Genomic DNA, 144179 nt, shown 5'->3' with positions numbered 1-144179 from the left:
TCTGATCCAACCTCCCTGGTTAGCAGGGTCATCCTAGAGCACATTGCACAGGATATTTCTTGAATATCCATTGAGGGAAATTCCACAACCACCCTCACAGTAAAGGTTTTCCTCATATTCAGGTGGAAAAAACAACATTTTTGGGACACGTACTCTGCTGTACTAGCACTAGAGAAAAGCCATTAATGTAGTTTCAAATATTTTTGTCGATCCCCTTTCCACTCCTCTGAGTTTGTATCTAAATTTTGTGTAGGTGCCACAGTGATAAGAACTGTTACCAATCTGTTGTTGCACTGAATATGCAAAATTTCTTTAAAGTGCTGATACAACCTCCGCACTGTTTAACAGATAGAAAGGCTGCAGTGTAGGAGCTGCTGTCTATAGACTATAAATCTGTAGTCAAAATGGCTGTTTGCACAACTCTTGCGCCACTTTGCTTCTTGGCATTACCTAAATGACACTTCTATAATGTTCATCCTGTAGCCTCCACATTAATCTGGTGGCACAACTATGAGCAGTGTCTGTTAGAGAAGAAAATAATGAAAAAATACCATATCTAATTATAAACTCTCTGATGTTAACAGAAAACAAGACATAAGGAAAAATACTCATGATGCCTTCTTGTATGTAAAGATGTCTCCTTTTTAGATATTTTGAAGAAAATAGGAATGAAGAAAAGATCCCAGAAATGGCTGAAGTAAACACAAGAAAACTGCCTAATCTATTCCTGGTAAAATAATATAACTGCTTTAGTTACATTTAGTTAGTTATATTTAGTGACTAACTTCAGTTACTCAGCAACATCATTGTGGTTTTTAATGAGTAAATTCCTGAGTGGTCTGGAAATGGGTCCTGAAAAAATGTCTCTCCTTCTTCCATAAAATTTTCTTATAGATGGGAACAAGCTTCTCCTAGAAGCTGCTTTCTGGAAAGGAAATGTTTTTTTTTTTTTGCCCAGAGGTTAGTTTGCTGGCAAGTCTACTGGCGTTCAGCAAGGTTCCAAGGCATTGGATTAGTGGCTGAAAATATCTTCCATAATTAACAGAAAATGTGCTACAGCATAAAAATGTGCAGTAGGAAAAGAAGATCATTGTACCTGCAATTTTACTGTGATAAACTGCTTAATTGATGAAGACACTTATCATGGACAATATTTTCGACTTGTTGTCACAGGAGAGTTCATGTGCCCAGTAATATCATTTGTATGCAGCATCTGGAGCTCAAGGTTACACAATTCATGCACATGAATGATGTGAAAGATACCCTTTGGCATCACAGGAGTGGATGCTGCCACTACATTTGATTGCTGGTCAAGGAATGCCCCTTCCAATTGGGTACTTTTTAATGTGTGATTCTGCTTTGTGCTTCTGGCAGTGGAACAGTGCAGCAGATTCTCTCTGGCCCCAGATTCGACACATCAGATACAGCCCAAAACAAGAGACAAGTTATATTGGTGCAGTGTGAAGGCATGAGTTTTCTCACACCCCAGCTGTGGTGCTGACAGGGAGGACAAATGCAGCAATCCCACTCTGACAGCTCTTATATGGTGATTATAAGCTGATAAATGTAATTGTGGGGGGTTGGAATTAGTAAGATTCTGATCTTGCAGACACTGCTGGTTAAAGGACTCATTCCTATCACCGCATCTTCTGAATTGCTAAGATTCTTCTTGGTTACTGCTGTACTGGCTTAAGGGTTGGCCTCAAGTTAGGACATGTCTCTGTAGATGTGCACTGTTGGACATATCATTAAAGAAAAGAAGCCTGGTTTTATCTCTGGAAGAAAAGGCACACCTTAAGGGCCTTTGCACCTTTTATAGCAATAGAAGTTGTGGAGTTTGGAGTGTTAAAGAAAAATAACAAAAAATGTAGAAGATAAGCAGTATGTGATGTAAGATAAACACAATGAATTTAAACTTTTCATTCAGCTAGAGAGAAGGGGTGGGGGGGCTGGGGGAAGAGGGGGATGGGAGGAGAGAATCACATGGGAAATATACCATGTTGGTTGTGAAATTAATACCCATAAGTTGTACTTTCCTTTTGTCTTTAGATTGCCCATTTGTTTGATTCTGTAGTATTGTTAAGTGTCAAAATCAAAGCCACAACATAAATTCCCCTGAACAGCAAAAAACGACTAGTAGTTCAAAGTGACTACTGATGTGAAAAGCCTGTGCTCCCTTGATGTTGCTGCTTGGCATCACTACCGACTGGGTAGTGAAGCGGATAACAAATATTGGCATGGGTAAGTGGCAAGTGTTGCTGAAGACCTAGATTTTGTTTGTAGAGCAAACATCCACAACAGATGGAAAGATCCAACCTGGCAGGCCAACTAGGGCTCAAAATCAGTTACGCCTAAAGAAATGTAGTTGAACCATGATTGTGTGGTAAAAAAGTAGAGGATGAAAGCCATTAAGAAAGAAAATAAGTTACTTATTTCATAGCTGCACCACACCAACCAACGGAGACTCCAGAGGCATCTTAACTGAAGCAAAGGATGTGTATCTTTTTTAACTTACTAAAAACATGATTTTTCCATATCTGAGATTTCAGTTGCAAAGCTGATAATTCTCAATTCCTATACAATCTCTGTTAATATGTCTAAAATGTTTCTGGTTCTAATATACTTAGCAGTGATGAAAGATTCTGGACTCCAGTTGGAGAGAGCTTGTGTCTTCACCAAGCTGTGTGAGAGAGGGCTCTCACTTAGCTTAAAAAAGCTATGGATAATTATCACATTTGAAAAGCATTTTAATGGGGCTGATAAATAGAATTGGGAAAATGTAGGCTGGGAGGGATGTTTTTTATTTATATTGGAGCCTCATGACAGCTGTGCCAAATAGGCTAAGGTCCCACCCTGGTCCCATTATCCTCAATGGTAAAATTAATATTTACATCACCATTGTAGTGTTTACTGTACATATTCCTAGAATGACACAGCTAAAGAGCCTGAGATCCAGCTGTGGGAAACCTTGCCACTTAGCAAAGATCGAAGAAACTGGGGCTGATTGTAACTCAGTATAAATCACTAAACACCTTGTAGAAACAGACTCACCAGGATTATTTGAGTAAGTTCTTGTATCACAGTGTCCTGTGGTAGGAAGCTGAACCATTCACTAAGAATGCTTTGGACATTGCCTACTGCAGTGTGACAGACCACACAACAAGAGAAGAGGACATTGGTTAATTAGATGAGTTCCATGTTAACCCCACCACTGAGTGGGAGCCTTGGCACCACTGCTTCAATAGAGACCAGAATACTTGTAAAGGAATGAAGTCAATTTTCTGCAAGAGTTTTGAACAGAAGATTGCTTTACTTACCAAAAATTCTAAGTTTCTAACACTCACTGACTATTTTCCTGCTAGGTTTTGAAACTTTACAATGGCAAAAAAGATAGGAATTCACAACATAGGCACAAAATCAAATCAGCAACCCCCCCACCGCCTAAAAAACAACCACCAGAAATCCCCAAGTAGCAATGGTACTTACACATTTCTTCTCACAATTCTAGCAAAGGGGCAAACCCACAAATTTGATACCATATCCACCCACTTGCCTGTTTTCCTGAAAGCTATAACTTTTTCAAAATAAAAAACATATCCAGCATCCACTCTGCTTCTCTTCTTTGGGATATGTGCTGAAGATCTTTTAAAGCAAGCTTTCCCAGGCCAGAGTACTGGTGGCATGGATCACCTCCGGTTTCATTTGTGGAACAAACAGGGCCAACCACAGAAACTGCTCCAATGGAAAAGTAATGTTAAGAAAATATTTAGTCTTTCCTAACTGTGGTTCTGGCCTTCGCTTTCTCTGTGAGGACAGTGCATACATGAGGCAGTTAAGATACTTATATCTGTCCCATTCCAAGTGCTTAAATAAGATTCCTGACTTTTCTTTTCCTGGCTACTCCTCCAAGTCTCTGGAAGCAAGAAAGCAGCATTATTTATCCTATAAATTATCCTCAGACCATTGGAAAATTGCCTGCTGACCCCATCTTTGAGATTGCTACTATGGAAAACACAGAAGTTGTGTGTCTGTAAATGTAATAGTAAATCCAGTTCACTTGATTGTGACATAAAACTTCTCCAAGAGTTCATGCTTATCAATAGCACACTCCACTGGTACGAAGATCCGGATATTTACAGAAATATCTTTTCCTCATACATGTCTTTAATAGGGAATGCATTTGTAGCAGCTGGAATATTAAGGTTGGTGTTAAGATGTAAAAATTCTTAAAAGTTTCCTGATTAGCAGGGAGGGGGGGGGGGGGAGGCATTTTTCTTCATAAAAATGTGTCACTGGAAGGGTAGCACATAATGCGTGTTTTGTGACACTTCATCACAACTAAGAGATAATTTTTTTCTTCCAAATAACTGTGGGGTTTTTTCTTTCCACAGTCTCAGTGTTCCCCTCTTAGTTTATCCACATATTTTTCTACAATTATGTGTGTTTTTGTAAGTACACATTTCCACTATCTCTGAACTTGCTTCCCAGAGTATGACCCAATCATTAAGACTGAACTAGTCAAGTGATTTAACATACAAGGATTTCAGGTAGGGTGTAACCGGAGGAGAGAATGCAGCCCACCCAAATCTAAGACTGTGAATGCCAAGTTCAAGTAAATTTACTAGCAGGCTTTTTCCTTTTAACCCCCCCACCAAAATATATAATCAAAAGGTGAAGAGTTCAGTTATGGAACAAACAGGACCTCTTTAAAAATATGTAGCTGGCTGTAGCCAAAGACAAACTATGATGTCATTGGGTGGGAACTTCCCTTCACTGTATGCAAGCAACATTGGAGTGATGCGATGCAAGATGTGAATAAAATCACAGGAGTGATCTTTGTATATGTTGGGGTACAGTTGTTACAAGTAATCTGCAATATCACTGATTTTCTGTTTCATACCTTTGAATGTTTTTCATTTTCCACAAATTGGTGCCCACACAATTTTCCATTCCTCGCCACGCTATACTCATAGGCAGACTGAAAGCTAATCTGATTTGCAAAGTTGTCAATCACAGCATTGATTAGATAGTAGATAATGGTGTTAATGCAATCATTAAATGGCAAGCAGCTTTTGCAATGTTTTCTTTGAATAGCTTGTGGGGCCCCATCTATATTACAACCGCAGTTGATTCAGAGAACCTGTCTATGGACAAGTTATCCTGTACTGGGTTTTAACATTTATATTGATTGGTCCTTCAGACAGTTTGGTACCTAGTCCATATTTATGTCTGTTTGCAGAACTGGAAACTAGTTTTGCCCTCAAGAGATTTCCCATGCAGCCAGTTAGGCTTAGCTACCTTTACAGCAAACTGCTTAAGAAATGGCTTCATGTGCTGCTGTCAGAAAATATGTCAGAAAAACATGTTTTAAAGAAAAACTGGTACTTATGTTGAAGTTTCTAATTCTTAGTATTCCATGTAAGACTCTTAATGGTGACAAAAAAACCCAAGGTCAAAATCTGGCTTCACCCTATCACTATTAATCAACCTCTCTTGAGAGCAAAGAGGCCTCTATTTTATCCTGTATGTTTTACACTGAAATATGGCCAGCAGTGTGAATCAACTACTTTACTTTTGTGAGCTTACACCAAAATAAGTTGGAGAAGCAAATTAGCTTGATTTTTTTCCCTGCTACCATATGGGCATAGAATTCCATACAATCTTTTCTCAGGGTTGACTATTAGAAACTTTCTTGGTCTGTGGTGAACCTACATTATGATATATGTAGTTCAGATATGTAGATCCAGATAAAATATCCATCTCTTTTTCATTTTGCTTTTCCAAAGGAGAATGGAATGAATGTTTCCTTTTTAATCAATTTAACTTCTCAATTTCACTGATGTAATTCTCTTTTTTAATAATCACGCTCAAGAAAAACCATTGGATAGATAACAAACAGCTTTGCAACTGGCATTGATTATCAAAGAAACCTGTTAGCAGTTTTCAAGTACTGTATTCACAAAGGTCAATAAACTTAAAATGCACTAACCCACTGCCAGAGCCTATAGACTGCTGAGGGGAGAATGTGCTTCACAAAGAGCGGATCTCTTTAAAATCATCTATCTCAAGTCTTTGCCTCAGGTAACTTTTTAGCATTACAAAAGCAACATCTGTGATGTCTTACATAAAAAATAATGAATATCCTGATTTTCAGATAATGTAAAATTTGCCTGACACAAAGCCAAACGCTTCACACTCTTCTTTTTTCAATATGGATTATTCATTTTGTTTCTTGGAAGGAAGAAATTACAATGAATATCAATATTGGGCCCAAATATCCAATTTCAAATTTTTTAGTACTGCATATATTAATAAAATGTTTAATCAGCATGACTGCTGTATTGATATTTTATCATTCACTAACTTTGATTATTATCCATATGAAATTTAGAAGTATTCTATACAAGTAAAAGCATCTTTCACAGTTGAAAATGTATGTGACTGGTTGCACTGGTAGTAAGAAAAATTATTTTACTGTATGCAATTTTAGATTATTGGGAATTAGGGAGTGATATGGTCTTTTGTGTGAGTAAATCAACCATTATATCTATAAAATCAGGAACGACGTATTTGTTGACATCACTACTACTTAGCCTAGAAATTTCAGAAATTAACTTTTGCATTCAGGGTCTGACTTGTACATACAGAGTAAAACCTGTCCATGCAAGATGTGCTCAGAGCAGGTTAGAATTCTTTGCAAAATCCATACGCACCAAATAATTTCACTTTCATTTGATTTGAAGTGTCTGCACAGCAGGTGTGTGCTAAGTGTTTAAACTGATCCAAGGGGGACCAGCAGTGCAATTCCCTGTTTGGAGCAGGCCTACTACAGCTTTTGAAAAGAAGCAATAGCAGCATCAGCCTTTGGAGCCAAGCAGAGCGGAGGTGCCCCTGGCAGCTCCTTCCAGTGACAAGCATTCCACTGCGCTACAGAGTGCAGTGAGGAGTTTGCCCTGAGACACAGCTGACTTCCCCTCAAATGCCCTCCCAGTCTGTAATCCACAAACCCCACTAATCTGCACTGGGGCTTCCCTGCATTACCGTGGATTAGTGACGTTCTGCTGTATCACAGAGCATATTTACGCACTGTTTACAAACCCTATGCAGTTTAACCCATGACAAGCACGGGTCTGTAATCTCATGAACTGTCAAGCTTGTTTAGTACAGGTATAAAAATATAGGTATAAATAGTGTTATGCTTTCTTCACAGGAAAGTTTTATACAGCATAGTGCATGTATACTTTATAGCCAGCTTTTCACATGCTTGGAAAGGAAGGTTAAGTATCACTCGGCGCATTCAGCTGTTCCTTTGCACAACGGCAGCCTCTCACAAATCTGTCAGGAGGCGGTGGTGTTCAGGGACTTTGCCTGGATTCCCCTTTACTCCACAACTCTTTTCTAGTGGCTTGGCTTCCAGCCTAGCAGTGTTACTTATTCTTCCTCTCTCAAATAAAATCTGTAAGCCTCTATCCTACAGGAAGCCTGACAGCCTTAGACTCCCTGCTCCCAAAGGCTTCAATCACCCTGTTTTTTAAGGTCTACTAGGAGTCTTCTGCCAAGCATGGCTCAGTTCAAAAGTAGTTGTGACTAATTCAAAAGAGAAGCAATTTAAAGGATGCACTGAGTTCCTTTAATCTTACCATTTGTTTGCTCTTTTTGCTACTCATCACCACTGTATTGTCTCTTTTCCTTCCCTTTTCTGTGGTGAGCCAGTTGGTGAGTTACTGTAGCAAGATCAGGAAAATTGGAAGAGTCCTTTTCTAGGCTTTTCAAACTTCTGGTCTTCCTGTGCCTAAGGCTGTGGCAGCCCCTCTCCTCACCCTTCCACCCCATCAGTCGGCAGCCTCTCTGTGCATAGCTCCCACAGGCAGTTGCCATCACCAAAGCAAAAACGTACCCACAGGCCCTACAGAAGGATGGCAGCACTGGATTGTTTTGTCTTGTTTGGTAAGAAAGGCCAGAGCCAAGCAGTGGGGTGCAAAGTGCAAGATCTAGTAAGGAGTAATAGGGTGCTGTGGAAAGGACAGCGGGGCAACCATGCAGGGAGAAAGGGTAACCAAATGCCTTCCTAAATGTCTGCTTACCGCATGTGGATATGCACACAAACAGCTCTGCATACCTCACAAACACTTACATTACAAATTGCCTAAGTTCTTCTTTAAGAAGAGAAAATACTATACGTGGAGTTGCTGGGAAAGTCATGTCTGCCCATTCTTTCAGGGCCCAGTCAGGGCACCCCTTTTCCTTTTAAAACTTGCACCTCACTCGACATCACCTCTCTCATCTGTAACCTCCTCCTTCTCTTCCTTTTCCTATCTGACTGCTGCAACACCCTGTATTCAGTCTCTACTCTGCTAAAGCTTCAGCATAGTGATAAAATGTGGCAAGGACAAGCATAGGGAATATTCTGACACTGGTAAAATGGCATAAGCCTGAGTGAGTCACATGGACGACTAATTTTTGTGGCAGCAAACTACTGACTATTGCTGTAGTCTTTAGCTCTAACACTAATTTCGCTATGAACAAATTACTGCTTTTTCTATAGAATAGATTCTCTCCTTCTCTAGGTACTCCGGTGGCTTGCTGAGCCATATGTACCACTTTTCATTAACAGACTTTAAATAGAACCGAAAGAGATGTATCTTTCTTCTCTTCTAATGTGGATCTAATTCTAAGTTTCTTCTTTGGTACAGCTTACTTTTTTACCAGGATTGTAACCACAGTGAAGGCAGGAAAAGTTAAGTCAAAATGAGATTTGTGGTTTATGAATCCCTGGACTACTTCATCAGAGTGTTTGGTGACATTACCTCTTTCTTCTTCCCTTCCCACTCCAACAGTTGGGATATTTTTATGGTGCACAAGTGTCATGGGAAGCTGGCCTCAGAAACAAAAAGTATATCCAGGACCACCTGTGTGCAGTAATGACAGAACTGAACTGTATTCTCTACTCTTTGAAAAATGTAAAGGTTTAGTATGGGGATGCTGTATCTGTGGAATCAAACCCATTAATTCCTGTTGAAGTCATTACCCTCATTGAAGCATTTTTTTTGGTTGACTTTGTGCAGCAGTCTCGGAGAGGCTTCTGTAACTTGCATCTCTATTGAATTTTATATTGGATGCAGCATTTACCAACATTTCTGAGGAAATTCCTAGGCACACTGAACTGCAAATTTGCTTTATGTGTGACTCTGGCATACATTAAGAAACCACCTACTTTAGAGAAGTAGTGGGAACACTCTTCACACAACATGCACAAACCCTCTTATGATTTAAATGTGAACAGACTATGTATCTTTGCCATGTTAGCTCAATAATCCAAACTTCCCTCGGGCAAGTTGCCTGTGTTTCTAAACAGCACACATCTGTTCTTTTCCACCACTTGTTTACATGTTCTTCCTCTCTGTGTGCCTGCTCCATCCTCATTTTAAAGACATTCCTTAATGCTTTGTTTATTTCCCATGTACATTTCACAACTGCATGCTGTAACAGTAGTATGTGTTGAGTGCTGGTTTTATACAATTTACGATCCAGTGTTTGTTTTTTTATGTATTAGTGTGTATGAAGAATAACCCCATGAAGTCATTCAAGGTTAAAATCAAGCTTTCTGGCTTCAGGCTGACTGGGCAGCATCGTGAAATACTACATTGCATGGTAATGTAACTAATGAATCTACAGTGATACATATACTGTAATACAGAGTAGGGGATTTAGGATAGGAGAGAAAAATCTAATTAAAATTAGCAATTTAATAGCATCATCCAAAACATTGATATATTCTTTCACTAAGCATAGTAAGAGGAAAAATACACACTGAATTAAGAAGAAACACAAATATTTTTTAAATAATGACAGTTTCTGTTCTCAGGTATTAAACAGTCTGATTTTCAGAAATGCTGAGTAAATATTTGTTCAGTAGCACTGAAAAAATAATGCTGGATAGGTGGGAGGGAACTTCTATGAAGCCCGCCATCTTAGCAATGCTAGTACAACGTTGTACAAGATGCTTCTTTTACCCTAGAGCTGGAGTAAAACATTGCTGCTGTTTGAAAATTGTTACTAGAGCAGCCCAGTTCTGAGACATATCTTACAAACCTTTTAGCGTAACATTATTTATTGTTTACTTTTTACTGTTTAAAGTGTTCTACAATTAATAAACCAGATAGCCTGAAGTGGGTTGTTTGTTCCTCTACTGAAATGACAATTGGTGCTACCAAAACAAAGCACTCAGCACAGGACTTTGTTTACATGTTTAGTCTGCTTGCTTATCATATTTGAGTGCTGATCAGTGCTGCCTCAGTCTCTTTTTCCAGAGCCTCTGGTTGACAGCCTGGAGTAGAGCCTGCAGTATGGGTTTTTATGAAAGGCTTAACAATAAAAGTAAAATTCACAGAGAAATACTTTCCCTTTTTTTTTATGTAGAAATCTCAGTAAGCATATGAAAAAGTCTACTGCATTAGGAATGGGCACATCTGACATTTCATTCCTGTAAAATGCACCCACAGACTAACAATGCATCATTCAGAAAAGAAACCAAGTATTTCCAAGGTAGAAACATAAGCAAAAAAGTATTCCTGTAAATAAATGAATATTACTGTAGGAAAAAAGATTTGTGCTGATTGATCTGCTGGAATTACGAAACCCTACAACTGGCAGAAGATCAGTGCAGAATTAAAAATCAAACACTGAGGAACTCATTGAGATAATGATTCTGCTCCTAGGCTTTTTTCTTTTTTTGGGGGGAAAGTGACTTAGCAGCAATGCAAGTGTCTTCTATTTGTGATGGCTATAAAAAAAGCAAAAATATTTTTTTAGATGTGTATAAGTACTATTGCATAATACCATGTTGATCTCTGATCCCCGTGAGCACAATTATTTTCTTTGGACAAAACCATCTCTTCATTAGCACTGAATGGTATTTGTCAGTCTTTTTCCTGTTTAGATTATTTGTTCAGTGTTGATATATTTAAAAACATTCAATTGGTTGGACTAGTATCTGCGGCTTTCCATCAAAGGAGTGATGGCAGTGGCTGAGGGTCTAAATCTCAAAGCACCACTCTGTAGACTTCCTAAGTGATTAGTACAGAGTATTATCGCTCTCCACCATCTGGCTATCTAATATGGAAACGATATTAAAGGAATCATAAGACCTATACAGGCTTCGTCACTTTGGACATACAGAGTGTCACAGCAAAAATGTCGAACCTACGTTTAAACAACAAGAGATGTGCTTAAACATAAAAGAATTATTTCTATTTGCAGGGAAGACATACGTCTGTCCTCCCTCATTTTAACTACTTGCAAGTATATAAAGCCATACATATGTATACTGAGATAATGCAGCTTAGCACATATACGCAGGCTGCGTGTTTAGCATGCTAGGAATGAAACCTGTTTAAATTAAGAGTCTCATTTTGGTTTTGATGTCACTACAATTAGTTGATGTGTTGGATGGTTTCTGAGGCTTTGATTCATCTATGCTTTAAAGGTTTTGAAGTTACATGCTTAGGGTAAGGCGGAATTAAAGAATCATCAGAAATTTCTGTGCTAAAGCCCCACAATCCAATACATAAAAACTCTTGTAATTCAGTGTACTGTATATCTTTGTGTATAAAAATATCCCTTTATAAGGAAGAACAAAAGATACGCTTCTCCACTCCAGGAACATTACATGGAATAAAGAGCCTCTGAAAACCTCCGAAGCACAGAATGCAAGCTTGTGCTGCCAGACAAAAGTGAAAGCCTATCCTGTTTTCTCTCTCCCTGATGTAGTTGCTGTGTCAGATGAGGGCATCAGGGCAGATTCAAAAGTCAGAATGAAGAAAAGAGAAACAGTGCAGAGAAAAGTGTGGTGAATTCAGTTCTATGAACACCTAGGTTTTCCCTGTGCAAGCCCAGCTTTAGGCTTTTTAATTTGTTTGTTTTACAGAAGTGCAGATAAAGGCAGTAATTAAAAATGGGTTATCAGATTCCACTCATTTGTAGGTGTTATGCTCCAGGGTATTATAAGCCCTGTATCCGGCAAAGAGGAAAGCAGAAAAAAAGGGAGGTCTTTTCTCCTGTTTCCTTCAAGCTGTTTAGGAAGTTACTTCTTTTCTTCTTTTTAAATGGTTTTATTTTTATCTCACAATGAAAATCAGTTTCTTTGCCTTGCCAGAGAATCCCAAGCTAGTGGGCTTTCTGCTACACTCATGCACAAAAGTGATGTAGCTGTTAATGTGGAAAACAACGTTTGGCTGAGCAGCACCACTAATAGAGTCTGGTTTGGTAAAGATGTATGTCTTTCGGTCCTGAAATCTCCTTCCCCACTGCAGTGATCTCAGGTCCTCCTCTGTGGCACCTGCCTCAGACAAAAGACAGTGTGAACTGGAGCTGAGCTAGAGGAAGGACAGTAGTGGAGCTGAGAACCTTTCCCTCTACTAAAGAATTATTTTCCTTTCTCTTCTAGCTAACTGCAGGGCTTTTTTACAAACCTTGTAAGACAGTGTCTTTAAGATAACTATCCTCTTGCACATACGGCTGAAAGTGGTCATTGACTTCAAATGATAGAGGGCAATGGCTGACAGCAGTCACATGTGCCTAAGGAAACTAGGCTATCAAATCACATCTGTGTTTTTATGTTCTATATTCTCAGTACTTTTGACCACAGTTCTCTAACCTTTGGTTATATTCTTCATGATCTTCAAAGGAGTGTAGTAAGTAAGAAAAACCCAGCTAACACCATCTTCTTACCCAAAATTTCAACTTGTCTTTCTTCTTCATATATCACGAAAAGAACACAACATCTTTTCCCTCTGTGTATAAGCTGCTTATTACGCACGTGAAGGCTGTGGAACTGTGTAGCACTGCCTTTGGCAGCAAAGCCAGCTCAAGTCAAGTTGATGAGCTCTGTTTACTGCTCCCAATCTGATGCAAAGTACATTGTATGTACTTTGCATCCACAAAGAAGTTGTGTGGACAGAGCTGTCTCTGGAATCTAGGATAAGGTGGCTTGCTAAAATGACACACATTAAAAAACCCAGAGAATTAATTTTTTAAGGTATTGCTAATACAAATTTTTTCCACGTTCTCATTCTCATTTCTTCTGCTTCAGTGGTGCAAGGGCAAGCGTGCACTGCTGCAGTGGGGAAAGGAGGTGGGACGTAAGTCTTAAAGGAGATCTGCTACCAAAGTGGAAATTTGGAGTTACTCCTGAAGTGTGAAATTCTGTTCTGACTGAAGATACCAGCAAGTTTGTCTTTTACTGCAGAGTGGATTGAATTCCATCTTGGGCAGCCACAGCACAAGGGCAAGAATCCAGGCCCTACTGACATCAGGAGTAAAATATCCCATGAATTCAACATTGTGGCACTGAATAAACTCCAATAGTTGCAACTCTGTTCTAGGAGAGCTGTAAAACCTGTGAAACGTTATCTGTCAGTTGAATCACCCCTGCCATTACAAATTCCAATCGTAACTATGGAAAAAGAATTATTAAAGGACCAAAAGATAAAATTAAAATTGCTCCATCCTTAACTGTCCCAGTCTTTCCAGAAATCATTTAGGATACAAATAACTTTTAATTCTACTGTAACTACATTTGCATGCATAGTTTAGGCAAATATTTTATGAGACTATTTAAAGTTTTCTGGTGCGATTTTTTTTTTTAAGCCAGCGTCAATTAGTAGCAACTGTGACCCATTTTTCATAAAATTGGCACTGATAGGGCAGACAGGAGCATGAACACCAGAAATGTACGTAGTTTGGCAGTACTAAAGACACAAGTTTCACGTACATTAAAAAAACCCAGGTGCTGGCAGAATATACTAGGAGAGAGAAAAAGAATTGTCAGCCTCTGTGCAGGGTTCAGACAGTTCCTAATGACCTTCCACGTGCTGGTTTGTAATGTACAGGACCTGCTCATGAAGTCCTAATTCTGGCAAAGATTCCTTTCCCCCGAGTAAGGAGCATAGAATAATCCACACAGTGAACACTTGATAACAAGGCCTATGAAAACTAGCACAAGATAGTTTTTGGTAAGGAAATATAAATTTTCCGAACAACTTGGATATGTTATTTTTGGTTTACACCCAGAAGTATCAACGTAGTCAAGACATTGTAATAAGCTAACTCAGTTAAATGTATTTGTTCTCAACTTTAACTCATTGTTAGGCATGTACAGTCTATGGCTGAAAGAAGGAACACAACAGCAACAGTGGTTTTCTGATCCTAAGAAGACAGTATTTTTGGCAGAAATTGGCTTGGTATTTCAAAAGCTACTGTCTCCGTCAAGTGTGCTAATAGTCTTGCAGAAACTGTAAAATCTGTATACAGCATAATCACAGTAGGCATATACCCCTTTAGCCTGCAAAGGACTTATTAAATATTCTACTGTCTTCATTGTAGACATGCAATATACACATTCCCTTTTTTATGGTGTAAATTAGGGAAAGAATATGAAAATGCCACTTTCAAAAATTCAGATTTAAATAAAATATAAAACACTTAATAATTCATTAGACGATTCCTTCTAGTACAGCTTTTATTACAACTTTACATCCTGGATTTCTACCAACATAGATGTCATCTCATTCAATTAAACTGGACCATTTTCAACAACGTTGGATGCAATGAATCACTCAGAAATCAACTTTTTGAAATATACTTAGGGACAGTAAACTTTTCAAGTAATAATACTTTAAAAGATTCAGGAATAGGTATTTGCAAGACGACATGTCTTTTATGACATGATTTACTGGAATTCTTATGGGTTCTTTCTGAAATGTTCTACTAGTAATTTAAAATGAGACTTTAAAATGATGGTTTATGAAGGGTACCAGCTCTTTTGTCAAGGCTCGAACTGGTGGTACTTACCACACAAACAAGAAACTATCTTGTCCAGTTTTCATTACACACATTTTTGTGGTGGTGATTTTTTCAGTAGTAAAGCAGAGAAGGTCCATCTGAGATAGATAGACTGGAGTATACACCGGGGAGCCATATGACAAGCATTAAACGGCTTAGAAGATTGTCTTAGTGCATTATTAGTTCAGCAGTTGTAAGGATTATTGCTGTTGTTGTTTGGGATTTTTTTTTCTGGCCATATCATAGTAAACAACTGTTTAAAGGAGAACAACAAAGTAGTTTTGCTGGTGCTAACAGCAGTATTTTTCCAAACAGAAGAAGGAGTGCAGGAAAAAAACATAGATTCAATGTCTGCACGGTACTAATAGAACATTGTCCACAGATATCTGAGCTGCTTCTGAATGACTTAAATTCACACTGGAAGCAGAACAAATTAATTAGTGCAGTATTCTCTTTGGGCTGTTTGCTTGGCTAAGAAGCCCAATATATTCATCCAGATGTGCAGCCACAGTAAACACAGCCATCCAGGTCCCAGTACCCAAGGCCGGTTGTTAAGATCTGGACTCTGATTCTCTTGAGCTATGCAGGCACAAGTAATAGCTCCTGTTTAAGTTACAAACCTTTCAGAGAAAGAAATCAACCTTTTCAGTATTAAACACAAGACAATTAAGGCAGGCATTAACCATAAAGAATGAAAGTCAAGACATCTAAGTTGTTTGCTAAAATACAGAAGCTGAGGAAGAATTTAAGATGGGTCATATTGTTATGACCCATATTGTCATAAAGTTAAAACTGTAGAAAAATTACTTTCCAAAGACTTTCTAAATTACTGTACAGGGGAATTAAATTGTATTTTTCAAGGCCACCAGAACAAAAAAAAAAAGTTTCAGTGCTTGAGGCATAAGGTGAAGATCTGGACAAGAATTTCAATAGTAAGCATTACAGTTTACATTGACAAGACTCTATCTAAGATAAAAAGTTAACTTCTGCCTAACACATGACAGATTGAGAGAAGAGCTTTGAGAGGTTTGAGACAAACATAAAGCTTATGTGTAAGTACTAACTGATAGGCAGGAGCTGTGCCTCCCAGTGACTGAAGGAATATGGAGAGCAAGGACGACAAACCATGTTTAATGATGTTGCACGTAGGCTGAAAGCCAGACATCTACAAGCAGATTGTCAAAGTCGGGCTGTGATCTTAATTTGATAAATATGAAGGAGAGAAAAACCTGAGAGTGAATTTGATAAAGATGGTAACTTGTGCTTTAGATGAAAGAGGGTAAGAAATGAAGGGTACAAACAAAGGGGTCAAGGAAAAAACAAATCCTCCAAAGGCAGTGCTGAAACATGGGAGAATCATGAGTCAACATTATCACAAAAATCAAGTCAGACAAGATTTTAGAGGCAGAAATTTGACCCTGATTTGAAAGATGTCAACTAACCACAAAGAATAATTACGGGCCTTGGATCAATTGAGACTTGAGTGAAAAGAGATTCAGCTGTAAGGCAGACAATGGACTGTAGAACATGCAATTTTAGAAGAACTTAGCAAATGTAAACAGAATATTGACTGAGACTGAATGGGTACGACGTTAACACCTACAAAAGCAAGTACATACAGCTGTTTTCAAAGGGACCAAGGCCCCTTAGGTTGCCAAATCCCATGAGAAGTCAGTGAGCTCTACTTGATCACTGTCCCTTGCTCTGAAGTCTCCCTAATTATCACTCTAATTACATGGATATGACAAGTCAGCTGTCATTAGTGGCACTTACTATGAGTCTCTGGAGTCCTGCAAATAGAGTATGTAGTTGATAATACCTGCTGTAGACCACACATAGATCTGACACAAGTGCAGCTCAGCAATTCCTTTGGCAATTCAGCTTGCTTTTTTCCCCCCTTGTTATTCTGCTGGTCCTTCTCCTCATCAATTAAGGGAACAGGTCCTTACTATTCTACATTGCTTCAGGAAAGCATTACTTCTTTCACTGAATGTCCCTCAAATGAGGGATCCTATTATTGCCCTCCTAACTGTCCCAAAAGCATAAAGCAAGCTTTTCCTGGGTATGATTTCACCCTTCTTGAAAGTCTCCATGCACCTTACCTGTGTAACAGAGCTATGTTGGAAGGAAGGTCATTCTTAGGATTCCAGATACCGTTTTGCCAAGACACAGCAGAAAGACACCTACACGTCCCATAATATTATTTGTCTACTATTTTCAAATTGCCGATTATTTGCAATTTTGATGCTCATATGTTTGCTCAAAATCATGATGATATTTTTAGGAATCAGTGCAAATTAGAAAGCAAGCGAGAAGTCATGTCACCACATCAGGCTATGTTACATGGGGAGTTAGCATTTGGTCAAAACTCAGTATGAGTAGATCTCATACTGAATATTTTGAACTGAGTATGAATTACGCATCAAAAAAATTCATTGATTCCCTGGATGCCCACAATAAGGAGAACTTTTGACAGAGTGCATTTTAATGTATGTCTGAGCTCCTTCGTTTCCGTGTTTCAAAGCATGTGCAAGCCACCTTTCATGACTTTTAAGCTGCAGATTTATTCTCTTACATATAAGCAAGTCCAACCCTCCTAAAATGAAAATCATCCAGGAAGTGAATAAAAATAAGACTTTTTTTTCCTCCCATACATGGGTACAAGTTCTCGTGGTAAGACCAAATAGCTGTTTTGATCAGACCAAATGATCTACAGCTCTTCTGGAGCCCTGGGGAGACCCCCTCCATCTCCTCACTTTATACTAGCTGTATTGAACAGCTGTTAGTCCACTTTCACAGATACATGGTAATGGTCACATGTTGGCTTATGGAGACAGACTGGATGCCTGACAAAACGACCCAAACATGGTTCTTTCAGTAGGGGTGCTTAAAACATTGTTCTAACCTGGACTGAAAGTTAGATGTACTACTGGACATGCAAATGTTTCTTGCCTTTCAGTTATTGCAGCTCATCTAGTGCCAGAATATGAGTGAAGGTGAATTGAAAGTGGCTCAGAAAACATCTGCAGTATTGAATAAAAACTGTATGATATAATCTATTAAAGACATAGCAATGTGCTAAGCTGGAGAATTAAAACCCATCTCTTTCCCCATTAGTCAGAATGTGCTATTCTTTAATGGTATTTGTTTTCTTTTTCATGCTTTGTCATAATACTAGAATGAGGACACAAGTCAATGTCTTTCCTCTGATCTAGGTTAAAAACATGATTGCAAATAATGCTTTGAACAGGTTCATCCTTGCGATTTTATAAATTCAAACCTTGAGCCTCAAGAAGACGATCAGGAAACTCCACCATCAGCAAAGAGGTGGTGAATACCCTCAGAGCCGTATATGCAGATGAATCCAATAACTCTAAGAGATTTCAGTGACAGAAACTGGATGCCACATCACATTGCTCCAGGTGTGAGTGGTAGCTAAAGCAATGTTAGAATTGAGATCTCTCATTTCTGTTGAGGTCAGGGGCACTTTTCTTCTTCAAACAATAAGTTACTGTTTCCCTGAATATCTCGTAGGAAAGGTATTTTGAGCATCACTGGTTTTTTGTTTTAGACTTTAGGTTAAACATAAACAGACATCTTAAGAGACTGCTGATGTGAGAGGTAGGTGGGATTTTTTGCACAGTTAAGCCCAGCAGCACCAGGGGCAAACCAATTTCAAAATTCATGTGGAACATAAAACAACACCGCTTAATTATTTCTTCCTAGGTAGGCTCTAACTTGGCAGGATCACAAAACCTACACTGCGTGAAGTTTTCTGGGCACTCGAGCTTTGCAGCAATAGCCATAGCCATCAGCAAGTTCTTCCATTGTGATGAGCATTAGTGCAACAATCAAGAAAGGCTGTTTTGACTCAAATGTTTCCAGTTAGAGAGTAGATGTTGAATTCAATTGTCTTGGCTTCAAAAGGCTTTGCCAGAGCATGAAGTATTGGGCTAAAAGACAAAGATTTTTTCCTAATTCTAAACCACGTGATCACATAATTCAGGCCTTGATCCAACTTGAGCCTTCTAACCAACATGCAGGCTAGAGGTTGTGTCTAAGCAAGACAAAATCCTGGTTGCTCATGGAGGGAGCAGAGCGTCTCTAGAACAACTGTTTACTTCTTATGTGAATTACAGTTTCCCTCTGGAGAAGCCTCTATTGACTGGTGAAGAATCCCAAAGCATGTACACTCACACCTCAGGCTAAATGAGCAACTGTCAGAAGCTCTGGTAGGGCTTGAGAATTAATGTCTTGGTTCCTCTTAGGAAAAACAGCAGGTACACACCAGAAACGCATAGAGAAGAATGATGAACTGAACTACAGGAAGAATTCTAGTACATTCTGGCAATAAGGAGCATAGACTTGTTTCATCTTAATTGGACACTGGGCTCTGCAAACATGCGGGAAAGATACTGCCTCTATTCCACAGGCATCCCAACTTCACAGAAAATCCATAGATAGAAGAAGGAAATAGATACAAGGCCACACACAAAGCCTGCATAGTGGTGACAAATGCACAGTGTGTTCGTGCAATACCTGAAGCTTGAGAAGATAGGAAGGTAGGAAGCCAGAGCTAAAAAAGAAGCTTGTGGCTGAAGGGAGAGACAGACAGAAGAACAAGAGGAGAGAGGAGAGCAAGAAACAGAACAGACTGGCAGCATAGAATCAAGATTTTTCAGTTTTGTAAGTAAATATGTATTTCCCCCACCCACATCTGGAATAATATGAATTTTGGATTCAAAGCTGCATTCTTTACTTGCTTAAGATTCCCAGTAAAGTGTATTTTGCTCAAGGAATGCAGGATCCAGTTAGTGTCTCAGCTGCATGACTTCCGCATGTAGTTGGCAATATTCACTCACGCTTTTTAATTGCAGGCAGTGTCTTCTTTTATTTAAACACTTTCCGTCCACTTTCCCCCTGCACACGATTTTTTAAAACCTCTATTTCAGTCAGGAAAAAAAGAACAGCTCCAGGAAGCTGGAGATTCAGACCAAACCAAACTTGACCTCTAGAGCTAAAAAGTCCAGTGGGTTTAGTAAAGCTCCAAAAAGTGAAATGTGCTTTTAGGTCAGTGTACAGTCTCTCATACTGCAGGTATGTGAAGGTTTCCTATCAAACTGAATGTTGTCTTCACCTTGCAGACTGGCATACTTAATGGTCTCCAGGACAGGCAATTTTTTGCTTAAATCTACATTACACTTGTCAAGAATCAGAAAAACAAGATTGTGCTCATCAAAATCACTTAAGAGTTACTTTCTATTTTATAGTTTTGTTTGCGTGTATATAAATATTTAGGAAAAAGAAAGCTATCTACTCACATTACAAAATATGAACTAGCAAAGGTATTCCATTATATTATTTGTATTCTAATTACCTTACATTTTGGAAATGTAGTTACATATATTACAGTTACCGTGATGGAATCTGTGCTTCTGAGATAAAAGTAAAGAAATCAATAGCTTCTTTTAACCTGATGGTGGAGAAACATAGGGAAGACTGTTTTTGTTGACTAGAAAAGGATGATGTAACTCTGCTGCAGAATGAGGATTTATCTAGATGATTTCTGGTGGATTTTCTGTGCTGAAAAGTGAAAGGAAGATTAGATCAGGAAAAGCATAGATTAGGAAAGCATATTCTATGTTTGCTGCCTTATTTAAGAGGAAATATTAAAACTAGCCAATGAGATACAATTTGCAGGGTGAATGGGTAAAGCAATAAATTGGCTTTAATAAAGCTACGTTCAGGGAGGAAAGGCTGTAGGAGTTCAAGCTAGAGATCACACCTAACAATAATACCCAGTGCAGAGTTCAAGTTGGTAAAAACACATTATGGACTGTTAAGTTAGTGCAGATGTGCATCCAGCCATTTTTGCCAAAACCCTTCAGGTCCTAGATGCAAGGTTTTACAATTGTCTTTGTTGAATTTCATGTAGCAAGCACCCGCTGTTCCACTTTTCCAGTCTGTTGAGGTCCCCCTAAATGCCAGGTTTTGCAGGAACGTGGGATGGGTCCCCAAGCATGCTGCTTGTTCAGGCAATCTCTGCCATCACACTATCCTGCACCTGCTTTCCCATTATCTACCACTACCTCTCTGTCAGCACACCAGCTTTTAGCTCTTCCAGTTCTCTTCCACCTTAGGTCTGATGGGACTGCTTCTCCATTCTTCAATGATCTAGTTTAAAGCCATCCTTAGGAGGCTGGCGAGCCAGTTGGCAAAGATATTCCTGCCCCACTTTGTTATGTGAATCCTCTCTCCACCCAACAGATGTCACTCCCCAGAAATCCTGGAGGAACCTGGAAGTGTCTGAAATACTACATTGACATTAATAGCATTTGTTTGTCTATGCTGATCTTTGGCCCATGTCCCTCACAACAGGTTGCTATCCAGAGGGTAGCAAGGGAAGAACTGCTGCTCTTTGTAACCAGTTAAGTTTTCAGCTGCTTCCCAGTGTTCTGTTCCCTCCTCCTGAAATGTAAATGAACTGCCTGTGATCAACAGATCATGAAAATATCCATTTATCTTATTTTTTCATGTCAGATGTCAATCAAATGCAGTTTCTATTCATTAACTACATCTGATAGCATTTTCAGGCACTTCTTCCTTTTATACCAGTTACTGTAGAAACTCCAGACTATTTGCTTTTCAATCTTTGCACTAAATTACCTTATCCCAGGCATTCCCCTACCTCTCATTTTCCATTATCTGTAGTACTGCAGCTCAAACTTTTCTTTGTTTCTCTGGCAAATTTCTTATTACTATCAGGTCACGGTCTATTATTCTTCTTTGCTTGTCAGAAAACAAGATGCTGTATCAGCAGTGACAGTAATGAAGACTTCTTTTATATCAGTTATGTCCCCCCTTCTTATCACAACAACCCAAGCTTCCCCTACCGCTTCCATGCCCTCCCATTACAATACCTTCAACTACCTCCCATGTCCTACACAATATCCCAATGTCTCCTCTGGGCTCCCTGTAACACATCCCGTTCCTGCCCTTTTACTACCTAACTTCCCTCAGTGAGTCATGTCCCAAATACTCATAGCTCATAGCTCCCCCATATCTCTTGCTTGACTAAGATAAGACATAATATGTATTGATAATATGTGCCGTGACCTATCGTGTAATGAGCTGACCAATACTCATGGACAGCCACTCTTGGAAAAACAGATACACAGCATTGTTTTTTCTTTCCCTCATTTGGGAGCTAAATGGGTCTCCCTTTTCTCCCACATCACCCACTTACAGGAAAGGTATGGGAATATCATACCTCTGAATCCTCTAACACTCTCCAGAATTTGCCTGAAATTAGTGGGTGGATTAAGAGAAGGAAAGGTGGGTGAGAGGCTAAAAGGCATTGGCAGTGCAGTTGTGTAAGCAAATACAACCACAGAGCTGACTCTGCTTCCTCTTTTTGTTAGCGTCACTCAGCTGTCATAATGTAATTTTTTTTCCCTTTGAAGGAACAATTGTACTGCTGAGAGGTTAATAAGAAACTTTTTTTAATAAAGGCAAGGCCACAGAAAATTGATAAAAGCGCTGGCTTTAGCCCAAACCTAAGCAGTAACGAAAAGCAGTTTCTGCCAGGCACCAGGTCAGTGACCTCTGTGAAACTTGTGCAGTATTTGGGAAGGCAGAAAAATCACAACTTGTTACTTCATATTTCCAGTCCTCAGTCAAACATTTCCCTCCAACACCACTTCTATGACTTGTAGGGACAATTCATGGGAACTGCTACCAGCTCTAGCTAAGGCACTTTTAATTTCTCACTTCCTCTCAGCCTGGAGATAGTATATTCAGGCAGGTCGTGTGACCAAAGCATACATCTACAGGCATAATCTTAATGCCTGGCTAGTGGGTGCTGGTTACAGACAATTTTAGCTCTATAAAAATGTACTTCGTTTTCATTTGTTAAGAGCACTATTAAATGCTATCTTAACTTAAACATTGCATTGGGCTCCCCTGTCAGTTTTACAAACAGAAGTGGTTTTGCCTGAAGTTTCCTTGCTGGAGATTTCTGCGAAAAACTTAATGAATTTATTTGGAGCAGTTTCAGATCCAAATTGCTTTTTAAATTAATATAAAAAGATAATTCCGAAAGATTTTCTTCCGGTATTTGCTCTATAACCCTCTAGAATCAAATTTTTACGGAAGTATGGTACTTGACAATGGAAACAGGCTACGAAGAGGTGACCACTTATGCATGTAGTCTCCTAATGATAGCTGATATTCAAATGAAATGTGAATAAAAACTGCCATCAGCCTCATCCTAAAACTGCTCTTGGATCCCACAGAACTTGGACTTCTGCATCACATCCAACCTTTGGCCTCTACAGAACAATGCAAATCAAATAAAAATTCTACGTGAATGGCAAACACAGCTCAAAATGGATCAAAATAGTGGTAAAAGGAGGAGCCAAATACAGGAACTGGCCTCATTTTTCACTTTTCTTTCAACCACCTTCTAACCTCCAGCAGCCATGCTGTTTCCTCCAACCATCCTATTTTATTTATTTGCTTTTGCCATCTACGGAGAACCAGACATAAGCATTTTATATCTCAAACGTTCTGACTGTTACAATGGGAAAGGTGTGATCTAAAGATGTGGAGGTGGGGCAGCACTGTTCTGACCCAACTTCCTTGGGTCAGAAGCTCCACCTTGATACTTGTGCTCAGTGCTCCCATCCCCACTCACTTCCTGTAGGAGGGCTGGCTGTGCATGCATGAACAAAACAGGGCAAAAGATGTGGTTTACCCAAGAGGCTTGCATCAGATTATCTATAAAAGAAAGTGGGTCAGGCCCTCTCACACTCTTTTCCCTTTCTTTCTCACAACCTCAGCTCCAGACCCTCCAACACACCAGGACTAACGCAGGATCTGAGGATCAGTGTTACTCTTTGTACTCCCTCTCCCTTTTCTTTCTTTCTTTCTCTCCCCCCTTGCTTTGCCTGGGCAAAACACGGCTGTCATATTCTACCTCCCATATTGAACTTTGTTGTGGGTGTAGGGAGCTTATGGAAGTCTGTTGTGGCTTCTGGGCCAGCACCTTTGAGTAGTGTGTTTGGCAAGTTGAGAACGTAATGAAATGTATGGGATAAAATTAAGGACTTGTTAGCCACCACATTTGTGGAAATACATTGTAAGAATTTAAGGGCTTGTTAGCCAACAACTTGAGACTAAACAGTGGGCTGGCTGCTGGAGTTAAAAATGCAAGAGTTCCCTGTCTTTGTTCAGCCTGATAAGAATTTACAATGAACATCATCCCTCTACCGATAGGTCGTGACACCATCCCTACTGTATTTAAAAATGAAAGTAGGAATCTTTATATGCATATATACCACCTGCTCCCTCAGATCTGGTTTACGTGGATAGGCCAATCTGCAAAAGCACCAGGTGGCATTCAGCATGGCTTCTCCCACCAAACGCCGTGACAGAATTTGGCTTCCAAGAGGCACCAAGTCTTTATTTAGACAGGAAACGTGCGTCTCACCTTCCTTCCCTCAGAGCAGCAGCCTCTCCCACACACAGTTCTTTTTATCTGCTTCCCACTGGTTCCAGCCACGCTTATAATCCTGTGTACATACCTTTACATCCTTTTATCTTTCTCTGCCAGTTAGCTTTTAAGCTCTATTCGGCAACTTCAGGGGAAGTCAAAATTTCTATTCTCTATGTAATTTATCACCCTTGAAGCCATTCCCAAGACGAGACTGTACAGCCGGAGCAGAGTCCTTAGTGCCAGCGGTCAGAGTGCCCGGGCTGCGTAAAGCAGAGCACATTTAGAGCAAGACTGTCTATTCTCCTCCAGACCGCTGCTAAATTAATGTTAATTACCGCTCTGCAGCCCTAAGCTACAGCCGGTTATTTTGGGGGACGCCACTCCCGCTGGCTGCAGCTCCCCACTAGGGCGAGCGCTGGGGCAGCCACTTCTCATTAAGATACCGAGTGAAAGCTGCGCACGAATCGCGGATCTCACGTTCCAGGCCGCACCGTTCGCTCTGAGGGCCGGCCCGGCCCCGCCGCCGCTACGGAGCGCACGCTGCGGGCAGCTGAGGGGCAGGGCCGTGCCGCTGCCCCCACCCGCCGTACCCGCCGCGGAGCGCGCCGGGAGCTGTAGTTCCACGGCCGCACGGCCCCGTTCCCCCGCTGCTTCCCCGAGGGGCGCGGCGGCTCCGCCAGACCCGCTCCGGCTTCTCGGCGGGCAGCGCTGCTCGCTCCGGCCGGGCATGCGGCCGCTGCTGCGGCGACTCCTGCCCGCGCTGTGCTTGGCGGCGGCCCGAGCCCTGCTCGCCCGGCGGGCCGTGCCCATGGCGCTGCGGCCGGCGGCGGGAACGGAACGGGCCGGGGGCGATGCCCGGAGCGCGGCCTGCGCGGCCCCGGAGCACGGTGAGAGGCGGCGGGGCAGCGGTGCGGGCCGGGGGAGAGGGCAGGCGCTTGCGAGACCCCGCGCCCGCTGGGCGGACGCTGCGGCGTGCGGGGCGCGCTGGGGCGTAGGGGAAAACTTTCCAACCTAATCGTGGGTTGTTGCTGATAGGTCTCCCGCGCTTGCCTGCCTGCCCCGCTCAGTCCCTAGCCCTGCCGACCATGTATGCATCCAACCTGACTGAATACTAAATCTACCATTTTCCCCTTATGTTTTACTACTGCTCCTTTTGTTTTTAGTTCCTTAACTGTGTATCTGACTTGGTTGAATACTAACCCCACCATTTTTTGCATGAGAAACTTTATTATTATTCTTTTTTTTTTTTAGTTCCTTAGCTATGAAAGTAGGAATCTGTAGTGCCAGCACTGGACAAAAATGCCTCGACACTAAGACCATCTACTTCTACAGCTCTCAGTTAAACTGTCTCTAAAGGATTCATTTGTTATTAAAAATATGAATAGAAAGCAGCAGATGAAAGCTCAGCAAGAGTCAAGGAGCTCTGACCCTCTTGCCATCAGGCAGAAGGGGTGGAATGGAAAAAGATCCCTGCTCAGAGAGGTAGAAGAATCCCTTCCTGGCATCCCTTGCCTTCCCAGCTGCCCTTACAGAATAGTTACAAGGCTCTGGATCTCAAGGGTCAGGCAGAAAACAGTGGAGAAGAAGGTCTATCTGGAGGGTCTTCCAGACCAATGCAGTCAACCAGGCAGATCACAAATACAGGTATTAAGAAAAAAGTGTAGTTGTAGTGGGTGAATTGCTTCTGAGAGGAACTGAGGGCCCTATATGCCGATTGGACCCATTCCACAGGAAAGTCTGACGACTTCCTGTGGCCCAGTAAGGGATATTACCAAGAGACTCCCTGAACTAATTTGGCCCACTGGTAACTACTCACTGTTGGCTGTCCAGGTTGACAGTGACAAGGCTGATGAGAGAAGTACCAGGGTAATCAAACAGTACTTCAAGGCACTGGGTTCTCTGGTTGAAGGGACAGGAATACAGGTGATGTTTTCCTCGATTCCTTTGGTAGCAGGGATGAATGCCAGAAGGAACAGGAAAACCCATGTGATCAACAAGTGGTTTAAAGATGGTGCCATCAGTGGAATTTGCATTTTTTTGATCATGGGGAGGTTTATATGGCACCAGGCCTGCTGGAGACAGATGGTGTTCACCTAACAGGCGCAAAAGTATTCTAGACAATGAGTTGGCAGGGCTGATTGAGAGGATTTGAAGGGCGAAGGGGATGAGACCAGGCTCACTAGGGACAAGCCTAAGGGCTGCATGCCACAGTTAGGGGCAAAATTGGTAGCCCAGCTGAAGTGCATCTACACCAGTGCACGCAGTATGGGAGGAACTGGAGGCCGTTGTGCAGCAGGAAAGCCATGATGTAGTCTCCATCAGGGAAATGTGGTGGAGTGACCATCATGACTGGAGTGCTGCAGTGGGTGGCTACAAGCTCTTCACAGGGGACAGGAGAGGAAGGAGAGGCACTGGGGTGTCTCTGTACCTCAGGGAGTGTTCTGACTGCACAGAGCTTGAGGATAGTGATGATACAGTTGAGTGCCCAGGGCTGAGAATCAGGGCAAAGGCTGGTACGCCAGATATCCTGGTGGGAGTCTGTTACAGACCACCCAGCCAGGATGAAGAGGCAGATGGAGTATCCTGTAAGCAGCTGGATGATGTTTCACAATCGCCAGACTTTGTTCTAGTGGGAGACTTTAACCTGTCAGTGTCTGCTTGAAACCAAACACAGTGGAAAGGAGGCAGTTTAGGAGGTTCCTGGGGCATTTGGAAGATGACTTCCTGACACAGCTGGTGAGGGAGCCTACAGGGGCAGTGTCCCACTAGACCTGCTCTTTATGAACAGAGAAGGGCTGGTGGGAGATGTCAGAGGCTGCTTTGGGCAGAGTGAGCACAAAGCTATAAGAGTTTTCAATACTTGGTGAAGTAAGGAGGGGCACCAACAAAACCTCTACCTTGGACTTTCAGAGGGCAGACTTTGGCCTGTTCAGGACACTGATTTGTAGAGTCCCTTGGGAAACAGTTCTTGAAAACAAAGGGGCCCAGGAAGGCTGGACATACTTTAAGAAAGAAATCCTGAAGGCGCAGGAGCAGGCCATCCCTGTGTGCTGAAAGATGAGCCGGTAGGGAAGAAGACTAGCCTGTCTGAGCAGAGAGCTTTCACAGGAACTCAAGGGGAAAAAAAGAGAGTATATCACCTTTGGAAAAAGGGACAGGTGACTCAGAAGTGTTTAAGGATGTTGTTAGGTCATGTAGAGAGAAAATTACAGAGGTGAAAACTCAGAACTTAATTTGGCCACTTTTGTTAGGGAAAACAAAAAGTTTTTATAAATACATTCATAACAGAAGGGGGCCAAGGAAAACCTCTGTTCTTTGTTGGACATGGAAGGGAGTATAATCATCAAAGATGAGGAAAAGGCTGAGGTAATTAACACCTTCTTTGCCTCAGTTTTCAACAGTAAGACTTGTTATCCTCAGGACAGCTGGCCCCAGCTGAGCTGGTAGACAGGGAGGAGAAGCAGAATGGACCCCCTGTAATCCAGGAGGAAGTAGTTAGTGACATGCTTAACCACTTAGATGCTCACAAGTGTATGGAGCTGGATGGGATCCATCCTAGGGTGATGAGGGAGCTGGCAAAAGAGCTTGTTAAGCTGCTGTCCATAATCCATCTATCATCAGTCATGGCTAACCAGGGAGGTCCCAGGTGACTGGAGGTTGGCCAGTGTGACACCCACCTACAAGAAATACTGTAAGGAGGATCTAGGGAACTACAGGTCTGGCAGTCTGACTACAGTGTCCAGCAAGGTGATAGAATAGATCATCTTGAGCATGATTATACAGCACATACAGGACAACCAAGGGATCAGACCCAGTCAGTACAGGTTTAGGAAAGGCAGATACTTCCTGACCAACCTGATCTCATTTTATGACCAGGTGACCCACCTGGTGGATGAGGAGAAGGCTGTGAATGTTGTCTACCTGGACTTCAGCAAAGCCTTTGACACCATCTCCCACAGCACACTCCTGGAAAAGTTGTCCGCACACAGCTTGGACAGGCACACTCTGCTGGGTTATGAACTGGCTGGATAGCCAGGCCCAGAGAGGGGTGGTGAATGGTGCTGCATCCAGTTAGCAGCCGGTCATTAGTGGTGTCCCCACGGATCAATTTGGGTCAAGTCCTGTTCAGTATTTTTACTGATAATCTGGATGAGGGGATCAAGTCTACCACTATCAAATTCACAGACAAGATCAAGCTGGGTTGGAGTGCTGATCTGCTGGAGGGTAGGAAGTATCTGCAGAAGGACCTGGACAGGCTGGATTGATGGGCTGAATCCAATGATATGAGGTTCAGCAAGACCAAGTGCTGGGCCCTGCACTTTGGCCACAACAATCCCCTGCAGCACTCCAGGCTGGGGGCAGAGTGGCTGGAAAGTGGCCCAGCAGAAAAGGCCTGGATCAGCAATAGTGTGGCCAGCAGGACCAGGGCAGTGGTTGTCCCAATGTACTTGAACTGGTGAGGCCATGCCTTAGGTCCTGTGTCCAGTTCTGGGCCCCTCAATTCAGGAAGGACATTGAGGTGCTGGAGCATGTCCAGAGAAGGGCAATGGAGCTGGTGAAGAGTCTGGAGCACAAGTCCTATGAGGAGCAGCTGAAGGAGCTGGGGGTGTTTAGTCTGGAGAAGAGGAGGCTCTAGTGGATCTTACCTCTCTGTACAACTACCTGGGAAGAGGCAGTAGCCAGCTGGGGGTTGGCCTCTTCTCCCAGGCAGCCAGCGACTGGACAAGAGGACACAGGCTTAAGCTGCACCAGGGGAGGTTTATGTGGGACATTAGGAAAAAATTATTCATGGAAATAGTGGCTGGATACTGGAATGGGCTGCCCAGAGAGGTGTTGGAGTCATGTCTCTGGTTCTGTTTAAGGAAAGACTGGACATGGCACTTAGTGCCATGGTCTTGTTGACAATGTGGTGTTCAGTCATAAACTGGACTTCATGATCTCAGAGGTCTTTTCCAACCTAATTGATTCTGTGATAAACATATTAAACATATTGACATAAATGTAGTAAACAGGGAACAGTGCCTGAAGACCAAATCTCACTGTGATCTGTGATATTTATGTGTCAAATAATAGAAGATTATTCTATGTGAAACTATAATCTGAGTATGTAGAGAAGGCAGCTGGGATCAAAGTGCAATCAAATATGTTTTATCGCTCCTTGTTTTTGTGGTCTCTCCTTTATGAGCTAGGTGTATCATGATTTTTTTTCCTGCTGGAACAGATGACAAATGCTGATGAAAATCAGCAGTCAGTTAACAAATACAAATAAGGGAATAATGTATACACCTACTCATATATGACATTCAGGCAAATATAATTAAGCATTCAATTAAGAAAAAAGAGTTTATCCTGTAGCAGCTTGATGGTCAAGGAGTTCCTATGGAAGCTCGTTTTGTTGATCTAGGTTTCAGATTATCAACATTATGTCAAGAATTTTGAAAAATCTTGTTTCCAGGTGGTTTTAGTGACTAGAATGCAATTCTTGAATTTTGTTGCTGATTTCTTTAATTAGTATTTCAAAAAAAGTGATCTAGGTTTTTTTGCTAGAGGCACAACCTGTAGAATTTAGACACAGTGCCTGCTCGGTTCAGTTTACTGAAGGTGCATTGTTAATTACTGTAGCTGTGCCTTTACTATTGTGAACAGGCAGCATTTTTCAGTGGCACAAGTATGTTGCTTTTTGAGCAGCCAGAGAAAAGGAAACCTGTAATCTGCAATATACACCCCTCAGATTTATGTGAGTCCTTGTTCTGTAGCTGATGCTACCTTAACAAACCCCTTTTTCTCCCAGCTGATTATGATTCTGTAGTGCTGAATTTTGAGGTTTTCTGCCCCAACCTGACCTATTTGTTCGTTTCATGGGTCTCTGTCTTGTCCTTCACTTTGAGATCTCTTTGGATCTGGGGTTGTTATTTTCTGTATGCTCATGGATCACCAGAAACAATCTGATTTGTGTAAGCTTTAATCTAAATGTGAAGAAATAATTTTATTATTGCTTTAGCATCTGTTTGTTATGCATAGTTCTTTAGTGTCTGCAGGGGGAACAAGTAACAAATCTAAATACTTTGCTTCCTTTGAATAGCCTTGGGGATAAAGTTAGGTGTCAGACTACAACCACAGAGTGATTTATGGCTCCCTACTTTAGCCTGGAGTGAATTAGCATTTAATCAGATTGTTCTTTTAATTATCTTCCCTAGCAAAAAGTGATATGTGTAAGAAACATTCCACAGGGTGATAATCACCCACACTGGGTTTGTAATATCGATTTTATACGTGTGTAGCCTTGCATGCCACAAGAACATAGTAGGCTTTTGCTGCTGAATTTTCCTCTTAGGCCAGATTTTGGCTATCTGCACTGGTCATGAGAGGAGCTTTGAAAGTGTCTTGTCTGTAGTAATGAGCTGCCCTGGAATAAACTGCAATTCTGACATACAGCTCCTTCCACTACAGTAATCCTTTTGTGGAGTTTTCCCAAAAGGGTATTGCGGGGTGCTTGATCATATGCACATTGTTTGCTGCTAGAGAAGATTTTACTTATTCTTTTTTTTTTAAAGGTATAACTTAATATGCCAGTATTAGAGTTTACTGATGCAGAAATGTGAAGTAGACATAAGGAAATGACTCGTGTTCAGTTGGTACTCTTGGGGAAAAAGACCTTTTAAAAAACTTGTTAATGGAGATTATTCTGTCCCTTCTAACTCAAAATATTCTGTGATTGTGGTATTACACTGAGTTAGAGCTTCATGTATATCGTTGTACATGCAAGATGTATTTTGTTTCATATTGATTTCCTTCTTTAGCTTAAATACTTTAAGTCAGTTCTTAGAATGAGAAATTCAGATCATTGCTGTCTAAAATATGCTATACTGTGTGGGAGATGCAGGAATAGAGTAATCATCTCATTCCTGAATGATAGAGTCAGCTGAGAACCCTTTGTTACATGTGAAATGGTAGGATTCCCTTCCTGCTTCTTCATGGCTCATTTTCAGTGTGTTTACAGTGGAATTCATTTGCCATTGTTTGTTTGCACTGAATTTCATATGCCATTACTGTTATCTAAAATGAACTTTGTGATGGCTGAAGGCTACTATTTTTTATGCTCATTTATCAGTATATTTTAAAAATTTTTTGCATTCAATTCCATTTACTTGGAAAGACCAAACAAAACCATAGTTTATTAGAAAGCTGAACTCTCTTTTTTTGCAATTTCATGTAAAACGTTAAGGTATTTTTATTGATCTCTTGACAAAGAAGAAGAACAAGATCCTTGCGGGGTATATGTAAATACTTATTTGCTGATAATTAATTAAATGTTTACTTGGTATGTTGCTTATGTATAATGTCTCTTAGCTGTTTATATCAAAAACTAAGACCCAATGTGTTATTTTAAATATATTACAGATGGGCTGGAAAATGTACAGCAAAAGAAAATCTTTAAAGAGAATAAGGAAAAAACACTACAGAGAGAAGAGCCATGTGCTGCCGATTCAGTAGACTCTCTAATGGCAGAAATGCCATTTGTGGACACAGATATTGAAGAGGAATGTGCTAGTAAGTACATTAAACAGAAGTAATGTGAAAGCATAAACACATCATGCACTCAGTTCTTGGTCTTACCTGTTGGCACGGACACATGGGCCATGCACATGGAACAGTCTCCCTGCAAACAGGTTACAGTCCAGAGCCTCTCTTATTAGTATTCAGTCCTGCAAATACTTGAGCATATTAAAAATTCACCTTTATGTTACCCTGTGGAGCAATGAGTCAGAATAAAGATGTTTCATGTATTAATTCACGTTAATGTATGTGAGCTTCTTGGGTCATGGGTTTTGTGAGCTGTCTTAAAATATTTGTATTCCCAGCATGGGGCTGGAAGTACACTTCTAATTGGACAGTGGATGTTTGCAGCCTGGTCAGCTTATGGGTATGTATCAGGTCATGTGGTGGGAGAGGGTCTGTAAAGGCTCAAGGAAATGAGCTAAGAGAAAAACAATTATGTGCAAAGGAAGAACTGAGGACATGCACATTTCTTACACTACATCAGAAGGTGTCTCTGGGAAAGGAGGAGGTAGAGAGCAGATCTGACTGGGATGACGTTTTCTTCTGGGCTGGCTTTGGTTCTTGTGCTATAGGTTGGTCAGTCTTAGTCTGCTACAACTTTTTCCTTTAATAATCCTATGTATTACTATGTTTTATATTTCAAAATGCAGAATGCATGAGATTTTTGAAGCTTAATATTGGTCCTTTTGCTCTACAGTCATGTCCATGTTCAGGTGTAGACAATTTGCAGGGCTGTTGCCCCGTTCCCGTAGTACGCTGGCTAAGGGAAGCTCAGTGGTTTGGAAGCCGTGTGTCTGTCTGTGTTAGCAGCTTATAAACCCTGCTTAGAGGTGTAGGCTGTTAGTTCAGGTGTGATACTTCACTTGTATGGCTGCATTAATTCAGGTCAGAGTTGGATCCCAGTCAGACAGTTCAGAGCATGGGCAGAGCAGGTGAGTGGGAAGACATGCTCCAGTCAGTTGACTGAAGTCCAGCTCCTGTTGGTGTGATATTAAGAGTGTCTTTGTTTTAATATGTCTGTGTGCCGAAAGTAACTTTTTTTTTTCTCTTCAGTGCATGCAACTTCTGAACTAAATAGTAAGAAGAAAAGAAAGCGGACTACTGGAAGGGATGTTGAAGAAGGCATTGAGAGAAAGAAGAAAAAGAATAAACAACATCAGCCAAATTATTTTGTTTCTCTTCCAATTACTAATCCAAAGGTGATATTCTTTATTATACTAATTTGGAATAACCAGAATTACTCCAACAGCTGCATGTGTTTATAAGAAGAACGGTGCTTGGTATTATGGAAAACAATTTTATTTTTCAGGTATTTTTAAGAAACATTAGCAGCCTATTCAATGAGTAACTCTGTGTTATGTAACATTTTTGTGAACAAAATTGCTTTTCTAGAAAAGACTGGAGGAAAGATATACTTACATTTTTATTCAGTTTGTCAGTCTTATAGATTTCACTGAAGGTGGCTGAAATTTCCCCTCTATAGTGTTATAGTATTGCTTATTTTGTTGTTCACATAGCATAAAGAAGAGAGACATTCCTATTTAATTTAATAAGAAATTCTCTAGCTGTATTTTTAGCTTTCTTTATAGATACAATTTATATTTGGATTTGTTACTGTTTTAACTTGGCAGTTTGTAGTTTAGCATTTTCCAGTAAAATGGATCATCTTATTTAAAATTGCAACAACTGTTGTTTTAGTGAGATGTTGTTGAAATGGGTTCAGGAAGTGCAAAGAGCTCTTTAAGAAAAGGCATTTTCTTGCATTTACAGGAGTTGTCTCATTGAAAATGATTTCTTACATGCTGCAGGTTATTTTTGGTACATCTTTGATATCTTTTTTGTCTGAAACAAGGAAAGTAGGTGCATTATGTTTAAAAAGTTGAACCCAGCAGTTTAACACCATTTGCAAATTTAGTTCAGGGGTTTTTTTTAATATCAGGAGCTATCTCAGATGAATTTTAACTCATCCTATGTCTGTGTTATCAATTCTCTGAAAAAGTGAAAGAGAATACCAAATGAAAATAAACCAAAATAGATTTGAAAATGACACTGCAGTCTTTGATTCTTCAAAACATAGTATGTCAAGAAGAGATTGTAAAGGTTGGTTTTATAAGATACAGGATAACCTGATACAAATATTGTAGGATCTCTTTTGTGACACCTTATTCTAAAATATCTTTTCTTCCAGTCTGTTCCATGATTTATCAAGTGCAAGAATAATGTAGGGGCTATATAATCTGGTAATTGAGAATTCCTGCTCATGATTGTTACTATGCCCAGGGGTTGGTTGGGAAGGTCTTAAGTATGCTTGGTTTTTTATATGTCATTTATTTAGTCATATCATTTACAGAGGTAAAGAAACAACTGTTTAAATTAAATCTCAGAGCATTTGAGAATTCCAGGACTTTGCTAGAAAGTTTTGTTTATACTTACCTTAGAGGTAGAGTTGTTTTGAAAGTAGAAAATACACATTAGAATCTGTATAGGCAATATTAGCCAACATTTAGACACCTGGTTTCTTGATATCCAGAGTGAATCTGGTAACTGCTGGTAGTATTTCAGTTGGTAGTGAGAGACGTTTATTTTTTTGAAGATCTGATTTTATTCCAGTGAAGTATTTTAAGCATTAATACTCTTTCTTTGTATTTTATGTAGTAACTTAAGCTTTACACAGAGGAAATTTTGTAATAAAGGATATTTCTGAAACATTTAATCAACTGTTCCTCTTGGAAAATGAACAGTTTCCTTGTTTTCATTTTAATTGTTTGGAATCTTCAGAAATGAAAAATGTTGTTCCATTAAGTTTGAATTTATATAGACTTTGCATTATTACTTGTGCAAAAAGAGTTAAATGGATTATGATCATTGTATCCTTTTCTGTTTGTTTGGGGTTTTGTTTTTTTTTTTAAGTTATGATTTACATGATGTGTTATCACTTGGTAGGTTAGCCATTCAGGGTTCTCCAGTCTTGACTATAAGTACTTTTGATCTGTTAAATCTTTAAAGCTTTGTATTTACTTCCTAGTAGTATCTTTGCAATAAGCAAAACTGTTTTTCTGTTACTCTTCAGAATAATGTATTTCAAGTAATGGGACAGGAGATCTTGAAATCAGTAGTTGAGGCCTTTTTTTTTTTGAGTGTTTTTTTAAAAATTCAGAGGGAGGAATTTTAAGTGTGATCTGCCTTGAAACAGTTTTTTTAATTAAGTTAGGACATTTCAAGTAAAAATCAATAGCATGATAGCACTTGAAATGTAAAATAATACTTTGTAAGATGATGTAAATAACAGGTTAAATAGCAATTTAAAGTTTTTATTTATGTGGTGGGTCATATCTTGTTATACAGTGTTGGAAGAGTCCTATTTTGCTTAATTGATAGTACACTCAAATGTTAATTGCACTGTAGATTTATTGGAGGAAACAGAACAAATCCGAAGTTGTGATACGCATTGTGATGGCACACCTGTTCAACAGCTGTTGTGTTACATTTTGATCACATAACTTCAGGAAAAACATCTTAAAAACAAATTTCTGAGATTTAGAAAAAAAAAAACTTACTTGAAAATGGTTTTTTTTCTTTCCAAATAATGTTGATTGTGTAGAGCATTGTCATTCAGCCAGAAAGAGAGAACGTTCTCAGCCTTCTTTTTATTTTACCTGTATCCAAAAGGCAGGCTTTTTCATACTTTCTTGGTGGATTCAGCAATAACTTTTCTCTGGAACTGCTAACTGGTTGTCTTTGGACTTAACCCTGTTCCGACGCCATGTTATTTGTTAGGTTTTTAGCTTGGCTTCCTCATGGAGTTTTTACAGCTGTGAGCCTGTCCATTGAGGTTTTTTGGGTCTTGAACCCGCTGTGGGTTTTCAACCTGTTGTCCAGTTTTGGACAGAAAAATCGACATCTCAGAGGTATAAATTTCCTACTCTTTTTGTGCCATTGGCGCTCGCATAAAAGAGCGAGCCATGAAAGAACATGAAAGAACTACATAGGGGTGCGGGGATGTGGGGTTTTGGCTGCTAAACTAAATGCTGAGTAATAATGATCTCTTTCAGAGCTAGGTTGGTTTTTACTGCTATGATAACACAGTCCAGCATCTGTCTTCTGTACTGTGAAGGGCTTGTACACTTACATTTATATTTTTTCCTTTGCTAGCTCAACAGGTGCAAATTAAATTTAGAAGCAATAGTTGAAAATGGAATAAAATTGTAATTAGTATGACAGTTATTTAATTTTTGAGTTTTGTTTCTTTTTTTTTGCTTTAGCTTATTAACTTAAATAATTATTCAGTCAATACATTGTAATTAGCGGGCATCACGTTTACCAGTTTTTTGCTTAAATATGGGTTAAATTGCTCCTGTATCGGAGACAATGAAACTGTTATTTATCCAGGATAAGGTCAATTCTGACATATGAAGGAAGATAGTCTTATTACAACATGATTTATGATAAAATGTTGGTGGAATTTTCTTCATATGTCCTACACTACTTAAGACACTTGTGGTTTTGTAAATACCATATCACCTTTTCTGGCAAGTAGCTCTTACCTTCCCTCCTCCTCCCTTCCTAGAATTGGTTCCTTTAAGTTATAATTTAGTTATGTTTATATGACACTACTAGATATCTATGGCTCATTAGGTAAAACTTCTGCATGGCAAAACTCATCTTAAGAAATTCAATCAGAAAAATACTGAACACTCCCATTAGATTGTGGGTTTTTTTCCAGGAAATTTATGTGTTCCTTATGATTAAAAGAGCTACCAAAATCTATCAATGCTTTTTTTATACCTAAGAGCTTCTTTGTGCTTATCTTACAAAAGTAAAATCTGTACAGTACATTTGTGAAGTATTCACCACTGAATTTCAAATAAGTAAACTACAAAAAAATGAGATTGACGTTTTCAACATGCTTCTTTCAGACTTTATACACCAAAGATGATTTGTCTGTAATGTCTTTGCTCACTGTGCTTTAGGAAGTAATTAATTTTGTCAGATGATCAAGTTTATTGGATTTGATTTAATTTTCACTAACATACTCAAAAACAGTTTTTGGTGTTTTGTTTTATAAATTGCTACAATACAACTAGCATAATGTCAAGCACAGTAAACATTTTGGATACAATTTATAGAGCATGTATAACCATATAAATAATTTTCAATGAAGAAAATGTAATTCCAGTATTTTTAAAGAGTAAAACTGATGAAGTTAGAGCTGTATATATGTTGTAAGGAAATTTGTCTAAATACGTTTGAAGGGAGTAGATAAATTATATCTGTCTACTGGACAATATAATCAGAATTGCAAATCAGATATCTCTACAAATTATTTACTGAATATTCTGGTTTTGTGTGTGCCCAGTCCTGCAAAGATCAGTGTTACAGTGTGGATACTGCAACACGCATCTCAATCAACAAGGCCCGTGGAAAAGAAATAGATATGGACCGATTCTTGGTAGATGTTTCAGAGATGTTTATTTCTCCAGCCACATGGCCGGGGCTCTGCCAAGGAACTGCTCAATCACAGGACCTGAGGGTCCTCACCCGTGCAGGGAAACACAAACCAACCCATGGGGAATGAGGCTGACCAGGGGCAGGGAAACCCCGTGCCTCCCCCTCAGGACCACATGGAAGGGGGGAAGGGACCCCGACATTTCACCCATTTAGTTTTAACAAAAAGAGATTTAAAACTTAACATTGAAAACAACTGGATAAACATAACCAGAATAGTTTCAAAACAAAACAAGCCACCCACCTGAGCCTTTAAATGTCCAAACACATTCTCTGGAACATCTTAAGGCTGACAGAAGGGAGACAGGATTCTCCGAGCTTGCTTTGTGGGGAAACTGAGGCAGGAGATGGTTTATTCTATTTGTACCTGTTGGAACTCTAAACAACAATAGTTAATTTCTTCCCTCCCCCTCTTCATCCCCCACTCAGCATTGGAAAGGGATTTTTTGGGGAAACAATTGGTAAAGGCATGGTTTTGTGAGGGAAACCATGGGTGAACAAACGGATTGGGAATACATTGGGGGTAATAGGACATAGGGTAGAAGGGAAAGGTGGGATTAGAAAAGGGAGACAGTAGGGGGGGCTTATAATGGAGATATTGTCTAACATGACTACAATTTTTAGCATATATACTGCCTTTTACAGGAACACCATCAGGCCCAGTGACCTCCGCTGCTTGTAACCCTTTTCTACCTTGCACAATTTTGAACCCTACTACTTCTCTCTCGTAAAGTTGGGATGTATTTTTCAGGGTTATTCTTTTTAATAGCAGTTCTATGAATGAATAGGTTTTCTTGGTTGTCACATCTTGTTATAAAACCATATTTTTGTTTAACGTTATACCATTCTACTATTCCTAAAACCTTAGCTATGATGATTTTTTCCTTTTTCCGAGTGGTTGCTGTTTTCTGTCTCACTGTGTTTTTGCTTTCTCTTTCGCTCACTTCCATGTTGGAATTGCCAGGGTTGTCAGTGCTGCCGGGGCCATCGGGGCTGCTCGTGCCTGCGCGCTCTTCCCGCATTCGGGGCCGCGCAGGGTGGGCCCGGCCGCGCCGCTCAGTTCTCTGTGCACCGCTGCCTCTGCTCCCAGCTGCGCTGCTGCTGCCTGGGTCCGCACCCACGTCTCGGCCGGGCCCCCGAGCGATGACCCCCCCGTGCCCTGCTCCAGCGCGTGTTTCGGCTGAGCGCGGTTCCGCTCCACCGCCGCCAGCCGCCGCCCCTCTCGGTTGGGTGTTCACAGGGCTCGCTCCACCACGCGCTGTGCTGGGCCGGGCGGGCACCGCTGGGTTGCACCGCTGCTGACGCTGCAGCTCGCGTCGCTCTGCCCACGTGCGGGAATTACCTCGCTGCTGCTCGGAGAGGGCTCGGTGCATGTGGCCTGGGTCACACGGTCCCTGAGGCAGTTTTAACTTTGCCAGGACACAGCTGACATTGCTCAACAGTCCTGTAATTAAATAATATTCACGAAAATATTCTTCCATCGGCATATATTTTGACTCAGAAATTAACTGTGTCCAAATGGTCTTCCAAAAGTCTTTGGTAAGAATCAAATCCCAAGAAACGTATAAAAAGTTCTTAAACAACCATGCCAGGAAGTGTTTCAGTTCCTTTTGAGCTTGAATTAAGCTAAAATTTACAAATCGTTGTTCAAGAATCTTTTCAAGTTTAAGATAAATGTCCATATGCAGCTCAGAGAGCCAAGAGTCTTTCCACGGTTCCTCCATAGTTTAGAGATGGAACAGCAAAACAAAAACAAGAGGAGAAAGCCAGAGTTTACTCACAAATCAGTCACTGTCCTTAGGGATCGGGCATCGTTCTGCTTGTATTACCACCATTTGTTACAGTGAGGATACTGCAACACGAGTATCAACGAGGCCCGTGGAAAAGAAATTTATATGGACCAATTCTTGCTAGATGTTTCAGAGATGTTTATTTCTCCAGCCACATGGCTGAGGATCTGCTGAGGAACTGAGGCAATCACAGGACCCGAGGGTCCTTCTGCCCATGCAGGGAAACACAAACCAACCCGTGGGAACGAGGCTGACCAGGGGCAGGGAAACCCCGTGCCTCCCCCCAGGGCCCCTCTCTCAGGACCACATGGCAGGGGGGAAGGGACCCCGACAGATCAGTTTTTCCAGTCACTTCTCTGCATAGCAAGATAAAAATTGAGCAGAGTGGGCAGAGAAATTCCTTGAAAAGGCCTTTTATTGGTATTACTGGCAGTGTAAAACTGGATGATCTTAATCTGCTTCAGGAGTTTATGATCCTTATGGAAAGAAACTCCCATTAAGATGGGGAGTGTCTAGTGATTTATTAATCACTCCATTTGTACCCAGTTTGGGTTCACTTGGGTTAATTAGCACAGCTTTGTCAGAGGATAAAACTTTTTTCTGCTAGAATGGTTTTTACATAAACGTTTGTTTTTAGTTTGTGTGCTTTCTTGTTCATTTGCGTGATGGGATACAGTAATTTTTGTAGCAGCTAACTGTTGTTTCTGTGTCTTTCTTCCCAGATTACTGGCAGTATTCAGGCTGTCCAAGATGCAATAATACAAAAGGATCAAAGGCTTTCCAAAGCAATGGTTCGCTCTGGCTCATTGCATGTCACCATGTTAGTGATGCATTTATCCAGTGAAGAGGAAATTAGCATGTAGGTATTTAGTGTAAATTAATTATATACTAGTATTTTTGTTTGATGTGTTCATAAAAAGACTAAAAGGGTTAACTGACACTTTTTTGTGCAATGCACAGCCCTAATTTACTAGGGTTACTGAACGTTTAATTCATGTTGTTTTTAAAATGCTAATCTTACTATTAGCCATTTTCATAACTTCTGGTATGTCATAAGCTCTGAACAAAGTATGTGTTTTTCCCTTGCATTTTTCCTACTGTGTGCTGAACTTGCATGCACAGATCTTGTGTTTGCTAAAGTAATTCTTTTAAAACAATGTTTTGATATAGAGGACAGGGGAATTAAAAATCTGTTAAAGTGCAGATTGCTTGTAAGAAGGTGAGAATCCAAGACAGAATGTAGAAACCATTTGGTAGTCAAGGGCATGCTTCTAACAAGTAGAAGCATTTGGGCTGAAAGCATTTGACACACCTAAAAATAATGAATGATCAGTATATCTAAATCAGTTACCTTGTTTTTACACACTTGTTTTCTTTGAATGCTATATCCTTGAGACCTCTATACTCCTCCCTGTCCTGTGACAATACAAATCTGTCAGCATCTTCATCTCCAACAGTCTGATCTCAGGGGAGAGAAACAGCCAGGAACAGAGAATAAAAAGGCAAGCAAAGGGGGTACTAGATCTGGTAGATTCCCTCCCCTCTCCCATGTGCCTTTAGTTTCCTGGAGTAAGCACAGAACTTTCTTCCTGCCTGGTTGATGAGCAAACTGTGATAGCACCTGTAAATTGGTGAGAACAACCGCCAGGTGTTTATGTAAGATTTTTTTGGAAAGGGTTTGAAGTACGAACTTTTAAAAAAGGGAACGTGGGGTGATACCTCAAAGCATATGTGCCTCCTCATGAGTATTTTTTAAAGAGTCCAAAACTGTGTACCAAAACAAATATTCTTAAATTCAGAATATTCTGCTACTCTATGAGCCCCTTCTCAGCTATCACTGTCTGAATGCCACCTAAGCACTGACTTACAGAGTTCTTCTCTGCCTCTCCCAGCAGAACTCTACAGTCCAGCCACTCAGGACTGTCCTCTAGGCAGCAGCAGCTTCCTCAGAGATTCACCCCTTCCCTGGCCAGATGCCTCCTGTAGGTTTCTAGCTCAGCTATCCTCAGGTATTCTAGATTGCATGTTCTTTTAAATGGCTTTAAAAAAAATTCATAATTGATTTTTTTTGTTTAATCTTTTGGGAGAACTCAAAGGGTAAAATGCTGAATTTTTCTTTTTCTTGCTTCACCAATTTTTAATGGAAAGAAACCAAGATCCAGGCTGGCAAAAGAACCTCTGTGTAATATAGGGGGAGTAGAGTAATCTCTCAAACAAAGTGCAGCTAGTCAACTGTGTATCTGAGGTTGCACAGATCCTTAGGTTTGGATCCATTAAGTTACTCAGATATCTACAGTTTTTCAACTGTGTTTGCACAATAGTGCCTCTGTCTATACAGAAATGAAATGTGTTGAATGCTATTTGAAGTCAAATGCGTGATAAGAATGTGCTAAACATAACATTCAATTCAGCACAAAGCCCTTTGTGTGGTATTTTAGTACATACAGCTTTCACCCTGAAAATGGAAGATCTGTATTCTAGGCCACTCTTTCTAAGGAAATCCAGACCTGAAATTCCCATGAAAGTTTCCTAACTGATTGACTGTCGTCTAGCCTTCATGAACACACTACACATGTCTTTTTGTAGGACTGTATGAAATCAAGAATGTGAGATTTTGAAACTAGAAAGAAAGCCAGCAATCAAAGAGTCATGGCAGCACTCCCTTCAAGCCAAGAAGTTCTACTTTATGCTAACTGTATGCATAGTCATGGGATCAGGTGCTAGAAATCAGGATGCCTGCCTTTGCAGTAAATGCCTTGTTATGAGATTATAGTGTCAAGTTTTTCTTTCTAGTTTTCTGTCAAAGACTCTGTGAATCTCACCTTTTCATTACAAATAACAGAACTGAAAGAATTGAGCTTGGCTTTTTTTGTGATACTGCTTTTTCTAACAAGTAATCAAAATTAAAACTCAGAAATTTCTAAAAAGAAACTTCATGAATTTTAAGTGCTACAATATTTACTTTACAGCAATATAGAAAGAAAAGTCACTGCTTCTATAATTCTAGCTTGTATTCACTTAGAATATGCTGTTTAATTATTTTTTTAAATTTCCTTTTTCCACTTTAGATCAAAGTGCTTGTAAACTTTTTGGGTATCTCTGTGGATTAGTGGCACTGAGTGTAATTTCTAGTTGGCATTTTAAATACTATTTGGTATGGAATAACAAAAAAATGCCACTGTTGTGGTTTTTGCTGTTGACTTCAGTGGAAATGTTTGTCCTTGTGCATTATTCTTACAAAGCAATTGTTAGACATTATAAAGTGATGGATAGAATACAAAAGACAAGATAGCTAGAGTGAGATGACAACTATTTTTCTACATATTTTAGTGTTTGCAAGATTATATATAAAAGAAAAAGTAGAACTAAATCTTCGATGCTACACTGCTAAAGTGAAAGCACACTGCACTGTGTGGATTGACCTTTCATAGAACTCATCGGGTAGACGTGGCCTGGTCAGTGAGTTCTGCAGCAGACCCTACAGTATGGAAATATAAATCTTTGTTCAGCTGAGGAACAGAGCTTTCCATGACTTTCTGTGGACTAACTCTCATATATAAAAAATACGGAGATGGATTTTAGAGACATGTATTAATCACTACTTTAAAGCCCTCTGCAAGCTTTAACTTAATTTGACGCAGTGTATTTGAAATATCTGTACTTGTTTTGGACCAATTTTTAGGTTCATGTTAATAAAAAATACATATAAATAAATAAATAAATCTATCCTGCTTTAATGTGAGGTAATCTGACAGGTAGAACCAGTATTAGATCGTGTTTTTGAAAGGTCTTGAAGTACACCACATAGGGAAGACACAGGAACAGGCTTGTCCAACAGTGATAAGAGGGTAGGTAAGTGACAGAGACTATGCTTAAAGTAAAATGTCTTTGCCGAGGAACAAGTAAGGGCATTGTTGTTTATGGTTTTAAAGGATCTAAAGTACTTCTAGCTTATAGATTAAACCCTTCTAAAAAGACCTCAGGAGAGCTCTAGCAATGAGAAGGATATTTTGTCATGTAATCAACCTTCACGTGTTTCTTAACTTTGCCGAGGTTCCAGTTAATGCATAGTTCACATCAAGAGTCCACTTTGTTAAACACAATGGAAATGTGTAGAGATTCTTGTAATTGTATAGGCTTCAGTGAAATCATTTAACCTGCTGTAGAAATCATGGTGATTGCTTTCATTCAGCTAGAACAGAAAAAGTAAAAATGCCTCTTTTCAGCGTTTTTAACCTATTACTGCCATCTAGCGTTTGTAAAGTCTGCATCGGTTTGGGGAAAATACTAAATTCAGGTTTGTTGAATAGAATTAAAACCGTGACATGTGAGACATCTTTTAGAAAACAATAGGAATGTTTATGTGGTTTTTGTTTAGCATTTGAATCAATTTAAGTGCAGGTGAAAACAATTATTTGATGTAATTGTACATACACTTGATGTGGCTAATTAAGATGATTATTAAAAGGTTACCAGGCTTGTACCCTGTTATTGCAGTTATTGTGTACATGCCTCTTAGCTCTTACAGAAAGTAGGCGTAAATTGAGATAGTACCTCTTTTAATAACAGTTCTCCATAAGCTTAGTTGAAATTTCCATATAATTTTATCATCATATATGTAATGTCACTTACATCTGTTTATAATTTAACTAACACTCAATGAAGCAGAATCTTAGTTCAATTGACCTATCAGGAGAAGAAAAAAGTTAATTAATTTAAGAATGAAAAACTAAATACTTCTGAGTAATCATCTTATTTAAATGGAATGCACAAAGTAATAGGGACACTGTCATCTTAGTATCTGGATACCTTGAGGACTGAGATAAACTCTTTGAGGAATTGCACCTGCTGATAAATCTGCCTTATTGTTTGTATGATTTTACAGTACAGCATATGAACCACTTTACCTTTATAAAAAGGTGGTGGTAATAATAACAACAACAACAACTGTATTGATAGGAATGAGTGCAAAAGTACCATAGTAGATAATAAATTGATACTAAAAAACCTTTGTTACATTTATTGATATAATGATTAATAGCAATATTAACAGCAGAAATATATTTGACATTGATATTTTCTTTCCTCTTGACAGAGCAGTTGGTGCTCTTTCAGACAGCAAGGTTTTTGTAGACAATCTCCTGAAAGGAAAAAGAGTGGATTTATCTTTTCAAGGAATTGATCACTTCAGAAATCAAGTTGGATTTGTGAATTTGGCAGAAAATGATCAAACAACACTACTTAAAGAAATAGCAGGTACAACTTGTCAATCTAGTTTAAGTGTTTTAAAGACTTCTTGACAAACTAAATGAGAATGGAACACAAAGATAAGTTGGTGCTAATTTAGTCAATATTAATTTACCTTTAACAACTGTAAATGCTACATAATTAATTTCCTAGCCTACTTTGCATATTTCAAAAGGATGTTAATGAATTACAGACAGTACTGTTCTCTGATAACTTTTTATTTAGTATATGTAAAAATCATAGTGCAAATTTGTAAATGGGATATAAAGACTCCATGCTACCTTGTTTTGGTCCTATTTTTTATCTGTCTATGACTCTATACTTAAAGTATGTTGTTTACAGATATTTAATACAAATTCTCAAAGAACAGTACTGTCTGTAATTCACTGGTGTCCTTTAAAACTATCCCGGCAATTCCAACTATTCCTTGGAAAGACTCTTTAAAAGAGTTTTTCAGTATTGATGAATTATCTTTTGTGCTCTGAGGAATGTGAGGTCACACCATTTTTTAATAGTGCAATAACCCATATAGGACATTCTGCAGAGTAGCAAAGACTGCTACTATCATGCTACGTCTTTGCAGTCCAGTACAGAGGGAAAAATTGAAAAGGTTTTTATTAATATAGTGTTTCCTTTAGCAGTTAAATAGTTTCATTTCTGAAGTGCAGCTGGTTTGACCTTTTACAAAAACCTCAGTTTAATTTATTAAGGAATCACTGTTTTGCTACTTCAAGATTATGTATGGCTTCTGCTATGTTCTAAGGTGAATTTTGATTTCATGTGTTATTTTGTGTTGGACATGAATGAAGGAGAAATACTGATAACACAGGCAATAGAAAACAGATGAAGTTAAATTAGCTTCTAAATGGTAGGACACCATTTAGTTCCATAAATAATACAGAAAATTTTTTGATAATAATAACATCTGCATGTGGTCATTGCATGTCTGCTAATACCAGTGTAAATGTAGGTTTGCCAGAGACAAAAGTCCAGGAAAAGCACAGCTAATGTGAATCTTCTGTTTGTTCTGATTTGCTAGTTACTTCCCAAAAAATCCACTAAAAGACATTAGCATCATGTAATTATCTACCAGGAGTAATGCTAAACTGTTCTGACAGAGGTTTGAGGAGTATTTTAATAACTCTTTGTCAAAACCTTTTTAGAAATCATGCGCTTACAGTGACATATACACTTACAGGACTTTTTAGAAAACTCTTTTTCTTATGCTTTGCTACACCACAGAATATTTGAAGGACAGTTGTGGTTTAGTCCCAGCTGGCAGCTCAGCCCCACACAGCCACTCGCTCACTCTTTGCTGGCCATTTTGGGGAGAGGATCAGAAGAGTAAAAGTGACAAACCTCGTGGGTTGACATAAAGACAGTTTAATAGGGAAAGCGAAAGCCATGCACTCAAGTAGAGCAAAACAAGGAGTTCATTCACCACTTCCCATGGGCAGGCACATATTCAGCTGTCTCCAGGAAAGCAGAGCTCCATCAAGCCTAAGAGTGACTTGGGAAGACAAATGCCATCCTCCTTCCTTCTTCTTTCCCCAGCTCTATATATGCTGAGGATGACACCATACGATATGGAATATCTCTGTGCTCACATGGGGTTAGCTGTCCTGGCTGTCCCCTCCCAGCTCCTTGTGCACCTCCTGCTTTCTTGCTGGAGGGGTGGGGCTGAGAAGCAGGAAAAGCCTTGGCTCTGTGCAAGCACTGCTCAGGAGTAACTAAAACATACCTGAACTATCAACCCTCTGTTCAGCACAAGTCCAAAAAATAACCCAATACTAGCTACGATGAAGAAAATTACCCCAGCCAAAACCAGCACAAGTACTAAGTGAATTTGGAAAAGGTAATGAATTGCTTTGTTTTGATCTTTATTTTGATAACTATATTGTAAATGCTGCTTGAAGCTGATAAAAGTGGATAAGTGAATCCTGGTTTTTACCTGCAGGATTTGCAGATTTTGATTTTATGGATTAATGATGCATGTTATGGTCTGACCATGAGAGGGAGCTTGTATTTCATGAACGGAAAAGTTACTTTTCTGTTTATACATACAGATATTTCATTTGCTTTTGGTCCTTTGTTTTTAAGAAATGTTGATTTGTTGGGTTAAATATTTTAATAGTTAAGACTGCAGTGTAGTACAACAGTAGGTTGACACACAGTACAACTAACTTACTAATTTTCTTTAACTTTAGTTGTGTATAAATGACATTTCGTCTAATCTCTCTGAATTGATTTCCTAACAGTCCACACTAGAGAGAGAGAGAGAAATGGAAAGTGAGTCATACTACCCATCTTCTTCTCTAGATACATTACAGCTTTACTCAAGCATAAACTTACATTGCCACCATACCAAAGCAATCTGACTCCTTTCTGCAGCCACATGGTGAATTCAGCTGTGGTAAAATTAATGTTTTTACCTTTGCCAGCTAATTTTTAGCCTATTCAGTTTGCCCATGCAGTTTACTGTATAGCTGCATAACTGTTGGCATGAAAGATGGGAGCAGTGGCAGGCACGGGGCTGGAGAGGAACAGTCTATTTTGACAAGGACGATAGTTTATGTGCTTTAAAGATTGTGAAACCACACATTTAGTATCCATTTGAGGGTGAATTACATTGCCCTCACTTCAGATAGCCTAGGGAAATAGTTTAATTCAGTTAATTTAGTTCACTTTAGTTACAGATGGCTGAAGCTACGATAAATGAATTTTGCCTCTTGTCAGCTGCTCTTAGGTCATTTCAGATGATGAAAAAATTGGAAACTCAAAGGTATTGTAATTTTCCATTAGAACAACTGATTTGTACAAAGCGAGCAAAAAGGTGATAGTCCAAATTGCTGCTGTTTAGTTAGGTGGGACTGGAAGTATGATTCTCTGAAATCATACTGAAAACAAGGGCAGCAAATGCTTTTAGATCTTAATCTACATTCTTTCTATTCTGATAAACAGCTCATTAAAATGAAGCAATATGCTTATTGTGGTTTAAAAGAAGGTACTCTCACACACTTCTTTTTGTGATTATAACAAATTTATGGGAAGTATTAGAATGGATTGAAGCCAGTAAAAGAAGCAAGTTTTATTAGGAAGTTCTGCTTATGCTTCTATTTCAGTTTTGGACTTTGCCTTCACATTGTCACTGTCTTGTAAGACTTACCATATGTACTGGCGTATGTGCACAAAGTAGGGATTGCTTGGCCCAGCTGCTCCATGGATCCTACTTTATGAACGAACTCATCTTTCTTCTGTATGTGTATGTGGTGATGGAGAGAAATAGAACAACCTGCGCATACTCCTGATGAGTGCTTGAAATAACAGTATGGCTTGCTGATACATGACAGTGGTTTGGGACAGTGACAGCTCACTTTAGAAAAGCCTAACTAATACATAACCAAGGAGCAGTGGAGGAACTATTGGGAAATTGGCTTGACTCTGGTTTACCTTTTGGCCCATCGCTTAAAAAACCCTAAGAACTCAAGAATTTTAATATGGCTTAACATGGCAGTTCTAATTTTAAGTTGTCTATGCTCAGCTATTCTTCATTTCCAAGCGTAAAGTAAAAAAAAAAAAAAAAAAATCAATAAAAAGCCAGAATACTTTTTCTAAATTATAAACCTTTTAATTGAAGGAACGTGGTTTTGAGACAAGCAGAAATTAATAGTCTGGAAGTAAACATACATACATAGCAGGTTTCTGTATCTAATGAAATCTTGGGGAAGAAGATGGCCATTTGTATTACAGAATATGGCTCCATATGCAATTTTACTATCAATTGTTCTATATTGATGTAGCTGTTGAATTTTTGATCTTTTCCCATGTAAAGTGGCTCTGAGTAAGCTTCATATATCACATTTCCATTCTAATTATGGGGAGAGAGTTGTCTAATGGATTCAGCTGCATCCAATGTAAGAGGCAGATGACATTCAGTAATTTTGACATTATAAAATGAGGTACAAAATGGTATTACAGAGTACTTCAAACTGCATGAAAGGCAGTCTGAAAGCTGTCCAAAAATTTGTTCCAGGAAGTCATTGAGCTTGTAAAAATAGCTTTAACATTTCTAGGGTATACTTTGAAGCTGCAAACATCAGTCAGCCTGAGGCTAATAAAGGAAAACATAGATTTCATTTGATTTTTCAGTCTAAGTAGTAATGATAATGTCTGGAGGAAAAATGGAGGATACTTATTTGTTAAGACCCTTGGGCATCATCTGTCTGTTTTTCTCATCACTGGCCTCTAAATTTCTTTCAGTTTAGGCAATCCCCATCATAAACTTTAACTTTTGTGTATCTGCCAGTTGACAAAGCCACTTTTATGCTATCTCATAAGCCAAGAACTTTCTCTTGCCCACAGCATCCATGCGTCCTTCCCAGTTTCTGTTAAATCCCTTCTTGTAGCCACTTCTTCAAAGAGCTTTATGGATATTAATAGCATTACATTATCTTGTAACTTTACTGTGCTCTCAGGAAAACATTTGTCTTTATTTCTTTTTTTTCCCTCCACTTACTCAGATTTCTTTCTATTTCCATTTGTTTTGAAGAAGGAAACAGTGTTAATTATGTCTGTAAGTTACCTTACCCAGTAAAATGTCACTCTTTCTGTGCATGTCAAATTCTGCAAAACTGGGGCTATCTGTAGTCCCAGCAAGCCCAATGTCTTGAGGCTGTGATGTTTAATATGTCTATGCCAGAACAAAGCTGTGTGAGAAGCCTGATGCCCGTGAGAATGTGTGTAGACACACATCTACACACACGTAAATCTGTTAAATTTAAAGCTGCAGTCTCTGCGTGCTTTTCTCCTCTGACCCAGTTTTCATTGGTATTTTTGATTAGAATTGCCAGGTATGAAAGAGCAGTTTGGAAAGATAAATAGGACACATATTGAACAAAGCTATTTAGCACAAAACGAAGACAGGGCTGTGGTTGCTGTTCAGCAGTGTAAAGTGTAGGTGCCCAGCTGTCCCACCCAATTCCCACACAGTCACAGCACTGTGTGATTGGTCTGCCCTGATGAGATCCCTGGGTTCATAGTCCTGTGATCAGGGGCACATTGGCAAACCTCTGCTCTGATACTCAGCTCTTACTGGACTTAGGAGGGGACACGTGGAGAGGTGCAAATCTTCATCAGCACAGATCCTAATTCCAGAGTGTGAGATAAGACTGCATGGCCTCAGATGTGATGGCAGAAAAAAATGGAGGTTTCAGAGGGGGAAAAAAAAGACTACCATGCACAAGACTGAGCCACAATATCACATGGTAGCGTAAACCTCGGTCTGATAAGATTTACCCCTTACTGGAACATCAACATCAATGGATCCCCAAATTGTGCTGTTCAGAGAACAGATACAGGAGCCAGAAAGCTCAGTGGGGATCCAGTGTAAATTTAGAAATGTCTGCCACAGACAAAATTTAAAATAATACAAGTAGGTCAGCAGTACTTGTGTTGTTTGCTTCCCAGTGTGATGCTGTTTCTTCCAGGTGGGAGAAAAAGGACTGTTGAACTATCAAGCAAAAAAAATATTTAAATGAACATACATTGTTAAGTTAAGGGCTGATTATATATATATGTGATAGGATTTATAATTTTTCCCCCTATTTTGATTTTATTTTGTTTGTATGAGTCAGCAAGACCTACACCTAGTGAAAAACTGGAAGTTGTACTTGCAAAGAACAAAATGGTTTTGCAGTTTTTCTGTTTTTCAGTAATAGAAATACTCTATTTTCCAGTATTATTTTTACCACAGGTTTTTCCAATTCTATCTAAACCATTTTTTGAACAGAAATTTTTCATGTTGGAAGTATTTAATCTAAAAAAAACCACAGAACATAGTTCAAAAGTTACACTGAAATTTATTTCCAAGAAATTAAACATTACATTGGGCAGATGAATTGGGAAATAGTAAACTAGGTCAGTGTTGTAGAGTTGCTTTGGCCTGGACTGTAAACAGATAAAAGTGTACATTAAAAGTAGGAAATTAGCTTAGAAGGCAAAAGTAAAGCTTTAAAACCCAAACAAAAATCATCAGCATACCTGATACATTCTCTAATGCTGGCATGTAAATCCAGTGCCAAAACTTAGAGCTTTCACTTCCAAATTTCCTCTGTTCTGAGTGGGAGATTACCCAAATACAGATAATAGAATTCCCCACAGAATAGTGTTTTTGAATAGAGAATTCTTTTACATACTCAGAGTTTTCCTGAAGTTTCCCACACTTCCAGTGAGAGTGACTCCTGAACAGTGCTAATGTTGAGTTCCTATTTTGATAGCAAAATCGGACAGCATGAACAGCTTTCTAATTCCCATTATTTAACTGATATTAACTGCAAATATAGGACCATTTTCACATGCAATAATATATACCTCTGAAGAAATAATATGTGCCTTTGAAATTAAGTAGAAATCTCCCTGCTTTTTGGTACTCATCATCTTGTTTCTTTCATGTGAAGGAGCCACGACTAAAATTACATTTGAAAACACATTTTAAGCATTATATTATGTAATATCTTTGTACTTACACACTTTTCTCCTCATCAGAGACTATGAAGATGATATTTCAAGAAAAGGGGATCATGACAGGAGAAGAAAGAGCTTTTAAACCACATCTGACCTTCATGAAGTTGTCAAAATCAACAGAGCTACGTAAGCAGGTGAGCTCACATTTCACACATCTCAGCAGCAATCTAGAAAGTTTAATTTAGAGATGGACAAAGTGTTGTTTATGCTATAGCATCATGCTTTCTACTTTGTAAGCAGCTGAAGAGGTAAGACTTTAAAATACTTGGTTTTTAAAGAAATAATTAATTTATCTACTGTATAACCAGTAGTCCTGTACTGTAATTTACCACTCTTCATATTCTCGGTGCAATAATATCATGGTCTGTTTTCTTTTGAGAAATTAGACAAGACCAAAGGATAAAAGTACTTGTTCAGAGTCACAGAATTCCCATTAGGGGGTAGATTGTATGCATGTGGATTGTTTGCAGAGTTTTGTTACTGTATAGGGGGAAATTAGCAAATAAACAGTGGAATTTCTGTTTGGATTATGCATAGTAGGCAGACTGTTAGTTTTCTCTACTAAATATACTTTGGTGAATTTCAGAGTAATGAGGAAAAACTATATTAATATATCTTCTATATTCTCTCTTGCAGGTAGTTATTTCTTGCCTATTTATTAGATTTTTTTGACAAAATACACAAATGCATGAAAATAGGATATAACTGTGATTAAAATACATAGAAGGAAAACTAGTGTACCTATTTTTTATTTCATAGTAATTTAACTAAGACTGTATTATTTAACACAAGGTATATGTGCATAGATTTTTTTTTTACTGACATTGTATAGAATGTTTTATGTGATCCTTTAACATTGACTGGGAAAATAACTTTCAGAAAAAATATTTTAAATAAGAATTAAAGTACATAATACTAATCTTTTACATTGATTTTTTCCTTAATAGTGGGCATTAAAAAATACTTTAAAATTTAATTAGAAATATCCCTAAAAATGCTGAAGGTGCATGTTTTAATTAAGTAGTATTTTGAAATCAGTAAAAAGAAGGTAGGGAGATTTGAGATACATCAAGAAAATTTGAGGATATGTGTACTTGCTCTAAAACTGAAATAAGGAACTATTCACAGTATGCAGGTCGTATATGATAGATATTAAATTTGTAAACTCACAGAACCTTTTGCTTATATTGACAGCTGGGTTTTTAAAATGCTAATTTAAAAATCCACAGATCTTCTAGAATATCAGTGGTTCAGTGATTTAACTGGTTAAAACATCTGAGACAATCAGGGTGGGGGTTTTGCTATTCTGGTTTTTTTTTATTGGTTTTGTTTGTTTCATTTACATTTATCTAGCTTCCATGAAATATTAGCCAGGATGCATCCTTTCTGTGTTCTGATATTCACTTCTGCTGACAGAACCAGGTCAATGTCATTCCAAATCATCTTCCTGAACCCTCCATAATGCTGGATAATGCATATGATCTACTGTATAGAAAGATACTATATATTAAAAATCTGTACATTTTTCTCTGTCAATTCAGTGTCAGGCATAAGCATCAGTCTTTACTATAATTTTTTCTTTCATTGTGTTCATACATTTAGTTAGATAGTTTTATGCATTTAGAGAAAACTAAATAAAAATATGAATCATAAAAGGAATAATTATTTTGCAGTACATTTGAATACAATGTGTAATTGCATTTTTAGATCATATAACAATATGAAAAGCAAGAAAAGGAAACTGGATGAAGGTTACATGAGCAAGCTTATAAAAGAAAAAATAGTACTAAAGTGGTTGAGTGTAGTTCTCAGCCATGGCTTTATAACGATATTAATTTAATTTTTAAATGTAAGCTTCCTTATTTGAAATAATACTCTGTTACCTCACCCTCCTCTCAGTGACATCTGAATTCCACCAAAGTTGTATTTTTGGAAAAAAAAATAGGTTTTTTAAACCTTAATATAACTGCAGGCATTTTGAAATGCATATATTCTGAAGAGATTTTAACTTTCCCAAAGTTAAAAATTATATTTACAAAGCAAAGAGTTTGAGAATTTAGAACTAGTGAAGATCTCAAGAAATCAGTTTTTCACTTTGAAGGCACATCATTAAGCTAAAAATGGTAAATCTAAAAAACTTGGAAACATATTAATAAAGGATAAAAGTGTGAAATAAAGTGGATTAGAAAAGAGCTATCTGGTTTACTGTACCCCCTTCAGCTTCTCAGAATAAAGGACTTATTCACCTACTCAGAAGTGGGACCAACTCACTTTTCATGCTTAGTTGGACATTTCTCAGATTAGATGTGCCACTGAAAACTTCCCCAAAATCAGGAGGTATAGTGTGCTTCTAGATGTCCTTGTGGAAGGAGACAAAGGGATATGATTTACTTGCACATGTTTAGCTATTTCCAGAATTATTTGAATAAGAATCTTGGGTTAGTATAGTTATCTTCTATGCAGAGAACCTAATGAAGCATAATAAAAGAAGAAACTGACGTTTTGCATTTGAAGATAATGTTTCTATTCCTGCTTCCCTCACTTGCCTGCTAAGTTGCCACCAGTCAGTGACAAGCCCTGTGTTTTTCATTTGTACAGATTCCTGTTTATTGCAGGGTGTGTTGAGAGGCATACTTCATAACTGCTGTGTGACGTTTGGAGGTCCTTTGATACCTAGTACTGCCAGAACTGCAAATACTGTGGAATGAATTTCATAAGAAGATGACTGACAGCTAAATTGCTCTGATGGCATCTGTTTAATTAGTGCAGAGTATATCCCTATCCTAGACAGTGGTTGTCAACAAAAAAAAGCCAAAAATATAAATTATGAATCTTTTGTATATTATATTCTTTTGTACAGTGTATCTTCAGGATGCTGTATATATAGTTGGTAAAAGAGAATATGTTAGTGAAAAACACGTTTGTATATTCAACACTTGCAAGCATTGTACAAGGCCTGATTCACTGTTGCCATTCACTTCAGTGCTAACATCAAGATACCAGATATTATGCAGACAGTATTATTTTGATTGCCCTGGAAATAGCATTAAATGCATGATTCAGTAATTTATTATTGTATTTTTTAATGTAAATTATGTTAAACTTCTGTCTCTTTCCAGTTTCATACAGAAATAACATAAGGTACTTATTTTGTAATAATAATAATAATAGTTCATCATCAAGGAGGAAATTCCACACTGAAACAAAGCCAAAGCAGTGTCTCCAATTTCAGATCTTTTTGATGTGCACTGACATTCATCTTTTTGCTATCTTCAGCCAGATATAGCAGATAACATGTTTAATATTTATAATTATGAAGGGATTTAATTTCTTTTCACGTAAATTTTCTCTAAGTTTATGTGACATTAATATGTTCGGCTTCTTGAAATGACATATAAATGAGAGATGTATGTCTTTTATTAGCCATTATGTAGTGGTTAGAGCAAGTTTTAGCAGACAATAAGCTATGTAATGTCTCCTCTGTCTTATTTACATGAGGAATCTCAGGCACTCAGGCTGCAGGAAAGGTTATTACTTTGATATTATTTAGATATGGCTCTTGTGTCATTAATTTGTTAATGACTTTTTCCTGCATATGCGTACATAAAATACTATGTTCAATAAAGATCTTCAGCACGACAAGAGCAGTGAAACGGAATCCTCCCTTTGTGGTATTAATCCTCAAATGTTAATAATTGAAAATAGAATAGAAAATGTGAATTTCTCTCTTACATTCCTAGATTTGTAATTTTGCGTTTATTTATACCCATGTGGCATAGACACATAGTTTTATCATACAGGACCTTAAAGAAGAGAGCATTTCTCAGTAAAACCAAGGCACTCCTTTTTATCAGTCCCCACTGATTCTGACCACCAGCATTCTTTTTATAATGAATCCTGGTATCTCTGGCATTTTGGACAGAAAAGCTGGTATAAGAAAAGCTGCAGAGCCATTAAATCCCTTTGTATTTCCATTTATCAGCCTCTATGTCAGTGGTTTGTATTGTGACAACTATTACTTGCTGATACAAGAGTCTGAAGCACATATTTATTTGGAATCTTTGATGCTGAGCCTAAAATGGCTGCAACCATCACTTTGGCACAATACGAAACAATAAACACTTTCCTTTCATAGTCTTCTAAGACCAGTAGAAATGTGTTGTGATTTTTCTACAGTATATTTTTTAATTGGAGGTTCCAACAACAGGGACAGAAAATTCACAAACTGGGTGACCCAACAGCTGGGAGACATTCTTAAAATTCTTCTTCTCTTCGTACACTCGTATGGTACACCATATTGCAGGGATATATAAGTACTTGGTTTAAACAACAAGAAGGAAGGACATAGCTACAAACAGTTTGTTACAAGCTAAATGTCCTGTGAGGTGTTTCATCATAGTGATCATTCTTTAAAGTACCAAACTCTCCATGGTGGATATTATGCACTCTATGCATTTAAACATATCCTTGCTACAGGACTGAGGCTGCAGAAGGCAGCACTTCTTTAGACATGAACTCTTCCAAGTCCACTTGGGGATCGTCAAGGTCTATGCAAAGAAACTTTTCCACAACAGACTTGCATTTTTCCATCCTATCACCTTTGGAAGGATGATCAAGACGTTTGATGGGTTTTCCATTGCGAATCAGTTCTGATACTTCCACTCCTCTTTCAATAATTTTGGCTGGCATTCCTGCTAATGCAGCAATGGTGGCAGCATGACTAATGGTGGACATACCCTGTTTGATCTGATAGAAAAATATCAACTCCTCTCCATCCTGGTGGGTCTCCATGGTCAGGTACTCCAGAAGAGGTGTGTCAGGCAGGAGTTCTAGCTGCATTAAACTGTGAAAGTTAGTGGAGACAAAGACCTGTGGACACTGTGTTCCTTGTCTGATCCAGTACCTCAGGACAGCAGCCAGAAGGGACAGGCCATCCAGTGTGTTGGTCCCTTTACCAAACTCATCAATAAGTACCAGGGACCTCTCTGTGGCATTGTTTACAGCCTTGGCAACCTGGTTAAGATCAATCATGAATGTGGAGAGCCCTACAGAAACCGACTCCCTACTGTGGATTCTTGTGTAAATCCCATCAATTACTCCAATCTCTGCCTCTGCTGCAGGGACATAACTGCCGATCAGAGCCATGAACACTATAAGACCTACTTGCTTTAAGTAAACACTCTTTCCAGAGGAGTTTGGCCCTGTGATGATCTTTATTCGTCTGGTAGCCTCACCGCTGTCCACAGGATTGGCCACAAAAGTCTTTGCACATAGTTCCATGAGTGGATGTCTTCCATCCTTGATGTGGAAGCCGTGGCGATGAGTAAAGCGAGGTCGGCAATAGGCATTCTCCCGGGCCATCGCTGCCAAGGCTAGCAGTACATCCAGGTGTGCAGTGTACTCAATCACACTGCTAAGTACTTCAGACTTCTCCAAGATCCTTGTCTGCAGCTGGTGCATGATGAGTGTTTCCTGGTCTCTGATCTCACAGTGCAAGTCACCCAGCAGGCTGTCTAACTCCTTGGTCCGGGCACTTCTGTAGTGCAGTTTATCCTCTGACAAGAACATGAAGTCCAAGCCTTCAATTTCAAAGTCACTCTTCTCCACCATATTTGGTAGGCGTGGAATGGACAGAAGGAACCCAATCAAAGGAATGTAGATCACACAACAGGAGGTAATCCGATTGTCCAAAGTCTCCAGTTCTTTTCGTGCCACTTCTGTAAGGAAGTCTGACAGTCCCATCAGCTTTCGTTTCTTCTCATCGATAGTGGCGTCTACATTAGGTCTAACAGTGAAGCGGTTCTCTGAGAGGCTGCCCTCAAAGTCTACCACTTTGCTGATTAGATTAGCAATGTAGTGCAGATCATCAGTGAAGACACGTGAAATAGTCTGAAAAAGTTCAATAGTATTGGGCAGAGAGCGACACGTGTCTCTAAGGCACACTGCATTGTACGCTGTCTTATATAGTGCTTGCCAGTCACTAACTTTTGTGTTGGAAAGAGTCATTCTCTTTAAAATAAGAGGCACGTTTTTAATATTCTTGAGGCAGTTTTGAAGAGTGAGGACTGTTTCATGGTTCTGAGCCAGCAGGAAGAAGTTGATAACATCTAGCCGTTTGTTCAACTCTGTCACGTTCCGGGTAGGCCGTGTGAGCCACAGCCTCAGCAGTTTTTCTCCCCATTTGCATCTGCAACGGTTTAAAATTCCGTATAAGCTAAATCCTTCTTTTAGTCCACTGGATAGCTTGTACACAGAAGGATGGATATCACTTTTAAATATCTGCAGGACACAGTAAGTGTCTTGGTCCATATTCACAGTATCTGATAGCACAAATTTTTTAAAGGCCAAAATAGGAACTGTTACACTGCTGTCTTCGAGCTCAACTCCAACCCTTCTCCTGTCTAGAAACTTAAGGAGGCCCCCTAAGGCTCGTATCATGAGTGGACTCTCGAAAGGGATGATTGAGGACAAATAGAGAATTTTCTCTGTTGCAGTCATATGAGATGGGATAAATGGAAATTGCCTAGATAGGATCCGTTGCTTGGTGACTTCTAAACCAAAATCTATGTTAGGAAACAGGACAATTTCTGGTTTTCCCGTGTCTTTATCACCAGCAGTAGCTGTTAGGTTGGTCAGGAATTTGGCAATATTCTGGTCCTGTTTTGCACTGGTCACTATGCACTGAGGGTTAAGTTCCCCAGTCACTTTTTGCAGTAGCTTGAGGTCTTCGTTATCAGGTATCTCAGGCATGAAGTAGACTGAGCAATCTTCTGTATCATAGTAAGTAATTGCCAGCTGCCCTGCATACCACAAAACAGACATATGTATCTCCGAGCTCTCTTGCTCCTTTTGCTCGGGCCCAAGTGGCGGTGGCAAGGCACAGCTTGTGGCTGATGTGGCACTCATTCTTTTGGCAAGAGGTATTTTTATTCTCAACTCATCCAAAAGGTCCTGAGAAGTAACTTTAATTGACAACAGGAGGTTAACACTCACTCTTCCAAACCTGAAGAAACTAAGACGCTACCAGGAGTTAACTATAACCATTCAAGTGAAAAGATGCAGCCAGTAACTACAGCCACCATCTGTTTCCAAGGAAGGTGTAACAGAACTAACTACCAGCATTAGTTTTACAGTTTTTCTTTGTGTCCTTTATTTTTTTAAAGTATCTATGTACGCCCTGGTACCCATAAATACAGTAATGTACACAGACATGTATATCCACGTACAAAATCATCCTCCCTCAGAGGTTTGTGACACACACCTGCACTGACCATGGCTCCTCTCAGCAGTGCAGCCCCACAGCCTGGCCATCATTTCAGGGTCCCAGCCCCATATTTACACTGCACCATCACGCAGTACTAGTTTCTGTACAAGCACTTAAGGGATCAGATATACCAATCCCTGTCAGCACCTCACTTCCAATCCATTCCCACCTCTTTGCTCTGTACTCACCCTCCTCACCACAGACGGGCAGCTCCCCTCGGCTGCTGCGCCTCCCTGCAGCCCAAAAGTGTTCGGCTGACCCCTTTCCCTTCCTCTCCGGGCGGGAGCTCGGCGCTCCACCGGGAGGGCCCGTCAGAAGGGCCGGACCCTCCTCCGCAGCCGGGCCGCGCCCACAGCGGCCCTGTCTGGGCTGGCGGCCCTGGCGGCCCGGCCGGCCCGCGGGGAGCGACCCTCGGCCGCCTGCGGGTCCCGCCTGGAGGGAGCAACTCAGTGGTGTGCTGGCTTGTGGGGTCTGGCACACGGAGCCCGGAGCTGCTTGCGTCTCTGCTACCTGCGCTGTCACCACTGGAGCCTTCCTGCCCCCGGTCCCACACCTGATTCCTGCCCCTGGTCCCAAGGCTGACTGTGGCAGCAGCCCGGGGGACTGACTGCATGGGGTTCAGCTGTGGGCTGGGGATGGCAGGCTGCACCTTCCCAGAGACACAGGGAGAAAAACCAGATACGGCAGGACTGCCAAAGGCTAGGTCCCTGGTGCCCTGCCAGTCCTTCAAGAGCTCCTCATGCCGTGCCTCTCCAGGCCCGTGTTACACAGCCATGTCCTTTACAGGCATTATCCATTACTGTGCTTCTTCGAGAGGCAGATGTCTTCCTCCTCCCATTCCAGCACCAAACGCTTCAAAGTGGCCTCTCAAGTACTCTTGTTTCTCACCCTCCCCCATTACAGCTTATCTTTATAATCAGCATGTGTTCTATTCCCATGTGGTAGCAACTTTTCACTTGCACCTCTACTGCTCCAGACTCTTTCAGTTAAGAAATGAGCCATGACCTTCCTGTGCACCTGCATTGCTTCATCCTTTCACATCTCACTGCAAGCAGCACTCCAGAAATTGTTCCAGTTACTAAATATATCATAGTTTTCCCAGGACTGCTTTTCCAAATACCTTTCAGTAGTGCATCACAAGCACAACTGAATTCCTGAGCATTCAACATTTGATTCACACCTTACCAATCTGTCTTTGACAAGCAACATCCCAACCTCTTGTAAATGTTATTTTTTTTGTTGTAGCATGAAGTTGTGATTTTTATCTTTTCTTCATTTCATTCCAGAAGTACTCAAGGCTTCACATTTTGACAAATGTTCTCCTGGCTGAAAAGGTCTTTTTTTCATTTCTAATTGATGTCTAACTGTATTTCCAAGAACTGTCAGCCAAAAATCAAGGAATGATGATTTAATTTCGGAATAACCTTGGTACATAAGGACTAGTTTAGCCATAGAATATACAATTTTAGGTAACGACTGTGAGGATGGAATAAAGGTAGACTTCACGGAGATGTAGGCTCCCAAATTTCCACTTCCTGAAATGAAAAGCATCCACCACTAGATGTCATCATTTCGGAGATTAAGGAAATGAAAAAACATTTTGACCTTCACTAAAGTAGACTTTACTTTTCTCACTGATGGGCAGCTGAGAAACCACAGGCAAACGTGGACTTTGCAGCTGTTGGGCATGTAAAGCCGAGGGTCCAGGATGCTGGCAGGTTGACTCTGCAAATGCAGGGTGTGTGCAGGGGGAGAGGTTGGGGAAGAACACAAAAGAGGAGTAGACAGTATGGACTACAAAAGGGACCAGTCCTGTTTAAAATGAGCCTGGTGGGTGCACGTGTCTGACATTGCCAGGGGCAAATGTCTGTATCCTCCCCACACTGTGTGTGTGAGGAGTGTAGGTGTTCACTGCCAAACCTCAAGCAGAGCCAGCCAGGATGTGGGAGACCCGTGGGCTCAGTAAGAGCCTGGCAATCTGGGCAGGGATGCCAGGTGGACAGAGGGGCCATGACGGTGCTTCAGGAATGCCCACATGTGAACATGGAGAGAAAGTCATGTGTGTCCTGCACTGCTGAGCTTCTGTCCCTGCCAGGAGCCACCTGCACTTGTGTGTCCTGTGAGCCCCATGTGTGGGTGCTGGTGAAGGCAGTGGCATCCATGTAGCCCGCAATGTCCGTGTCCGTGTCCCAGAGTGTCTCTGGGAGGTGAAAGCAGCAGGTACATCCATCAAAGACTGGGACTCCACACACTCAACTGGGGTCCAGCAGCTGGGCAATAGGGAGCACTGGGCTGGGGCTGCTAGAGGCTCCTAACATTCCTTATCATAGAGTAATGATATTTAAATAGCAAACAGCATTATTGGGAGGTAGATTGAAGGAGAAAAGACTGAATTTCTACAGAGATCCTATATTTTGATTGACAGTGGAATGGAATGAGGACCCCTAAACTCCTAAAATAACTACTGAAATGATGTTTTCTGAAAATAGCTTAATAGAATATTTATGTTCCGCTTCATGTATCAACTGCATACTGATTCCAGTATTATAAATCACAGTAAGTTTTTAGATTTACTGAGGTTAAAAAGTCCAGTGCTAATAAAATACAACCATTTTTTCCTGTGTGCTGATTTTAATGACTCAGAAAACTGCCCTTGACAACCATTTGAGATTCTTCCTTGTTGTAGCATGCCCAGTGATGATAGCAAGAATAATTTCCAGTTACATGTTCCATGAACCTTGTTGCAAACCATTGGAAGTTAAAGCAGTTGTAGTATTGTGTATGTTTTTGTTTCCTACAGGTCTAAAGATGAAATGATGGAAAGGAGAACTAATGACATTTTTATTTCATTTAGTTCTGAAGTAGACAGTGCTTCACTAAAGCAGAAGATTTGACATATGATTATTTCTGTATTCTTTTTGGATCTTGAAGTAGTTTTCCATCCTAATTATACTTATGGCTAAAATGAAAACTATAGAAATTAAATACGAAAATTCAGTCTCCAAGTAGAATGCCTAATTGAATTTTATGTTGCTTTTTTAAAGGTGAAGAAAATTGACTCTAGTCTGTATGAAGATTTCAAAAACCATTATTTTGGAGATGAGATCTTGCACCGCTTTGATCTTTGCTCCATGTTGAAAAAAAAGCAACCAAATGGTTACTACTACTGTGAATCCTCTATTGTTTTTGGTAAGTACATCTTAATTTTCTTCTGATCAGTTGTGTCTCTGAGTTATATGTGCAAAAAGCCATTTTTTTCTGGAGTGCGTGTTAGGCAATTCTTGTAATATCCATGGAGTCTGACAGAAGTCTCTCCCTCAGCCTTGACTCTGCCAGAACTCTGTGCTCTTGCAGGTTCTTGCTGGGAGCTAAAAGTTTCTGTTCAATTATCCATCTCCAGAATCCCATTAAATTTCTCATCCTAAAATGAGTGTTTAAGATAAGTGAGATGTCTCACTCTCCAGAGCTGCTCATCTGTCTGTTGACTTTAAAGACAGGCTGCGTGACTAAGTCAGATTAGACACAGTACTTACAGATGATTAAAGCTGGGTGAAATGTCTCTGGTTTGGCAGAGATGTGACCCTACTTGGACTACATTCATAAACAGTGAGAATTTCAGTGGTACCACAGATTTGATAATAACTCTTCAGGATACCATTAGACTTTCAACATTGTAGAAACACCTTGCTAGATTATTGCAATGCTATAAATCACAGTTGTGTCTTTGTGCTTTGTCTTAACAGAAATACCACTGTTAGAAGTTAGTGCTGGTTTCAGGACTGCGTGTAGGGCTTTGGTGACCAATTGGTTTCTCCCTTGTGGTGACTTCTTTTTCTGTGCTGCAGTGCTGCTGCTGGAAGTGCTTACTGGTCTTGAGGATTGTTTTGAGGACTTTTAATTAATACTTACACAATACTTTAAACATGTCAGGCACTTCACAAATCTAGTTGCTGTTAATGTTTTTGGCTGTGCTTAGGGTCACCTTTCTTTAGCTTAGGTAAATTGTTACAAAAAAATCAAAAGCAGTACACAGGAAAAGACGGTAGGATATAGCAAAACTATTGCAAAATCCAGATCAGTTAAAATCAAAATGAGATATCTTTACACATATTTATTTATCTATCTATATGTCTGTTTTATATTTATTACCTTGTGTTATGCATGTCTCATGTTTATCTTTGTGTATATAGCTATATATATAATGTCTTCTGTACATGTTTGTACATTTAAATGTACAATGTACATACATTGTATGCATCCAAATGCCTCAGAGAGGAAATTACAAGATCATTTAACATGGTATAAAAATTTTGATTTGGGTGAAATTGAAGCTGCACTATTTACAAATATTCTTCAGACTATTTTGGAATATGTGTCTGATTAAGGAATTCAGTATATAACTCAATAAAAAAAATCTGTTTAGTAGTATATTTGGTAGATATGGACAATGTTTTTCCCAAACATTTGTTGAAATCTCTCTTCTTGAACTTACCTTGTTACTGACATCTCAGATTGCTAAAATGAGACAGTCTTTCAGCAGTCTTTTGAATGTGAGTCCCATTAAATGGTTTACAACAGCAGTCAATCAACCAGTATTCAAAGCAAGAATCAGATGCTTGTTTGGCTTTAACTCAATCCCAGTAAGACAATGCATAAAGAATTTATGTGTCATTTTCACAGTCCAAACAGAACTCTGCTTTGAATTATTTTTACATGAACACTACATCTGACTTTCTCTAGCCGTAGAGAGAATGGATGTTCTTCACTGATATTAGATTAAGAAAGTGCACTGTTATTATCCCCATTTTTCTCAGTTCTATATGGATTTAGATGCATCTTGGTGAAATATCTGCATTTAATTTCTTGGTTTTGTACACGTTAATATATATTTATTTTAAGTCAACAGGTGAAGGAAAACAGCTATATTGGAATAGAGTTTAAATTACTTACTTTTTAATTTCAGAGAAGAAGAAATTGTATTTTAATGAACTTTGAAACATTAATTTTAAAGTGGTTTAAAATGTGATTTGAATAGGGTTTTTAGTAATTATAGTTGCTAGGACATTAGAACAAGGGTGTTAATGTGGTTCTACTAATACTTCAAAAATAGTGAAATTGGAAAACTACTTAATACAGACAAAACACTGCATCCAGGTCTAGTTCTTCTTACATGTACATGTACACAAGCAGTTGTCTTTTCCTTGAAGTACACAAAAATTACAGAAACAGAATTTACTTGTTACCTAGAATTTGGTCAGCGTTGAGATTTTTGCATTTAATATGATGAAAAGATCTAAAAGGGGATCAGAATTAATGTTAGAAATCCATTCACAGCAAAGACTTGCTTACTACCATGTCCTGGCAGCCAGGAGGGCCAAATGTGTCCTGAGGGGCATCAGGCACAGCATCCCCAGCTGGGCAAGGGAGGGGATTGTCCTGCTCTGCTCTGCACTGGGGCAGCCTCACCTCGAGTCCTGTGTGCAGATTTTGGTGCCACAGTGTAAGAAAGACATTAAACTATTAGAGAGTGTCCAGAGGAGGACCACAAAGATGGTGAAAGGCCTTGAGGGGAAGCTACATGATGAGTGACTGAGGGCACTTGGTCTGCTCAGCCTGGAGAAGACTGAGAGGAGACCTCATTGCAGTCTACACTTCCTTGTGAGGGGAAGCGGAGGGGCAGGAGTCAATCTCTTGTCTCTGTTGCCCAGTGCCAGGACTTGAGGAAATGGCATGAAGCTGAGTCAGGGGAGGTTTAGGTTGGATAGCAGGAAAAGGTTCTTCACCCAGAGGGTAGTTGGGCACTGGAACAGGCTTCCCAGGGAAGTGGTGACAGCACCAAGCCTGACGGAGTTCAAGAAGCATTTGGACAATGTTCTCAGGCACATGGTGTCTTGGGGTGTCCTGAGCAGGGCCAGGAGTTGGACTCGGTGATCCTGATGGGTCCCTTCCAACTCAGCATATTCTATGATTCTATGGCTAATAAGTGCCACAACGAATATCAGCTGCACATTTATTTAAAAGTATGTTTAAAAATATGGGATCCAAAAGAGATTGATATGAATAAAAGGCAGAAGTAAAACACCTGCTGAACTGCATCAGTATGCACCTCAGGTAATCAGGCTTTGACCAGAAGTTACAGAGCAGCATCCACTAACTTCAGCAGATCCTACATCTGCGCCAGAAGTTTTCTCTATCTGTGTGCCAGCCCCATGGGGTGTGTGTTCAGGAGTTAAAAATTGATGTGACAGTGAAGGTAGTGTTGAAGCTTTGTCTTCAAACTTGTGTTCAGTTTGCTATTTAAAGCAAACAAAACAGCAAGCCAAACAAAGTGTCCTTCTTTGGACCACCCACCTCATGGCAGCTGTTGTATGTCACCTCAAATCCCAAAGAAGACAAGTGAATGCTGGAATGAATTGAGCTTTTCAATATATACTCCTTCACCTGAATGATTGGTCAGTTTTTGATACTGTGGTAAAGATGTTCAGTAGACCCTCTGACTGTCAGAGGGAGCATTATGTAAATCTTATGTCAAATATACCTTTAGCATTAAGTGTATCACTTAAATATTTTCAGGATCCATTAATGAAGATTTTTGTAGACTTGTTTCAAAGAAAGTTGGTTTATAGTATTATAATGTAAAACGAGATTATATACACATTAAAGAAAGTTATCATATGCCAAGCTGTTTTCTGTGATGTTTCTTCTGAGTGGCTTGTAAGAAGTTTATACATCAGACTTCCCCTGTGCTACATCTGAGGTAGAAGAACTTCAAGAAGTCTGTTGCTTGGTGGAAACCACCCAGCAGGTTACTGTTACTTTCTGCACAGCCAAAATTCATAGTCTGGAGTGTGGGCCAAGCTGGAGGTTAAAGTACCCTTACAGTCCCCCTTAATCCTTGCAATCTAGCAGTAGCAATATGGAAAATGAAATATCAGACTACAAATGTCTATTTTATCTGCATAAAAACGTAATAATATGGTAAAAGGTAATGCTTCTTTCTGCTCAAATAATACCTCAAACAGATGCATTTTTAAGTAGCAGGACATTAGTGGATCGATTTGCTTTTCAGTGGAACTTTTTACAAGTTTGGTGTCCCATCTGACTTTGTTACAAAGGTCATTCTACAGTCTTGCTGAGATGGGAGACACCTGCAGAAAGTCATTCTTCCCATTCTAAAAGGAGTATCTAAGACAGGCAGGATCTGAACGGTATCTATGAAAGGCAAGTTGTGAGTCTAAGATACACTGTTAATTTGTTAATTAGCTTGCTTGTTAATTCTATATATATGTATATATAAATATACAAGTTTTCAACTAAATGGTAAAAATATGCATTGTATTTGCAGTCTTTAAGTTTCTGAGGGAGATCAATAACACTGTGCACAGAAAATGTTAAAAAAAAATTCTTGCCAGTTGCTGGTGTTAGGCTATTTAAACCATTTAAATAACATTTTAGTTACCTTAGTAAGCTTGATTAGGACTTAGTAGTGCAGTTTATGCTTCCACATTGCATTTTATAATGCTAGCCAGGCAGCTGCTCAACACCCATGTCTCAAACAAAGAATAAGACGCTTCTGATGGTACGTTGTATATGAGCCCTCCAGACTGAAGATAAGTTTGTCAGCAATAGTTTTGGGAATACCCACAGAGACGAAAGAATTACAGAAGAAAGAACAGGAGAAAGTCTCATCTGTACCTGAAACAGAAAATGGATATGATAATGTGAACTCCAAATAATACTGAGAAGAAACAGAAGACTGAAAATAAAGGAATTGGAAACTAATTGGTAGTTGGAGAGATTGTCAACATCCCTCAGTCTGCTCTTGATAAAAATGCACTTACAGTGTCAAGCAAAAAATACAGTAGCATTTCGCCTTCATCATCAAGGAAGAAAACATTTCAATACAGTATGCAATTTGAAGTTTTTCCAGTTTGTCTGAAAGCTTTTTATGGTGGCACTGTCTTAAATGGAGGAAAGACTGCCATTTGTTTCCTGTAGATGCTCTCCTGCTTCTCTGTTTACTGGTGGTTTGACCTTAATGTGGTTGATTTTATTTATACAGCAATTGAGCATTTTCTCACATTGGGAACAGCAGTGGTAACCAAGTAAATGCTGGTTTAATGTCCAGATTCTACACCCAGCAAAATTACATGTATTATGTGTTAGTTTCTTTTCACCCTCCTTCTTAATTGCATGACAGTGAAACGCTTTTTGCAAAATAATGATACAATCTTTAGTTTTATCTGTTATATGCCTTTCTTTCCTCTTTGCCTGTAATTTCAAAATACCCCTAGGTTTGCTTCTTTCACATCTAAATTTTCTTTGCTTGATAGTCTATTTGTAGCTTCGACTTTCTCCACCCTATTAGGTTGTGAGTAACTGTTTTTGAGTTTCTTGCATATTTGTGGCACTTCTCCCAAATTGTAATTAATTATATGGTAGTCATACTGCTTCTGGGTAAAAATGTCTTGGGTGTTTTCCCAGGGGCTGTTTCTTAACATTTAAAATTAGTAATTAAATCACTGTTTGTGTTGAGTTTCTCCAGAACTGCTGCAGTCTTTTGCATGCAGTGTGCTGAATAAGTATTTGCCTGGATAAAAAGCAACAGGTATTATGTGCTAATCAGTAAAGTCTTTCCCTAAAGCCCTGTTTCTCAGCTGACACGTGGTAGAATATTGACTTATAAAAATGTTTCTTTTAAACATGGCAGAGAAAAATTCACATTTTGGTTATTAACCTAGAAGCCAGGCTCTTTATGGACACTGACCAGAAAGTAGCGATCCAGTGGTTTCTTACAAACATCAAATAGTTTTCTATTTCCACGTGAGAACGGAGTGGTCCCCTATTGATTCCTTTTAACACTGCTCTTGCATTAGAACTGGGTGGATGGACTCTAGCAATATATCTCATCTTGTATTGCTACACTGGGCAGTTGGTTCTGTATTTGGTAATTTTCTGCTATTGAAACGTTGATCGTTAGTATTGCATTTTTCATAATGAGATTGCATTTTTATATTAATTTTGTCATACCAGTTACAACATCAAAGCTGTATGAATACTTGCTGTGTCTGGATAATGAGAGCAGGCTAATTAAGAGGGAAGTAACCAATATGGTTTGAAAATGGAAGTTTTCATTTCAGAATAATATTTCATTGTTCTGAGGCAAATTCTAATATTTGAGCTTTAATGTTGGCAAATGTATGACAAACTCTTCATGAGACAGTGACAGGGAGCTTCAAAGACAGGAACACGATGTTTAGAATTTAATCATTTATCTCCTAGTACTGAGAACAAGCAAAAAACCTCCTCATCACTTTCTGTGATAATGAGATTTTATTTATTGTATTTGATTATGAGATTTGCTTTATTGTACTGGGTAATTTTTGCTACACTCTTTTTAAAATATCATAATGCAAATGTGTTCAAAAGACTATTTTCCTTTGTTTTTCAACAAAAAAGTATTTGAAGTAGTGATGTGTTTTTGTGCCAGAGCTGTTACCGGTAGTTGAAAATGTCACAATAGGATTTTCCAAAATGATTTTCAAAAATATGTGCAAACAATGGGATAAAACTGGTGAAGTAAGTCTAAAAAGCACAAAAGCCTATTTGACACCAGAAAGATTGTGATTCCTGACTAAAAATTTAGTTGAGTATATGAAAAAAGTGGAATTGATTTTTCACAACATAACATAGTATGCTATAAAATACAGTTTAATAACATCCAGCAGGTTTTTTAGTGTCTTAAGTATTTATGCTTTAAAGATATTTTCCCCAGCAGACTTTGGTGGTCAAACAACTAATTTATTTCCAAATTTAATGTATTCAAATTACATTGAAAATGCGTAAAGCATTAATTTCAATATATCTTAATTGCAAGAAAGTAAAGAGACCACTTAGGTGGTGACGAGTAAACTATGTAATATTCTTTCATTAAATGGATCACTAAAAGATAATAATTTATATTCTTAAAATTTTCCTAGCTAGCAAGGTGCTTTTATTGATACATATTTCTTCTATAGCATTGACATCAAATAGAACGTATGTTTGATTTACCATAATGAAATTAAGCTCTTCCTGCAGTTTCTTGGAATCTTCTTCAGTAATTTGAAGGACCTGAAATGAAAGGAAAACCAGTTTTCCATTGTTCAAATGTCACCCTTTTTCAGTTGTTGCTGGTTAGTGTAGAACTCCTACCCAGTGTGCTGCACGGTTCCACGGAGAGTCTGTAGGCTTCCTACCTAATCCTTATGAGGTATTCTAAGATAAGACATGGTTGCAGATCAGTAGAGGTCTGTACCTCAGAGGTTTTACAAATGCTGACATAAAAATGTTGGGGAAAAGGGCTTGTTTTGAGTAATACCCCAACTTGCATTTCTCTTTCACAACAGTACTCAGCAATTAATAGAAACAGGTGTTTCTAGGATAGAAAAATATAATAGTTTTCTTATTCTAGACTGTGCATAAAATATTTTTGAAGCCCCTAGTATTTGTGTAAGTTCTTTTAGTGAAAATATTTTCAAGATAAAATGTAACAGATTTTAAAGGTGCATTGTTAATGTGGCTTGTAGTGTCATTTCTTGTTTCCAAGAAAGCCACAACGCACTGTTTCTCATGGAAGCAGTAGAAGGTAAGAGCAGGATTACATCAACCACAAGCTAAAACATGACATCATTGTTTTAACAGTAGCCTGCCAAGTTACTTGGTTTTAATCTGTTCTTAAACACAACAGAAAGGGTTATCACAGTACCTGCTGAATACATAGTGTGTGATCTTCTGTTTTTTGAATGAAGTTCAAATATTTAAGATCTGCATTAATATTTGATGACAGCAAAGGGACCTGAGCCTCCTCTCTGTTTATAGGACAGTTAGGCAGATATGCTGGGTACAAAAGGTTGGAGATGTCACTTAAACAGTATAAAGACCTTTCTGGAAGGGTGCAAGATGCAAGCTTGTTGCTATATTACATACCGGAAGAGTTTTCATTTCTTCTTAGTGAATTATGTCTGAGTCTGCATGTGTGGACTCTTATTGTCAGCCATCCTGCCAGGGACAGTTCAGCATTGCATGTAATCCCCCTGCCTGACGCGTACCAGAGGATGTGGGGTTTTTACACTACCTTTCATGCCAGTGACAATTCCTTATCTGTTCCATTGAAGGATTGAATGTGCTAGCCACCCATGGCATAAACTATGTGATATTACTCTAGCATTTAATGTACCTCACTTGCTTGTGCAGTGGAAGTGACAGGGAGCACTTGAGATCACATGGAGATGAAAATGCTAAATACAGCTGTTCTTCCTGCTTCTCAAGCATGGATGCCACCATGAGGCTGATGCTATAATGTTTAGCTATGTACTAATTTCTGTACCAGCATCAGCAGCTCAGGAGGTTTACAAAGCTGTGGTACCCAGGCAGAGGTTGAAAATGTAAACATACTCATACTTACTAGACATACTTACAGACATCTGAAGTTAGGCTTCCAATTTTTTAACTTTCTAAACATGCCTACCCTCTATTTTCTGAGACAGTGTGGGTTCACTCTGCTTGCATTCTGAGCAAATATCCGGGCATACGTGGTTGCCAAAGTGCTGAGCTTGACACTTTCAGTTGGCAGCACAGATTTCTATTCACCTGGATTTGGATCGGCTGTGAGTACAGGAAGTCTTGTCCTCTCTAGACTGCATGATTTTACTTTAGGTAAATAGTTTGATTTCTGAAGTCCCAAGACACTACAGTTGACCCTTTGACACATACTTTTGAAAACCTCTGCTGTTACTTCATCTTTTGCAAAGAGCAGGTTTGTCTTACAGAATTCTGAGTAGCCATCTCCAGCCTAGGGATTACACCAGAAAGTAATTGCTGACTGAAGACTGTTTGAAAAACCTTTTGCCTTCTAAATCATTTATTTAGAGAAGCAGTTAAAATGCCACAATTTAATTTTAATACCTAGGCTACCACAGGTTTGGGGATTTTTTTATATTTAAGATGTTTTGAATCAGAAACCTTAGATACTGAACTTTATTGTTTTAATCAAGAGAACAAACAAAAGCCTTTTTTACACATATAAATGCTCCTAATTAAATGCTTTTGTAAAGTGGGTCAAGCTGAACAGGAACAAAGCACTCTCTTATTCCAAAATAAGAGTGTTCACATATGGAATTATTCAGAAACAGCTCTTAGTACTTTAAAATTCCCAGGCAGTGTTAATCTGTCTTATCTTTCAAATGCAGGCAAGCTCTATAGTTTTCCTTCCCCGTTCCTATCATATTGCAGACTCAAAACACATTGACTGTTAAAATTTTTCATCACTTGATTAGGTTGTTACACCACCTTTGGAAGAAGAGGAGATTTGTTAGCATATCTTTAATATTAGAAATGTTATTTTCACATGAAAGCAAGTAAAAGCAATCATTTTTTTGCATGGGATGTACTCTTTCAGATGATTATGTTGAACTTTTGTGATCTTTATTATTGGTAAATTCAGCTTTCTATACATTGTAGTTTCCTTTCCTGATTTATACAATATCTCAACATATCATCCACAATCCAGTTACACTACTATGGTTACACTACTTCCTTCTTCCAATTGTCTTTCAGTTAACTAGTCAGAGCTTCTCATTTTTATTTTTTTATTTCCAGAAATATGCAGAATATCTGGTTTAACTTTATTCATAATTCATTACCTGGTGTGGTTTGAATGTACTTGGTGTTTATCTCTGTTCTTGGGATAGCTTTTCTTAATTTCTTAGAATTTCTTAATTTCTAAGAATACAAAGCACATGAAGGTATGCTGTGTCTCCAAATGGAGTCTAAAATATCATAGTACAAATCTATATAGGCATAAACCCCTATATATTCCAGAGCAAACCAAAATCTATAATCTGAAATACAGATGTGTAAATCCTAATGCCCTAGTTATTTGAGAACTATTGCAAATATTTCCCAGATAAAAAAGTCATCTGTATTTTTACTTCTTCTCTGTATCCTGGCACCTTTTATTGGCTTATATGACCAACTTTCATGATGATATTGTATTTATTCAAGTGCTTATGAGGAAAAAGGACTAAGGTTTTAAAGATTCAGTTCTTTCTTACTCTTCATCTGCACTTTCAGTTTTAAACTCTCCACTCACTTTCAGTCCTTTTCTTCACTTCTTTCTCTGTTTGGGACTCAAGTAGTACAGGGCCAGTGGTGGAGAGGCTCACCTAATGAGATTCTAAGGAAAAGAAAATTATTTTGGGAGAATATTGGTCTGTGCTGGTAGATTTTAAAGGTAAGAATTATAATGTAGAGTGCAATACCTGAGTACAAAATATTTTTGGTTATTTGGATATATTTGAGCTTCTATTTTGCATCCCTCTTGTTTAGAGGAGGGATTTTGTCTAAATGAGTTGCAGTGCTCAAACACATGGAATGAGTCAGCTGCATATGCCTAATAAGTTTCTCTTCTGTAGCAGTAGCTCTTCTGACTATTGCATTTTTATTTGAATACTTTTGTCTTTATGGCTTATTTAATATAGTGGAAGAATGTGTAAGGGGCCGTGTTTTGTCACAGGTACACATTTTTTCAATGTAAATTTACAATTGTGCAAATTCAAATGTAATGATCTGACAGTGCAGATCTAGAAGGCAATTACAATAAGAAATCTACAGATCAACTGTCTTTTAAGGGCTGTTTTCCCAAACAAATTTTGATCCACAGTGCTGGTCCAGAGTCTTTTGCACTGTGAAATATAACACATGTACTGAATGTATATTATCTACCTGACTAAAAAGTGCATTTCATGGGTGTGTTATGTTGACAAGTCCTTCTGTTTTGTATTAAAGGAAGGGATTGTTATAGATCTTCATGTATAAATAAAATTTACAAGTCAAAACCAAAGGTTTTAGGTGAGTATCTTGTATAAGAATTTGGCCCCAGAATGAGATGCCTCCATTTCCAGTTGTGTGGAGTCCAATATCTCAGAGCAGAGTCAATAAAGGCTGAGCTGAATGGTGCATTGATCAAGCCAGGCATCAACACCTCTCTGTCATTCTTTGGTTTTTGAGTTTGGCATCTCACCCTACTGGGATCCAAGACCTAGTATCCTCTGTTTATGATACATGGGTACTTAAATCAGGTTTCACATTTTATTTTAAAGAGGGAATACTTACTACATACACAGTTTGCTTGCAAATGAAATTGGACATCGGGACTTTTTTCTGCTCCCAGCTTGGGAAAATTCAAGCCCCCCAAGACCAGAAAAGCCACAAATGGCAGCTTAGCATGGAAACTGAACTATGCACCAGTGTTCTTCAAGGAACTTAACCAGAGAGCAGAGAATTCAGCCAAAGAATGAGTCCCACCCTTGCCCCAAATAAGATTCTGTAATCCTGTAATTATTTCCTGGTGTGTCTAGTCTTATGGAGGTCACAGGCACAATGCTAAAATGCCCACCGAACTCCTAATCTTGTGGCTGATTTAGAAAAGGGAGTGTTCAATTTCTGGATCCATAGCCCAGGCTGTTCAAACTGAGCCAGTTCTGAACATGACTATTTCTGCTACTGGACAGTATGTGGGGTTTATTCAGTTTCTGGATGCAGATGCATCACTCCTGGCTAAATGCTCTGTTTGGTGCTTGTCTTTTTTTGCTATTCATTAGAAACAAATTATCAATATATAGCATTCATACATGCATATGTATTATATGTATGTCTGTGTGTGTGTGTCTGCATGTTTGTGTATACTGCACATGCATGCATGTTTACTGTAAGGTGATGCGGAACACTCCTTTTAAGCAGCTCTTTTCTTGCTGAAATCCTTGTAATCAATTCAGCCACAGTGGTGGGTAGTGTTCGTTTGCATGGAGGAGGTTAAAAAAAGCACAGCAGAGAAGCATTGAATGCGTGTGGGTTTGGACAGCCTTTGTCTATGGGACTTGTATGGTACCTTGACATATATCCAAGGTGCTTCCTACCAGTTGCACAGTAGATTCCCCCATGATAGGCTCTGGATTGACTACAGCCCAGATGTTAATTTTCTCATGTATTGTTAGTACATGATTCATTGAAATGTTCCTTTTCTTCGGAAACAGTTCAGAGAATCTCATACACGAATGTCCACTTAAAGGAGCATCTTTTTTGCCTGTTGCATGTTATCTTTTCTATGTGAGCTTATTTTTCAAGCTATGCTGGCTTTTGCATTCTTATGTAAAAGGTTCATTAGCACTTAAATAAAAAATTCATGTTTAACATCATAATTAAAATACACAGATAAATCCAATTTATCAATTAGTATAAAATAGCAATTTAAAAATCAAAACAGATAGTGGAGGTGTTACCAGTGATTTCTCCTCTCTCCAAAAATATTTATCATGCTAAGGATGAAAACAAATGTCTCTTTCCCTTCTCAAGGAGTTGTACAGTACACAGAAATTTTATGGAGATAAACAGAATGAGAACAAACAAGAGAAACTGGTTTACTTCATCTAATGCCTGCTTACAAATGAGTACATTTTGTAAAGAAATACTTTTCAATACATTAAGGTAGAGAGAAAGAATTTTTTATTTCACTTACTTGATATTGTATCCTCTTGTTCACACAGCAAATGCAGAATCCCATTCCCATTTTTATGACCTTTATAAATACCACTGTGTCCTTGGAGTATAGAAATATGTGGGAATGCTCTCTCAGTTAATTACATTTTGCTGAGTTAATATAAGCATCTCAGTCCCCCAATACTTAAATTCCTTTCTAGGAATGAAAATATTTTTCTCAAAATGGCACAGTTTTTGTACAAATAGGTAATAGGTGTTGATACATGAAACTAAAATTCCAGAACACACTTCCCTCATATTTATAAATCTTAAATACTGAGATTGAAAGGCAATAAACATATTTCTAGGTGAAGATACAAGAAAGTCTTTGGGGTGTAGTCCCAACTGGCTTTTTTTTGAGAACCTTCTGGTAAATTGCTCCTGGCTGTTAGATCACTTTTGACTCCATAGTTTTCTAGGACTTTGAGATGATGCACTTTCAGTGTTCCAAATTTTATATTACATAGATATCACTTCTATATCTTTTTATAGAGATGTGATAGAAAATCACAATGCATAATCTTTGCTTCACTTGTTCTTACTTTCCTTTTTACTACTTTCAAGTGTACATAACATTCAGATTAATCGTTGTCAGTAGTCTTATGTGACCTACAAAGAAACTTACCAATTATTTAAAAATGCATATATTTTAATTTTAAATCTGTAAGCATTTTCTCTAATGTCTGAATCTCTTGGGTAAGTCCTATAATTAGGTCTACTTTATTTTAATGAACTCCAGTATTTTATCTCACCTGTAACTGGAGGCCAGTGAAAAACTGGCAGAACTATTTGTTTAAATCAAAATTAGAAGGCTGTTGATCTGTAGCAAAAGAATGGCTGGGTTCTAGATGAAGTGTCTGTTAACTCTGGGGAAGGACTTGATTTTTGTGTTACTTAGGGGGTTTTGAGAAGAATGTATGAAGGGAATAACAAGAATCTGTGTATGACTAACCAAAATGAGTTTAGTTCACAGTCATCTGAGAAAGCAAAAGCTGGCTGGCATTCCCAGTGCTCCTTTTCTTTCCATTTAGAATGAGTTTTCTGCTTTGGTCTCAAGAAAATCTTGGAGCAGAATACCATAAGAAATGACTCAGTGTTACTGCCTGTCCTGATCCTTTAGCAGAGACTATCTGGCACTTCACTTTGTGATGATGAATCTGGTAGATTCACACACAGGCAGTCATGGCAGTGTAATGCCTTTCAGTTGAAATTACACCAGCAGTTATCCAGCTTTCAGTCCATTGGTGTGTTCATGATGTATTGGTAGACCATATGCTAAGGGGTCAACTGGAAGTGATAAATGCAGATTATTCACTACACTTACTGTAAAGATATGTTAATAATGAATTCATTTTTTGTGCCTGTTTTTGAGATGAACATTTCAAATTCCATGCTCTTTTCCCCTTTCTTTTCATAGTGTAAATTAAAACAGTGATAAAAGAAATGCAAAAGGAAAGAAACAGCTTTTTAAAATTACAGTCAGTAAATGATTGCTGGACTAAATGATTACAATATTAAAGAATATGTGAGCTAGATCCTGAAATATTTTGCAGTGTCCAATTTCTGTCTTTTTAGGAAGGAGGGGGAGCAATGTTTTCCTGAAATAAGCTTATTTGAACTGGTATACTCAGAAGAGAGCGTAACAGTTTAGTGTGTTTGCTGTCTGCAAAAGATTGTTCGTTGTATATCAGTTTGAGCTGAACATAGATTTGGGCTTCACCTGGCACTTACTGCTTTGAGTGACATTGTGCATTGTGTCAGGTGAATGCCATGGTGCTGCACATTAATCAGGTAAAACAGCTCAAACAAGAGGGTGGCCTGAAGGATCCCTACTTGGTTTGTGTGTGAAACTCAAAGTGGTGAGCCTTTTGCTGAGGTGAATGGGTTTAAGTAGCCCAAAAAGATTATATTCCTGAGGAACCTCACAGATGTGTGGTGCAAGTGGGTGTGGGACAGGAATGTTTTGCCTGCTGCCAGTGGCCAAAACCCGGGCACTGGGGGAGAATTAACTGCTTGGCAGACTAAGCTGCTTTCTCATCTCATTGGCACAGAGGAAACTAGAATTCCTCTGGGCATTGACTTTGGCCTGACTTCCTGCTGGTTTTGTATATGCCAGTCAAGCTCTTAAAATTGAAGATTGATCAGGACTGAACCTAATCACTGGTCAGAGCATCCTTCTTCCTTCCTGCTCCATTCACAGACCTTCTTTCCACTGTGGCTGATCTTTTTGAAGGACTGTTGGCTGTGGAAGAAAAGGCTATATTTAAGGATATATTCAAATAGAGATTCATTTTCTGGAAGGTTTTGAGGTGAAATGTGTGATTTCAAAGGAAATGATTAATCCTTTTCTTTCAGAATATTTGTTTTCTTTATAATCTGACCAAAGAGATTGGTTGTGTTCCGTGTACAGTTTACTAAAACAAATGGCAGCACACAAACAGATTTCAGTGAACCATATTAAGGTGCTATCTTGCTGATGACATCAAAACCTGATTAATTTTGGTTTTTAAATGCAAATTGTACATGCATTCCTTTGGTGACTTTATGCTACTTTCTTTTTTCCCTCCCATCAATCATAAAAAGCCTTTGATACGGCCTTAAAAACATAGCTGTAATGCACAGCAACCAGCATTGGTCCCTACATTTCTGTTCTTTGATGCTAATACTTATTTGTAGAGTACCAAATACCTCATTTTCACTGGCATTCAGGACTATTATTGCAAAAGGTTGAAGAATGATGTAAAATACAGGGTGTTTATTCTCACTAGAAAGTCAGAAAAAATAACCTGTTACTACTGATTTCCAGAGCTTTAAAGAGCATAGGGCATCTGTCTTTTCAACGTCTAATTTTTCTTCACACTGTAGAAATATGTATTTGAAGAGCCTTCTGTGGTTGTACCATCAAGTACTTCTAAGATAAATGAAAACTTTTACAGAAAAGACCACCTTGAATATCAGCTCTGTCTTGACTTGCATTCTTACCAGCAGTTTTAAGGAGCACGGGAAAAGAAACTTTGTAATTTCTCAGAAAATTAACAAATGGGCTCTGGAGTGCCAGATGTAGGAGATCAGGGAAAAGCTGCAATACTGAGGAGTGATGCAACAGGAGTGAAAAGGGGACTGCAGTCAGGACCTCCCTGTGAAACCTTATGCCAGCTAAACTTTGGGCACATTCAGTGAGTTAATTATATATTGAAGTATTCCAAACCTGATAATAATTTTAGTAAAGAATGGTAATGAAGAGCAAAATATCAGCAATAAAATACTGACTGGGGTCAGTGGCAGCAGCAGATCAGATACACAAAACTGTGGTACAGTGTGAGTGCATTTCAGTGACTTTCTTGACAGTCTTTGACAGGAAAGAATATTACTAGTCACAATTAATTGTAATTTCTTCCTTTAAAAAAAAAGTGCATTCAATTTGCTTGTTCTTAGGGGAAAAATATTTTTTTTAACAAGAATTGTTCTTCTAGTCTGTGCGCAACACTCAGAGTGAAAGAAAAGTGAAAGAAAATTTTAACATAATGTGATCAAAAATATATGCTTGTTGCAAAAAATATCTCACTGTGTTGTGTGCATAATGCATTTTATTTTAAATATAAAAATTTGTCATGTTTGAATGGAGAACAAGGGAAGGATGTACAAGAACAGATCTCTAACTTCTTTTCCTTGATAGCAGGGTTTTCCAGTTCTTCAAAATGATAATTTAGACACTTCATGTAATCCAGAAAACAAAATATTCAAAACAACATTTGGAAAAAATGAAAGTAATCTTAAAAAAAGGCAAACAGCAGATTGATAATTTGTTGGAAATTAAGGTTTAGTGATGTAGATGTCAGAACATAGTCATTAGACCCTTGCCATTGCCACATCTTACTCTTAATTTTTATACACATAGGGAAAAAAAATCATTATTTTGCTATAGTAAATAATTTGAAAGAGAGAGAAATCTTTTATACTCTCCTTAAAACTTCTTTGGTGCCCTCACAGTCAGGTTAACTCTCAGTAAACCATCATTGGACAATAATAGCTGTCTTTAGCTACTGACTGCTTCGTAAAATTGAGAGACTGCATGCTAGGAGCAGAACTCTTTTCAAGCCTTATTGTCTCAGCTGTTCAGTTTGCCTTATTTCAGAAGGAAAAATGTAAGTACCAAAAATTCAAAAATTTTCCCTTGACTTGTAATACAGTTTTTTTCCCACATGGGATTTAATAATTTGTATTAAGAGAGTCAGGATTTTAAAGGCCATTTCCTTCACAATAGCTAATGCATCCTTCAGTTTCTGGTCTTCATGTTTTCATATATTCTTTAATCTTTCTTTTCGATGGAAACAGCAGGAACTACCTGAATATTGAGTTAAATGAATGCTTAGGAGGTCTCAGAGGCTTAGGGCTGTAAATGGAGCCTTGGGAAGACCCTGATGTGCAAGGTGTATCTCACCCCAGTTTTTTACATTGTCATTGCCATGGAACTTATCTACAAGTCTCTTATGTCAAAGGGGACACATTCCTGTACTGGCAGCCAGTATGAAGTCCATCTCGTACACATCCTCTCAGTGAGGCAAAATCACTTCAGGAATAGATGGGATACTTCGGGATGTAGCTGCTATAGGTGGTCACATCCACTCTGCAAAGAAGGGTGCCGTGATATGTTTGTGGTTTGCACCCAGAAGTGCTGTATGGCTTATTCTAAATGTGGCTCTGGATGCATTCCTGAGGGTAACAACTTGTACAGTTGGCAGATTTGGTCTTGAGCCTTGCCCTCAGATTGCACTTAAAATAGAAGGCAGGCTCATTGGTGGCTGAAATCCCAACCTTTGCTGAAAGGTACAGTGCCTTCCAGAAATGGAACTCACAGGAATAGTGATTTGCAGTGAGTAGGATCAAGATTCTCTCTCTAGAAGGCAGTGTTGTAAAACACATATTAGTGGTGAGAGTTCCCTGGAGGATTTTAATGTGGTTTTAAAAAGCATAGTTAAAATATGCACTCCTGTTTTATAATGCAAATGCCAAATCATTATCTTCTTCTTTTTTTTTTTTTTTTTTTTTTGTATAATGCGTGTTTCTAGGAATATTCTTAAGCTATTGAAAGAAAATAAAATACTATAAAATTAATTTAGGCTCATCATTTAAGCTTTTTCTCCAGAAAAATTGAATTGGAAGTGTTTTCAGAAAGACACAATTGAAAAATTGTTAGAACTATACAATGCATTACAAACCAAGTATCAGAAAGAAGTGGGAGCATAGTCTGCACTGTCAAACACAGTAGGAGAATGTTTGCATATTGGCACGTCCAACATCATTTGTTTATCCCTGTTTTATCTTTTAAATGGGGTTTGTAATTCTGATTTGGTAGGTGCTCCCAAAACAAAACTTACAGTGATATACTGTCTTCTGCACTCTATGTGTGTGTACGTGTGTTTTTATACATAGGCTTGAGAACAGCTTAGGTTCTGAGTGCAGAAATACTTTTAAATTGAAATGCAGATCAGCTTTTCCTCCTCACCCACTTTTTACATAATTTGCACCACAAGCATCATCTAAAAAAAGCTAGGTTCCTTCTGATCAGCTGAACAGTATTCAGGAGCATTAAGAAGGGTGAAACTGCCTGTGCTTAGAATGAATACACTTTAGTTTTTCTTAGTCTTTCTCTGCTGTGAGGAGAGAGGCTTTCCAAGGTTCAAAACTGTAATTTCTACTCAGTGGAGGCCAATAGGTCTGTTTGCTCTTTTTTTACCCATTTGTTTTGGCTAATCTGAACAGCCATCCTTGATGAAGGATGGCACCTTGCCATCCTTACCTGGAAAAGTTCTACCCCTCAGTTTCAATCCCAAGGTGTCCTTCAGTTTCTTGGCCTCCCAGCAAAATATATACCAGTATCTTTTGGGGTCTATTCATTTTTGATAATGCTTTGGCTATTTAGGCCTCATGTGGCTGGAGATATTATAATTCTATATCCAGTTACATGTGCCTGAAACAGCTGAAAGCTTTACTGTTCTGCTGTAACTTCTGTCAAAAATGGACTTTGAATATCTCACCAAAATTTCAAGAGATGTCCAAACAGAACAAATGGCAGGCCTTGAGCTAGCAAAGCACTGAAAATGTGATCAGACCCACTTCTGTTACTGAATATCATATTTAAATGGACCCTATCCAGCTCTGGAGGTTTCAATGGACTTGATGGTCCCTACCCTCATCTAGGAAGTTAGAGCATGTAGAATGATGGGGACAGTGTTAAAAGGCCAGGGCCCTCCTTGAATCCTCTGCTTCTTCCATGTACCCACATTTGTGCTTATGTATTTTGTTAGTTTCAGCTAAAAGGTGGCTTGTTAGATGGATGAAAGAGGTCTATTCCTGGTTGTGGCTATTCCAGAATTGTTTAATAGAGTATTGTCATCCTGACATTCATGGATTGCCAGGACTGCTTAGAAAGTGATCAGTAAGAACTGTGATTATTCCATGTTTTAACAGAAGGATTCTTGGGCTTAAGTACAAGAAGATTTTGTGCTTCTTATGCTGCTTGGTTAAACCTACTTGTTGAAAGATGAGAGCACCAGGAGTTCTGTATTGATTTAGGTACTACATACATGTGATCTGTGTATATAGAAGGAGATTTTGCTTACATAAAACTGAAAAATATATGTTAATGTTTGTTGTACTACTTGAACATTTTTTATTATTTAGCGGTTTTTTTCCTTTTTTTAAGTTTTTTTTGGTTGAGAATATTTGGGGGGTTTGCTTAAAATGCTGTCTGTCTTCTTGTTTTGATCCTGGACAGACTGGAAGATACTGCTCACTCTTAGAAATACTTTCTCTGTGCTTTGATGACTGTCTTCACTTATGCCCTGTAGTATTCATGTTTAATTCATTTATGTTGTAGAATATGGGTCATGTTCTCTTCTTTTTGCTCTGGGTTAGGCTGACAGTGTCTCCTCAAGTGAGGCAACTACACAGCTGAGAGGAATTTCTTTGAATATAAAACTTAAAAATTGTTATAGTTATTTTAAAAACTTGTATACTGTCCTGATTTTTCACTTCTGCTACTGGAAGATAATAATTCTTTAAATAGTAGATGATCTCATTGTTGTTAATAAGAGAATAGTAATGGAAAAGAATAAAAATTACCACCTACCAACCTTATGCATTTAGTTTTTGAATACTGCATAGCTTAAAGACAGTTCTAATTTTATGAGGAACCATGCTTTAAAAATATGTTAAATTTGTTCTTGTTCTTCTGAGATAAGCTGACTTATCTCTGTAAAAAAATGAAATATTCATAGGATTTTCCAGTCGGAGATTCTTACTTTTGGGAAAACAAACATATAATTTCTTGAATCAAATAGTAGTTTGAATATGAAGTAGTAGACATTTTTGTGGAGAACTTCTGCCACTGGTTAAATTAATGCCTTTATAGAAAGCATGTCACATGAACTAGAACATTTAAAAAGTGCAGGTTAATAGTAGGAGAATTCATACCTTCATCTGTGTGGTAACTGGATTCTTTGCTCGTATGTATTAGTCTTTATAATATAAAGAAAAATAATAAAAATGTTATCCGAGCCTTATGTTTTATTTTATCCATGTGATGAGGGGAAACTTTTGTGCTTTATCCTCCTTCATATTAACATCACATGTTAAGAACCATTGCTGTCACAGGCTGTCTGTAATGGTGCTCAAGTGTCAGTGACTGCAGGTATCACCAGAGGAGGTGTGCAAGATTAGGTCTTTTAATGGAAAGAAATTGTGGATTTGGTTTCTTCTGATTTATTTTTACTTTCTGAATGTAAAAAAAATTACTTTCAGAAGAAAATTGATTGCAGTCATGCAAGGCTGGTTTTCAAGTGCACATGGATGATCTCTCAGTGAAACACCATGGTTTCTTGGATCTCCTGGACAGGAAATTGTGTTGTGATTTAACCCCAGCCGGCAACTAAGTACCACACAGCTGCTCACTCCCTGTCCACTCCCACCTATGATGGGATGGGGTGAAGAAGCAGGAAAAAGTAAAAGCTGTGGGTTGAGATAGGAACAGTTCAATAATGGAAATAAAGTGATTGTTTAATAATAATAATAATAGAAAAAGAGAATAATAAAACCCACTGACAAATGGGTTGTCAGCCTGTCCTAAGCTATTGGTGCCTCCCAGCCAACTCCCCCTGCTTCGTATACTGGGCATGACATTCTACAGTCTGCAGTATCCCTTTGGCCAGTGCAGGTCAGCTGTCCTGGCTGCATTCCCTCCCAGCTTCTTGTGCACCTGCTCTCTGGCAGAGCATAGGAATCCAAAAAGTCCTTGACTTAGAGTGAGCACTGCTCAGCAACAACTAAAACATCAGTGTGTTACCAACATTGTTCTCATCCTAAATCCAAAACACAGCACTGCATCAGTCACCGAGAAGAAAATCAAACTCTATTCCAGGACAGCATGCAGACTAGTCTGTAATCCCACAATTTCCATGTACACCTGTATTCCTTCATTATTAGCCAAATGATAGAAATCTGTGGGATCATGTTTTGCTTATGTGTGTTATCTGTCCATTACAACATTAAAAGTTGTTAGAAAATTTCTGGTGAACACATGTAGAAGTCTCGAAATATTAAATATCTACATGTTAGCAGAACTACACATCCAGATAGAGGAGAAAGATATTTCATTTATTCCCTCAGTGAAGCAAAAATGGCGGTATGAGCTTAAGTTTTAAGAGCCATAGGGCTTCAGGGAGTCTTGTTATGAATGGCTTACCATGGGTCAGTCTTCAATATGAGTTCATTGGACACCAGAGAGCTACTTCTCAACCACATGTCATGTACATTCCTTGTTGTCTAACAGAACAGCTTGTGCTGACAGCTAATTGCAGCAAAAGCTGGGATATTCACGTAGACTTACCCTGAAAAGATGCTTTGACAGCCAAGAGTATATGAGCACCCCAATAGTGTTTGATTCCTTTAAATTAAAGGAACCACAAGACAAAATAAGTAGAAAGCACAGTGGTTTTGGTTCTGGTGAGTAGAAGAATACTTAAACAAAATGTATGTCTTTTCATTTGCTTTTATTTACATAATTTGGAGGAATGGACTCAGTTTGCCAAAGCCATACAGGCTGTGCTCATTTGCTATCATTTCTCACTGTGTGTGCCAAACTTTCACTCTCATGTGTTTTATAATTTATTTACTTTCAAGTAACCAATGACTGTGTTGAGTAATGTTAGGACGAATACTAGTCCTTGTAGGACTGCCTTTGATTCTCTTTTATCTTTAATCACTAACTGATGTTGCATCTCGTTAGTATTTTATTACCTTAGAAAATCCTAAGTTTACGACATCCACCAGGTGACCTTCATCACCCACACTTGTAGTACACACTGTGTTGAGAAGGAGGATTAGTAACCTGGGGTGAAGGTGACCGGCTCTATTGCTTCTAAAGTCGGTGGCAAATCTCCACCACACCCAGAGCAATAATCCCAGTTTTGTTTCTCAGCTGCTGTGCTGCTACTCCAGTTGCTTGAGCAGCGTTTTTCCTTCGTCTTGTAACTTCATTTTTCCTTATGGGGGAAAGAAAGTGACCCCATATATTAACTATAAATACGTAATATATATACATAATACGTCCTTAACTCTATTTTCTCCCGTTTCTCAGCACGCCGCTGTGGAGCGGAGCGGAGCAGCGGTGGCAGGGGCACTCAGCCACCCTGGCCGGTGCCGTATTTAAGGTGGCCAGACGGGTGCCTGTATTTTCTAGCGCCCATCCCTCCCGTAACGTCAGGACGGGAAAGGGAAGATCTGTCTTTAAGCAAAGTGGATGTCAGGGAGGTAGGCGCAGGATGCCAGTGATCCCCGGCCCCGCGGGCTGGCGCTGGGCTTGGGTTTGGATTGGGGCTGGGGCTGGGGTTTGGGCTGGGGCTGGTGCTGGGCGGGGGCTGGCGGTGCCGTGCCAGGGGCGGGGCGGGGCGGGGCGGGGCCGCCGCTCGGTCCCCGTCTCCCTCTCTCTTCCCGGGCGGAATAAGCAGTTTTTGCACGAAACGCAGCCCGATCTGCAGGTTTTGCTTAAGGTGCACGCAGAGAGGACAAGGGAGAGGCTGAGGCGGCGGGTGCCATGGGCCAGCTCTGCTGCTTTCCCTTCGCCAGAGGGGAGGAGAAGATCAGTAAGTGCGCGGCTGTGCGCGGCGCTGGCTGCTGCCGCCGCGGGGAGGGAGCTGCGGGAGCGTTCCTGCGGGGTTTTTCGTTTTGGGAAATTAACTGATTGCTTTTTAAAGAAGGGGTTGAGACAAATTAAGCATTATTTCCACTAAGTATGTGAAGATTTCTTTCTAATAGAGATAAGTAATCAGGTCTAATTTTGTTCATGAGCATTCTGTCAGTCCATTTCTGTAAGCAAATGTAGCCAAAGTGAGTATTTTGATTTTCCTTTTCGGCAAGTGCAGTTTAGAGTGAGAGATGAGAAGGTTTTGTGTTGTAAGCATGTGCATGTTAATGATAAAGCTCATTAGCAACAGATAGAAAGAATGGAGATTTTGTTAATGTCAATGTTGACAGATGACAAAGGATTTCCAGTTGGGTGTTGGTTGGATGTGTAGTTTTAAGGTGACCAAGTGAGGGAACAGTTGCACTTTATGTATGGATCTGGTAGTGTCTGGTTTTGCCTTCAGTAATGTAAGTTGAATCAGAGGGAGCAGCTCTGATCTCTTTATCCTTTGGTGTACTGAGTCGAGCTATCTAATTTGACTGGAATGTTGTTTCTTTTAAATTCTGTGCTGAAAATGATGTTTGTCCTAAATTTGGTTACACAATAAAATATTTACTCTTGACTTCTTGCTCAGTGAAATATTTTCAACCTTTCTTCTAGAAGATGCAGCCAAATTTCTGTCACATTGTGTCTGAAATCAGTTTTAACTAAATTCACATAATTTGTTAGCTGTGGGCTAGAAAATCCAGTTTTCTAATCTGGTTTATATTTCATTCTTGTTACTTAGGAAGCTGTCTAGGCATAAATAAAGTGAGAGTTTATACCATCAATTAAATAATAAATGTGTCTACCAATAGTGCAAGAAATGTAGAAGACGGCCTCGAGAAGATGAGTTGGCAGTTATTTTAAAATGTTTTTCCTTCCCAGGTCATGATATGAGGGTAAATCAAATTTACAAATTTACAGATTTTGCATTGGGGAAATGACTAGGAACATCTTATATTTCAAAACTATTTTTTCATCTAGCCAGTACAGAATGCCTTTATGTGGAGACCAAGTAGGTAATGCAATTCACTTCTAATACATGAATAGGTAAAGACAGACAACAAATACAAATTGAGATTTTTAGTTTGTTCCGTTGACAGAAAACAAGAGAAAGAAAAAAACATTATATTCTTCTGCATCCTGCTTCTTTCAGTCCCCTCATCACTGGTTTTTAACTTTTCTTCTGCCATCACCTGCCATGCACCAGCTTTCTTTGTATGTGCTCCTGTGAGTGACTGGAACATACATTGAATATACCATTTAGCACAGCATGACTTCAAACTACATGTAGTAAAAAAAAAAAATCATTCAGGAGATGTCATTATGTATGTGCAAAGTCACAAAGGCTTTTGAAAGATGTCTGCTTTTGGCATGTAGCACCTGAAAGGTGTGGCATAACCCCTTGAGAATGTGGAAAGGAAAAATATGGATAGTTATAGGATGAGGGGAATCTGAAGCAAGGAGATCTGGCTATGGGTGAGGTAAGAAGGTGGTGTCTGAAATGAGGAGAAAAAAGTAGATGTGGCACTGTTTTACCAGTATTCATGGGGGAGTAACATGACTGAGCCATCTTAAAAAGGAAAAGAGAGAGGAAATACAGGACGAGCATGGTGAACATGATTGGTTTTTCCCGTAGTTCAGCACTGACTAGAGAAAAGGGAGAGAAGGGAAATTGCTTTCCTTTCATCTGGCCTCCCTCCCTCTCTTCTGCCACATCTGTTTCTCCCTCTGTGCACTGAGCGGAAGCACTGCTGGGTATCTAGCATGGCCCCAGCCAGACAGGAGGTTTGAAGCTGGCCACGTGGAACCGGCAGAAAGGAATGTATCTCACATCCATTTTTCATCTTCTTGTCATATTATTGTGGTGACCTCTAAATTAATTGTGTTTGGAAATTAACCTGGGCTTTTTATTACCACTAAATTATCCTGGTTAGCAAACATGCAAGTACAAATCACAATGATGTGGCTGTTGTACACAAGAAACAAAAAGTACATTATAAAGGTGCAAGCATGTGCAGTAAACAGCAGCTCACTGTGCTGCTTGACTCATTTCAGTTGCAGTGAAGATGGAAATGTACGAACTTCATTATGGCTTTCCTATAAGTTTTGTTTCAGCTGAGGTGCCTCAAGTGAACTCAGCTGGCAAATGCCAGTTATTGAATTGCTGAAGGTTTGTTCCTTATGCAGTAAGGAAATGTTTTCATTTCATATTAAGCATAGTTTCAAAAAGTGCTGTAATTGTATTACTGGGTATTGTTGCATAGTACATCTTTGTGTTGAGTGAGGTGAAAGCTCACTCCTTTCATGGTGTATTTCTGAAAATTTGAGTTTAGATCTATTTCACATCAAGTGTGAATTGAACTTAGCTTCAACATGTTGACTAATCTGCATTGTTAAAAAAAATTAATCTATTTTGCCTTAGAAATGAATAGGTGCTTATGATTGAAATGCGCCAAAGTGCTGACAAGTGGAAGCTGAGTTGTGTTACTAAGTTTTAACAGCCACTTGCTTACATCTTGTACCCACACACAGTTATGTATTTCACATCCCTTTCTATTCTCTTCAAATTTAGGTATAGCCATGGAAAACATTTAGCCGAGTTTTATGGTTATGGTAAGATCATAAGAGTGGTTGCCTGGACCAGGTTTAGGATCTGTGTCCCTAGCACATGCCTAACAAAGCCATTAGAAAAGGGCAGGTGTGTAAGAAGATGTTTCCTCAAAATAAATGCTGCAGCAGTTCAAGACTTGTGGAATTTGTGAAGCGAGATGGCATCCTTGATAATTACAAGTCTTTAATTATTTTTTCCTTTTCAACCCACAGAAGTTTATAAGATCTATATTATCTTCTGGCAGAAGGCTTTATGGCTTAAATATGGTTTTTGTAAAGAATCTTACTAGTCATGCCAACCAATACAATATTGTTTACTGAGTACTATCTAAATAAACAGTTTTTCTGCCACACTTGGTGGAAATCAATTCCCAGAAGGTACTCTGGGTAGCAGAGATCTAGGGTACTCTGCAATGAAGGAAAACAAAAAAGTATCTCTTCCCACCACTGATTGTGGGATAGACGCAAGTAAAGCACGAGTAGAAACTGTTAAGACTTAGACATGTAGGACCTTAACAGCCTCTTCTTCAGTTGTCTTAGTGAATTATCATGTAAACACTCTAAGGCTGAGACAGCTTTCTACAAGGATACAGACACCCAATTGAGCATGTTAAGTTCCAGTGAAGTTGGTTGGAGTTTCAAAATCTGGCTCACTGTGTTCAAGGAAGGGCTTTTCAAAGAGTATATATTTCAAATGAAGATTAGTGTTTAGTCTAACAATTAATTCTTTATATTTCTGACATCATGAAGGAATTGCCTGCATGATAGCCCTGTAGTTAGACCTTGTATTGATTTGCTTATGTCAATGCTCAGTAAATGCTATTTCATTTTGGAAATGGTCTCAAGTGATCTTTAACTGCTTTTTGAAATGATCTAGCTAGAAGTTCATTTCTGGTCTAGACTGTTTGTTTGCTTTAACTTCATAGCGTGACACTTCTTAATCTGACATTAAAGAAAGCACTTTACAAAATAAGTATCATTACACCTCATTATAGCTGTATATGTGGTAGCCCATTTGCTACTTGATAGGAAACCAAGGAACAGAGACCTTGTTGTACTGGCCAGAAATTGTTTAAAAAGGCTGTTAAATGTTGAACGCATACAAAATTCCCATATTATACAGCTATTAATTTGAAATAAGGCTGGTCATATAATCAAAACAGAATATGAAACTTATTTTCATTCTAAAAAACGTGATTCCCAACTTAAAAGGGCAGAGTATAGCAATATGAGCACTTTTGCATGTTTTAATTTGATGAGATTAAACAGTTTGTTGTTTGCTAGCTGTTATAAACAGAACAAGAGAAGCCCTGCTGAAAAGGACTTGGGGTGCTGCACGTGACCCAGCAATGTGCACTGGCAGCCCAGAAATCCAGTTGTATCCTGGGCTTCATCCAAAGCAGCCAGGAGGGCCAGCAGGGCAAGGGAGAGGATTCTGCCCCTCTGTTCCGCTCTGGTGAGACCCCACCTGGAACACTGCATCCAGCTCTGGGGTCCCCAGCACAGGAAGGACATGGATCTGCTAGAGCGAGTCCAGAGGAGGTCACCAACATGATTAGAGAGATGGAACACATCTCCTGTGAGGAAAGGCTGAGAGAATTGGGGTTCAGCCTGGAAAGGAGATATCTTTGGTGCGAATTTATTGCGGCCTGCCAGTACCTGAAGGGGCCTGCAAGAAAGAAGGAGAGAAACCTTTTACTAGGGCATGTAGTGCCAGAACTAGAGGGAATGGCTTCAAACTGAAAGAGAGTAGGTTTAGATCATATATTAGGAAGAAATTCTTTATTGTGACAGTGGTGAGGCACTGACACAGGTTGCCCAGGGTAGCTGTGGATGCTCTTTCCCTGGAAGTGTTCAAGGCCAGTTTGGATGACGCTTTGAACAAGCTGTTCTAATAACAGGTGTCCCAGTCCATGGCAGGAACTAGATGATCTTTAAGTCCCCTTCCAACCCAAACCATTGTATGATTTTATTATTATATGCTATCATTCATAGTGCATATTGAATATAAAGTATGTAAATAGTTGTGAAAATGAGTAAATGAACACAGGGCCTAGGGCTTTGTAGCCTGTACCGAGGAACTGGGCAAGCTGGCAAGTTCCAACTTACAGCCAGACCAGTGACATGCAGTCCAGATCTTTTGGGCCTGACCAAAAATTACCCAGCTGTATCAAACTAGGGATTGGTTTTTGAGGGTAAAGCAAAGTTCAGTGAACAGAATGCAATTAATTTATTTACGTCTTAAAATGATTTTGAAAATCCTGAAAGTTACGTTTGCAAATCATTGATTTGGTCAAATATGCAGTTTGGTGTAAGTTACCGGGATTTATTTTGCATTTACGTAGCTGTAGTACAAAAGTTGCATTGTGTGGCCTTCTGTCACGAGAGACAGGACAGGTTTGCCTATCACAAATAGTAAGTCAATCCCCGTTGTTAAACAGGCCTTGTGCATTTGCCAGATTATCCAATACTGATTGCTCCCCGTCCTGCAGGTTGTGTCCTTCTCACTGCTGTTTTGTGAGGTTTTAACTCTTACTTGCTCAAAGTGATACCTGCTCTGGTACTATGAAGACATTATTCTTTTCCCTTCTTCTTCCTGAAATGTGAAAATACACTCATCAGCTGAGGTTGGTGAGTCCTATTTATACTCATTCTCCAGTGCTTATGTTCTGTCTTGCCAGTCTCCCTGTGTGATGTTGTTTCTTCACTCCTACACATACATTCACACAAGATATACACAAAGAGGTGCATGATGTGGATGAAAAAAACAAACAATTTAAAGGAAAGGTGCATTCCTCAGAATGACATTTTGAATGACAAATAGGTGTTGTTTGTCTTTTTCCCTCATGGAACTTCACGATGCCTGTGATTAGACTGCTAAGATTGTTTCCATTCTCTGTGGGAAGAAAAGAAAGAAAATCTAGCAGTCTAAACCCAAACTAAGTGTTCAATACTTACCATGTCAAAGTTGAAAGTTACACAAGTCTTCATCTTTCTGCAACCAGCATTAGGTTTGATGACCAAGGCAATAAGCCCAACCAGGGCCTGAAGACAGCCAAGGCTGTCATTAGTGTCACTAGAATCATGACTATCTTACATATATGTTTGCTCTTGGGTCTGACAGTGGCTGTCAAAAATAATCCCTCAGTAATGCAGCTAGTCTGCTAAGAGAGCTGTACACACTAGTGTCGATAAAGAGAGATTTAAAGAAAATCTAGGAGAGAAAATAAGGTGTTAAGTTCACCTTTGCTGCAAGGTATCAAGGAGTAGGATGATAGAAGAACAGGCTTTTAAATCAGAGGAATGATGTTTAAGAAAATATCATTCTGATACTTCAGAAGTGGATACCTCTGTGGCCTCAAGAATGAAGAATATAGGCATCTTGAAGTAAAGAGGATAAAAATACTGGTGACTGTGAAATTGGGAAGTTTTAAAATTGTGTTGGATGTTTCCATATGTCTTAAGCAATCCTCCTTGAAATTAAAATGTCTCAACATATTTGGGGGTGTTGGTTGGGTTTTTTAATTAATAACTGCACTTAGGAAATAGTCCTACATGATAGGAACACATATTGCTGAATTTTCTTCAGTGTCTGATCTATAGTAATTTTAATTGAAAAGTGGAATTTAATACTTTTTTCTCACTTTGTGTTTGATACAAACATATGTAAGTCCAAATTTAAATCCTATCAGCACACATGGACTGCAGAAAGAAATTAAATTATTGAATTTAAATTTTTTACCAGTTTTTATTTGGGTATAAGGATTTTTATAACACAGAATTGTATTTTTTTAAAATAGGCTACATTTTATTATTTCACAAGTATGTAGCAGACTGTCTTGCTCTATAATCTATTAGGCTGCAAAAGTTGGGCTCTCTTCCACCTTCCTGACAGGATGTTTTGTATAAAATAAATTGCAACTAGTAATTCTGGAGATGGATCAAGTCGAACGTGATTGCCTTGTGATTAGGTTATGTTGGTGGGAAAAAGCAGAAGTGTTTATTGTATAATTTATTTAGGGATATGACAGAACTGCTTCTTTTCCTGAAAGGAAAACATGAGCAAAGTCAGGGAGTTCTGTGGTTCATAATCAAAAAATGTTCAAGTTAATTTGTAGATCTTCTAAAACACTGAAAATTATAAATTCTGCTAAAAGTCTAATCTTTATATAATATGCACTTATGTATGAAATGAGGATGTATCTGGGGCTGAATACCTTATTTGGAGTACTATTGGCCACAGTGATCCATAACTACACTATGCTGAGAAACTTCAGGAAAAGTCTTAACTAAACCTGTTTTAAAGAACTTGAACAATAACCCATGAGACAATAGGAAGAAAATTCATTTCATTTCAGCTGTAGCAAGAAGAAGACCAGGACTAGCTAGATGGAACAGGTACCAACACTTCTCTTGATCCTGGTATGAGAAGATGAGAAATAAAAAAAAAGTACTGGAATTCAGAAGACCCTAGTGAGGAACTTAAGAATGGAGATGAGGTCACTAAAATTGGCACCATGTTGATGGAGTTGGAACTTTAATGAACTTAATGATCAGTGTGTCTTTTTACTATTTTGCAAAAAGTATTTGTATAGATTCCTCCTGTGTTGTTGAAATTGTATTTATTTTCCACATTGAGGCCATGTACTCTATCTTCCATTCACATGCTACTATTACTTTACTGTCAATGCCTCTGCAACTGTATTAGGTCCCCAACATATTGGGAGAGAGTATCTTTTATATCTGTTTAATGACTGGCAGAGCGGGATATATATAACGTAACTATTGTCTTTTGCTTTCACCCTCACTATGATCTCAGTCCTCCTTACCCTGATGGGGGAGTTGTGTGATGTTTGGATGAGACTACCAAGGTGAAAACTGGCTACACTTTTTAGAACCCTGCCTGTAGTTTGTGGGAGGTTGCTACAAGCTGCCATCTTTCTCAGTGAATTCTAGCAAGAAATACGTGATCACGTGCAATACTGGTTAACCTGGCTTCTTACAGATAAATGTTGATAGAAGCAAAATTACTATGCTGCCAGTTGTTAACTAAGCAAAATAATAATGGTTCTATGACCGTAAAACCCCATCCTCTTCTAGATTAAAAAGTGCTGACAGAAGAAGTTGCAGATCCCACGAAATCATTGCTGCCACCATCCCTGGTTGTGTACACTGGTGATCTGTGCTGTGTAGACTGATCCATAGCAGAGCAGGTTTTATGTGAGCACTCTTTTAATAAAGACAGAAACACCCCAGTGAGGTTAAATGCTTCTCCATCATTAGCTGACTGACCTGGGTAATTTTGTTTTAAGTGAATTAAGGAATTTTGAAAAACCCTGCAGCAGCTGATGGTAAGGGTCACATATCCACAATAGCTTCTTCCATATTATGACTGGATCTAGTGAAGAGTAATACACAAGAAAAATACACAGGCTCAGTTTTGCAAAGTGCTGAGCGGCCTTGATCCCTTGTGAGCATGTGCACACATGGAGATGGCTTCCTGCTGCCAGTAGACCATGCTGGAGTGGCAAGGAGCTGAAGCTTCTGATGCATATGGGAAGGACTAGCAGAGTGGGAAGAGGAGACACTGACCAGAAAAGTTGAGTATGATGTCTTTCTCAACAGAGAATACTGCTGCCTTGGTGTAATGGAAGGGTTTTTGCTATGTTTAAAGTAATAAGCTCTGCCTCTGGGCAGGTTGACCCATTGATACATGTGGATCAAACAGTAAATCATGTAGATGTCAGATGGGTCAGCCTTCCTGCTAAGTGTGCCATCTCAGGGCAGTGAAATGGTGTCTCTGTACCTACCCTGGACTCAGAGAAGACAAGGAAGACCTGCCTGGTTGTAGCCAAATGCTTTTCAGAAACTGCAGTAAAAATAGTTGGAAGGGCAAAGCTCTGAGAGGTGTATGGACTGTGTATCTCCCTTCTGCCACCCCTCCCAGTTGTATTGCCTCATATGGCTGCTGCTTCACAGGGTAAAGTGCTGTACTTCTTATTGGCTGGCCTATTTCCAAGGTCCTGTAGGATTTATCATGCTTATATTTCACAGGAAGGTTATCTTCATATTTGTATGCTTTCCCATCATCTTCTGATCTGCAAAGCTATAATTCAGAAATGAGTTTATTGACAAAGAAATGGTTGTTAGTTAATGCTGGTCTGGAAATGTTAAGAGACATGAAAGTTTAAAAGCTGATGCAAGTGTATACCTAATTTCTGCAGTGAAGGGCATTGTATGAGCAATCTGTGGATTTTTTAGGTAATCACTGTTTAGTCCTGTTAGTACTGCAGAGGATAACTCTGTTATGGGACTTTTCATTGAGCAAAGAGGAGAGACAACATTAAAACTGTTTTGTTTACAGCTGAAGGCTTCTTTGCAGATATGGGAACTGAGCCTGTGATCCCAGTGAGTCCATACAAAGGTCACCACTGCTGGAACTGCTCAGCACGCTTGTGCTGGTTGCTGGGGTTGTGGTTGTGAAGAATGCACTATTAGTTATGCATATATGGTTATGCAGTTTTCTGAGTGGAAATGAAACACTGTAAGGGGTGATGATGAGTACCATGCAGTATTGCTGCTGTTGTATGTATGGCACTGTAAAAGAAAGAAAACATAATCCTCTGTCAATCAGAGGGACCTTCCTTAAAATGTTTATTTTACTGCCTGTTAATGCAATTAATTATTTCTGTGATTTGTTTTCTTGATTTTGCTCTCTATTTTAAAATTTCTGGCCAAATAACGTTTTAGTACACTTGGCTGCAAGGTCAGACAATCTCTGTAGAGAAGTAATACGCTGGAAAGTTGCTTATGTGGAGAAATTTCTAATAGTGACATTAGCTAGACATTTTGTTCATTGTTTCTGGAAGGTATTTCATTCAAAAAAACGTATGAATAAAACCAACAGATTCCAAAGGAATAGTAGTATTTTCTTTAACCCCTTACTGAGCACACTGATGCTACATCAGTTAAATTGATTGACAAAAGTTTGGGAAGACAGGAGGCTGCAATAGATGCAGAACTGAGTCCTGCATTTCTTAGGTTATATAGATAACAGTTAAAATTCCATCTATCACAGGTCATTTCCTTGCCCTGTAAGGGGGGGAAAAACTGCCCAAGAATATATCCGTACACTCCGGATGGTAGTCAGGAAAAAGAAGCTTTATGATGATTTGGAATATGAGCGAATTCTGCTGCAATCACATTCAAATAGCCCTGAGCATTACTGTGGGCCACCAGCTGCAGTGGCAGATTACAGTTGAAAGTTGCATTTAAAATTCAAAATTGTGCTGCTTCTTGGTTCAAAAAGCCAAACATACCAAAGAATAGTGAATGCAATTTCTCATGGAGCTAAATCTTTCAAATGCAATTAGTTTGTTTTGTAAATCTCCAGCATAAAGTTAGACAAAAAGCTTGAATAAAAATTAATAACTCTTTTAAAGTATACTGTAATGGTTAATTGCTTTTGATCTTTTATAAATGGGTTATAACTGGCAGTTAACTATTGTCTATCAATTTGCAACATAACATAAATAAGAATACATGTTGTTTTTGCCCAGAGAACTTACTTCTGTGTAATAAAAATTATACTTTTCTGGTAGTGGTAAAATCTCAGAAAAATTTCCAGTGTCTAGTAACTGAACTGTTAATTTTAATAACGTTTATATTAATTAAAAATAATAATTTCAATAATAATACACCATTTAGCACTGCAGTGCTTTGAAGCTCTCTAAAAGGATGCTTCAGTTGGAATATTCGATTAGAAACAAGCTAACAGTGTTTTAGGATTTTTGCTAAACATGCAAGTAAAACCATGAAAGGGAAACAGATTAACTGGGGCATGAATCAGGCAGTACTGAAAATGTCAAGTGAAACCCTTAGCAGCAGTAAGCAGGAATAGTGTTGATTTATACCAACCAAGGACTTGGCCTGCCAAGTGTCATGGCTGTGACAGTCCACTGGCAGCCCCTGGAGTCCAGAGCTGCAGTGAGACGGGTGAGAATATCAGCTAGCCCATTTAAAAGCAGACCTTCTATAAATACTATCAGAAATACTGGTTCAGATGGCAAGCCAACAAATTGCCAGCTTCATCTGGAATCCTCTTTCTAAGTACATACATGGCAAGAGAAGGAGCCTGGGTAAAATGCTGTTTGTGCAGCCTTGGGCATTAAAAGTCAGACTGGTAGTCTGCTCTCTTGGCTCTTGCAAGAGACTTCCAACATGATTTCTTCAAGAGAGAGTGAGCCTGGAAAGAAAATAAGATCACTTTTAAATCTTCTGCATTTATACTAGTTTGTCCAAGCAGTGTGTCTGCTGCCCTCTCATATTCTTTTTGGGTTTAAAAGGGAGAATAAAGGCCAAAAGACAAAGTAAACATACAAAGTAAACATAAATATGTCCTGGGTGAATTGAAGAGGGTAATTACACTGATGGTCCTGTATGCAGATGTTCCACTTGAGAAAGTGTAGTGGATTTCTCATACTTCTGTAAGTATGGATGTTAAACATTAAACATTATTGCTCATTAGTGGAAAATGTGTTTGGTATCCACCCCATATACACCCAGATATGAGATACTCTGTCTTTTAAGCTGTGAAAATGATTTAAAGATTATCTTAGTAACACCATTGGCACAGCAAAAGGAAGACTGGGTTCTCAGAGGAACTCTGCTTTACTCTAGATATGATTGAATGAGGCAAAGGCTACAGCATTATGTTTTTATTGATTTTCAAAGGGTAAATTACAGGTCATTGCTATCGGATAATATTAAAAGCTGCCCTGTACTCCCTATCTGAATAGTGAACACTATCCAAATATCTTACTCTGTATTATGGAAGTTCTGTCAGTACTACTTCTCTCATTCATTATTGCATGCTCCTGTCCTGGTTTACTGAGATTTGTGTGTACTCTGGCACGCTGCCTCTCTCTATTCACTATACAAATTGTGCCACTCTTTACACACCAAACCGTAGAAGGAGCAGCATGGTTTTCTGAAGTGCTGTAAGGTCTGCCCTGAAAAGTAAAAAGCATTAGAAAGTCCAAATGTTTAAAGTTATGAATTTTGCCTTTCCATTTCCTTACTTCTGCAGGTTAAATCAGAACTACAGCGGTAAGATTTCATTGTAGTAAAAGAGGAAATGGAAATTCTGTTGTTCCCACAGCTTTACTGGAGTCAGGAGCCAAATCCTGTCCTCTGGCACATGTGTTACTCTAGCTACTACTGCATTACTCTCTGAAACTGTTCTTAGTTCATACTTCTGTTTTCATTTGCGCTGGGCTGCTTTGGAGTTATGATTCAAAACCTCTGCCAGGAGAAATCCACAGAAGTAACTGTTCCACGAATGCAGAATTTGGCTCAAAGTACTTCTTAGCTTTGCTACCTACAGACACAGCCCAGCTCTGTGACCACTCTGGGTGCCTTGGATGCCGGGGTACTGCATGCTGGGGTGGCTGGGGCTGCACCTGAACACTGGGACTGCCTTTCCCATGCCAAGACTCTTGATACAGTTCTGGACCTGGCAAACTGGTACATACTGCAGAAACTTCTGGGAGCTGGTTAGGAGTTAGCACCAACCAAAGTCCTTTCCCAGCAGGCAGTTTGGATGCAGCCACGGCATTTCAGAGGCCTGCAGAGCTGGATAGGACGGACCTGAGTTGCTCTGTGCTAATTGGCCTTAGAGCCAACAAGTACTAGCATTGTATAGCTCACCTGTGTAAACATAAGCAGGTGCCTCTGCATGAAACACCAGGTTTCAGAGATGCATTTCATGGTACTGTGAGGACAGGTGTTTGTCTAATGTCAGCATAGAACCCAAGTTGAATTTTCCTTCTCTGCTCGAAAGTGATCCATAAGCAAATCCATTTTACAGCCAAATAGAAAGTGCAACATGCTAAACATGAAATACCATTCTCTGTTACTATATGAGAACAGCTACCCCTTCAGTTTAGAAACTAATTTGCTTTGACCTATTCTATTGCTTTATGACAAGTCCTACTGTAACCTAATTCCTGAGCTTAGAGTGGAGCTGCTCACAATGTAGAAATTGTAGCATATGGAATAAACAACTATTACAGAAATAGAATAGCCACAGTGAGGGTGGGAAAGTGTTTGTTATACAAGCAAAATGTGGTAGTTGTCTTACTTCTTCCTAAGCTGATATTTTAAATGTGCTTTTTTCCCTTTATACTGTCTGATTTGTGATGCTTAATGCTAGATAATTGAGTACTTTGTTTGCTAATGGAGAGTGGTATTCTTGGAAGCAGGCAGGCATGTTTTAACCTTAATTCCAGAAACCATTAAAAAATTAAATTTTTTTTAAAAACTATAGAATTGGTCCACACAGCCTCCATTAAAGATGCTATATAATTAAGAAAGAGAAAATGAGTTATTTTGTTTCACTAAAGGTCTCTAGAAACTAGAATATGGACTAATAATCAGACTCTCAATTTTGACATTTCTGTAGTGACCTGGAATGGTCAGGAAGGTATACTCAGTCCTCTTTCAAAAAGGGGTGAAAACAGGTTTCATCTGTGGAAAAAGTTCGCCTCTGGGAAGGAAAAACCAAACCCCAAAATCTATCTCTTTTTTTCCTGTCTGGCAAGGTCACGTGCCACCAGACCTATAACCTTTTAGCAGAAATGGCATGCGCGCAGTGCTAGCTAAATCTGCCCTGAGAAGATCAGCGTAACTTTTATCCTAGAAGCTCAAGAAGCTCATGGAGCAGAGGAAATTGATGTTTGGAGGAAATACTGTGTTTCCAAAAGAATATGATGCTCGAAACGTGAAGTAGGAGCCCAGGCTGTGCTTCCAGAATATGCCTGGGGAGCTGTGGAGCTACATCTTGGGGAGCTGTGAGGGCAGGAGCTAGCTAGTTTTGAAAAAAAAAAAGCTACAAAGTCAGAAGGCAGGAGGAGGAACTGGTTAACATGATTAAGCAACTGTTAGGATAGCATGGGATTACTTCTATTGCATCATGTGAAATAAGAACAAGAGAGAACATTTTGTATATATTTCAGGGAAAGCTTCCTGTCAGTGACAGATGCTGGGCTGCAGAGAGTCTACATTTTGCAATGTTGTGACCAAGATTTTGAGATTAAGGCAGACAAAAAAAAGAAGGCAAGACAAACAACAGGTCCTTGGTCGAGTGAGGGGTTGTCCTTTAGATGACATTGGTGTGTTACTATTTGTGAAATTATTATAGGCAAAGTGGAAAATAAGATAGCTTGAAAGTATCATAATAAGGCGTACTGGCACCTTGTTCAGCAGCTGATTACTGATGGTTTAATAATGTTTTATGCCAAATCAATTTGCCATTTCTAAAATTTGAGTGGTCCTGTTTTCATGAGCTTAAAGTAGAGAACTGACAGAAGAGATTGGGATTTAGAGGAATTTGGGTTATATGATTGTATATGGTATGTAAGTTAGCATGGCGTTCCTGCCCATGGCAGAAGGGTTAGAACTAAATGATCTTTAAGGTCTCTTCCAACCCTAACCATTCTATAATTTTGTGGAGCATAGGATTGGAAATTGTCTTAAAAGGAAAATGGTCTGGTTGCAGACTGTCCTTGAGCCTTAAGTAGCTAGAAATACACTGTACCAATGACCAGTTTGGCACTGCCAAACTTGTACAATAGTCAGTACATTTAGACTTGTAACTCTGATGGTGGCATACACAGCCAGACTTTTTTCAGGCTCTTGACCCTGCTTGTAACTCTCAGGATGCTTAAGAATTGTTGTCCTAAATTGGTGTAGAGAAAATTCACTTCTTACTAGGTATTTCCTCTGGATCCCAATCCCCAAATCTCAAAATTTGCCATTAACTTTACCTTTCTGCTGATGGCTTAATCCCTTTGAATATCTGCCAGTCTCAGGTGAATTTGATCTGGGCACTTGATAAGTTTCCTGTGAGTTACAATCCTCAGGCATGGATAATTCATTTCACTCGCTAGAGAACTTGTATCCTTTTGCTAAGAGATGATTTGTCTTACCCCATGTTCTATTATTGTGTTAAACTGTTTCACATCCTAGCAATAATTTTTCAGTGACATTTACTCAATTTTTCATTTTACTACAAAGCACAGGGATAGAGAAAAACATATTAAGGCTCAGCCATGTTTTCTGTATCGCTTACTGTGGCTGAGTACCATCAGCAAATGTACGTTTTTTGCTGTCTTAAAAATCCATTACCATCCGATATAGCCTAATGCAATCAAAAAGGTTTTCCTTTCTTCCTCTCTCAGATCCCCTTTTGCTTTTCACATACACCTCATTAATACAATGTGAGATGTTTTTCCAGCACAAAATGATGAGTTTATTCTTGCAGTTCTACAAACTGTAATCTGTGAGGTGGTGAGTTCTAGGGATTGAACCCCCTTCTAAAGTCAGGGTTTACTTTTCTCTGTTGAAATGAAATTTGCTGTAGTGTTTTTGTGTTTTAAAGCAAAGTTGATCCTCTGATTTAATGACATAAATGTTAATTTATGTTGACCCCCACCTGTGTGCCCTATTCATACATTGTGTGTGTGTTCTCTGTTGTAATTAGTCTGAAACATTTTGAAGAAGGGCCAGGCACAATACAGCCTGGATCATGGAGTCACTGCCTGTAATGCCTGCTTCAGCACAAGTGAATAATAATAAGTCCATTCCAACAGAAGTGCATCATTTTACTTTAAGAGATCCATTTCATTCCCTTTGCCTTTTTTTTAAAGCCATAATCTTTAAAGAAGTCATAAAATAAGAAAATATTGCGGGATTAGACTTTAGATAAAAACATGATATGTGGTGAGGTCTGTCCGAGTATAAGCTTCTCCATCAGCAGCAGAATGTGTGGATGCCTGTGGTGCTGCACCCAGGTTGTGAGGACAGGCCAGTTCTCAAATGCTCTGGGTTACTGCTTCTGATGCCCCACACGGTAACCCTCGGTGTGGAGCTACACCTGCATTCTTGGAGGTCAAACCACGTGGCATTGTGCTGAGCAACTGTTGTATGTGCTTTCGTGTCTCAGGAAATCTCAAAATCATGAATTACATAATCTGCTCTGGAGGACAACTATTGCCCATTTCTTTCCTTCTTCTCATCCTTAACAAACTTTTCTTGGCTCCTGTAGCCAGATCTAGAAATGGGAGAACTTTTCTGTATGGAAAACATAAAGGCAAAGCAAACGAAACTACCTGCTTTTGATTACACAGTTGGTACTGAATAGAGTGAAAAGAAATGCAAAAACTGGTTATGGCAGGAATATGCACCCTTTATTTTTTACTCTTGATCTGAGGAAAGGCTGAGAAAAATACTGCTTTAAAATAAGAGGATGAAGAAAATACATGAAACTCCAGATTAGAGCTGTTTAGCCTGATAGAAATAAAGGCCCAAAAGAACAGCTGGCATAAATAAGCAGTTTTCTACTGATGTTATGGGACAGATTTAGAATTATTTGGATGCTAAAGAGGAAGGTGTGGAACTGTGTATACTATGTAGGTAGAGAGAAAATTTGCAAATGGAAGGAGGAGTGTAAAGAGATGAGAACCATCAGTTTTAAGGTATGGTAATGAGCAATCCATTATGGTACGGGGTAAATTGGTAAAAATTGTGATGATTAGTTCATTTTTTGGCATAGCAGACATATTTTCCTGGATTGATTTCACTGAAGTGTTGCTAGAACAGTCTTTGACTCACTGAGTTTGAGGAAGTAGAAATATGGGGGAAGAGAGGGAGGGGGAGTTATTCTTTTGCTAGAATGCAGTGTTAGAGCTGTAGGGATTTACTCTCATTAAAGAAGTGTTGCTGTTAGGGAAATGGGTGTTTTTTAAGGAGTTTTATGTTGTTTCACAAAGAAAATGCTTCTATAACTATTTTATATTTAGCATAGGAAGGATGTGGAAGTAAGGCCCATTGGTTTAAAAAAGTAATTAGGACTCGATTATTCTTGATTTTTAATGGTGAAGCAGACTCAAGAATAATGTTAATTTTGATTACTAGGTGCTTGTTCAGCAAATGAGGATATTTGCACTATTCATAAAGAATATAGGATGGGAAAAAATCAGTATTGTCCTCTTATATTCTTTCAATTTTTTCTTGCCCTAGATTATAAAGTCTGTTTTTTTCATATGAAGGATTGATTGCATTAAATTTAGTTTTATGGCATGGTAATGTTTCAGGATTTTTTTCATGCACAGATTTTGTTACGCTATCCTCTAGCAACAATTTTCAGATTTCTGTGAATTAGATTAAGTGAGCTGTAGTCATACCTTCAGCATTCTTAACTCTTTATTTACAGCTATTCTGATTTCATATGTCTGAGGTCACCAACACTCCCACGGTATAGAGCAATTTATTATGACAAAGCACATGTCTGAATTTGTTGCTTTTCTTGTCTTTGAGATATTTTGCTTTGGAAATCGAGAGGGACTTTTTGCAAGGGCATGGGTGATAGGACAATGGCTTTAAACTGAAAGAGGGTGGTGAGACACTGGGACAGGTTGCCCAGAAGAGTTGTGGATGCCCAGTCACTGGAAGTGTTCAATACCAAGTTGGATGGGGCACTGAGCAACCTGGTCTAGGAAAGTCCCTGCCCATCTCAGCGGGGGTAGGACCTAGATGAGTTTTAAGGTCCCTTCCAAACCAAATCATTCTGTGATTCAGTGTTCTTGCAAGTGGGTATATTTGGACTTTTAGAGAAAGACGAAAAGTTAGGGAACAGCTTGTCCTGAAGAAGATCCCAAGCAGGGGTTTTATGGGTTCAGGACCAGAGCATTTAAAAGAGGTCTAGACTTCTATGTACTAGTACTCTCCTAGTGTCAAAAGTAAGTTTCATATTTACAAACCTTTGTGTGGTACAGCAGTGAACATTATACAGCTACATCTCACAATATCAGAATGAAAACTGATCTCAAATCCCAGCTCTTAAGAAACCCGCCACATTTAAAGTGGAAGTTAGGTGGCAAACAAAAGGGAAGGAAGAAAGAACAAAGCTAAATACATTATTTAAGGCAAAATCTATAATAGATAAAGGGGATTCTGATAGGAAAGGCCATGATAAGTACTTAATGCTAGGGGGGTTTTTGAAATGCAATTCAAAGTGACTTAAGGGTGTCTTGTTAGTTTTCCCAAAGCTGTTAGCAAATTTGGTCAGATTCTGTAGACTTGATCCATGAAAGGAAAGACAGCAACAATACTACTCCTATGTTCAAAAACATGTAACTTCATGGTTTGCCTAAGAAGCTTGTGAAGTGGGTTCAGTTCCTTCAAGAGGAAAATTCCAGGGGAAAAGGTTTAGACCCATCTATTTTGACTGCCTTTGGATGCAGTTATGTTACCAGTTCAAACCTATGTAAGATGCTCATACCAAGAGAGGGGACTCTAACCTTCTTCCATTAGATTCAGAATCTAATTAAGTATGATTACAGAGGTGTTAAAAGCACCTTGCAAGTGATGTTTTTTTCCATTAAAATCATACAGTATTTAAAATTATTAAATCAAATTAAAAATATTACAGTATTTTATAGACACTGTTGGACACACTCTTGAATTGCAATTATATCTTTTTTTTTGCAAGATTTCATCTTCCTTTTGTGATTCAAACAGTATGCAGCTGTGTTTCACAACTCATGTTACTGCAACTGAAATAATTAAATGAAAATGCATGTTGATTAAAATTTGACTTTTCTGTCTATAACTTACAAATATATTCAAAATCACTTTCCCCAGGGAAAGAGATGTACTATGTGAGAGACTGTCAGAGTTTGTATGGAGTCTTTTTCTGAGCTCAGGAGGAGCAATAACACAGATTCATCTTGTTAAAATTCATTTATTAACACTTGTTTAACAATCTGTCTTAGTCCAAAAAAGATTACTTTTTTTAGTATACTTGACAGTAGCATGGCAAAGTCGCAGCCAAAATAGCATCCCTTTGGAAGCTGTATAGTAACAAATGAATCTGAAAGATGTGAAACTGAAGTTCACATAGGCTATGGGAAGGATAAGGAAACAGTAACAAGAGGTGAATGTTTATTAAATTACTTGCCTTGTCATGCTTGTGAGTAAACGTTTGATTTTCATGGTTGTCAGGTCCATGAGCAGGGTTTAAGGTTTTGGCAAAACATTGGGACTGTGGCAATTAAAATGTTTGTTTATACTCTTTTGGTTAACTGCTGCATGTTTTGGGCCCCCAGCTCCCTCAGCTGGGTGATGTAGCAGGGTGATTTTCTGCCTTCAAGACCATCCAGCTCTGTCTGTGGTCACTGGTGACCAAGGTTGTTGGGGAAGCAACCTACACTGTCACCCACAGTGTGTTACATTCTCAGTATTATTTCTGGAGGCCTATTGAAGGCAAGGGACTGACGTGTCTGTCCTGTTCCCGAATTCAACTTTTCCCTGGGAAAACTGGGAAGCCTGATCTCTCTCTCTTTTAGGCTCTGAAAACAGCAGGAGGCTTCCCCCTTGGCTGCATCCTAGAGGAAGTAGGAACTCTTCTGCTCTGCTTGATAGCCTTGCTGACCCAAGCAGCCCTATTCTGTGTTCCTGTGAGCTGCTGGCACCAGGCAGCACTGTGAATGGTGAAGGGGAGTGAATAATGTTGCGTGGGTGTTTGCTATCACAACCTGCCTCAATCCTTTGGTTCTCCCATTGCCATCTTGCACAGTGGATGTTACTGTGGCTATGTAAAACCACTTCTGTAACTTGGCCTGTTTTCTCTACCAGAGTGTTGGTGAGAAAAATCAAGTAAAACTCAGCTTTTTAAGCCATCTTGTTCCCTTCACCCACTTTGCTGTCTTTCCTGCTTGTTGCACTAGACTTCTTATAAATTATTTCAGTTTAAGTGTTAAACTACATTAAAGGAGTCAGGGAATTTCTCTATCAGCAGGTCTCTTCTAATAGAAAAATAAAACCAAGATATTTAGCAGAACTCCCTGTATGCCAGGACTAGAGTCTTACATTACCTTTTTAATTTGGTTATTCTCTTGGCTCATGCCTGGGGCATCACATCCCTCAGTGCTTGCAGAAGGAAGAGTAGGTTTAGCAGATCACGTCCTCTTTCTTCATTTAGAGGTAGTCAGAAAATTTGTATCAGAGCTTCACAGGGGTTTGTGTGAAACAAAACAAACTTTCACCATGTTTGCCAAGTCTGCAGCTCAAAGGGTCCTGCAGGTATTCCTGCTGTCATTACTGAATCTGGCAAGAGCACCATTTTCCCTGAATAGCTGCAGCACTCTTAATTTCCTCTTTACTAGAAATTCCTAACTGTATCAGGTTTATTCCATGGTGTGCCAAATTAAATACAAAAACCTTTCCAGCAAACTAGAAACCCATGTATTCAGCATGAAGGACAGAGTGGTATTGCCTTGTAAGGCAGTCCTGCATTTGCGGAGCAGTATGTGTAAACCTAAAGAAGTTTGCTAGATATTAGGTGGGAACATCCAGCAACAGAAATGTCATCACCATCATGTCACAATGAGATTATAATTTCACCCTTCCTCCCAGTGCCTTATTTGTGTCAATTCCTTAAGTGGCCACTTAAGAGACTTTTCATGCAAGTCCTTCTTAATTAAAAAGGAAATGTTCAGAGTTGTGACTTTCCTGTCTGTACTTACTGTGTTGATTAGATATGGGCACATGCTCGTATCTGTGTTCATAGAGTTTGTAAAAACTGTATTAGAAATAATTATTAGAATAAACCAAAAGGTAGATGGAGGAATGTCTGTTACCACAGCCCTCCACAGATTGCAGAGCAGAACCTCTGCCACCAGATTACAAATTTCTCAGCTGGTCTCAATCACCTATTCAAAATACTAAGGGTCTCCTTTATAATTTTCCCTGTGTTATCATTGTCTTGTTGCCAAGAAAGGTTGTTGGAAGGAAAAACAAAGCCCAGTGTGTTGAGGCCATGAGGGAAGGATTGCTGAACATTGTCTTGGAGCATAGCTGGAAAAAGGTTGTAAAACTGGCTTTTCCTATAAAAGGGATTCCCTGTTGCTTCCTTCAGTTAAATCTGTTACAAAAAATTTGCAATCCATGGGCTAATCATATGGACAATAGAGGGATTCAAATAATTGTCGTGCCTCTGTCCAAATCTGAGATAACTACATACACTCTAATACAGGCTGTGTCAGGGCCATGAAAATGCTGTACCAGGACCATGATATCTGATTTCTTCCAACACAGTGTTTCAAAATTCAGCTCACAATCTTGTAATGTGTAAGAGGGTGTAGACTTGGAAAGTAAACCTAGTCCAGTAGAAAGATATACCAGTGAATTTGAATCCAAACTTGGCTTTGGTTGCAGGCATCTGGTTCGTGTCCATAACTGCTAGCAGTAGGATGTAGGATCATAAAGCCCCTTTTGAATAATTCTGTGGAGTTGATAGTTCCCTTTGTAGAAAATTGTGGTCATTTCAGGACAACTGGTATGCTTCCATTTCAGTAATAAAAAACACTGCTTAGCATGAATGCATTGAGGTACATTCACAGAGTATGAATTGGTTTTCATATTTTGAAAATTACAGAAGAGAATTCTGGGATAAACAAAATGAAAGGCTTTTTCATTTTTATTCTGAGCCACATGGAGGAAAAGACCATTGAAATTTTTTATTCATAGGCACAGAAATAAAGCAGTGTCACAACATTGATGCAAATACAATGCTGTGGTATATCTGTTACCTTTTCAGAGCAGAGGTTACAAACAGAGCAAGTGTGAATTTTTAAACCTCCCTTTTAAATCTAAAACAGTCATATCTGCAGTGACTTTTACAGATATTCCAATAATGTCAGACAGTCCACTCAAAGAAGCATTTGCCTGCTGCAAAGGAATTGTATTCGTCGAAGAAGCAGGCGAGCAGTGGATGCAGCATGGAAGGAGAGATAGAAACAGGACAGATCCATGTGTTAAATTGCCAAGTAGATACAGATGATCAATACTCGTTTTTATTACATGACCTGTTTCATTTTATCAACATATTCCTATCATGAATAGGAATGATAGAACAGTATCCAGCTCCTTGCCAGCGAACCGCGGCATTGCAGACACTTCCACAACTGCTATTTTGGGAGTATGAGAATAGAAACAGAGCATCAGGGAATCATATAGGCCCATGTGCCAGTGCACCAAGGTGGCTGCATGGATAAATCCAAGCACAATCTTCATGCAAGGATGTGCATGCATTTGCATTCACACGTCAGTCAGAGGCTGTGTATGTCTTGCCAGTGGGAGTGCAGAGCTCTCTTAGGAGCTGCTACAGACTTCACCCTAGACTTCTGATGAGCCATGAATATCTCAAAATAATAAAAAATAAACAAACAAAAACCCACAAACCTTCTGTAGCTATATAAACTTTTAAAAGGCTCATTTTAAGTAATCTGACATTTTTTGTGCTTGAGAAAGTACTTCTAAGTGAGCTACCTACTTATTTTGAAATCATAAACACAATAGTAGACCTGTGGATTTTATACATATATCTGTAAATGAGAAAGTATTCATGGGAGAAGAGCTTGGCCTTTTTTAGACCATGATACATGATGTACTACAACTAAAATTACATTATGAGTAAATATAATCACTACTGTTGTGTGGTATCTGGAGGCCTCTGTGACTGATTAGTCATATTCTGCATATTAAGCACTACAGGGTCAAGTGTGAGAGTGGCTGAGCACCATATTTCCCATTGATTTTGTTCCGAGTTGCATGGATGGATCATTAGCACTGTGTGAGTGATGATTTCCATGGCCCACAAGCAATTCAGAAAAACAAGAAACTCAGCAACTAGAAAACAGTTTTATTTTAAATAATCATTAAGTATTTTAATTTTTTTTTTCTAGTGAATAAATACACCAGGGCAACCAACACATTTTTTGAGCATCTTTACTAAAAGCAAAGAAAGTCAGGAATCAAAGGGCTTCATTCAAAGGACTGTGTGGGATCAATTCAGAAAAGCTGTGAGGAGATGCTGCTCATAAATACCCTGAGAGAGAAGAGTCTGAATTAAGTCCCTCCTTCATGTAATTAAAGGATAGACTTAGACCCAGAATTTAGAGATAGTGAAGGGATATGGTAAACAGTGAGTCAGAGAATGTGGAGTATGTAGCTATTTGGTTTTGAAGATAATGGCTCTGCCTCCGTTGGACTTGCGTATTAGCCTAAAATATGTCTCCTTGGATAATTCTGTTTTTAAAGTATTCTTATATTTTTTTTTAATTTGGTTTTAACCAAAATTATCTCCCTAGATGTTCTTTCTAATATCTTTACAGTATTTATCTACACTTTCTCCAAAATGTAAAGAAATGCTTTACCAAGATGTAGTCTGGTGATTCTTCAGGGGGAGAGCACAGTTCTTCCTTGCCCATAGTCACAGTGCTGTGGAGGCCCAGAACAGGAAGAGCTGCTGTTCCAGAGCAGAATGATCAGATTAACAGCTAATAGAGCCACTACCTCTGAATATGAAGAGTATTGTTTACTTCTCTCTCTCCTCCTTGAATCCCCATATGAATTATGTTTTATCAGTGAAATCACTCCCAGCTTGTGCAGTCCACTAGGAAGACTAATAAAAGTCTTTTATAACTATTATCTATATATGCTGGCAAACTTTAATAAATTTACATGTATGAAAAATGACAAATTTAGGTAATTGAACAGTACAAAGCTTTGTGCCGAGAGCATACAATAATATCCCTTTCACCAGATGCATGTGACTAAGCAGCCTCTTATTACTGGTTGCAGAATGCAAATGCCAGAAGAAGACATGAAATATATGACCTTTAAATGTAGATGGAGGGAAACAGTTATTTACCTAGTGCAGGGGGCTGTGAAACGGCATGACCAATGAAAATTGGACAGTAAAATTTGCTTTTCCTGGAACAAATTCTTTGTAAAAGGAGGGTTCTGCAGTAGAGTTTAGAGTTTTTTAGGAAAATGTTTCATGGAAAAGTACCATTTCAAATTACATGTAATGATGTATGAGAATCCTCACTATGTGTACAGTTGTTTTGTTGTATATATTATTTGTATGAAGCTTTAGCAAAACAGGGAAATGTCAGCTTCTTGTTTTTATCAGCAGATATTTTAAGAATGGACTGCTGGTACTTTGATGTTAGAGCTTTAAGATAGAAGACACAAGAGAGGCAGGGAGGGACTATATGGTTTTTCTAAGTTTTATGCTTTGTTTAGAAAAATATTTGTAACCTGTGCTTTAGTAATTTTTCCTATGAAACTCCTGAATTACAAGAAATGAATAAATAGATAGATTTTATATTTATTAAGCAAAATCACAACATGGTGCACCTAAATTTAGGAATGCTGCTGAAGTGTAAATTTACCTTATGAAATGTTTGGCCCTGAGATTAGCTCAGTTGGTCAGAGCATGGGGCTAATAACGCCAAAGTTGCGACTTTGATCCTCTTAAGGGCCATTCACTTAAGAGTTGGACTTAATGATCCTTGTGGGCCCCTTCCAACTCAGAATACTCTGTGATCTTTGCCCAGATGTCACAGGTGATTGTTGGCCAGAAAAAATTAAATTTGCACACTTACTCTTCTAAGCTAAATGAGTGCTCATAGAGTTAGCCAGTGGCTTTTGCTGGAGTGCTAGAAGAAACATGAACAGTGAAATATGATCTGATACACTGTACACATCTTTATGGAACACTTTTGTGTTTTGAGCTTGAGGAGGGGGGAAATTACTTTTTACAATCAGGAAGAGGCATCTAATAACTTAGAATCCAGCTCAAGCCAGAGGCTCCTGATACAATCACAGCTACTGTCTTTGCATGGCAATGAATTCCTTCTCTTGTCTGTTGTGACGCATAGGTGAAAAACAAGCAGCAGAGCCAGACGATGCAGAGCTGGTGAGCCTCAGCAAAAGGCTGGTGGAGAATGCAGTGCTGAAGGCTGTGCAGCAATATTTAGAAGAAACACAAAACAAAAGCAGACAGACTGATGGAAGCCCTGCAAAAACTGAGGAAGCAGCAAGCGGCAGTAAGAATGAGAGCGACAATGGTAACAGCAAGTGAGCACTGTGCAAAAAGCCTGGGAGCAAATATCCCACCAAGAGTAACTACAACACCAAGTCCCAGCTCCCTGCTGAAATTTGCTAAGTGGTCCTGGGTGTCAGGCACTCTGCTTTGTGAGTCTCTTATCAAAAGTTTGTTCTGAGTTGAAGGACACTGTCTGCTGGTTTAATAAGTGCTTGCACTGCTGAAAATCTATCGAATGCTGGGAAGGATGGACAGTGGAAAAAAGACAAGAGTGGTGAAGCAGGCGGCTCCAGTCTTCACTCGCTCTTGATACCGAGTCCCTTCCTTGCTTTTGAAGAGAAACTGAACATTTTGCATTTGTCTTTTGGATTGTCATGGATGGCTGTGGAAGAGGCCTCGCCATAAGTGGAAGCGATGCCCTGCACCTGAGGGTTTGGCAGTGCCGCAGGGCTGCTTGCTCTGTGTGAGAGCACGTGCTGTTTCCTAGTCAACAGCAGTCAATCCCAAGCTAAAAATTACCACTACAGATACTCACCACAGATACTATTACACAGTATGTAATAAGACAGAGTTTCCCTTAAATGTGATGCTGTACTGTTCTTAACATTTTGGTAGCATTTGTTCATGTAAATTATATTTTTTGATGAAATACCTTTTTATAAAAAATCACTATGGGCAAAAGACTGAGCACTTCCTACTGTCCAAACCAGATAGAATCTCTTTATCTCTGTACATTAATGACTTTAAATCACATTAGTTGCTATAAAATGTATTATATTGTTCTTTTCCTCTAGGAAAGAGCCATGAAGCAGACTTAGTAAAGGAAGCTTTACGCAGAGAAACGCAGGCCCTGTTACCCAGACTGAATCAGATAAAGGAGCTGTTAACGAGTCCTGAGATCCGCACAAAAATTAGCAAAGAACTGTTTGAAGACAGGCACAACTCTTAACAGTAAATGGAAAAGTTGTATTGACTCTGAATCTCCAAATGCATGACTGTAAATTGCCATGATGTAAAATCTCATCAGGTTGTTTAAAGACAAAATATTTCTCAAGAAATTTTTCAGGTTGGTTTGTTTGGGTATTTTTTAACTGAAAATGTGAATGGGTGTAAATGGCTTATGAGGAATCATGCTGAAATACTTGCACAGAAGGATTATATTTCGTAATAATGAAGTACAGCCATTTCTCAGCACATGTTTGAGTGTGCAGGTATATGTCATGACTCCAAAGTGGAAAAATACTGGTTTCAAATAGATCTGAGCAAACACTGTGCCCTTCCTTTATCATTGTAAATAACTCAGTTTTTTCTCGTATACTCCTTCCCTAAAATTGATGGTTTTAAATACTTCAAAATGTATATTTGGAAAAGAAAATTCTCTTTTATTATCTGCCTTTTGTATATGTACTGGCATTTTGGGTTAGCATTGTCTGTTTTTAATTGGTTTTTTTAAACAGCACTTGAATACTTGTATAGATGCTGACATTTAGTTTCTGCTGATGTTTACACTAATGCAAAAATGTTTTAAATTTCAGTATGAAGTTCAGACTCCACTGATCTCAATGGCATACTCTCCTTGGCTTTAATGGAGTCAGGATGCTGCAATTAAGATTCCTCTTGCAAATAATAATATTCCTTGGGATAATATTTGCCTTTTTACTTTTGTAGAACAGTGGTTTTGTCTTTTGTTTTTGATGTTTCCTCCATCTCTACCTTCTGCTGCCTGAGGTGGGGTGTCAGTTTGCTCTCATTGTTCCCTCCACACACCTGCAAGATTCACTGAAGATTTGGATGATGGACAACAATGCAGGAGTAGGTCCAATATTTGCAATTTTTATAAACATTGTCATAAAAGCTATATAATATCCTGTGATTGGTATCAGAATTGTGCTGTTAGAACAGCTGTGTGCATGTTCTTCATTTCTCTGAAGCACTGTTCATTTATCTCATGTCAGAGGTCTTTTTTCCTCATTTGATATATAACAGTATATTCTGAAGTGCATCTTATACATGCCATGTTCACAATAAAACATTTTTCCTTTGCACTCTGTGTACGTTTTCACTTGTTTCCAAATGGACTTGAATAAAATTAAGTACTTGCAAGTAACAGGGTTACAGGACAAAAATAGTGCTCCAGTGAATCACACCATTAAGTTGACTGTGGGTGTTGTGCCAACAACATACTGCTCTGGAGCCTGGCTGCTGAAATCATGCAGATAAACTAGGCCCAAGTCATTCTTGTTTTCAAGGACAAAACTTTGAAACTCTTGGGATTAATTTATATTCTGGGCAGCACATGTTTAGAAGTAAATACTGGGTACAACTTCCTAGAGGTCCACTCTTGAAGTGTGAGTTTACGGAGTAGTCTCAAAATACTCTAAAATGATAAATAAAAAAAAAAAAAATCTGAGTCTAAAATCATCCCTGGAGATAATTGAGAGGCAGCTTTTCATAGGCTTTCAAGCAATTTAAATCCAACTTGCACATAAGAACACAAAACCAGACACTCAGCTGTGAAAACAGGAAAACAATTTATTGTATTATATCTGAATCATAGGTTTTTATCTCCCATTCCTCTATGCAAGTAATTTCCATGACTAAGGGCCTTTTTAAAACATTCAGCTTGTAAGAGTCATTGTTCTCATGTTCCAAGTAAAACTGTGGAAATTAATCACTGAATTTATGTCCAGGCACTTTGATGGGTGACCTCATTATTAGAGAGCCTGCTCATGCTGTTCCTATGGATGGCATCAAGAATAGCAGCTCTGAAAAATGTTAGGAGAGTTAAGGGCCTCAGTCTAGGCATCATCTGAGATGTACTGGCGTGGGTCTGCCAAGTATGACACAAGCTGTAAAGGAGACATGTTCTACTGGATCAGAAACTGTAGGAGAGAGGACACCCCAGAGCCTCTAAAAAGACTCTGGATACCTATGTTTAAGCAACCCAAACCTATCTTTAATTTTCAGATGTTTTGAGACAGGAAAAGCAACAGGGCTTGTGTTTCTGAACCATTCACATTCTCTTAAAATAGCCTTTACTTCTGGTTTTGACAAGACATGACTATTAATTTACTCAAAATTCGAAACAATAGGGGGAAAAAAAACCTTACATCTGGGTTCATTCTCTTACAACAACCCTTCTTGCTTTCTCTGTTTATTTTTTTTTTTCACTGGCAGTGAAGCCTGGCTGCCAAATTGAAGGAAAAAAATCTCTTGTATGGAGCTGTGAGATGAGCACTGAAGAATGCAGATACGTAGAGACTGAACCTAATATAGGCAGGTGTGAAGCTTGAAGCTGCACCCACCAGAACAAATATGTTGCCTTCCTCACACTTAAAAATCATTTTCAGACAACAATTCTGTTTCTTAAATAAGCTATTCTTCTGGGGAATGTCTTAAGGTAGTGGTGCACAGGTTGTTCTAGGAAAGCGTTGGCATTTCAAAACAGATGGTGCAATTTTGTCCATGTTTTGTTTTCAGTTCTACCTTCCAGTTTGCTCATACTCAAGGAGTATTTCTATGCTGCTGATTGTAGAGCTGTCTGTGACAGATTTAAAAGCAGTAGCTCATCTTCCAGGAGTAATCTAGCTGGAACTGCCCATGACCTACTGAGAAACTTCCTGACATCTAGGCTTGGTCCAGGCGTAGACCGAAAAAGTTGCAGATGGCATGCATTGGATATGTGAGCAGCCCATGCCGTAAATTCCCTGCACTGTTGGGCTGTGCATCAGAGCTGTTTAAGAGTTGACAGGGTAACCAGAGCGACAGTAAATCAGTGTAAGTCCTGACTAACAGATACCAGTTCTCTGATGGAGGAAGGGAGACTGTTGTGGAAACCCCTGTCTCCAAGCACAGGTGCATATGGTATAAGGTTGCTCAGTCTGGTAGCTAAGGGGTAATGCACCAGCTGAACGTGCATCAAGGTCTTGGTGAAAAGGAAACTAAATGGTGTTCCTGTGGTGGCTGAAGGTGACCTAAAGCTAAAATGGGTTGGAGCTTAAGGTCAGATCTGAACGCTGTGTCCAGATATTGGGACAGATAGACAGATATTGGGACCCACACAGGAAAACACCCCGTATCTATTGATGGTCCTACTGAACTGTTTGTTACAATACTACTTCTTGGCAAGATTATACAGTCTGTAAGTTGGGATTCAAGAGGCTTCATGTTACATATTTATAGAAGTTTCTGATTATAACTGTGCACACTTCTCTGTGTGCTATTTTTGCCTAAAGACCATGTGAGTGTGTCATGGATCAGAGTGTGAGCCATGCTTCATTCTGGTGACAAGAATGATAGTGCTTCGTTTTTATGTCAGTCTAGACATGACTCATATATTCTTGTTAGAATTCTGACTTTTTGAAAGTCTTGAGAGATATCCTACACATTTATGTAGTCAGCAAGCAGGAAAAATGGAAGAGCAGAGCCACTGCCCTCAGTGGAACTTGAAATTTAGCAAAAACACACATTTAAATTTTTTTTCAGTTATGTCCAAGAATATGCTTGTGAAATGAAGTGTAAACTGAAACTTTTTTCACTGCAGATGAAATACTTCCTGCAGAGCTGGCTGCAGCCCAATGGAAGGCAGGAGGAAATCTGGTTGCCTCAGGTGGACTCTGGTAGCCAGGCATCTGAGGGTTGCTTCACTCTGCTTTTAGCCTCAGACTTGGTTTTGCACTGTCTTTTTCAAAACAGTGTTTTATCTGTGAATGCCCTCTGCCTCTGTTCAACTGTTAGTGGTATATTGTCTTGGCCTTAAAAAATTAAGGGCTGAACTGCTACTGTGGCTTTCAGCTGTTTCCATCACTTTGAAGGAGGGGAGAAGCTATTGCTGAAATCCCAAAGAGATTGATGTCTTTGCAGAGACACCTCTGGTCTCACTCAATGGGCCAGAGGTCAAAGGAGGGCCTGTGTGACTGTTCGCTGAAGTCTTCATCTGGCAATGACTACTGTCTGATCCTGAGGCAGCAAGGACAGCCCAAAACCACTGGAAAAAAGCAGTTCCCAAGGGATTCACCAGAACCAACATGGTGAGTGGGTCAGCTGCATGATTAGTGAGCAGTTGGATAAAGTAAGTGGTGTTCTAGCTTTACGAAAAATGTTCCGAGTCATGGTCATGTAATAATTTAATTTGTGAAAACCTTTTGGAATTTCGATTCTTCTGTAAATTTTCACATGGTGACAAGGGGTAATCTCTTAAAGCGATGAAGCATTTGCTTTCAAAGAGCTCTTTAGTGCCATACCATAATCTTCTATAGAAATGCTTTGCACTTTTTATTTCAGTCAAACAAAGTCTTTCCTGGCCTGGTTTCGGAGGCAAGAAGTCGCACTATTCTTATGGGAAAGGAAACTGTTTGAACCGTCGAAGTAGGAGCACGTTAATGCTGACATGTGTTTTACTCTGCTGTTCCTTTGATCAATACAGTTTCTGTATAAGCAACTTCTTAGCATGCACTCATCTTCTCATTTATATTCTCCTCATGTTAAGCCTTTATAATGAGAACATTTGTACTGAATGAAAATCAGTCCCAAGAGACGGCTGGGCTGAGAAATAAAACACACTCATAGTGGAGCAATAATTAGAACAGTACATGGGAAAACAAAAAGTGATATGCCTGCCATTCCTGGCGCAGCAAAAAGGGCACTCCGGCACTGATAAGCAAATAATTCTGCGGCAAGAGGCTGGAGTTTGACTGATGGTTTGTGGTCTTTGCTCCCACTGCTGTTTATGTGCTTTGTTTAGTGACTCTTGGATGAAAAATGCATTAGCAGAGACTGGGACATGAAACTGTTTCTTGAAGGAACTCTCCTTATTGCTGGAAAATAAAGCCCCTTTTTGCTCTTGGTGATTAAGGATTAAACCAATCCAAAATGCAGAATTAGGGTAGTTAAGAGGAGATGATTAAAAAATTACACATGAGGATTTCAGCAGAAGCTTATTTGAAATAAAAGTTGGTTTTCTTTCAGATAAGGACAGCAGAGATGATTTGAGGTCAAGATTGACTCTAGAGATTCTGGAGGGGTTTATTTATCAAAATTACAATTTGAATTAAAACTCAGAGAAAGCATTTCCAGAATAATTTTTACTTTTAATTCCTTTTTTTTTCTTCTCTTAGACATACAGAGAACTTCAGGCACTGAAACACTCAGAAGATAAGAAGAAGAAAACATGCTTATATGATTGAACTTCGGTCATAACTCAGAAAAACAAAACATAACAGAAGAATAAAGCCAAGAAGAAATACCAGCAACCAGTGATAAAATTCAAAGGTAGCTGCCAGTGTGAAAAAGATTTAGTAAGTCCAAATGTTTAGAAGAATAAAGGATGCAGTGAAGCAAAAAAATAGCAGTCTCTGCATCTGGTCAGTCAAATGATGAACACCTACATTCCCTAATTTGTACCTTAAGATTGTGAAAAATAAAATGACATAATGCATTTTTTGAGAGACTGGGAATTAACTTTCTTAGTTATATACTAGACACTTCTTGCACTTGCAGTATATAAGGGTATACTACTTTGAAAATGACACAGACAAAACAGTTATGAAAAATCACTGGATTTAGTGAGTTACAGAAAAGATAAGTACGGAGAAGCCACAGACCAATTTGTCTCATTTTGTCTTGTTGCCATCCTTAACCTCAGACTCTTGGAAGACCACTTTTCATCTGTCTTAACTGCAGAGATGCTCCTTCATAATTACTTACTAAGTCTCTGGGTTTTTTATTGCTGTAGCATTTCTGGATCATCAGCATGAATTAATAATTTATGTACATTCATAATTTACACTAGGGAGTGTGATGGAGTAACAGAAGCTGGAGGCCATGGGATCAAAGGGAAGAAGGATCTACTCTGTAGTCAGTGGAGTCACCAGGGTCATGAAGAGAGGTGCAAAGACTGTATGGGGAGCCTGCTCTCTGGATAAAGCAATGTGCTCTACCAAACTGGGGAACAACCTACACCACCAGCACAGGAAAACCTGGGCTGGGAAGGTGAACATGAACAGGTCCTAGCTCAAAATATGTTGCGACCTCTCATTCAGGTCAGTTTGTTTGGGCATCTTTAACCAGTCATAAAGAGACTCCACAAATTGGACATGCAAAACTCAAAAGCATAAAATTGTTGTTTATTCCGTAACACATTAAAAAATGGGGTTTTACAAACTCCTAAGCTAAGCTTTGACATGCTCCCCACCCCAAAGTCTCTCTGCTGGCCAGGCGGGCATGGAACAGGAGGAGAGGGTTTGGTGTCCACAGTCCCCTGCACTGAAGTCTCCATGGTGCTGAGCTGCCATCTGCCACCCCCTCCACCAGTGCTGGTCCACCAGCTGTGTGAGCCAGAGATTCCCTCACTGCTGACCTGCTGCCACCCCATCTCACATCCTTCAGCCAGCCTCCATCAGAGCTGCACAGGGCAGCTGTCAACACAAGACCTTGTTCCCAGGCTGGGGCAGCCACAACATGCCCAGCAGCCTCGCCACATCCACATCTGTCATGTGGGCTGTTCTCCACAGGAGTAGACATTTCCATCCAAATACTACATTAGCTTATGCATGGATGGATTAATGCTACTATTTGTATTCCAGACTCAAACTGGTCCTTGCAAGAATTAGATTAAAGAGGTTTCAGAGAAGTGTTAGCTAACATTTGTTAATCATTATTCTTGAACATAATCTCAGAGCACTTGCCTCTGCTGAAATATTGGACATTTTCCTCACCATGTCTCCTTTCCTCGCTCTGGAGAAATCCAAAGAGAAGCTTGCCCCAGAGGATTAGACACAAAGGTGCAGGAAGCCAATGGACAAAATCAAATGGAATCCTATGGCAATGGACACTGAACACACAGATAAAATCTCCATATTGCACATAGTTTTCTCCTTCCTGTGGTTTACTTGGGAGTCATCCTGCAGTGCTCCTTTGGTGGGGGCTATGCCACATGGGAATGCTCAGTTCAGCTGTTTTGTGTTATTCATCCTTCACTAACCATGTTATTTAGATTTGGAGGTTTGTGCAAGGCCAGTTAAAAAATAAAAACAAGCCCAACAGAGAGCTAGCACAGTCTGGTGTGAACATGTTGCAGCATCTGTGTTAAACTCTCCCAACAGTAAAGCAACTTCATAATCCTACCAACACTTAGCCTGAAAATCACACAAATAAATTAAGAAGCTTTCAGAAGAAATGAGAGAGAGAAAAGCTTGCTGGTGGATTTAGCTGCTAACCCAAAGTTTTATTAATTGTATGAGCAGACATCCCAGGTTATGCACAAAGCACTTGCATGCTCTTTCTTCTGCAGCTGCAGAAGTCCATGTCACGTAAGTTACGTGACAAGAAGAGTTGTGCTCATTCATGTGAACACCATGAGGAGCTTTACTGGAGAGAAAAAGAGGCTCAGAGTGGCAGCATACCCAGAAGCTAAGCAAACCTGGGATAGGAGACCCCAGATTTAGAGAATCTGATTTCAGATTCAAAGTAATCATCATGAGGGTCTTTCATCACCCAGATTTCTCTATTGAGAGGACAGAGAAAGAAAGAGAATCCCAAAACTGTACCAGTAAATACTTCTTAGGCAGTTATTTATAGAGTGGGCTGCTGGCATGATGTCTAAAGTAGCCCTGTTTTTAATCAGACTACTGATTAAAAGTGTGTTTAAAAGCTGAAAATGCCCTTGCTACCCAACTGAGGTAAATTCCCCCAACAGTCTATGGGAAAAGTATAACCAGGGCGTCACATCTGCGTTAACAGAAATGAAAGTATACTAAGGCCAATACTTAATAGCTTTAAAACCCTTGTTCTGAGCCTCTGGGATAAACAGAGTTAAATAATGGCAAAATAAACCTGCGAGCATACTTAAAAATTCATTCCAGAACTCACATTGTTGCTTTTTATGGGATCAGAAATCATGCAAAAAATTATTCAAGAATAATCAGCGAAGTTTTTATGACAAACAAAACATTAGAGAAACACAATATTTTTTGTCTGGTTTTGACTGTTTCCTTTGTGGGCCCCCTCCAACTCAGAATATTCCATGGTTTCAGAGCCAAATGAGAATAGGAAATCTGTCTCCTGTCTTATGAGGTATTACACATATCAAGCGGTAATTCACATGCATTTCCATATTATTTTAAACCAAAAATTTCCCCCCTCCACTTTACTCATGTGAATGTAAGAACTGAGATAGCACAAAAAGCTGTGTTCCTGCTTATAGGAGCAGTGGCTGCTGCAGCAGGGGCAGCTGAGTGTTTCTTTCCCTGGCACATCCTCCTAGTTTCCAGCCATCAGCCCTTCAGGGACTTTGTGAGTGGAGACTTGCATCTGGAACTGGAGGCTTTGATTACCAGCCTGATTAGCAAAAATGAAAATTATTTCCAGAGCGGAGAAGAGACATAAATGATAATAAAACACAGTGGAAGTCATAAGTGAATTAACGAGCAAAAGACAAACTCAGTCCTATTTCACAATAATAATTTGAGTGCTATTTGGTATAGTCCCAGCTCTCACAGAAGCAGAGCTGGGCTGCAAAATGCAGAGTGGCTTGGGTTGCTCTTGTGCCCTGCTAGGCCACAAATCTGTACCCACGGTGTGCACAGGAAATGGCCAGGCTCATACCACACCATGGTTCTTAGCATCCTTAGCAAGCCTTGCCCAGAGCTCTTTGATACTCAGACTGACGGCTGCCCTTTTATTGCTGTGCCAAATCAGAAATGTTTGGATGCCAAGATCAGGGAGATGTTCCCAGAAACAGGTTGGTGGGCAGCTCTGTTTTTCAGACAGGACACTGCAAATCCTCACCCCCGGGAAGATTTGCCTCCAACTGAGGCACCATGGCCTTCAACTGAGGAACAGCCATGTGGTTGTGCCTGGCATAGATGTGGTGCCTTGAGCAAGGTCACCTTCTCCCAGGCAGGCAATCTGGGTAATTTACACCCTCTCAGGGCAAATGTATTTCAACTAGACCAGAGAGTCAAATGCAATACTTTGGACCAAATAGATAATGCATGATAGATTGTGATTGCAGAAAATAAAGACTTACTTTGAAAGAAAATCTTTTTAGTGTGCTATTAGATCAGGATGAAACATTGCCTGAATAATAATTACAATTGAAATTACACTTTTGTTTCTCCAGTTTGGGGTTTGGGGTGAAGTAGCATTGTCAGAGCTAGGAGAGAGTCTGGTTCTTCTCAGTGCACCAGAGCTGCTAACTGGAGAGAATGTATCATTCATACTGCTTTTCTGCTATGGTCCTTTCTGATTTATCTTCTATTAAATTATGGTCCTTCTTGAAGACCTGCCAGCAGGCTGGGTCTGTATTATTACTTGGTGCTTCGGTAGCCTGGATCCTTTCAAAATATTGTGTTGCAGTAAGGGACATCAGAGCATGCTGGCAGGACACAAACAGAAGAAGGGTTTAACATACAGTAGATAATTGACCTGTGGAACCTACTGCAGAAGGATCTTGTTAGTGGAAAATCTTTATGTGGCTTGGGGGATGAATGGATGACAGGAAATCCACTGTGGGTTGATACCAAAACCACATCCACTTTAGGAAAGCCTCTACTATAAAGCTATATCTGTCTTTTAAAATATGAGATTTTATAAATGTTTCATTTGGCCAGTTTGTAAAAGATGTGAGCTTTGTTACCCTTATTCCTTGGGCTTTGGAAAATTGCTGTACCATTCATTTGATCATATACAGGAAAAACATTGCTATCAAGCTGTGATCAGATTAGCAATAAAAATATAATCATAGGCTTGGTAAGTTCACAAGAGCCTACTGAAGGTGATAATATGTGCAGATTGCTCTTCTAAAGCCTGAGGGGATTTTCATGCTTCAGCAGTATCCACCACTGGCACAGGGAATTATCCTCATCCCTTGTACCTTAGCTGAATTTAGAGCTCCTTACTAACACAAATAACCCACTTGCTCTTTGTCGTCTATTTGAGAGTGTGTTTTCTTCTCATATGGGAACTGGTTTTTATTTCTGTATTTTTATCATTGCTGACCATTTTTACACCTCTTGTGCTCTACAACAGAACTTCTGGACTGATGTGACTAGAACTGAAGACACCGTTATCATTCCAGAGTCACATATAGTCTGGCATGATGATGTTTTCTTTTGTATTCCCTATTTCTTTCCTAATAATTCATAGCATTCAGTTTAGCTTTTTGATCACTGCCCTGAACTAAGGTGAAATGTTCAGAGAAATACTCACAAGGATTGCAAGATCTTTTTCCTGGGTAGCAATAGCTCATTTAGAAACCGTTATTGTGAATGTGTGATTAAGGTAGGTTTTGCACCGATTTGTATTTATCAGTATTGAATTTATTCAGATACTGCATTATTCTCACAAAATATTTGACAGGTCTTGGTAGACTTAGCTTTGACTACTGTGAGTAATTCACTATTATCAGTAGAAAGTGTCTCCTAAGTCCTCACATTATTTTCATGATCACTTACAAACATTTATGGAGTTCTACATTTCCTATTGCTCTACTAATTTTATAATCATAATTGCTTCGTTTCTTTAATGCACTTTGAGAAGAGACATTGTTAAAATGATTTGATGATTACCTCATCCTTAATTGTATGTTTGTTGATATTTTCGAATAGCTCCAACTGCTTTTACTCTAAAAGCAATGTTGATTCATTCCATATATGACATATTTATCTATTTTCTAATGTTTTCCCATTAATCTGCTTAGTGTATAAGGCACATTTATCTTCTTGTAATTCTCAAAATTTCCCCAGGGTTTTCATTAAATATTGATGACACATTTACCACTTTCAAGTCCTTGGGATCTGAAATAAGTTTAGGGAATGGGGTACAGTGTGGCCATTTCAAACCATCCTAGGACTGAGTCATGCAGAAATTACTCATTTTCTGGTAGCCAGATTTCACTGGGTCTGTTTTGCTGCATTGCTTGATTTCGGAGGAAAAGCAGTGCACACTTAGCACCTCCTCCACCTACAGTGAGCAGCACCTTTCATTTGTATCTCTTGCTTTCAGCTCCAGGACTTTTGGATTTGTCATGCTACTTATAAAGCCACAACAGAAAGTAGTAAGAATGAGCACCTGCTGCCAGTGACCGTAGTGGAGTCTACAGTGCCCTTTCAGTTGAAAGGTTTTAATGGTGCCTGTGCCAAAATATACTGTGAAAACTGTGCTAGATCCTTTATCAGTACAAGTGTAATAGAACTGGCATGGATAAGTTAGTTTTCCTATATGAGAAGCTCAAATAGTGGAGCTCATGTACAGCTGCCTACTTCTCAATTCAACAGTTACCAGGAGAAACTTGGATCATACAAGGCCTTGCAACCAAAAAGAAAAAGGGTCCTTCTTCTCTTTCAGATGAACAGTTTGGCTAATGAAAGCTCCCAAGAATGGGTTCACCTCAGGGGAGAAAATAGAGATCCTAATGGAGGTAAAATTGCATGGCTCTCTCCTTTCATCCTTCTGCCAAGGCTCATGCAGGTGAAATCAGGGCACAAAACCAGACAGCCGTTCATTGTCGGAAGGAGGCGATGGGAGATCTTCCAAGTATTTACAATAGTTCTTTCCTCTTTACTGTATTTTGATTTAGGCAATCTGAGGGGTAGGAAATAAGGTCCTGAAAGAGAGAGAATTTAGCAAAAAGGAAAACTCTGCATGCTGAAGGTAATAATATTTTATACAAGAAACTTTGATTCTGGCCTTCAAAAAGAAAGATGCTTTCAATTTTCTGTAATGCTAAAGCCATTTTGCACCATCTGGACTTATGCTGCAGTTTTCAAGCAGGAAATTTTTTCATTCCTCTGTAACCTTCATATCTTTGTTACAGTGATTTCTAAAACTCAGTTACAGTAATGATATTTTATAATATAGACTAAATATCAAGCATCAAGTACCAGATTGATTTTCTCTTCAGAGATTCATTTCTTTAATGTGCAAGTAATTTCATCCTTGCAATGAGTCTGTTGTAGCACTTTCCCTTCTGCTGGTGGTGGAAACAGAACCCTGTTCAACCCATGGCTGGATCCCAAACCTGCTAAGTGTACTGGCAATGCTGCCTGCGATTTTAGCACTATGGAAAGCAGACTTGAAAGACTCAAGGTCCCTTCAGCTTTCTTAGGGATGTGGCAAGAGTAACAGATTCAAGGATACAATTTAAGTCTTCATTTTCAAATGTAAAACTCAGCATTAGAGAAGATCTTTGGCAGACACCAATATAATTTTATAGACTTGAGTTTATTCTACATCAGGACAAACCTACCTGAAAACTTACCTTTAGGATTATGTTTTCCACAATGACAAACAGTCATGTCTGTATCCAGACAAAAAATTTCTTGTACATTTAGACACAGTCCACAGCACAAAACTAATTTGCAAGAGTAAAAATGCTTGAACTTTGGTTCACAGAATCTGTCATCTTAATATTTAAAATAAATTCAAAGCAAATGCAACAGTCTCATGCCGCCAGTTATCTCAACTGCCAGTGGTAAATAATCCTGGAAAATCCACTTAGAAATAACAGTAGGTGTTTAGATGCACAACTGAAAAAGACCTCAACTTTGTGCCTGGGTTAGAACAAAGTTTTCCTTATGATTACTGGGATATCCTGCTTCCGTTTGGGCTGAAAATACTTTGGGAACAGTTTAACTCAACTATGCAGCAGTTTCAGTCCTAACAGCATCTGTGAAACAGAGAACAAAACATGAAAAAGCAAAAATTAGCAAACCCTAAAAATCCCATAACATTTGTTTGGCATTTGAAATTAAAATCTGAAGCAGAAACCTTCCTTTGAGGAAAAGCTGCTCATACCTTTCTTTTCCTGGAAAGGTCTCCCTTCCCTCAGAAAAATGCTGAAAATGCCAAGAAACAAACATGCAATCTCTGTAATTTTTTCCAGCTGGGCAGCTTTGTTCAACTAAAATATTCTTAATCTCTTAAGCGTGATCTGATGCCACTTCTTTGCAGGCTGCATGAGTCCTCTTCTGACCTTGGAAATTGAGTTTATATGTATACTCGTCTACAGCTCTCATTTGCAATGCCAGAGGCAATTTAATTGTTTGGTACTTTCATTAGTCCCCTATTGATTGGTTCCTCTTTCTCCCTACTGTGGACAGAGAGGTACATTTCCTGTTGATATTTGCTGTTTCACAAAACCCTCTTACCATTTCTTCGGCATTTTGATGATATTTGATACTAATCTTACCTGGTTGTCCTTAAAGCAGCATTTTAATTTAATATTTTGTTTAAAGCAAACTTTGAAGCAACTTTATGTGGCCCTGGAAGTTCCACTCTGAACTAAGTAAATCACTTCCCCTCCCTCCCTCCCTCCTTTCCTCCCAGCATCTATTAAACTGAGTACTGGGCTGAGAAGTAGGAGGCTTTCCTCACCTAGCTGAAGGCATTCCTGACAAATACTGTGGCATGCCCTCTAAAGCTGCTGTCCAGCATACACTGGGAAGCACGGCACCCTCACACACTATGGGTGTCATTAGCTGGGACACTAGGACCTGTTTTGTTTAGTTTTATTTGGGTTTTGAACTTTTGGAACAGCTTAGACATCATAGGTCTAGGAGAACACGTTGTTTAAATGCTCACTAGCACAGAGGAAAAAAATAAAAACTTCTTTCACTTTTTTTTACTGTAAATCCCAACAAATTCATACCACGTCTTTCAAATGTGTTATTTTTAAGTTGTTCATACCCACATTCAGGAGTCTTTAGGTGAGTTACTGGAGCTTACAGCTGTAAGGTCTCACAACACACACTTTGAGAGCTACACTAAAACTTAGCGACAGAGGAGAGCTATTGAATTTGCTAGTCAGGAAAAACTATGCTAAACTTCCACATCATGTGCTTTCATGTTCCCTGGCTTGCACAGAACAGGACTGAAGTCATGGAAGTGGCAACATGCCACTTCATCAGTGCTGAATCCTTCTGCCGGAATGACTCAACTTCAGCCATGTGCTGTGTAAGTAAAAATAGAAATAAACATGGGCATTGATTAATGGTATGAAAGATCAGATATTGAAAGTTAAATTGTTACAAACTTTCTTTTTATCCAAAAAGTAATAAGGCAGACATGAAAAAGCTCTGATAGTGAAGTTCTCTGTGGCAAAGGCCTTTCCTGATGCTACTGGAAAATGTCAGCTGAGTTTCTCAGTCTCCAGCAGAGAAATCCTCCTGCAAAAGTCCCATAATCCAGCATGGAAATCCCAAGTGTCGTGTAATATATCTCTGAGGGTAAATACCAACATGGAAATTGTCAGTCTGGGTTTTTTTTCTAGCTCTTGCCCACACTTCCCAGAACTTTGCATTTGTCTGTGAAGTTTGTTTCCATGGATTTCTTCTTTTTCCTCAGCCCTATCACCTGTTGTGGTTCAGGACAGGCAGTCAGAGCTGTGCTTTGTCCACCTGTGAACACATGCAGAGGCACCGAGCACCCCTGTGTCACAGAAACAACCCCTCTCTACGAGCAGAGAAACGTAGACATTGCCCTGGTATTTCACTGCTGCCACTGACAAAGCCACTGCCTGGGGCAAGTTGTGTGGCACACAGCTGCAGGGTCCTGCTCCATCTCAGACAGTGATGAGGCCTGAGCACTTAGTGGAGAAAAGGAAGAGGAGTTACCAGAGCAAGGTTAGAAACAGTGAAAGCCTCAGGGAAGAGACCCCAACACCTGCCCCTTTTGGTTCAGCTTTGCCCCAGTGACACAAGGGAACATCCTGGGGTGTTTGGGGTATCTCCGTACCCTGAACCCAGCACTGATGGACATCTCCTTTCCCTGCCAGCACACTGTGGTTTTGACCATCATGCTGGGAGGGCAGTAGGCTTCCCAGTAGGCTTCCTGGAGTCAGGAGACCCTTCCCCTTGGCTGGAACACCCCAATTCGCTCCTGACATGATCAGAAATGGCTTCATTTGGTGCAAAGCTCTTGACTGTGGAAACAATGTGGCTGAGCTGGTCTTCGGACAAGTTCTTCATCTTCCTTCAGGGAAGCTGAGTGTCTCACAAGCCACAGCAATTCTTGAGCTGGCTGAGGGCCCTCCAGCCCTGCCACATGTTGCAGACTCACCAGGTCCATTGCTGAACCTCCCTGCAGAGCCTCTTAGTGCCATCCATCATTTAAAATGACATTCCAGTAGTGCCCAAGAACCCAAGTACGTGGTGGTCTCTGGGGCTCCAGGGGTTGCTCCTAGGCATAGTTAAAGGCATCCAGATGATGGCAGCAAACAGGACAGGGTACAGCAACACAGTCCTCTGCATTTCCAATCTTTAAAACAAATACAATTTTCTCTACTGCAGCTTGCACAAATGAGGAAGTTTTAATTACATCCTGAGAAAAAATGGCGTCATCCTTACTGATTTGAGAGTTCAGGTTTTTGCAGCACAAGCCCTTTCCTTCAACTTCCCTGCCCAGAGCTGGGCTGCTCTGGGCTCCTCTGCTTTCTTTTGTCCTCACTTCACTCTACAAAACAAGTGCTCAAATCCCCTGTGGATGAGAGCTAGCCAAGGCAACGTGGCCCCTGGCTTGCCAGGTACCTGGTGCTGAGCATGGCAAGTATTTAGTGTCTCATGGTTGGTTTGGGAAGGAGCAAATGGAGCAGAAGAAATTGCCAGGGCTTATTAGGCATGGGATAAACTCTGGCATCTGGGGTAAGGTGCCATTGGACACTCAGGGGCTACAGATGGTACAAGTTGTTCTTTCCCTCTTCTGTCCATTGCACGTGGCTGTCTGTTGGCAGTGGGACAACAAAACCAGAACTAAACAAGCAAAGAACCCAAATCATCATATTTTTTGTGGATGCAGAGCTGAAAGGCAGCTTGGAAATGAAGTGTTTTCACACAAGCTGAAACAACAGTGAAAATACTGCAGTCACTGCATCCAAGCACTGGCTTTGTAGGAGTGCTGAACTGAGATGGACCAGCTTGCACGCAGGTAATGCATGGACAAAAAGGACATTTACAGAAGCCATTCCCAACACATTGTAGCAGATTTAAAACCTGCTGCAAGTGGTCAAAGCCAGCAAGTATAATGTGCTGGAGAGAAGAGCAGAGAATTGTAGGCATTGCCCAGGTTTCAGACTCACTGCATTAAATGAAACCCCTCAACAATCACAGAAAATGGACCACAACCAAGTGAAAACAAGCCCAGAACTCTCAGTGCATTCAGTCCTGCCCCACTGACATGCTGGAAGGATCACCCAGACAAAATCAGTTCAGTTTTGCATGGTCAGGTGGGGTATATGAATCTGGCAGGTGGGCAGTTGTAGGTGTCAGGAATACCAGGATGTCCATGTCCTGCCTTTGGGTGCACAACCCCTGAGAAAAGAGAAATCGTGTATCTGAAGTAGGCTGCAAATACCCAAAATAGCACCTGTCAGACATCTCAAAGAATTTACATTTCAGCCACCACCTGGACTAAAGTATCTATGCTGAAAGGCAGCAGATCAGATTTTAGGGACAGTGATTTTCCTCTCCTCAGAGATGGAGGGGTGTCTTGCTCATGCCCAGCAGTGTGGTGTGACAGGGCTGCTGTCTCCAGCTCTGCCTCCCTGCCCCATGCAGTCCCACTCATTTTTCATGGCCAACATGCACTGTTGGTTCCTGCCCTGTTTTCCTATAAATGCATCCAGCTTTCCCTGGAAAACAACAAGAGATTTCCTCATTTCTGTTAGCACTGTGTTCCACTAAGTGCTCTTGGTGGTAAGAATATGATCCTAATTGCTGATTGGATTTCTCTGGATTTGCTTTCCAGGAAGGGTTTTTTTTCGTTTGTTTGTTTTCCCTGATAGATTAAGGAAGCTCTTTATATCTTTTATTTTCCACTTGGAAAGATATATTCATGCTGCAATCATGCCACTACTATTACCACAGTTATCACCTGATACCTGAAGCGGACTGAACAAATCCTATCAGAAGTGATTCTCCATTTTTATTTTTAATTATTACTTTTCCTAAGACTTGTGGCAGGCTGCTATATATATATATTGCATTGCATTATTCACAATGATAGTATTTTTAAAACTATTGGCACTGTATTATCACCCTTCCACAGCATCTGAGACTCGTTCTCTTAATACAGAAAAGCCTTCTCAGCAAACTCTTTTAGGATGAGGGGATAGATTGGTTATATCTATTAATTTATTCCCTGAATTTTCTTAACTTCCATAGGAGTTACTAGTGACATCCTAATAGGATACAGGCAGCTTGAAATATTTTCAAATACAGAACAAAAAATGGAATAAACATGCATTATTTTTTAATTATTCATAGAAATGAAACAGTTGATTAGTTGTCAATGGGATTCACAGGTATGTTCACCCACTTTTGCCAGTAAGTCCCTCTAGCTTTTGGTATTAGGTGGAAACATCAACAACAGCCAGATATTTTAAGATCACTCATCTTATTGTGTTCCAGCAGTGGGGTTTGTGTCACTGAGCAACACAGCCAGTGCATGGGAAAACAAGCAGAAGTGATGCTACTGCTATTTATAATCCATTTTCTTTTAAAGCAAAAGATACTTTAAAAATAGTAAGATTATTTATAACTAATGGATGCCACCCACCAGAGCACACAGGGAGGTGTGCGCTTACAGACACAGACCACTCTGAGCTCTTCAGCTTAACTGAATGTGAGGCAGGTCCAGTACAGCATGTAAACAGATTTCATCTTATGGCTCATTTGTTCAATCACAGAGAAGGTTTGTGTCCTACCAGCCTAGAACACAAACATAAAATAAGATATATATTAATCCATTAACACAAACCCTCCGTATACTGTCTCAGTTTTGTTTCAGTCTCTGCTCTGGACTGATGTTGAGGGGATTTTTTTGCTTTAATGCAGAGATCTAAACCAGAATGTGTTATTTCATCATTCATTAATCTGGCCTATTTATTCAATAATAATAAGAATCTGGACCCAATATGAGGACTGATAAAATGAAGAGATCCCATTGGCAGTAAAAGTTGATCAGGCACTTCGCAATTTCTTTGATATATTTTGAGGACATATTTAACAACTTCAGAGGAGAAATAGATCTTTGAACATGCATATCTCTGTTACACCAACCCATTGCTTCAGGCATCAGAAGGAAAATATTGCAAGCATGATTAAGTTACTGGGACACTGTGTAAATATATTCCTTTGGATTTTTTTCTCCTGGTCTACTCTACATATTAGAAAATCTATGCAAGGATTGCCCGATGATGACACAATTGTACAGCTGAGTAGCACATGCAACTATCATACAGAGTATATTCAGGAAGGGAAGATTTTTCAGTTGTTATGAGTATAATGCAATCTAAGGACACAGCAGTCATATTTTTGTAAATATTCACTAACAGGTTTCTATCCTGAATGTGAAAAGAAAATGCATTTTGCCAAGAGTGCTCCCAACTCTTTTTGTGAGCAGGTGACACCAAAGGCAGAGAAAATGCTTGGAACTTCCTCAGAGAAATCCTCCTACCATGCTTGTCCATTCTTCCAGGGAAATAGTTTTTGAGCCTCTGGAAGACATGTAAGGTTCAAAGGCTGGAGAAGAGACATGCCAGAGCCCCACGTATCCAGCAGGTAGAGCAGACATGCTTGCTGTCCCAGCAAATGGAAAGGGGATGACATGAACAGGAGGAGCAAAGAGCCACTTCCAGCATCTGTGTTAGAGACAGGGAGTGTGGGAAAAAGAGATGCAGCAGTATCTGATGGTTCATTAGTCTATTCCCACAGCATGATTAGATCAGTTGGGTCAGTTTTCTAAAGGCTCCAGATGATTGAATTAGTCAAGGATAGGTCAGATTATTTCTGCCTTACTGCCATCATTACGGTGCCACAAACATATCAATTAGAAGAGTTTGCTCTGACAGGATTCCTGCTGTTATTAATTCAATGGCTCCTATTGTAAAGAAAACCACCTTGGTGGTAGCCCTGAGGAGGTTGTGTGTTGGAATGCCTAGGCTTGGGAGCCAAGGAATATCTCTGTTTTTCCTGGGAAGAGTACACATGACTGGCTGAGATGCAAAGGAAGCAGAGCTTTGGGGCCAAGACCCCAGTTTTGGGTGGCAAAGCTCTTATTTACCCAAGTAAGAAGATTGACTTGGGCTTGCTTTTGAGAATTTTGGGGGCATTGCTCACCACCATGGGCTTGTCACCTCCCTGTTAGATCAGTCTCAATGCCATGTCCCCCTCCCAGCTGGGAAATAAGCTCTTTTCCCTGGACACTCCAGAAGTGTGCTGCAAAGATGCAGTCATACCATAACCACAGTGTGCACTGGGCTTTTGAGACTTAAGCATGAAGACCATTTGGTCTTCACAGCTAATACTTTGCAGGAGAAAAATTAAATCTTTAAAGAGTCTCATCTGCATTTCCTCAAAGCAGTAACAAGAACAATGGTGTGGGATAGCAGTATTAGCATAAAAGTATTATAGATGAAGAAATCCTTATCCGAATAACCATGGATGAGTTAACAGCTCACTGACCACAGAATCATAGAATTGCTAAGTTTGGAAAGGACCTCTAAAATTATCAGATCCAATCATTAACCCAGCACTGCCAAGTCCACCACTAAACCATGTCCCCAAGTGCCACATCTAAATGTCTTTTAAATATCTCCAGGGATGGTGGCTCAACCACTTCCCTGGGCAATCTTTCCAACGCCTGACCTCCCTTTCAGCGAAGAAATTTTTCCTAATGTCCAATCTAAACCTTCCCTGGCACAACCTGAGGCCATTTCTTCTTGTCCTGTCACTTGTTACCAATTAAGGTTTTCAAGAACTGGAGGGTATTTCCAAATACAACTTTCCAAAGACCTTTAGTTAAACTGTGGATCTGTGCTCTGACTTTGGCATTATGAGATCTTAGAGCTTCCCCAACAGTCACCACACATCAAGAATATTTTGTTATGTATATTGATTATGATGACTTACAAAACCAAACGGTGTGTGGAACTCTTAAGTTTTGAATATGCCATTTATTTGCATCAAATACATACCACTTCCAAAGCACTCTAGTTTTTTCTCATGGAGCCTGCAGGATGGGTGGATCTTTCTTCCTCATGCCTGAAAATTGTTAAATTCACAATAAAACAATACTCAGATGGCATAACTATTGGCATTACAGGCTGATCCCCTAAGAAAAATTGTGGAAAGAGCCCTTTTATGAGAGGGTGGCTGCTGTAGCCGGGGGTGGTCTGGCCCTGCTATCACAGACTGACTCCAGTTGATGCCTTGCCCGTTCATTGAAGCAGCGCAAGAAAGCATTGCTGCACATCTCCGTCCATCTGGGTTGAAATCGTCACTACTTGAACATCTTGGCTACATGGGTGGTCACATTTATGACTCAAAGAGTGCTCCTATCCACCATATTGTCCATCCTTTCAAAGCTTCCTCTGGGTTTGCTCATTCTCCCTGTGCTCAGAACCAGCCTGCTTTTATATCAGATATCTCTGCCACCTTTATTTGGTGCACTATGCCAAGGCATTGCTGGAGCATGAACCCAAGGCTGTGTTTCCCAGGACAGACCTGTCTGGTTGTGTTATCCCTGTTTCTCTGCACACTGCAGGCCTGGGGCTTTCAGCTGCACAAGCCCCTTGTGTCACTGCATCACTTCATCCTCCCGCACGGCATGTGGGAGGGAAGCCTGTGCTACAGCATTGCTTTTTCTCTAGCATTGGGTGTGGAGGGGAGCAGCAGCAGCTGCCCAGCACTTGCAGTATCATCAACGCTGGGCAGTGCAACCTTTGCTGCACAACAGCAGAAGTGCCCAAGAGAGAAGGGCATGTATCAAGCAAGAGTTTGGAACATCCAGGTATCCTGGAGAAGGACACTGACAGTGGGAGTAGCAGGGAAGAAATCCTAACTGGAACTGAGACAGAAAAAATATCTTCTTACCTATGAGACAAAGGTCATTTCTTCACAAGCTGCAGGTTTCTAGGTGACAGGTGTTCATACAAAAAAAAAAATTCCCTAGTTTATACATATGAAGATCTTCTATTCACTTTCAAAAAAGGGCAGGAATACCTATAATCAGGCACCTTGGACGTCTCCAGCTTTGTTAATTGGTTCATTTCAACTGGAGTCTGAATCAGGATTGATGTTCATATTCACCAGATTACTCTTGCCCTTATCATGAGCCAAAAGGAAAAAGATATGGCTCAGGCCAACCTGAAAATCAGATCCAAAAGCTGTTCTAAAACCCGTCACTTTAAATCGGACTTTTCAGTACAGAGAATTAACAATCGTCAACTCACATCTACAGCTTTCAGAAGCCTTTTTACTCAAGGATGTCTGCTACAGTTTAACATTTTCTCACGTTTTCAGTATTTCTGCTCACCACCAAGGTGGCTGCAGACAGCCGTGAATGAGAAGGAGGAGGGAGAAAAAGAGCAGGGCCCCAGGGGGAGCTGCCATAGCTGCAAAGCTCCATCTCCTTACCAGGGACGAGGGACACAACTGTAAATTCTGACAAGAAGAAAGCCCTGCTCAGGCTCTGGAGCAGCAGCCTCTGTGGTGTGCCCTCTTCCAGAAGGGAAGGCATGGCAGCCCATGTGCTAAGGATGTGGGGTGCCCCAGAAAAGCAATCTCCCACAGCACTCGGAGACCAGCCTGGTTGTGCAATGTGCTACATGGCTAATTAGGGACTGTTGAAGGATGCAAACCTACGGAGTCCAATTACTGATAATTTATTGCATCAATCATTTAAAATCAAAGAGTGAAAGGGGAAAGAATTAAAACATTTTTTCAGCAAGTTAAAAACATTGAATTAAGCAGATTGAGTCTCTCACCACTGCTCTCTAATCATGGTGTTGCTTCTGCATCTGCTGTGTAGGTTTAGCTGGAAGTGTTTTCTAGAGACAGGAAGACAATTAGACAAGTACCTGTGAAAAATGTTGGTTAATTGGTTTTTTGAGGTTTTTTTTGGTCTCTATCAGAAGGAGAACACTGCCAACATGCTGTGAAAACAAAAATATGGAATCATAGAATTCTTTAGGTTGGAAAGGACCTTTAAGATTATCAAGTCCAACCATTAACCCAGCACTGCCAAGTCCAACACTAAACCATGTCCCCAAGTACCACAACTACATGTCTTTCAAATACCACCAACACTGGTGACTCAACCCTTCCCTGGGCAGCCTGTCCCAGCACTTCACAATCCTTTCCATGGTGATATTTTTGTAATACCCAATCTCCCCTGGCACAGCTTGAGGGCATTCCTTCTCAGCCTATCACCTGTTGTTTGGGAAAAGAGGCAGACCCCCACCTGGATACAACCTTTCCAGCAGTTGTAGAGAGTGATAAGGTTTCCCCTGAGCCTCCTTTTCTCCAATCCAAACAATCCCAGGCCCTCAGAAGTTCTTCATCAGACCTGTGCTCCAGACCCTTCTTCAGAAGCTAGGGAGAACTTGCCTTTTCCCCTGCTGCTAACTGGGAGTGTGACATGGAGCAAAGTGCTACTGGGCTTTATCTCTGCTCACATATAGCACCGTAAATATTAAAGAGCATCCACTTACTCCAGACATTTCTCACTACTGAAGTGGGATCAGGTGGTGGGAGCCATTGATTATTTTTATATCTTGCTTGCTCTCTTTTGGAACCATAAAATTTCATTCTCTTTTGAAGATGCATCTGGTGGGGTTTTGGGAGTTCCCCTTCTGTTTTCTTTTTCTCTTGAGGAATTTTTCCCATATATGTTGCTGGGGCAACAAATTGCTGTGTGCTTGGGAGAAAACAGAAGACCTGGCCACAGAGGGAGGGGTCCAACGGGCTACTCTTTTTCACCTGGGCTTGTGGGCTGTTGTTCTCAGTGTTCGGATGGAGAGAGAGGCCGCCATCGTGGTGGAGGGAATTCGTCAGCACTGTAGGCTTCTGCTTTTTTGGCTGCCGTCCTTCTACCATGAGTGGAGCTGTTGCCCTGGGACCCTAACACCCCGCCTTACTAAAAGAGGGACCTATTCACCATCTGCTCGGGTGCCTCAGGGAGAAAACCCCGGGATTCCCAAGCCTGCCTTTCCCTGCCCCACTGGGAGCTGGGCTGCGGCCGCCCTGCCCCTGCCATTGCTTTGAGCCTTCGCTGCTCTGTAGCCCCACACGCCCTGCCTGCCGAGACCTCCCGGGGTTCCCACTGCAGCTCTGGAGTTCGATCCATCTCATCTGCCACCCGGGATTTGTGCTCGTCCCTGCCGTTCCAGCCTGCTGTTCCCGAGGGCCCGGCCGGACACCGGGATCGGCTGCCCAGGGGTTTGTGAAGCCTTTGTCCCATCCCTTCCCGGGATCCCAGGGCACCGGTGCCGCGTGCTCCCCGAGCTCGCTCCGGAGCGCCCCCTGCAGCCGCGGGGGAACCATCGCACCTGCCCTGCTCACCGGGAGCCGCCAGCGCCCCTGCCGGCTGCGAGCGGAACTGCACCCGAGGGGAAAGGGCCCGACAGCCGAGAAGGCTGGCACTGGGTTTGTGTGTGCTGTTACTGTCATGGTTATTGTTGTTTGTTTGACTGGTTAGAACTGTTATTCCTGTTCCTCATATCTTTGCCTGAAAGCCCCTTAATTTCAAAATTATAATAATTCAGAGGGAAGGGGGTTGCATTTTTCATTTCAAGGGAGGCTCCTGCCTTCCTTGGCAGACACCTGTCTTTCAAACCAAGACAGCATCTCATCGCTTTTACCAGTGACACCAGCCCTTTCTTTCCCTCATACTATGTCACTGCAATTTCACAGCAAGCAACTGAGAAAAAAATGTATTAATGGTTCTTGGTTCATAGGCAGGCTCTGCTGTGCTGGAGTGGCAGTGCTCTAAAAGGGCTAATCGCAGACAGGAGGCCTGCTGAGTTGCACATACTGAACATGGGGCCTCTCCCTCGCACTCCCATGCTGCGGTGCCTGCCTAGTCCTTTCCAGCAGCACTAACAGAGATTTTTGTGAAGGGACAGATAGGGTGGGGGCAAGGGTCTCACTCTGCCCAAACCCTGTGGTGAAGGTTTCCCTTCACTGAAGTACTTTCCCTTTGTTTGCCCAGCTCAGGCTGCTTTGCTTGACAACCTGCCCTTTGGCTAAATACTGCATATTAAATACAAGATCCCCGAATCTGCAGATGAAGGGTATCCTTAGTTCTGAATAGACCTTCCCACGTAGAAAGTAATTTGAATTTCAATCAGGGTATAAAATGTAGTGTATACTCAACAAAGCAACTGAAGGCAGGATGAGAAAACATAAATGAGCTTCATTTAAGTTGCTTTCAAGTTCCTTCTGTACAATCCTTCCAGTTCTTATTTACTGTAATCAACATCCATCTGATGGCAATTTGTAGGCAATTCTGCATTACAGTTTGTTCAACATTCAGAGAAAAAAAGTGCATGTTTCTGAAACCTGAGGTAAACTCCACGTATGCTAGAGCTCTGGATAGAAGATGAAAAGGCCTCATAACAGGACACATTGTTCTGCTCCAGAAAATGGTGTTGGGAAGAACAAATGGGCACCAGTGGCTCCAAGCAGTTTTTTACAAGATTATTCCAAAGACAAAAAAGGTCAAAATAGAGTCAGTTCTTCCACCACTGTGGGCTGTGGCATGGTTAAGTCATCTGGACTCAGCACCTCCCACTGGAGATGTTTTCTACTGAGCCTCTTCCTCTTCCCCTTCTCGCAGTCCCTGGGTGGGTGATGGAGAAACATATTCTGCTGTGAGAGCAGGTGTGGTGTGAGGAGAGCAGGTAGCACTGGTGAGTGGGTGTTTGGGTCTTCTGATGAACTGAAGCAACACAAGAATTTTGACCAATTTACTCAGCTGCAAATGCTGTGCAAAGTGCCTCTCTTGGCATCACTGTTGCTGTCTACACTGGTTTCACTTCTCATGAAGCCTCCTTCATGCAAAGCCAGGTTTTATTGTAGGAAGAATAACGGAGGCGGAAAATGCCTGGTGTTTAATGCTCTGTTATTTCAATTTCATGATTGCTGTTTCAAGTGTTGAATGGGCTCTTACTTCTGGTGATACCAGGTGAGAGAGGCATTAGTTGGAGCTCTGCCAGGCTGAGATCAATAAACTCACCCACATCCTTACACTTCTCCCTGATCACAGCTGAATAGCTCATTAGCCTTGTTCCAACTATTATCCTGGCACAGCACTTTTTAAGATGATATGGTCCCTCCTTGAAACAGTAACGATGTGTTTGTGTTTGTAAGGCATCATGCACAGTTATAGGTCTGCCTCAGTCATGAGCAATAACGAATGTACCAAAGGTCAGCGCAGCCGCCAGGCTCCATGGGGCTCTAAGTAGTAAGCTTGATAGGAAAAAACTATTGCAGTTATACACAGATAACCTGATCCTCTCAGGCAAATCTGGTGAGATGCTACCCCGGGGAGAAAATGGAGCAGCCAGTGTGAAACTGCAATTTATAGGGGCTGAACAACAACATGTGCACACCTTAAGCAGTGGCTGCAATACAAGAAGGGCATTTTCCCTGCGGGTCTTGACATTACTGGAAATTTTCAGGCTCTGAACTGGTTTAATATCTTGAGACAGGCTGTGATCTAATTGTTCTCTGCCTCTGTGTAAAAGGTACTTAATTTCTATGCATAGTCTTTATCCTGGAGCATAGGATAACTTTGAATTTATGATGTGATTACGGAAAGCACTTTTTATTGTAAGCCTGAAGTGTGACAGATCTAATCTTGAATAAATCATTCCTATCAGCTAGATCAGCTATTGCTTCTGCCCTGGGCCAACAACCAGGTCCTTTTGCTTTGCAGCCAATAACGTTTTAAAGCTTCTTTAACACCCAAAATGCCTAGATCCTTGCATAAACAAACCCACAAAGCTAGTTTGCGAGAAGTCAAATTCTCCATGGAGGTCTAAACACTCTGCAGCTGAGAGACACATATGAAAGCTGCTTTGGAATAGCTAAACCCATTTAAATCCATTTAAAAGCCTCACAATTAAATTTGCATGCAGCCGGCTACTGCTCTGTCTCTCCTGAGTCACAGTGGGTTTAGCAGGCTGGAGAAAATCAGGGCCACTTTTTCACCAGCACAATCCCAGTAGGTTTTCTTCCCGACTTTTACCCAGATGAGCTGTGGGAAAAAGGCACTGTTGCCAAAGTGCCTTGGTGGGAAGATGATGGGGATAATTCAAAGCAAGCAAAGTACAAAGAGACCCCAAAAAAGCAATGTGAGCTGAGCAACCTCTCCTTGAAGGAATGAACCACTGAGCAAGAGATGCCAAGGGCCAGGTGTCCCTCCCAGACGAGAGAATGAGTGGATGGGCGCAGAACACCCATGGATGGCCTGCAGGATGTCATGGGGCTGGTGGTTGCCTGGTACTTCAGGCAGCACAGAGCTGATGGAGTGAGAGTATTTCTGGGGTGGGGTCAGCACAGACAAATGGAGAAGGCAGCAGGTAGTATCAAAGAGCAAAGTGTTCCTGGTGAGCAAAGCTGCCGGTTTGGGGACAGAAGAGGCCACACATTAAATGGGTTCCCAAACACCTCCAGTAATCACTGCTCCTCATTAAGAAGCTGCTGATGGCAGAGGTGTCACTTGGTAGCTCCCTGTCTTAAGAGACAGAGAGGAAACATTATCTTTGCCATGCAGATTTAGGGTCCCACCTGTCCTTGGGTGCAAATGGTCCTTATTGAAACACATGGCTGCTGTGGCTTGATAAACTGCCAGGGGCTTGTCTGCCTGTGTTAGAAAAAGAACATCTTCCCGCAGCCACGCAGAAATCCCGGGGCTGGTTAAACAGGCATTTCTGTCTGCTTTCAAATACAGGCCAGCGCCATGTGTAATGGCAGCTGTGTGTTCCCAAAACATTTCCATGCAATTAGGTTGCAAGGAGACAAAAGCAGCCAGCCAGACTCACTTCTCCCTTACTCTGCTCCAGCCTCAGGAACTTGCTGTGTGCTGACACCAGCCTCAGCAGGCTTTCAGCAGTTTCTAACCCAACCTTGCTTCCTAACTCCTGGAGCAGGGAAGGCATCCATGTCCCTGTACCCCTCACCATTTTCCTGCTAGCTCCCACAGAAAGTTGATCAGGGGGTCACTGAGGATGTTTTTGTGATGGGTTTTTTTTCCCTAGTTATTATGAACTTATTCTGGGTTTATTCTGGGTTTCATTCAGGAAGAAAAAGGAAGACAAGACATTGTTTCAGTCTGAAAAATACAAGTAAGGAAAGCACGAGTGACAGTTTGCATTCTGTAAAACCTGAGCGTTTTAAAAGTTGTTTTTACAAGATCAAAATATAACAAGACATCTTTTTGAGAAACAAGACTAACCTTACCTTGACCTATCCTGTATGTGTCAGAAAGTATTTTACGCTTTTATCCAAGGACATCAAAGTGCTCCTGTGCTCCATCCTATACACTGTATTCACTTCAATCTCCTGAATGCCCTTTGTCCCTCTGCATTGCAAGTGCTGCTGCTCCAAGGAGATGTGCACCCAGCTGCTGAATATGTGCTTTGTGGGATGTGTGCCTATCTTATTTTCATATTGAAAGATATGTTCCTATCTTTCAATAATCTAGATTAATGATTATTAATCCTTCAGCTGTTCAGAAATACTGTCAGAACAAGCAGTTTTAGCAGACGAGAGCAAAGAAGGTGTGTGCTTGCATGTGTATTTGCTACGTTGTTCCTTCAAATTCTCCAGGCATGAAATCATTACATGTCTAATTAAGTGGCAATTACAAAAGCAACACTCTGTATTAGTCCCTTTTGCACAAGGGATTTTTCTAGATGTTTTTGATCTCACCTTTTACAAATTCAAGTGAAATTCAGGGTGAATTTCTGAAGTTTTTTCACCAACTTCAAAGGAATCAGAGTTACCTCCAGCGGGATGATGGCAGGGATGAATTCTGCAGGGCAGTGTTGGAGAGGCTGAGTGTTTAACTGGCTCGTGAGCGGTTGTAACACTGCCACTGCGGATTCAATTTCTGGAATATATTACAACAGCAGTGTGAAAAAATAGGTTTTGCAAATTGATACACTAGAGCTTTAAACTAGGATGGGGAAGGGCCAATTTACACTTCAAAACCGAAACCATGCCCTCGGATACATTTGCCGAGCTCCATCAGAAGTTAATAAGGACCGTGAAATCAAAGAAGATACAATTTAGCTTAACTATTTGGATGCCTAATCCCTTTGACTGTGCCTGTTTTACACCTTCTACAAGCCAGTTTTTCAACTGATTTTCTGAATGTTCTGAAAGTAGAGGAGGCAGTTTGAAGGCTTGTCCAACAGAAGTCTCCTAACATAATAGATGTCAACAAATTAAACAATCCTCAAATCTCCAGGTTCTTCAGAGAAGTGGTGTCCAAATCCTCATTTCTTTTCCAGCTAAGCTACTTCATTCAGTAAAAAGGTCAAGTCTGCCTACAAATCTTGTCTTATCAACATGCCTAAGAGTAAACTATTTCTTTTTATAATATGACTCTTTGAAGTGTTCCTGACTGGAAGTCACCAGCTTTCTGTAGAGTGAAGCTTTTCCTCAGTGTATTTCTACTTCCTCCTTTTTTATATCAGTGTTTTGACTGAAAACAGCAAACTCTTCATTGTTAATAGACTGGCAAGATTTGTTAACATAAACACAAATCTAAAACAAGCTTGATATTTTAATTAATCTTCTCATACCAATAAAAGGAGCAGTGGAAAAGGATGAGCGAAGTATTTCTTTTTTAATTTCAAAACGCTCCATACAATGAAGTGATTTAGACACTTCATGGTCTCAGACATTTCTAAACTCCTGCATTTTTGTGGCAGGTTGTGCCTAGCTGTTAAACAGACAGAATGGGTTTCTCTTCTACAGAGATTAATTTCCAGCGTAGGATTTTCTAAAGTGGTATAAAGTGACATAAAGTGGGAGTTCAGGAAGATGCCAGAGCACAAACACAGTGTTACCTTCCTCTATCCTGCCTTGCTCTAGAAACAGGTATGTGCAACACTGGCATAAGCACCATGGAGGTTTCTCTAATGCTTGGAGGGACTAGAGTGGGGCAGAAACAAGAGCAGGATCTCAATTCCCACTATTTTTTTTTTTTTAATCTGACCAAACATTTTTTAAAGCAACTTTTGCTTTTGCTGTTGTTTTCTTTTAGATACTTGTACTGTGATGATAATGCACCACTTATTCCTCTCCTACCCCTCTGCCTTTCTCTGCCTTGGGTTTTGGGAGTTTGAGAAGCTGCTGCTGCCACAGATTTTTCAACAAAAAGGATGCAGAATGAGTCTGAGGGCCTTCCACGTGGCATAGGAAAGCAGGAAGAAACAAGTATGGCATTAAAAGCAATAGCTGGAACTGGATAAATAGTTCTATACTATAACTATACTATAACTATAAAGCACTCCTACAGTGCTTGGATGCTTGAGCAAGCTTCCTGGCTGCCACACCTTCCCATCAGGGTTTCTGGAAGCCGAGCTGTCGTTGCTGCCTTTTGACTTCTCTTTCCCCTTGCATACAAGGACCACACTGTCACTTTTCACCTGTGTCCTCTCCCTCTACAGCCATCTCTGCTTAGAAACTCTGTGAGCTGAGGATCAGAGGATGATTTTGAGTACAGCTCTAGCTGATTTTGCATTGCACCATTTTAAAGCCTAGGACAATTTGCTATGATGGCAATTACAAGGTTAGATTTTTTTTTGGGGGGGGAGGGGGAGGGGGGCATTCTTTGTGCCAGAAGAGAGAAATAAAATAAAGAATTTTCAGCTTCTCTACTTCTAAACAAACTCCAATCATTTGATGTATTCCAGGGTAGAAGAAAACCCAAAAAACCAGCAAAGCAAACAAACAAAAAAACCCCAAACAACAGACAACAAACAATAAAGAAAGTGATGAGATTTCTGGATATTAAACTTGTTTAAAACTGAATACTTTAATAGCAGGAACCAAATAGGAGAGGAAGTGGGGGAGGGTTTTGTTGCTTTAAGGCAGGCCAGGTATAAATTTCTGTTATTGATGTGAGAAATCACCAGAGACTTACTATACTAAAGTAGATCTGCAAATGTCTTAGGTGGAAAAAGTACTTCTCTTAAATACAAAGATACTTGGTAATAGCTTATCTGAGTTTCAGAAGCAGCAACAGGCCCATTACTAGGTCTTGGCTACCCAGGGCCTGTTCCTACATGTCAGTCCCCAAAGTCATTGTGTCTAGCAGTGCAGCTTGCCAGCTTAACCCATGACCATGTGATCGACTTGCAGTGATTTTCCTCTGTGCTAAGCCAATAAAAAATTTTTAACTCTATTAAGACCCCAAGGCTAAAGTTACACACGTTCTAAAATAGAAGGAGTAGGAGCAGATGGAATATTTAAGGTTTATAATACAACCTTTGACACTTAACAATAAAGCACTTCAGGAATCCCCTGTGTACCTGGTGGAGCTTTATACTGCTGGACTGTAGCCAAGCTGTGAACTATCCTTAGCAGCACAGAAGGAAAACAGGACTTTTTGTCAAAACAAGTGAAAAAGTTTAGTCAGTTCACATCTATTGATTAATTATACTCAGTAAAGCTTTTGCTTGCACTCTAATAAAAGAGTTTTCCAGCAAAATCAAATGCTAAGACCACTGATTTGCTATTGTCTTGCTAAAATACTAATTTACATTTACTTAATCTAATGTAATAGTATTCAGTACTGCATCTCAGTGAAGAGCCATGAAATATATACACAGTACAATGTGAACAAAAGCTTATTCTCTCTGTCAAAAATACTGTATGGAATACGTCTTATTAAAATGCTGCACTGTGAAGCTGTCCTTTTTATGGTGCTGATAATTGACATCTCCTGTCTGGAAGTAGGAACACGATCACCTTTCAGGGTTCACATCAGTATTTATTACCATAGAGACCATAACAATGTCTCCTTACAAATGTTTTGTGTAGTTTTCCCTGCTATCTACTTATTTTCCTGAGCTATTGGGTTATAGGATAATTTAAGGTGGAAGGAGTCCCTGGGGCAGCATGACTCACGTCATTTTGTCCAGGGCCTTCTGTAGTCTACTTGTGAATATCTTCAAGGATGAGGAGTCCACAATGCTTCTCCTCAGCAGGTTAATTGATGATTTGAATCTAAAGAGGACTAGGCAAAATTTTGTGTTGTTATCATTTGCCCACAGCTGCACCCTTCCTGCTTCCGTGGCTTTGTTCATGTGCAGCATTAAATTAATGTGTCTTACCTTTCCCCTGTGGTCCTGTAGTCCCGGGCTTGGACAAGCCACTGTATAATGCTGACATCCTATTCCATGTTCTCTGTCCTCTTCCTCAGTCTAATGGTACCTACATGCCACGGGATGCAGCAGTGCTGAGGCACTGGGCAGCACCTGGGAGCAGCTGAGCACACAGACCTGTCCTTGAGCCTTTCCTCCTCATGTCCCTGTGCTACCCCGAGCCACTTCAGCTGGCACATTCCCAAAAGGGAGGCTGAAACTGAACTGTGGTGGTTTTATCCAGGCCATGAGAAACATGACTTAGTTTTTAATTTCTTAATGTCAGAATCTACTTCTCAGCCTTGCTGAACTGCAGGCTGCAGATCTAAGATGCCTATTGCACTCCAGATAGGAGGAATAGCTCCTCCTCAGAAACATTAGTGTGTATTGCTGTCAACATTTGACAGCTGTAGGAAATAAGTCTATTGTTGCTACAAAATATTTGCTTCCTGAATAAAGTGGCAATAGATATAAGGAATCCCACAGAGTTCTAATAATCCAATGGTTCTGAAAAGCCACCTGGATCTGGTGATTAAATACTGATGAGCTGGGTGAATTAATGCAGTGATGGTACAGCATTGCCTTTCAACATTTAGCTTGACTGCTGTGTCTGGTGTATTTACAGTGGGCTAATCCTCAGATCTACGAATGAAGCTGAATTCCCTGGGGCATTGTGTGTGATGTTTTTTATTTTTTAATGGGAGATGCTGAACTGATGAAAAAAACAGCTGTTCCTATAGGCTGGGGAGGCCACAAGGCTTTTATTTACTCTCCAGGTGTGACCAGCTTGCAGCCAGCATGGCCAGCAGGGTCCTTGTTAACCAACATCCCTCACTATGTGTTATAAATGCAAGAGTGGAAGAAGCTTCATTACATTCAGAATGAATCCACAACACTCTGAAGTCTGTGTTGGTGTATCTGGTACCACAAAGCTGACTTCCCAGGGGACAGCTGGACCTCTTCCAAGAAAGGCTTCAATAACATGGGAAATGGAAGGAAGGATAAGAAATAACAACAATGCTGAGAGCAGACTGCCGAAGATGGATCATCAGACAGTATCAATTCTGCTGGCACCATGGATGTTAATGACTCATCAGGCCCTTTTCTTCCTCCAGGCCCAGTTTGAGTAGAATATTGATTGCTTTACAGTAAGTTCTTGTTTACTGCAGCTAGATTCAAACACAGAGCTGCATGATAATGTGGAAGTAGAATTAGAAGTTTTCTAGAAAAAAACCAACATGTTTTCCTTAGGCTCCAATTCCATACAGTTAGCTCTTAAACTGTTCTGTTTTTAAGGCATAGGCCAGAGCAAAGAAGAGAAAAGAAACCCTCAAAAGTGATCAGAAAAATCACTGACATTTCTGGTGCTTCTGTTCCCCTGTGTTGTCACAAAAAAACCCCAAAACCCATTACTTTGAAAACTCCAGGGACTAGTGCTGTAACTAGAGGAGCAGGACTGCAGAAGTGGCATTGTGTCACGCATGTCAGGTGGTTGAAAATGCATCAGGCTGAGTGTCTGGCAGCACGTGGCAGCTGTCAAAACCAGGATGCTGTTTGTGTGCCTACAAGCTGTCTTCTCCATTTGCCTTTTTGACTTCTGGAGGGGTGAGTGGAAACTGGAATTCAGAGCAGGGGACTTGAGGGCAATGGCTCTTTGGTTCCTCCATTTCCCCATCTTTATGTGCAGTTAGGTAGTTCTACAGGAACTGAAGCACATGCAGTATTTGTGCATTTCTAAGATGTAAAGTGCCATTGAGAACACATCTTTTGACAGTATTCACAATGTTCATTCTTTTTTTCTGATGACAGACCTCTGCATAATGGAAATAGCCCCAAAACACCATTGATAGCAAAATATATTCTGCTGTGTACTACCCGACTTGCTGGTCCAGGCATATTCTGTGCAACTGAGAAATGATACACCATTAGTTATTTCCATTTTCTCCCTCCTGAATTTTCAGTGGACTTAGGGCACTTCAGGTCATACAAACAAGAAGTTATTCTTTGCATCAGGAATTTCTGAACCTCAACTTCCAACAGAACACATGGATAAGCTAATAAAAAATGGAAAGAAAAGGCTTTAGAAAGGTCAATAAACTGCTTTTATGCAGGAAGTAGTAGAATTTTAACCATAATTTTTTTTTCTCCATGAATTATTAACATATGCCATTAAAAATGCTATAACCAGAGGACAAACAGGACATTCTGAGAGAATTTCAGTTTGATGTTTTCACCTAAAACATACCCTCTTTAATGGTACAGCTATTAAAATAGGGGCATCCATAAAATCTGTTAAACATAAGGAATGTTACTCTCTTATGACTACTTTAAAATCCAAAGAGACTGAATCTTGTCTGTTCCGTTTGTAATAATGACAAAGTTAATAATTTTAGCATTATGACCAAGAAATTAACGTGACTGCTTGGGAAAGTAGTAGGACAAACTGGACTGTTACCTCAGTGTCTTCTGAAATCACATTTCTAAGATACTGAATTAATATGGCTCTGCCAAAGACAAACATTTTTCTTTTTATAAATTTATTTCCTGTCATAAATACTTCATAAGAAGGAAAAATGAAACCTTTCCTGGAAAATTGTTTCAAGGCATATTTTCTGAACCTTAGCATCAACAGCAGCAGACTTGCTTTGCCTTGTTGTTTTCTAATAGGCTGAGCAACACAGGCATTGGCTTTACCTCAGTACAGAAGTTGTTTAAAAGAGATCATAGAGAGGACTTAGGTGTTCTGCAATGTTTCCAGGTTTGCCTGACTCCAGGGTAAAACATAAATAACTCCAACACTAACCCAGAATAAATAAGGAGGAAACTAGTTCTTGCTCCAGCAGACAAAGGATTCTGATTCCCATACATAGAATGGGGAATCTTCCCCTGGCCAGCCTCAGCCAGGAGCAATCTGCCTTCCCAGGGATGCAGGCTTCTGAACTCCCAGTTAGAAGAAATCCTAACCTGGCCTGAGTAACACAGGAAGAGCAAGAAAGGAAAAGAACAAAGCCCTTGACTAATACTTTCAGCTCCTTTCCTTCTCTAGACTGCAGTTTATATAAATGCCAACAATGACTTTCATTCCTCAGGCTATTGATTTTCCAGCACCCTGCCCTTAAATCCATCCAGGCAGAGAATTACAGTTGAGAAAAGAGAGAAAAGATGGGCTGTAATTAAAGGCAGCCGCTTTCATAACCTCTCAGTTGCTACAGACCAGAGCAAACATCCTCAGTTAGTTATTGGATTTTAGAGGCCATCAGCAGCTATGAGGATTTGGTGAGGCCATTAGTCCTCTTTCCCCATGGGGTTCAACCCTAAACTTGTGATCAGCTTACAGAAGCATCCCTGAGGTACATCATAGCACTAAGACTGCAAAAGTTGAGAAAAAGCTTTTGACACAAGTCATCCCAGCCTTCTTCCTAGCTCAGCC

General features: G+C 39.7%; 2 protein-coding genes across 3 annotated transcripts; one reads left to right on the top strand and one right to left on the bottom strand.

The window, feature by feature from the left end:
* The first annotated feature begins 25038 nt into the window (after positions 1–25038).
* On the top strand, positions 25039–110639 carry AKAP7 (A-kinase anchoring protein 7). Of its 2 annotated transcripts, none has more exons than XR_014227370.1 (9): positions 25039–25224; positions 31739–31888; positions 32951–33096; positions 39915–40051; positions 44288–44448; positions 50983–51095; positions 61270–61414; positions 108428–109147; positions 109389–110639. XR_014227370.1 is itself a non-coding variant. In XM_082303262.1 (9 exons), exons 1-9 carry the CDS (start codon positions 25065–25067, stop codon positions 109399–109401), a joined length of 1224 nt encoding a protein of 407 aa, XP_082159388.1. In that variant the 5' UTR covers positions 25039–25064; the 3' UTR covers positions 109402–110639. The 2 variants fall into 2 exon arrangements, 1 of the variants encoding a protein (XP_082159388.1); XM_082303262.1 differs by having other exon boundaries at positions 108428–108626.
* Positions 55432–57867, bottom strand: MSH5 (mutS homolog 5; the record flags this gene model as incomplete). Its single annotated transcript, XM_082303260.1, has 1 exon — positions 55432–57867. The coding sequence occupies one exon, from the start codon at positions 57865–57867 to the stop codon at positions 55432–55434; it is 2436 nt and encodes an 811-aa protein (XP_082159386.1).
* Positions 110640–144179: the final 33540 nt, after the last annotated feature.

Source organism: Coloeus monedula (genome assembly GCF_965178545.1).
Source record: "Coloeus monedula genome assembly, chromosome: 2".
Taxonomy (NCBI): Eukaryota; Metazoa; Chordata; class Aves; order Passeriformes; family Corvidae; genus Coloeus; species Coloeus monedula.
Note: the sequence above shows the minus strand (reverse complement) of the source record. Positions and strands in the feature narration are given on the sequence as shown.

Coding starts and splice junctions, on each gene's coding strand:
- AKAP7 (XM_082303262.1), top strand. CDS start 25,065: ATGCGGCCGCTGCTGCGGCGACTCCTGCCCGCGCTGTGCTTGGCGGCG. Junction 33,097..39,914: donor TTCCAATTACTAATCCAAAG/GTGATATTCTTT, acceptor CTTTCTTCCCAG/ATTACTGGCAGTATTCAGGC. Junction 61,415..108,427: donor TGAATCCTCTATTGTTTTTG/GTAAGTACATCT, acceptor TGTGACGCATAG/GTGAAAAACAAGCAGCAGAG.